The 144,179-nt window shown below is 43.4% G+C and overlaps 2 protein-coding genes and 1 long non-coding RNA gene across 3 annotated transcripts; 2 read left to right on the top strand and 1 right to left on the bottom strand.

The window, feature by feature from the left end:
* The first annotated feature begins 59,724 nt into the window (after positions 1-59,724).
* Positions 59,725-80,943, top strand: MRPS22 (mitochondrial ribosomal protein S22). Its single transcript, XM_025913772.2, has 8 exons — positions 59,725-59,925; positions 70,605-70,768; positions 71,838-72,002; positions 73,847-73,990; positions 74,877-74,960; positions 76,216-76,361; positions 79,649-79,757; positions 80,715-80,943. Exons 1-8 carry the CDS (start codon positions 59,754-59,756, stop codon positions 80,808-80,810), a joined length of 1,080 nt encoding a protein of 359 aa, XP_025769557.2. The 5' UTR covers positions 59,725-59,753; the 3' UTR covers positions 80,811-80,943.
* A 416-nt stretch (positions 80,944-81,359) lies between these two features.
* Positions 81,360-113,199, bottom strand: COPB2 (coat protein complex I subunit beta 2). The gene is made up of 22 exons (XM_025913034.2): positions 113,055-113,199; positions 106,295-106,432; positions 102,728-102,814; positions 102,403-102,529; positions 101,410-101,558; positions 98,942-99,088; positions 97,762-97,861; positions 97,000-97,142; positions 96,025-96,224; positions 94,289-94,399; positions 92,482-92,570; positions 92,291-92,397; positions 90,999-91,142; positions 90,228-90,358; positions 89,731-89,938; positions 85,560-85,670; positions 84,158-84,372; positions 82,655-82,747; positions 82,381-82,561; positions 82,165-82,233; positions 81,942-82,013; positions 81,360-81,714 (listed from the first exon to the last, which is right to left on the bottom strand). Exons 1-22 carry the CDS (start codon positions 113,055-113,057, stop codon positions 81,622-81,624), a joined length of 2,718 nt encoding a protein of 905 aa, XP_025768819.2. The 5' UTR covers positions 113,058-113,199; the 3' UTR covers positions 81,360-81,621.
* Positions 91,124-94,504, top strand: LOC147577185 (uncharacterized). Its single transcript, XR_015240000.1, has 2 exons — positions 91,124-91,240; positions 91,729-94,504. It is a non-coding gene; the product is annotated as an uncharacterized LOC147577185 (long non-coding RNA).
* Positions 113,200-144,179: the final 30,980 nt, after the last annotated feature.

The following is a 144,179-nucleotide window of genomic DNA, read 5'->3' on the forward strand; positions in this document are numbered from 1 at the left end:
CCTGCTCCTTGGGGGTCCTGGGACAGCATATCTGCTGCATTCCCAGCAAAAAGACGCTCAAACTCAGAGAGGCACCCCTGGCTGTGCCTGAGGCCTGGTTCCCCAGCTGCTCAGCACCACGCCCTGTGGACAGAGCTGGATAACATGGCTACAGGAAGCAAGACTGCCTGGGCCCTTTCCTCCCCTTTCAGCACAGCACTGAGCACTGATTGGAGGATATTTCTGGAGGTTGCTCAAGGGCCAGGCCCCATGCACAAAACCCGAATTATTTGTCATCTGAAGACCTGAAAACATGGTGGAGAAATTTTGATGAGCTGATCACGGAAGATGATGCAAATCCCCCAGCCTTTGGTGCAGACATCTCCAGCCAAAAGATACCACCTCCAGATGTGGTACTCTCTAAAAATAGCAGGTAGAGTCATCTCCCCTGTCTAATTGTTCTAAGTGGTCCCTCAGTGCCATCTGGAAGTGGGTCTCATCAATGTACCAGGACGTCACCCCAATTATGTATGCGACGGCTCTTCAACGCCGGCCCCACAACAGAGGCGCGGCAGCTGTCTCCACTCAGCCCCCTCTCCCGCCAGCACCCGCTCTGCCTCCGCTGTGTACTGCACACCCTCGCCCCACAGGTCCTGCCAGAAGAAGCTGTTCCCCCATGGAGAAAGATCCTAGGAGCCTCCGGGAGGCAAGATTCTGGCAGAACGAGGCAATTTCTCTCTCCCGGGCTGCAGGAAGGCAATTAGAGTGGGTGAGGATGGAGTCTGCTTTCTCTTTTCTTCACTCTGGAGAAATGTGGGCCAGGTCACGCCACTGGCAGATGCTGCCGCTCTGAGTGTGCAGCATCCGCTCTGGACGGCTTTCCTGCCAGCACCTCTGGCAGCCAGGGTAGGAGACGTGTGTGTGGGCCCATCTCTCCTTTGGGTTGCGGGGATCGTAAGGGCAGTGCCCGCTGCAGGCAGGTCCCAGACGGGCACTCGGCTGGGTACCTAGGCCCAGCTGGTTTGGGACTTTGGGCAGGTTCTCTCTCCACCTCAGCCTCTGAGCTGCTTAGCTGGTCTCCTTGCTCTGTCCACTGGTCAGTTCTGAGGAGTGAGAGATGGCCAAGTCCTCCGAGGTCACCTGGCTCGTGATGAAGTGCTCGGAGTGTACGTGCATTCTTGGAAGGGGCATGGTCAGAAGGGGTGAGATCCAAGTCAATGACTTGGAGCAGTGTGGAAGAGAAGAGAGGAAAGGGAGCCCAGTGCCTGGCTTGTGGCCCTTTAGCCGTGTTCCTGCCCGCCCAGCCCTCCTTTGCAGAGACAATGGGGGAGAGGGGAAGAAAGCCTTCCAGGGTAACAGGTGGTACAGGCTTCTAAGAATGGCCCATGGAATTAGAATCACAGAATGTTGGAACTAGAAATGTTCTCTCAAGGTCACTATACCAGTTATATCTCGGAGAGTCTTTGATCAGAAAGGACTTCATTGCAATTTTTCAGAACTAGGGTTCACAAAAGGAAAGAGATATATACACTGTATACACTGCCACCCAGAAAACTAGAGGAAGAGCTGAACATAGACCGAAGGGCGTGAGATATCCGGCCCTGGCTGCTTCCACTGGTACCCCATCTCCCACCTCCCAATTGCTGCACCTCTTCTCTGAAGGCCTGAGTTTCCAGGTAGAGCTAAACTGTGGGCACCCTAGCCTGGAGTTGTGCCCTCCTGCCTTCCTGAGAAGAGGTGACAGCAGGGAAGCAGTCAGGGCTCCTCTGTTGAGCTTATTTCAGCAGATTTCCCTGAGTGATGCATTGGGCAGGCCTATTGCAGGTCCCAGGTGGTCCCTGTCCTCAAGGACTGTGGTCTGGCAGGGGAGACCATCATAGAGTGGGCAGTGCTGTGGCAGAGGGAGGCTCCCTGTGCAGTTCACTTTCTCTCTCTGTGCACATGTTGTTCCCTTACCCCCATCCCTTCTCTTCCTGGAAAATATCTGCTCAGTCTGTAGAACTCAGCTCAGCTTCACCTTCTCCACCTTCCTTACTTCTCTCTCTGTTGTGCTGTCAGCACCTCTTCTCAACGTGCATGCGTGCGTGCCTGTGTGTGTGCGCGCACACACACACACACACACACACACACACACACACACACACACCCCTACCTGTTCACTGGCTTCCCTCTGCCAGGTTATACTATCTGCCTCCTGGCTAGACTTTGAGCCCCTTGAAGTGAGCAGTTATTTGACTAGTGTGATATCTGACATGTAGGTACTCAGTATTACTCAGTAAATGTTTGTTGAATGACTATATGGGAGCCAAAGAGGGAATCAACATCGAGTAGCTACCCTGACCTTTCCCCACTGTAATCTGGACAGTCTTGAACTATAATACGAGGTGCTCTCTGTGATTCAAGGAGAGGCTTCCTGTTGGTGAGGGAGTGGGGGTGACCCTGTGGCTGAGGTCACCTGGCCGAGGAGCCACAGGGAGTGTGTTCTGTGACAGACCCACCTGGGCTTTGGGGTGGGAAGTGAGTATGGTCCAGTTTCCAACCCTAGGGCACATGCATTCTGGTGGGGTGGGTAGGGGCTGGGCTGAGAGGGCCACCGAAATGTCAGAGCAGTGTGAGTGGGGAGAGCTGCTGGTGGCTGTTGGGCCTGTGTTCCAGAGGAAGGGGCACTGGTAGATTTTCAACAGGGTTGATGAAAGGGAAGGGTATTCCAGGTGGAGGGAACAGCAAGGACAAAGGCAGAGAAGCAGGAGCCTGCAGGGCACATTACGGTCAGGGAAGTTGTATATGGGAGAGCCCAGTGATATCCCAGAGCTGAGTGGGAGAAAGGTAAGCCTGGCATCTGTAGCTGCCAGTGCTGGAGGGCCTCTCACATCCAGACCATCCTCTGTGGAAGGAAGCATGGGCCAGAGAGGCTAGCACACCAGCAGGAGTCTGGGCCAGACTGGGGGTGCTTCAAGTATCCCCACCCAACAAGCTTAAGACCTGCCCAGTGGACAGCAGGCACCTTCACACAGGGCAGGAGTCCAGGCTGGATGAGCATGAAGGCATGTCCCCACTGCAGTACCACTCAAAGTTTGGAAGCCTCTGTCCCTGCATGTCTCTGCCACTTATCTGTTGTGGTACCTTGAACTCCCACTCGGGCAATTTTACTTTGGGTTAAGGTTCTGCCTCCTCTCATGGTGCCAACATTCCCAGAAAGGATAGCACATTAGGCCTCAAATACTTCAGTGTGGGTCAGTGGAACTGGACCGGAGAGACCCTAGCTTAGGGGTCCTGGGAGACTGGGGAAGAGGGGTGGGGTTGGGCCAGACAGAAGGACACCAGCACCAGCTTGGTCTTGAGAGAAGCCTGGGTTTCTGGTGTTGCCTGATGGGCAGTTGGGGCCGATGTCACTCCAGCAGCCTATGGAAGGATGGGACCTGGCCAGGGCCCAGGGCTGACCTCTGTGAGTAAACTGATTGCAGGACTTTGATTCCTGGATAGCCTCTGCAACCTGGAAAAAGAATACGGTGGAAGGAACTCTTTCTAAGAAATAAGTGAGATAAACAAGTCATAGAAAAATAACATATATAGTATGAAACTTTTCTGTAAAAAATGACACACACATAAAACATATGTAGAGTTAGAGATGTGTCTGTACATGCATAGAAAAGCTCTGGAAGGAGCCACAAGCCATCTGATGACAGTGGTTACCTCTGGGGAGGGAGTGGAATTGGTGGGGTACATGGTATCTGAGGCTGTATGCTGCACTAAGAAGTTTGCAATTTATTTAAAATAACATTGGCCAACACCCTTAGGACAAAACCATGCTCCCCACACTACCTTCTCTTAGCACATGTGAATCCAGGGCACCGTCAGTCAGAGCTGGGCTCCCAGTACAGCTAACCCACTTGTCATTGGGGCTGAGCTAGGTAGGGCGGCTCCTTGAACCTACTTTCTCATATGCAGATGGGAACAGTGATGATGACAGTCTCTCCTCGTGGGCTTGTCTTGGACATGGTGGTCACATGTGGGCTTTGTGGGTGATCAGAGATCAGGTGCTCCCATGTGACATGCCAGGGACAAAAAGCAGGCAGAGCTGCTGCCTGCGGAGGCTCCTCTTTTGTCATGTGACCACAACTGAGGCTGGTGGGGGCACTGAGCCTTTGGGGTCAGAGCTGGCTTCCATTCCTGGCACCATTGCTTCCTGGTCACACAGCCTCACGTCCCTCTTTGTGAATGCGGAAAGCAACACCTATCTCGACAGAAGCCTTTGTGGGTTAAGCAAGATACATGTCGATGTGCTGAGCACACAGTGGCATCAATACATGGTTGTGCTCCACCTCCCTCCCCACTGATAGTTGGGGGGCAGACCTGTTTCTCGTGGTAGCCCCACCCAGCAGGCTCACCAGCCACCATCATGCATGCTGGTTTGGGGGGATTACCCTACAGGTTCTGCCCCCATGCTACCCTCTGTGGCCCTGCTTTAGTATAGAATAGAGCTCACCGACTTCACCCCTACTCATGTGCTCCTTAGGGACACCCTGTGGCATAAATGGGAGGGGGGGTTGGAGTACAGGCATGGCTATGGCAAGACAGAGACTTGTGGAATGCTCAGGAGGTGCAAATACAGACCTTTCCTGAAGCCCAGGCAGACAGGCTGTGGCACAGGCAGCTCCACGCACTACAGACAGCAACACCTGTGCCGGACACCTGGGTCCCAGGTGGACTCTGTTCTACTCCCATCCAGCTGTGTTACCTCCACCAAATTGCCCATGGGTCAACTTAAACGTTGGCCCGGCTCTGACTACATGTGACTACTGAGAGGTAATGCAAGGGATCGGACAGAACAGATGCAGTGTAAACTCATGCAGAGATGGGGTAGGATGAGATCAGCTGGGGATACCTCCCCCAGGTTGCCTAAGCAAAAGTGTGGTGCCGAGCCATGGGAAGGGCGTCTCCAGAAACGTCTGCAGAAACCAGCTCCCCTGGCGCCCTGGGCAGCCTCCCCCCACGCACATTTTCTGGCCTGATTGTTCCTTAGTTTATCTCTAACCTCCGTTGCAAACCAGGCTCACTCTGACAAGGCTTTGAAGTCTAGTGCCTGAGTCTCTCTCTCTGAGGCTGGGCCTAGCCCAGCTGGACACAGACTGAACACAGGGCAGAGGTTGGGGTGCACGTGTCTGGAAGCAGGACCAGGGAAGGCCCCAGAATGTGGGCTGCAGAGGTTGGTGGGGAAGCGAAGTGTTAGGAAAGAGGGGAGAAGGGCTGGTGCTGGCAGGAAGAGGGCAGGCGTGGTAACCAGGAGGGGTCAGAGACCTGCAGGGTATGGAGACCAGGGGCTGGTGCTCAGGGCCTACCCCAGAGCCTGGTGATGGATATTTCTGGGCAATGCAGAAAGGCTAACACAAGGCAAGTGTTGAATCTACTGCCTAAGTGGCACATCCTGACCTTCTTCAGGGATTCTCAAACTCTGAGCTTGCATCAGAATCACCTGGAGGGTATGTTAAAGCACGTAATACTAGAATCCACCCCAGAGTGTCTGATTCGGCAGGTCTGGGGTGGGGCCTAGGATCTGCATTATTATTTCTTCTTCTTCTTCTTCTTCTTCTTCTTCTTCTTCTTCTTCTTCTTCTTCTTCTTCCTCTTCCTCTTCCTCTTCCTCTTCCTCTTCCTCTTCCTCCTCCTCCTCCTCCTCCTCCTCCTCTTCCTCCTCCTCTTCTTCTTCTTCTTCTTCTTCTTCTTCTTCTTCTTAAGTTTACTTATTTATTTTGAGAGAGAGCACAATTGGGGGGATGGTGGCAGAGAGAGAGAATCCCAAGCAGGCTCTGCACTGTCCTTGGGGCTTAAGCTCACAGACCAAACTGTGAGATCATGATCTGAGTCCAAGAGTCGGATGCTTAACTGACCGAGCCACCCAGGTGTCCCTAGGATTTGCATTTCTAACTGTTCCTGGGTGATGCTGCTAGTCTGGGACCACACTCTCAAATCACTGCCTAAAGTCCTTTGCCTCCCCACTCCCTGGGGAACAGGAAGAGCCAGAGCCAGGCTGCATACACTAAAGAAAGCAAAGGGGGGGCCTCAAAATTCATTTTATCAGGGTTAACCATAGGAGTAGTAACATTTGTTGAGTTTTTATTGGGTCTGAGTCACTTTACCTACATTATCTTACTGAATCCTTATAAGGTATTAGTACTCCCGTTTTAGGGAAAGATAAACTAAGACAGAGTTGCATCACCTCTGGCCAGCAGTAGAATTAGGGTTAGAAGACAGGCAGTCTGGCCCCAGAAGCCATGCGCTGTGTTATAGGTAAACAGCCTAGACCCTCAAGACAGGTAAACAGCCAAGACCGTGGGATCAGTTCAGAGACTAGAGAAACCCTTGTTCATGGAAGGGTCCGGGTAGGCCTCGGCATGCTCTGGAGCAGTGCTCCCTCTGCCCCCTGATGTTGCTGACCCAGGCCAGGGCCTCCCTGAGGCCAACCAAACTGGCCTGAATTGTGGGATAGACTAGTGGGGGAAATAGAAGGGGGCGGGGTAAGCAGTGCAGAGGTCTGGATTACCCTTTCAACTGCTGCAGGCATGGCAGACTCCCCTGACAGGCCCTGCAGCTCTCTGGGTCAAGCCTCTGCATTTGTATAATGAGGGAACTGGAGAGGGCCCCGTGTTGCCCTAACACCTAGAGGGGCTTCACACAGAGGATAGCCATTTTATACCTGGCCAGGTTCCTGGTCCCTCATGGGTCTCCTCCTGAAGCCAGGTTGACTCTACTCATACTCAGGGGCCACATGCCTTAAAGGAAGTGGGGACTGAGGCCAGGCCTCAGACTCAGGCCCAACTGTCATAGAATGCCCCATGCATCCCACACTGTTGGACCCTGCCAGAGAAGAGAGCCAGCGTAGCTCTGGAGAGAACAATTCTCTGAGGAACAGGGATAGCATCTGATAGCATCAGGAGTGCTAAGATGTTGGCGTAGCTCCTTCCTTCCTTTTTTTTTTTTTTCTTTTAAAGCTGTTTCTGAACCTCCGTAGCCTATATTTTATTTTTCAGTTGAAGCACTCCTCCTGCCTCCTGCAATCTACTTGGCTGTATAATTCCTGGACCGAACATGTTCTCAATGGTGTGAGCCTATATATGCATATCTGGGTGCGCACAGGGACCTGTGGACACGTGGGTGGCTGTGTCTCTGCAGGCACAGGTGGTGTCATTGTGTGCCTGGGTGCACAGAGGCCTGGGTACACATGCACAGGGGTCTGAGCGCATGCTGCCTCTCTGCGCTTCCCGGATGGGCACTGACTCCTAACTGTGAACAGATGTGCCTCGCAGGGCCAGGCAGGGATTGCAGCTGTTTGGCTGCCAGAAGGCGGCTAGCTCTGGGGCCCCAGAAAGGAGCCTGGAGCACCTTGACCCAGAAGAGGAACACCTTACCCTTGGTGCTGCTGCTGGCCAGGAGGCTGCCTCTCCCAGCCTGTGCTGCTGAGCATCGTGTGGGGGAGACAAGGCCGCCAAGCTGTTTATCAAGCCCTTTGAAATGGTTGGGGGCTGCTGGCCAGGCCAGCAGCTGGGGGGAGGGTGGGGATAAAGCAATGCTTTCTGGGCCTGACTTGGTGGTGACCTGGCCTCTTGCTCCTCATGCTTTTCTCTGGCCATTCAGTCTCCTATCCCCATGGTGCAGTTGCCTATGAAAGGAGGTTCCCTCCTTCCTCCAACCTATGGGGGAAGGAATAGTGGCTAGAGGATGGAGAGAGGAGGAGGAGAGGGGCAGGGAGGGCCTCTGCATCCCAGGGCAGGCATAAGAGGGAGGAAAGGATGGTCTTTCAAAGGCCTGGCTTTGCCTGTTCTCCTCTGTAGTTATGAATCAGCCTTGGTCTCTTCTTAACCCGAGAAAGGCCTCTAAGACAAGACAGAAAGAGTGGGGAGGGCATCCACTAGAATATCCCTATGTTAGCCAGTCCTTCCATACCTGGTACCTGGCATAGCCCTTGGTACATAGCAGGCACTTACAAAACGTGTATGGACTACTTCATGAGTATTGCTGAATGAAGAGGGAAAGAGCTAGAAACTTAGGGGTAACAGCTGGTAGAGAAAAAGAAGATGAAGTAGCAGTCACAGAAATAACAGATAAGTAGGGAGCCTAGCTGGCTATGAGGTGCTACTCAGGGAGGTCAGTGATGAGAAGAGAGAGAGGGAGAGAAAGGGAAAGAGGTAAAGGAAGCAGCCAGCAGTGGAGGGGTGTGGGATATCCCCCTGAACATCCCCAGCTGCAAAAGCCTGGGGACCCAGGGCCCACCCCAACCCGTGCCCAAGTGCCAGCACCAGCAAGATCATTCCCAGCCAGCAAGCTTCGTCTCTGCTCTCCCTTGGCAGTGGGTAGCTTTGAGAATGGATGATGGGAGCTTTGAGGCTGGTCTGGAGGTCTGGATTCTGTTTTGAAGGAGGGGGTGCAGATGCCTCCTCTGTAGCTTCAGAGAAGTGCATCAGGCCTGGTGGGGTGAGGGTGAAGTGGGACATGGGGCAGAGCGGCCATCAGGACACCAAGGCCCTGCCTGCTCTTAGGAGGGAAGTGCTGTACTAAACAAGGTGCCTCATCGATATTTCGCTTTGTCCTTGTCATCACACGTCTGCCGTGGAGGTTCTTTCCACTCTGCGGCTAAAGAAACTGAGTCTGAGAGAGGCTAAGAGGTTTGTGGTAGGGGAGAGCAGGCAGGGATTGGGAAGGAAGGGACTCAGATGTGCCTGATGCCAGAACCCAGGGGTCAGGACAGGGCAGGAAAGCTTCTTGGAGGAGGTGGAATTTGATCGGCCCGAGACTTCAGTGACAGTAAATTGCATTATCTGTAAGAACCAGTCGGAGAGAAGAAACCCCCTGTGTTTTCTTAGGAGAGATGTCCTGTCTCAGGGCTGCCACGGCTGCCACCCTGCATTAGGCTGCTCTGGGGGCCCCCTGCATGGAGCAGGGGAAATTAGAGCCAATCAAGGCGATTTCAAGGCAGCAGCTTCCTTCCCAGCAGCCCGTGGCCATGCCTGTTAACCAGCCTGCAGTCCCACTAGCCTGATACCGTGAGCAAATGGCCCCTAATGGGGACCAGACCTCCTCTGCCCTCCCACCTGCCTGCCTGTGTGTCAGCATGCCTATGTGTTGAGCTGAGAACGTTGCCCTTGGGGCCCCTGTGCTGCCTGCAGGCCCTAGGCCCCCTCACCCTACTGGGCCAGAATGGGGTGGGGGAAGGAAGGGGCTAGAGCCTTGCATGTGGCCCCTACTCTGCAGGGATCAAGGCAGCTCCAGCCTGTGGGGTGGGCATGGCAGGGCTTTGCCCCAGGTAGTTGCAGCCAGGGCATCTGTCCGCTCTGACCCCCATACCTTCCTCTGCCAACAGAGGGTCCAAGAATTCCCTCCCCACTCTTTACTAAAGGGAACCCAGACAGGCTGGGTGCCAGAGCTGCTGGAGAGATTCTGTAATGCATGTTGCCCCTGTCCACATCCTCCTCTCAAACCCCATCTCCCTAGACTTGACTTGAGTCTTTATCAGCCCTTACCTGGGATTCTTGGACTCACTCTTTATGGGTATTCCTGCTTCTGATCCCTCTGCCTCCTGGCTCCCTTCCACCCTGCCATTGTCAGGAGACTTTCTAAAATACATTTGATGGTATTACTTTCCTGCTTTACCATCCTCTGTGGCTCCCTACTGCCTACGGGGGGAAAGACAAAGTTCTGAACTGAGAGGGCCTCTCCTGGGGCCCCTGTCTTGCCCACTTCCCAAGCCTCCTGTCTTGAATGAGCTGGGGCTAGCGTGAGGGGAATGAGGCACTCACCTCCAGTGCAAAATGTAAGGGGGCGTGCCCCAAAATGCAGTAATCGAGGTAAATAATGTCTTAATGCTGTCTGTTTTGGAATCAAAATTAATGCAAAAATTCCATGGTAAAATACCAAAATTTTGAACAAAGACATGAACCAACAGGGCCAGGGTTAGTGACGGAAGTGGTGAGTTGTGCAAGGCAGGGTCAGATGCAGCCTTTATGTAGGCCTGGTGCTGGCCCTGTATCTGGATGCATCCCCCTTATTCCCCACCACCCAGCTGGGCCCAAGGAACTGCTCAGAATCCCCCAAGCACCACTTTGCTGTGCTGTTCTTTCTTCCCAGAATTCTCTCCTGTCTTCCTTCTTTGTTCTTTACCTGGATCCTTTAGAATGCCTCTGAAATTCAGCTCTGGCTGTCCCTCCCCTGTCCCCAGGCCAGGTTAGGAGACCTTCTTTGTCTCCTCCACCCCAGCCACCACTGCCAGCATTTGGCCTCTGCTCCTTCAGAGCGGAATGTTGACTCACTCGTCTCTGCATTCTTAAAGCCCATCGTGGGGGCTGACGCAGATTACGCTTTGATCGTCTCTGGCTGACCCATGAATGAATGGACAAAATGAAAGAATAACAGGGCTCTGGGTCACATGCCATTTCAACTAAAACTTTAATGACCAAAACCAAACAACACCCTTGAAGTTCCTCAGACCCAGATGGGTCCGTGTGCTGCCAGCACCTAGAATGAGTGGTGCAGCGTTTTGGTCCAGTAGAGATTCTAACGGTCTCTGAAACTCTCGGCAATGGAATTTGACCTATACTTTTTAAAAACATTTTTTTTTTCATGAATAAAGCTCTTCAACTAAAAGATAACATAGGAAGAGGGAGACTGTGCAGGCCAATCCTTTCCAAATAAGGCAAAACCCAACTTCCCTTTATTTTTAGCAATGGTTTTCTCAACTGCAAGAAGGCACGATTCCATGAACCAGCCTTGCATTTTGGTCCAATAAACCCACCAACTTCCAGAAAAGTTTCAACAACTCCTAAAGATTTGAATGTGCATGATAAACCAATCACCCCTTTTAGAGATGGGGCCCCCAGACAGAGCTGGAAACATGAGTTGGGGCCCAGTTGCCCTGTCCCTAGGATAGCTCCCCCAGCCGGGCTGGACAGTGAGGCCTCCCAAACAAGCCTAGCTTCGCTGCACTGGGGCAGCCCCAGCCCCTCTCCTCAGGCTCCTGGAGAAATTCAGTTTTGCATTTCTCTGAAGTTTGGGGGACCTGACACCAGAACATCTTGAAAAGTCACATTTTCTGGAAAACCTCACCAAACACTAAGGAAAAAGGTTGTCCATTAACTTCATGGAGACCCATGGAGAGCCCAGCCCATAGCACAGGAGCTGCAGGAAGTCAAAGCACCTCACTGTTACTATCCATACCCCACTGTCCTCATCCCAACAGGATGGATGGAGAGAAATGCCTGGGTCCTCCTCTGGTCAAGTCAGGAACGCTCGGTGCCTATTGACTCATCTGGAAAATGGGGATAATGTCAGGATGAGCTAATCAATGAGAAAGCCAGAAAGCCTGCTGTCTTGCCATCTCTGTTTCCAATATGATTTTTATGGCCTCCAAGATGGTGTCTCCTTGTAATCTTTCTCTGCAGCAGGCTTGTTTCTCTCCCGAAATTCCTCCGTGTTTGGCTAAGAACAATCTGTTTTTCCTACATTTGTCAAGTTGCTCAAAATTTCTAATGCTCATTCATGTTCTTTCCAAGGATTAGCAGAACACCCCTTGCTTGTCTTTCACCACACTCCCTCTGCACGTGGGGTAAAAATTATACTTGAGTAGAACCCTGGCTATCGATGCCCATAAAATGGAGACTTTGGCGAGACTTGCTTGCATGGGGCAAAGTGGGAATGAGGCTGCAAAGCAGGCCTGAGCATCTTTAATGACGTGCAGAAAGAGAGGGGCCTCTGCCTGCATGGGCAGATGTGCACAGCTGTTAATGGAGAAGCCCCTAATACTGCGGCCAGCGCAGAGTAACGGATACCCTCAAATGCTTCCTAGTGGAGTTAAGAATTTTTTGTTGATCGTGCCTTTGAACTAAGGTCATTTAAGTATACAACAGATGTTCCTCTGAGGGAAACAGACTTATAAAGTCAGGAACACAGAAGGGACCTAATGGTTTACTGGGGGTGGCGCATTAAGTTCATAGCGGTTTAACTCCTTTCAATGTTAAACAAAACAATGACGCAATTTTATGCACGATAAAAACCTGTCAAAACAATCATCCTGGGCAGTGGAGGTCCTTTCAGTCATTCTTCTTCTAAAGATGAACCGAGGGCACAAGTGACAGACATTTCTGGCTTCTCTGTGTGGTTAAAGCAGTCGGTGTGGCAACCTCAGAGATTCAAGGTTGAATCATCCGGGATGGTCAGAGACTGGAACTTGGGAGTAGAGGGAAGGGGCAGGCAGAAAATTAAAAGGTCTTGCTAGCCTTCCCCAGGTACAATCACCAGTCACCTGGGAGACAAAGTTGGTGGGGAACTGGGCAAATCCCACTCCCATATCTGCCTTCATATGCCACAACCACCATTAGAACTTTATCGGTCAGATCACAAATATTTTTGAGCACCTGGTAAGCATCAGGCACATCCACTGAAGTTCAGCATTGACCCCTTCAGGGTCTTCCATGGAAATGTGGTTCTCTCTGGGGGGAAACCTGGAGCAGAGCAGAAGGGGACTGGATTTGAATTCAGATCTGTGTCTGTAATCCTAGTCCTGGCATTGTTTAGCTGTGTGACCTTGGGCAAGTCGCCTAACCTCTCTGAACTTTTATGTCCCATTTATAAAATGGAGGTGGTCATTCTCCCATCACAAGGTTATTATCAGGCTTGAGTGAAATAAATGCATGAAAATTCCCAGGCTGGTTCCTGGAACAGAGTGGATATTAAATTTTCTTTCTCAAGGAAGAGGTAGGCAGCGTCTTCAGAGGGCGTATAGTTTAGATGGGTAGACAAACTCCATGTGCATAAAAGGCATCAGTTCTGCCGGGCCTTAACACTGGTCCTCTAGAAGCCAAGCAGCAGGCAGGCCACTTGGACTGGGAGACAGGGATGGGTCACTGGACGCATAGGTCTTGAGCGGGGGCTGGTAGACAGTGGAAAGAAGAGGGGTCATTTCAGTCAGGCAGAGCCCAGCGAGTATAGGTGCACTAGAAACCCTGAAGGCATGCTGGAGGCCCACAGTGAGGCTGCTGGTCTGGCTGAAGTATATGGTTCAGTGGGTAACTGGTGGCAATTAAGGTTGCCAGGGATATGGCGTACCGATTACGAAGGGCTTTGAATGCCAAGCTTGGCGCTTTCTGGAGGCAGCCCAGACCACTGTGGCTCTTTGAACTAATGAACACTAATAACATTTGTATTTCAAGATTTGTCTCGTTCATGAATGGGAGGAACCTGGCACACTCCCATCTCTCCTGTGTCCATAGCAGACATTGCTAATCAATCTCAGCCTGGAGCTGCTATAGCAGTGTCTGGGGATGAAGGTATGCCCTGGGCGAGTTTGTTCAGTTACTTGAGAACATGGGGAGAAAGGGTTCTCTGTGAGGGTACAGTGATCTTCATCTTTGCTGCTCCAGGGACCAGATTCTGGATCTGGAACCTTCTCACCAGTTTCCTGGCTCCTCTGTGTTCACTGTCCTGAGCAGTCTCTGGTGCCCCCTGTTGGATCCCAGATCAGAGTGTCACAACTGCAGCTGCAGCTGGCGGCCAGCCGCACAGCCCTGGCCTACAGGGAGAGGGGCTGGGGCTGGCAGCCTGGCCCGCGGACCCCTGGGTCTGAGGTTCAGCAGTAAGCGGTGAGTTGTGGTTTCCCACCTGCACCGTCTTTGGCAACAATGCACATCGAAAATGTCTGACTGTTTGGGCAGGAGCTTGGCAGGCTTGGCCTCACTTTGGAAGGGGGGTGGAATTTTCCCCCAATGACAAACCCTTTAAATCTTTCAGGACTTTCTGCCGTTACCAAGGTGCCAGAAATAGAAGGCAAGTCTGCTTCACATTGTTGTAATTTCCTTCTTGATTTGCATTTAGAGCCAGTTTTGATCTACAGAGATGGCAGCTCCCAGGGCTGAGTCCTGCCTCTGTAGGAAAGGGAGAAGTGGGGAGGCCGCTAGAGAGGAGAGGCCACCCTTCTGCCGGCCAGGGCCCCCCGGCATCTGTGTGGGGCTGCCACCATCCCACCTGGCCGCTTCACATGGGAAGGACAGCTCCCTTCTGCTGCCCTAGAGAAGCCTCGAGCTGCCGGGGGAGTGTGAATGGCTGGTTTCACTCCTCCCTGAGTGTGGCACCTCTGGCCACGCTCCAGCCACCCTCTTCACCCCCGTGGTCACTGTCTTCTCTCCTAGAAGACTGGAGCAGCCTCCTCAGTGGTCTCCCTGCCTCCTCTCTCGGTGTCCTCCCTCCCTGCTCCACCATTTCATATGGCAGGCAGGTTGGTCTGTTTGAAAAGCAATACTGGTAATAGCAGAGACTGATCTAGATGCTCTTCTAGGTGCTTTGCACACAGTAACCCAGTGGGGGTGGCGTGATCACTTTCCTCATGCCCATTTTATAGATCAGGAAATTGAGTCACAGATGTTTAACAGCTCACTTGAGACTCCACAGCTACCAGTGGAAGAGCCAGGACCAGAACCCAGCATCTCTGGGTCCGGAGCCCATGCACCGTGTCCTCCGGGCTCTGCTGATGCCACGACTCTGCTTAAAGCTGATCTCTGGCTTCCCCTTGAGCTCAGAATGATGGCCAGCCCTTGCCAGCCCCTGCAGGATCTGCCCAGGGGCCCTCCTTTGATCTCTCTCAGGCCATTTCCCTTTGCTTATTCTATTCTGGTTGGTCTGGAAGAGGGTTCCTGGATAAAATAGAGAATGCCCAGTTAAATTTGAACTTCCGAGAAATCACGAGTACTTTTTCAGTAGAGGTATATATATCCCATACAATGTTTGGGACATATTTTTACTAGAGAAGTATTTGTTGCTGTCTGAAATTCAGATTTAGCGTTTCTGGGTGTGTACACGTGTGTGTATGTTTGCACTTGGGCCCTGAAATCTTGCAACTGTAGCTTGGGCTTTTCCTGTTTCTCCACTTGCTGAATGTGCGCCACCTCAGGGCCTTTGCTTCGTTCGCTTTTCCCTTGGCTCAGCTGCTTCCTCCTGGTCCTTCATGTGTCAGCTTGGGTGTCACCTCCTCAGGGAGGCCTTCCCTGACCACCAGTCTAAAGCAGGACTCCCTCTTATTCTGGTTCAGAGCATCTTCTCCCCCCCCCCCCCCCACGATTTGAAATTACATGCATAACCTTCATCAAGCCTGCCTTTCCACCTGGGCTGTGAGCTCCCCAGGAAAGGGACGATGCCCCATGCCAGCAGCAGCCGGGCCAACCACACTTGTTATATCAGTAAACAGCCCTGCTTGCACCCACGTTGGTCCCTCCTCTGGAAGCCTTCTATCTCTCCTCACCCCATTCCCTACCTGTCCTTTTAATTTCGTTGATTCACTTACTGTCCTTTTAATTTGGTCGATTCGCTGTTGTTGATGAGCCTCGGGGTGTCTGGAGCTGGACTGGATGGGTCCTCAGGAGCTCAGTTCTTGCCCACAGGGAGCTCACGCAAGGAAGGAGACACACGGGGACAGTGAGTCCTGGTGCAGTGTGCTAAATGCAGAAAGGTTGGCCTGGGTGATGCGTTGTCAGGGGGGTGCCCTCCTGGAAGGCTCCTGTGCTGACTGCCCTCCCCCTTCCCCTGGGAAGAGCCAGTCCTCCTGGCCCTGGCCCTGGCCCTGGCCCAGGAGAGGGAGCCCTGGTGGCTCCCCTGCCATGCTCCTCAAGGGCAGAGGCCCTGCTTGCTCCTGTCCTCCCCAGCTCCTCCTAACAGCTTGAATCAGGGCAAGTTTGTCTATATCTTAGAATGCTTTGGGCTGCAAGGGACAGAACCTGTGAGTCAAACTACTTTAGTCAATAAGGAGATGTCTTGTTTCACACTACAAGGAAGCCCAGGGGCAGGGTGGACAGATCCCACCTCAGTGATGGTATCAGGGACCCAGGTCTCCATGCCCCTCTGCTCATTTGTCCTCAGCATGGGTGCCGTGCTAAGGGCGGTTCCCTGAGACCAAGGTGGCTACCACTGGCACTCAGGTCTGTGTGCTACTCTGTTCTCACCCAGAAGGAGAGTGAGAGAAGCGACCAGCCATGGCACATGTGTCCCTATCCTCAGTTTCACAGGGACAGCGGCACACCCTGGACCGTGGGCAGGTACCAGGGAAGTTCCTTGTTCTTATTAGCATAGGGCAGAGGTTTCCAAACTTCCTCAGTGACAGCACCCTTAGTGCCTCTGACATTTTCATGGCGTCCTAGGCCAAAAGAAACATCTGACAGCTCTCCTTATTAATTACCTAGGTACAGACTAATTAGGCACAAAATTAGTAGTAATTTGAAAAAAATAAGACACATAATGGAAAAAAATCATCTTTTATATCATTCTTAATTAACCACAGGTATTTATTAAAGGGATGTATGTGTCTGTTGGGCACTGCGCAGTTTCTCCAACCTGGGAGTTAGACTGGACATGCCATACTTTTTTCCTAATTACATTGATTTTTTTTTTTTTGCAGTACTTGCTTTTTATGATAGCAACACTGAAAACTTGACTTTACAAAGATATGGGGTCCTTAATGTTAAAACTGCGAAGTACCTTGAGCTAGTAGTTTTCATGATTCTGACAGATGTCACATTGTTTCCCTCAAAAAATTAAAGCACCACCCTGTGCTATGGTGAATTTAGTGACGCACCTTGGGGCACGTTAGTGTGTGGTTTGGGAACCATGGGCTCAGGGTAATTATTCTGCCTCTATGAAGCCGGCCTGAGGGAGATAAATATCTGAACAAAATTAGGGCTCTGTTTTGAAAGAGAAAGAGAGGGAGTAAGTGCCAAATAGGTAACAGAATCCACTGAAGTGGATGTCATGATTGTTGCCTGAATGTTGGATTTCAAGCCATCAAGGAAAGAGAAATACCTTCTAGCAGCTACTTTGTGATGCTCCCCATGGCAGATTCTTAATTCCTATTACATAGAGTCATTTCGCTTGGTTCCAGTAGGTGACTTTGCTCAACACGTCGGTAACTGGCTCAGGGATTCTTCACCTCTTTTGTGACAGGCTGATGAAGCCTCTGAGCCCTTCTCAGAAAAATGAAATGTTAGTAGACTTATGCTCACATGCTGCTTGCCCCCTAATTCACTTTGTCAATTTGGGCACATTTTCTGCCTGCTCTCAACCTCAGTTTCTGGTTGAGATCTGTGAAATGCCAATAGTCACTCCCATGCAGTCTCCCCCATGAGAACATCTTGTCCTGGAATCAGGGGTTCCTATTGCCGCTGGGCAAAACTGGGGTGCTAAGGACACCTGTTGACTAGAGCTGTGACCACTTCCTCGTGAGAGCCTAGGCATCCCCCGAGCCAACTAGCCATTCATCTTGGAAGGTTCTGGCTTGGCCCCCGCGGCTGGCCCCTGGTAACAGGGCACATTTCTGATCACGACTCTTTATATCCATCCTTGGCCCAGAGAGAGGATTCTGTCCTGATCTCACTGCCACCCTCCACCACCTGGAGTTAGGGATCTGGCTCCTGGCTCACCAAAGCCCTGAGGAAATGTCTGCACGCTGAGTCAGTGAGGCCTTCCCTGAGCCCCCAGGTACAGTTTCTCTTGGCTACTACACAGGCTTATCAGAATGCAGCGTCCTTGTTCCCCCGCGAGTGAGTGAAGACAATCTCTTTCCGGAGATTATGTTCCCAAGCCTCTGTGCAGCCCAGGGCTTTGATAACCACCTGGCGGAGTGGCCTTCAACTCCCCTCCCGGGGAAGCGTCGTGTTTCGTGTTTCGTGTTTCGTGTTTTGGAGCTGCCTGTCTGAGGGGCGCTGCACGGCCAGACCTCGGGGTCAGACGTCAGATGAGTGAGTGCCGGCCACTGCCTGGGCTAGACAGAGACAAGGTTAGGCAACTGCCAGATAACTCGTGCCACCGTGGGCCGGGAGCATTTGCTCTCTCTCCTTGCTGGATGTGTCAACCTTAGAGGCCCTCCTTTGATTGTGTTGCAATCAACGTGTTTGTAGTCCACACAAAGCAAATGTGATCGATCTGTCAGACCTTTGTGTCAGGCACCATTTTACAATGTTTCAATATATAATTACATTTAATCCTCACGATGACTTGATAGAGGTAATTTCCTTCATTCCCATTTTGCAGATTATAGGATTGAGACAGGCAAGTTAAATAACTTTCCATGATCATCCTACTGGCAAGTGGCAAGGGTAGGATATGAGCTGAGGCAATTTGACACCCTGGTCCAGGTCCCTACCTCCAATACCACCAGCCTAAGCCTGCCAGCTGGGGCCCTTGGGGACCATCCAGTTCAGGTGCCCTGCCTGACCGATGAAGACCCTGAGGCCTGAGTTCACCCGACTCCCTGGTGACAGAGATTGTGAGACCTGGTCTTCTAATCTCTTTGGCCCAGAGCTCTTTCCAAAGATGTTTAAAGTTTTGTTGTTTTTTTTTTTTTAATTTTGTGGGGAAGGTGGCCTTTGGGGGGGTGGAGGAGATGGGGGAATGTTTGGTGCCTGCAACCCCAGAATTGATAGTGGTGTCAAGATAACTGGATTCAGAGCAGCAAGGTCTGCGGTTGAGGGCTCTATCACTGGCAACGAGCACAGGGTGTTGAATTCCCTGTGTATCAAGTGTAAACCAGTTCATTCCTCCCAGAGAAGATTGGGTAATAAAGACCAAGAACCCTAAAAATGTCCCCTACACTTTACCCAATGGTGTCATTTCTAAGAATCTGCCCCAGGGAGGTCTTTTGAAATACAGGCAGAGCTTTGCATGCCATTCCTTTTGCAAAACCACAAAACAAATGAACTAGGGGAATGCTCCTATAAACTGTGCCTCAGTCCAGTGAAGAAGACTATGCAGCCTTTAAAAATGATGTTGACAAAGAGAGTTTGATGAAACCAGAAAAATCCTGCTGATTTAAAATTGAGCCAAAGGTAGGGGCAGGGGAAGGTGGGCACAGAATGACAGAATGATAAATAGTGCCTCAGTTATTTGGGGGAGAAATGAACAAAGGGAAAAAAAGACTGGAAGGAAAAGTCCTGTAATGTTGATTGCTCCTCTCTGAAATTTTCTGTTTGTACAGTTTTCTGCAGATTTAGCTCTACTTGTGTAGTTGGAAAAAACCGACCAACCAGCCTTAACAGTAAATAGAAGTGAATATTCCTGGGGCTGGTGCCTCTCCAGACCGGGAGGGTAAGGGCTGCCCCCCCCCTCCTCCACTCCTACACGGCCAGTGGGAGAGGTGCGCTCAGGGACTGTCAAAAGCACCATGTTGAACTGACCTGGAAGATTCGCTGCCTCAATGTGGGCGGGGGAGAGGATAGTGCTCCAGCTCACGCCCACTGGAGGGAGGAGCATGTGTACATAGGTGGGTCGGGGTGACTCCTTCATGCAGCCAGCGGAGCCGACTTTGCCTGTTCCTTGGGGAGAGCCCAGGAAGGAGCAGGCCCACTGAGAGGGCGACCCAGCCTGCCAAGAGCTGACCTGTAGTTGGGCTTCCCTTCATCCTTTCTGCAAAGCTAAACAAAATCTCTGTTGCCATGGAAAGTGCAAAGCTTTGAGTGGGTGGGAAGAAGCAGAGCCTCTAGGTCAGAAGCATCCTGAGTTCCGGTCTGGTTTGAAGTCCAGAGACATGACTGGAGAGTCAGGGGAAACCTCCTAAATGGTCCAGGACACCCAGCAGGGTCCAAAGCTCTGGGCTGGGGTGAGTCCACCGAATCCAACTCACAACTCCCCCCTCCCTGCACACCTACCTCCTGTGGAACTGAGGGTCCAAATGGCTGTCCCCACCCCCCATCCCCACCCCGCCACCCCCGCCCAAGCAGGCTACTGGCTTGGCGAGTGAGTAGACAAAGGCTACACATAGGAGATTGTGCCCCCAGCAGAGTGGACTCCAAAAGGCCCTGCGGCATCATTAACAATTGTATCTTCTGTCTGTTGAGTGTCTGCTCTGCTGTGGTGCGCCCTGCCCTGGGAGCTACTCAGATGTCTACACAGAGGTCAGTTAGATGAACAGCTGGAGGAGCCTGGGACCTGCCCCAGCCCTTGGTCTGCTGCCTGGGGGACTAACTATGAACAGCAGGGAAGGGTGGGGAGAAGGAAGTGGCCTCCAGAAGAGCCACAGGGTTCTGAGGAAGGTCCCCAAGGAGCCAGTGAAGTGACTCTCCACGTGGCAGTGTTGACAGGCTCCACTGGGTGGAAACCTGAGCTTTCCATGGCTCTCCTCTATTCATGTGATTCCTGTGTTCTGCTCATTCCTGAGCCTTCTCTTTACCCACCCACAGACTCGTGGGCCAGAGAGGTGTCTCCGGCCCTGGCGCTGTGCAGATGTGAGCACGTGGGCCCCACACTGCTCCCCACTCACCCTGGCTTCCTTGGTCTCCACGCTGGAGTCTGACTCACCCCCCACCCCGGGAGCAGTCTCAGGTTTCCTTTGCTGGATCTCGTCCGGACTTCTCTCACTTCTCTCTCTGTGGTGGCTGGACTGGCCCGCTAAGCTATGCCTGGCATGTGTGTGGTCACGGGACAGTTACAGAGTTACTTGGTGCTGGTTATTTTGGTTTGGGGTTGTGTTTGTTACTGTTTCTTAATACTGCTTAGATCAGACAGAGATGTGGTTCTGTAAAAAAAAGTAAGGACTCTTGGCTATGAGTGGCAAGAAAACTCACAGTGCAGGGATTCAGTCCTTCCAGCTGTTTTACTACAGAAGCTACTATTTATTGAGGGCTTACTGTGTGCTCTGCCCCACCTCATCACATTGCCCCTAATTCTCACAACAGCCCTATGAAGTAGGTATTTTGGGATCATTCATTCACTCCACAACTCTTGGACTAGTCATTACCGTCCTCCAGGCGTTCTTACCACCCGTATTGTAAGGTGCAGTGACCTAGACTCAGAAGGGCTCAGGAACTTGCTGAGGCACTCAAGGCAAGGAGTGAAGGGAGGTGATGGAGGTCTGGGGGGAGGGGGCCCAGATCTAGAGAGGGCTATGTGTGTCAGGCAAGAGAGTTTGGGTATTGCTGCTGAGAATGGGACCCTCAGGAACGTGACTTAGAACAAGCAGGTGTGTGTGTGTGTGTGTGTGTGTGTGTGTGTGTGTGTGTGTGTATGATGATTTATTGAGAAAGGACCTCATGCTGGAGAAGACAGGAGCACTGATTGATGAGCTTGGAGTCGGCTGGAGATGAGCCTCATTCATTTTGCAGGTTTCCCAGACTTTTATTGGACACAGCAAACACAAAAGGAAGAGCTGACCACATGGGAACTGAGGCCGAATTTGACATCATGAAATTTATTTTATTAGATTTGGATTTTCTAAAAGGCTTCCTGTAAGGCTCAGGATTACTCCCAGCTCCCATTTCCATCCAGAGTTCTTTGTGGACACTCACCCTGTGCTTGGGCCTGGGTTAGCTGCTCCTGGAAGGGAGGGAGACGGAAGGAGCAGGTATGAAGCCCACACACAGGGAGTTACAGCCCAGGTGGAGGTGACAAGACCAGTACCTGTTTCTAGGCACCATGGGCTGGAGAGCTCACAGGTGACTCCATGGAGGAGGTGGCCCCTGAGTTGGGCCTTAAGAGGAGGGTAGGAGCTGGATTGGTGAGACAGAGGGAAAGACATGCAGGTGGAAAGCACAGCATGACTAACGGAGGAAACAGTTTCAAGCATGATTGTTGCAGGCCAGGGCCTAACGTGAATGCAGTGGAGGGGGACGTGTGTTGTTTTATTCTTTCCAGGTCTGTTGAGATGTGATTGACAGACAGCCCTGTGTAAGGTTAGGGTGTATAACATAACGACTTGACTTACATATATTGTGAAATTATTACCACAATAAATTTAGTTAACGTTCATCACTCATATAGATACAAAAGAAAAATAAAAGAAAAAGGTTTTTGCTTTGTGATGAGATTTCTTAAGATCTACTCTCTGGCCAGTTTTCAAACATGCCATACAGCAGTGTTAGCTCTGGTGACCTTGTAGTGTATCTTATTTATCTTCTAACTTGAAGTTGGTCCCTTTTGACCACCTTCCTGCAATGCCCCCTCCCACTGCTCCTGCCTCTGGTAGCCACAAATCTGATCTCCTTTTCCATGACTTTGATTGTTTTTTTTTTTTTCAGATTCAACATGTAAGTGAGATCATACAGTATTTGTCTTTTTCTGTCTATTTCACTTAGTGTGATACCCTCTAAGTCCACTCATGTTGTTGCAAATGGTATTTTTTATGGCTGAATAATATACCATAGTATATATCTGCCTCAACTTCGTTATCCATTTGTCTATAGACACTTAGTTGTTTCTATATTTTAGCTGTTGTAAATACTACCGCTGTAAACACGGGGGCGGGGGGGGGGGGGGGCAGGTATCTCTTCGACATAGTGATTTCGCTTCCTTTGGATATATTCCCAGAAGTGGAATAGCTGAGTCATATGGTAGTTCCATTTGTAAATTTTTGAGGAGCCTCCATACTGTTTTCCACAGTGGCTGCACCAGTTTACATTCCCACCAACAGTGCATGAGGGTTCCCTCTTACCCACATCTTCGCCACTACTTGTTATCTCGTCTCTTTCGTGGCAGCCGTTCTGACGGGCATGAGGTGACATCTCATTGTGGTTTTGATTTACATTTTCCTAATGACCAGTGGTGCTGAGCACCTTTTCATGTACCCCCTGGCCATTCGTATATGGTTTTTTTTTTGAAAAATGTCCTTTCAATTCTTTCCCCTTTTAAAAAACTAGTTATTTGGAATGTGTGTTCTTCGAAAGCTTTAATCTAAAATGTTCCCACTGAGAAGGAAAAGCAGAGTCCCAGGTCCCATCTGGAGAGCGGAAACAACCTGTCTTGGATTTCCTGCTACCCACTCCCACCTGGAAAATAATACCTGGAATCCCTTTCTGGTGAAATTCCCATGCTCTTCCAATTATCTGCAGAGATTAAGAGGTGCTATAACATGGTAGCTATGAGATCAGCCTCCATATTAGAGAGACTTGGGTTCTAGTCCTGGCTGAGCCACTTCTCAGTGCTGTGATCTTAGGCATATTGTTTAGACTCTCTGTGTCTTGTGTTACTCAGCTATTTAAAGGAGATAATGAGAATTTCTATTTCATCCAATTGTGAGGATCAAATGAAATATAACACCAGAAGTTCCAGTGTATCTGTGGCTCAAGGAAGCCCAGTCCAGGAGCCAAAAGTAACTTAAAAAGTATTTCAGTCTTCATGGCATGTCTTGAAGGACCTCGTGGGGGATCCATTCTGTAACTCACCAGAGTGATTCCCAAAGTCACTCTCCTTTTCTCCTCAATTCTCCTGCACCTGTCACAAAAATCCTCACTCACCAAAGGGCTTTTCTGTTCTTTCCCTAGTGATTAGCTGAATTGCATCATAATATGGCAACTGATGGGAGCTGTGAGTGCTGATACATCCATCTTTTCGCTTTGCTACAGAAATAGTACTTACAAAGCACTACTCACAGAGCCTGGCTCTTTAAGGCCTCAGTGCATTCTGTTATTAATAGGAAACACTGTGAATGCACATAGTACTTGTTCAAAACTTGGAGCTCAAAAATATAATCAGCTAGTACAAATAGTACTTTTTTTCTTGAAAATATTGAATAACTGAAAACAGCCATTTAAACCTTGGAAGCTTTAAAATTTTTTTTTAATGTTTATTTATTTTTGAGAGAGAGAGAGAAAGACACAGTGAGCAGGGGAAAGGTAGAGAGAGAGAGGGAGACACAGAATCTGAATCAGGCTCCAGGCTCTGAGCTGTCAACACAGAGTCCAACACGGGGCTCAAACTCACGAACTGTGAGATCATGACCTGAGCCTAAGTTGGACACTTAACCGACTGAACCATCCAGGCGCCCCAAATCTTGAAAGCTTTTTAAAAGTAACTCCCCTAAAGTTTTAGTTCCATAGATCTGTATCCTGAAATGGTGTCTGTGGATCAGTAAGGGAAATTACCCCCCCTGGCCTGCTTCCGTAGCCTTTCTAGTTGCCTTTGCCACTCCTTGTGCCCAGACCAGGGAGCACTGCTAAAACTCCAGGGGCAATTCAGGGAGCTCTGTAGCTGGAAGGGATTCCAGGGCCCCTTGGCCTCCAAAACAGGAGGGGCCACCAGAAAGGAATTCCAAGTGGGAGTGGGTGGGCAAGCAATCCAAGTGACTTGCCACTTGTATTTATCAGAGTTGGCTGAGTCTTAACTGAGAAGAATTGTGGGAGAACAGAGGAGAGGTGGACAATACAGAACAAGAGTTGTTCGTTAATTCGTTCGTTCATTCATTCATTCATTCATTCACCAGCCCTTCATTGAGTGCCTGCTGGTAACTGATTGTGGCAGACCATATTTCCCAAAGATAGCCACACATTTATGTTTATTCCACCCCACATGCTTTTCTTGCAGTGTGACTGTCACTCTTTCCACTGAGAAGTGGGGACCTATGTTTATTCCCCTTCAGTCTGGAAGGGTGTGTGTGGCTACCTTGATCAGCAGAGTAGAGCAGAGGTAATGCCGTATGACTTGTAGTTTTAGGTCATAAAAATGATACGTATTCCTCTTGTGTTTGTCTATCTGACTCTCTCTCTCTTCTTGGATGCTTGCTCTTGGCACCCAACCACCCAGGGGAAGCCTAGGCCACATGGAGGGGCCCAGTTAGTGCTTGGTCAATAGGCAACATCAACCACCAGCCATTGTGAATGGCCCATCAGCTGGTTCTAGACTCTGGCTAAGGCCTTAGACGCTGTGGGCATGATGTCCCTGCTGTGGTGAATTCCTGGCCTCTGGAAATGTTGGGCCCAATAACTGTTGTTGTTTTAAGTCACTGATTTTTGGGAGAGTTTGTTATGCTGCAATAGATCACTGATATGTAGGGTCTGCTGGGCCCACTTTCAGGGTCTCTGGGGGGATCTCTAAGTTAACAGAAAGTGACTCTCTTGCTTGATAAGGCGGGATAGAGGGAAGCCTCAAGGAAGTATGTCAAACTCCCCTGGGGCAGTAGGGGTGAGAGCTTAGAAAGGCTTTTTGGAAGAGGTGACAATTCAGCTTGGTCTGGAAGGGCAGGTAAGAGTTAGCCAGGGGGAAGATGGAAAATGGGGAAGAGTGTGGGAGGAGCCTGGACTAGGGGCCCAATCCCTGGGAAATTGCTGTCAGGGAGTTACCTGGCTTTTCTCACTCCACATGAGTGACTGGTCTCTCAAAGAACTGACTGTAGTGTGGGGCCTCACATCTGGCACAGCCCCTGACATCTGCCCAGGGCACATCAGGACTGTGGCTCCAAAACCCTGTCCCCAGTTAGGCTCTGGGCCCTGGCAAGGTGTGAGGCAAGTGGCCCCACAGACAATAGCGGGGACTTCTCTCAGAGCATACCTTTCCTCCTGGGTCTCTCAGTCTTACCTCAGTCATCTTCTTACCTCCTCCAGGGTCTGGGCCACCTTCGGAAGGGACTGGAAACTAGTGGTGGTGGGGAGGTCAGCAGCCACCACCAGGGCAGGGGGCTAGCACTGGACAATTTCAAAATGGTGCCCTACACAGGGGGGCAAGCTGTTTTTAATATGAATCATAGCAGCATCAATGATCTTACTTCTTCAGATGTTCCCAGCCAGTCCTTGCGGTCTAGCCATACTGCATGAACTACCCTCCTCTGAACATAGCTTCACCCCAGTTTTCCTGGGTTTTAGCCTGGGCTCTGCCTAATGCCAGAGATGTCGTTCCTGCCATTTTCACCTAATCCCTCGCCTCAGGCATCCCCTCCTGACTCCTCAGGACTCCACAGCCCTCTATGGCACACCCTTGAGAGTTGGTGATGCCCTGGCCTGTTTACCTTTGTGCCTCCCGGACTAGGCTTAGGACAGTGGGGTATTAGAGTAGGTGGGGTTGGTGTGTTTGTGCATTTGTATGTCTGTTGTAAGTATCCTGTGGTTTGTGTCTTTGTGTCCTATCTAGGTACATGTGCTTGCATATGTCTGTGGCTGAGTGTCCGTGTGTGTCTAATCCTGGATGTGTCCATGTGTATCTTTTGTGACTGCGTGACTGTGTGTGTTGCGTGCCTGTGTGGGGGATGCTCCCTCTGGGCTGAGAGTGGGGGGTAGAGACAGTCACCAGTCAGGAGCCCGCCAGCTATGTCTTCACGGAACCTTTCGCCTGCCAGCCTCCCAGGACAGCCAGCCCAGCCCAGCCCAGCAAGACACTCTGTCCCCTCTTTTCCAAGTTAAGACACGTGACGCAGACACAGCCCGTGGCGCTGCCCACCCTCCATCCCCCCTGCCTGGGTGGTGTGCGTGTAGACACGGCCAGCATCTCCCTGGTCTCTGTGCTGCTCAGTAAGGAATGGATTATAATTCCTGGGAAGGCTGCATCTGCAACCAACTTGAGGGAAATAATTGTTGAGTGAGTTGAAAGAAAAAAATCGTAGCAAGGAACTTCAATCCAGCCAGCCATCCGTGTCATTAAATTAGGCTAATCTAAATCCTCAGAGCCTAATTTAGCAGCCTCCAAGGCCAACTGAAGCCTTACCCTACATGGCTCTCTGGAGTTCCCACTGCAGAGTCCCTTGCAGTGGTGAGCTGTAGGGGAAACTGTGGGCAGTGACCTCACAGCCTGAGGACACACAAAGCTATGATGGACGCCAGCTGCTCCGTGGGGACCTGGCTACAGGAGGAAGCCTGAGCTGAGGGGCAGGCAGTGAGTGTTCTTGAGCTGGCCCTGCCCCTGCGCCAGTCACCCAGCCACCCCAGGCCTCATCTGCGGTTGCCCAGCTCACAGGGGCCATTAGTAACATGCACAGGGAGGGGCTGGTGTGTGGATAAGGCTGAATTCTCTCAGAGTTACCTTAGTGTTTTTCCTCTGAGCCCAGAGCCGTGTCTTGTCAACACCAACCGGTGGGTGAATGGAAGAAAGAATGCAAGATGAATCTGCTACAAAATACAGCTTTTGTAACGGTTACTGTGAATCCTTAATTCCTTCACCCCTTCAGACACTTTATGACTCATTGATTCAACCATCCCTCCCCTCCTTTAATCGCTTTTTCTTAGCCCCTCTCACTCCCATTCTCTCTGACTTACTCATTCACTGGCTCTTCTATCCTCTCTCCTTCCTTCTTGCCCTCCTTTCCTCCCTCGCGGCCTCCTTTTATTCCCACTTTTGGGGAATTGCCTGGTAGATGCTCATCCCACTGGTTGTCCAGAAATGAAAAGCACTTGGGGTCTGTTGCCTCAAGGACCAGTGCCTAGGCCAGGTTCCTGCACTTGGTCCTCTTCCTCCATCCTTGCCTCTGGCTCCCCACTGCCCCCTTCCTGGAGCAGCATTTCCTCCCTGCTCCCCTCCCTGGGGCCTGGGAGGGTGGGAGCTGATGGTGGGCTGTTGGGTGCGTCTTTGCCAGGGGCACTCAGGAGGAAAGGTGCCGAACTGACCTGATAAATGAACCAACAGGGATGTGTGGCCTGGCCCCCCTCCCCCTTTGATCAAAAGCCTCTGAACCCCTGATGACATCCCATGGCGTATTCCTCTATTAATCAGAAAAGCCTTGACAGATGTAAGCAATTTGTCTTTGGAGAGGACTGGAGGGGTGGGGGCGGTGAGGGGAGGGAGCCCGCTCCAACCCTGTGGAGAAGATGCTGAGGGTAAGTCTTGAAATGGGGGCTGAATTCATGCATACTAAGAAGGCAGGAGAACCCAGAGCCAGGCAGATCAGAAAGAGAAACGTTTTCATTTCAAAGCATATTTCTTCCTTGATTGAATAGCCCCCCACCCCCCACTACCACCACCAAACCGGGATGCTGGAATGAGGCTGGGATCCAGGGGTTAATCCCACCCAGACCCCTTCAGGGCTCAGATGCTTAAAGCAACAGGGGCTGGCAGGTGGGGTTCAGGTGTAGATTCTCTGACAGAACAGCAGTCAGCATTCTCCCAGGGCCCTGTGGCCGTTTTGGTTCCTGCCTGCTGCTGCTGCTGATGATGGTGAAGCTCAGCTTAAAAACACCATCAGACACACCCAGTGAGCCCACTGTGCAACACGTCCAGAGTTGGCACTGGAGGCACAGACAGGAAGTGATGTCTACTCTCCAAAACACCCAGCCTAGACCACCAGGCAGATACATAATCCAGGAAATGAGTCTTGGCATGGGGGTGGGGGAGGGAGGGAGTGTATCTGCTACAGTGTGGACGCAAAGGGGATCAACAACTCAGCAAGGTGGGGACGCTTCCTGGAGGAGGAAACATAGCTGTGTCTTCAAGGATGGGTAGATGTGCTCACATGGGAAGGGCTTCCCTTTGTCAGTTGGAGAACTCCTCATCCTTCAGGACCCAGCCTGGGTCTCCTCCCGTTAGGCTCTTTTCCTCACTAATTTTTGAGGTCAGAAACTAGGTCTGATTCATCTCCATGTCCTACTGCCCAGCCCAGGGCTTGGATTAGAGTACAACAAATGCTTCCTGAAGTGAGAGGAATAGAGTTGCAGATAATGGGAACAGTGTACAAAGGCATGGAGGCAGGCAGGAATCAGCTTTAAAGTGTAAGAGTAAGAAAACCGCAGCCTGTGTTTATATCAGTGGGGCTGTGTCCAAACAGTGTTCTGTATCCATAGGGAAGCTGAAAAATGAATTGAATTTCTCAGTTTTCATTTGGATGTCTGGCACCCTACAGGGGCACCTGGGTGTCTCAGTCAGTTGAGCATCTGACTCTTGATTTCAGCTCAGGTCATTATCTCACAATTTTGTAAGTTGGAGCCCCACGTTGGGCTCTGTGCTGATAGCACAGAGCCTGCTTGAGATTCTCCTCCTCTCTCTGCCCCTCCCCCACTCTCACTTTCTCTGTCTTTAAATAAATAAACTTAAAACAAAAACAAAAACAAAGATAGCCCAAAGACTCAGCTGCAACTGAAGAGTATATACAATCTTATTCTCATTGTGGTTAAAAAAAAAAAAAAAAAAAAGAGTGCTCCATGAATCTATTTAGATGCTTCAAACATAGAGTTTAAAACTCGCTCTTGCAAATTTCAGAGACCAGAGCCACAGCCAGTGTTTTGATCATTTGCCTCCTTCCCTTTCCAATAAACACCTAACATACTTTGCCAAGCTTTCTGTGGTCGGGATTTACAGATCTGTGACTCACCCAAGTGAGCCAGGGAACATGAAAAGATGTCGCTGAGGAGAAATATGCAGGAAGGATGGGAGAGGTCAGCGCCTCCACCAAGCAGGACAGACTCCCACAGCTTTTCCTAATAAACAAGTTTCCAGGGCCCTTTGAATTCTTCCGGAGAGGAGAGGATCGTTAGCATTCACATGGAGGGGAGGAACATCGTGGACAGTGACCACGTGGGCCTGGATCCTTAGTGAGGGGGTATGAGCTGAGGCAGGAAACTGAACTGGGAGGCAGGCTAGGACCCAAATTGTGGTCACTGACAACCATCATTGAGCACCTGCTGTTTGCCCATCCCACAGAGGAAGTGAATTGTCTTGTCTGAGGTCTTGTGGCCAGTAAGTGGGGATCTGGGATCAGAGCTGGGTTTGTTGGTTCCAAAGAACCTAGTTGTTGCATATTCCACTGTGATTTGGGCAGTATTGGGTCTTTCAGTATTGGGACCTGGGACTGGGGCCTGAACTCCCTCACTATGCAGATTGCTGCTCACTGAAACATGCTCAAGGACATTCACTGATACTGAGGCCCTCAAACTAGTTCGAAAGGAGTTCAGGCTGAGGATTTTAAATAGGATTCACCCCAGGCTAAGGGTGTCCTCTGAATGCCCTCCAACTTGCAGGACAAACCCTCTGCCAACCAGGACTGCACATGCATAAATGCCATTCCCTGTGCCCACGTTTCCACCAACTGTCTGACCCTCTGCGAGGCTGGTGCACTGTCCACCCCTGCACACTGCACACAGCCCTTTTGGGTTTCTCTGACCTCCATTCATTTCCTGGCTCCCCAAGAGCCTGACCATGACAATAAAAAGCTGCTCTGTTCACTCAGTGCTCACATGGGCCTGCTCTGTGATCAGCGTTATACATATGTTTTCTGGATTAACTCCCCAACCCTGGTAGGAGGTGGGTCCCCTTGTCTTCGTTTCTTAGATGAGGCAGTGGAAACTCTGGGAGGTTAAGTAACCAGCCAGAAGTCACACAGCCAGGAAGTGGTGGTAGCGATTTGAATGTCTCATCCGTATGACTGGAAAGCTAGCGTCTCCAGCACCTGTGCCCTTCTGTGTGCAGGCTGCCTCACAGAGGTTCACTGTCTTCCCATGTGCTGCCACCAACTCGGTACCATCTAGTTAACCCTGGCTTCCCAAGTTTAAGGGGACTGGCCCCTTCATCTTCTAGTGCCATTTAAACCCAGCTTTTCAGTATGTGTTTAAGGCAATTTAGCATCATTAGACCTCAGCATGTGGTTTCTAGAAGGTGGCGAGCCTGTGGTCATGTGCATCTGTGCATATGTATAAGACCACGCGTGAATGTGATTGTGTGTGTGAGCATATGTGTGCACGGGAGTGTGTTGGTGGGCAGAGATGGGAGACAAGAACAGGGAGAGGAGGGGGAGGGAACTTAGGACAAAACAGGTCTCTAGGACATGAGAGGGGCCTAGTGTTCCCAGGGCTCTCTGCTGCACCCCACAAGGGACAAGAGCAGAGCCCCAGCGGGGCTGCAGCAACTAGAGGCCTAGAGATGAGCAAGGCCTCTGTGAGGTAGACACATTCCTCTGTGATATACTTGACCTTGGTTTCTGGGCAGCCTGGCACAGACTTGTGTAGACCCAGAGGGAAAAAAAGACAAGCTTCCTACGAAAGCAGAACCTGCCTTACTGATGAGGTGTGAAGAAATGTAGTAATCACTGCCATTAGCTGAGCATGTCCTATGTGTTAAGTGTGTTATGTGCACGAATCTAAGGAATCCTTAAAGCCTTGCAAGGGGTACATTACGAATGAGGAAACTGGCCCAGAGAGGTTAAGAGGCTTGTCAAGTCCACACAGCAGACTGATGAATATGGGAGTATGAATCAGGACAAGGATGGGACTGACTTCTAGTGACTGAAGCTGAGAGCCCTTTTGGGGGCTGTCAGGTGTGAACCTGTAGGGGTGCCCAGTGCCTCTGATCAAGGATGACCCATGTGTTTCCCACTTCTGGCACAGAGTATGTGTCAGCAGTGTTGATGGAACTTTGGAGATCTTTGTATCTGAGTCTGGAAGATCAAATTGGGGTTCACCAGGGAGACCCCAGGGAAAGTGCATGTTCTCATCAAGCTCAACCTGCTTCTGAGTCATCGAGGTGGTCTTCTGCTCCTGTCTGGTTCTTACCCACTTCTCAGGGCTGAGTTCCAGGCCCACCTCCTCCAGGAAGCCTCGCTTGTCTAGTCCACACATGCTGATCATACCCGCATGGCAGCGCAGCCCTGACCTGTGTGCAAGATGACCGTGACCCCACCTGGGTGTTCCACTTGGTGGAAACACCACAGCTTGGAGGCCCAGGAGAAAGCCAGTTGGCCGAAATGGAGAGGGAAGGGAAGGAATGAGCCGTTGTCATCTGCTGAACAAACTTGGCAGTGGGGAGCTATCAATGGCCTTCTCATTTGGAAATAAATTCTAGTCAAAGAGCTGCAACTGAGCAAGTCCTTAAAGAGTGTGCAGATGTGAATAGAACCAGGATACTATTTTTAAAATGCCTCTCAACATACTTTCTAAAATGGGTAAGCTGGCTTTTTCTCCGAAATCCCACCTACCCACTGAGGCAAAGCCAGGGGGCCTGTGCTCCAGGGGAGGAGAGAGCAGGTATATGGCCTAGAAGATGGAGCTCCCTAGGGCAGGGAAGGAAGAAATGCCCGAGAGGTCTCTGTCAGGCTGCAAGGGGGAGGAAAACCTCTTTTAGTCTTGGAAGGGAGAAAGAAAGAGGAAGAAGGCAGGGGAAGTGGTCTGACCGTGTCTCCTTGTTTGCCCCACAAGCCCTTCCCCCATGGAATCCAAGACAGATGTGGTGTAAGAAGATACAAATAAGTCTGAGGGTATTTCTGATTTCAGGGCTGATTTATGGTTTCCATGGAGGTAGATAGAACATTTTTATCCCTCTTAAAGTCCTGCATCTAATGTGGTGCCACTGCCCAGAGGACAGAGTCAGTGATGGCTGGACAGGGAACAATGCAAGTGGTGGACAGTCTTTTTGGTCTTCCTCTAGAGGAGTCTGGAGTTGTCCACAAGCTCCCACTGGGAGATGTTGGAAGAAGGTAGCAGAACAGCTAGCGGACTGCTGTGGTGAAGGTCAAGGGGGCCCAGAATAGAGACCAGGACAGGAGGCTGAGACACAGTGTGTGCAGTATCATTGAGGAGCGGGCTGGGTGCTAAGGTTGGGGAGCCCAGTGGGCATGGACCATATTGAAGGAGAGACTGTGCATGGGTTCTCAGCTCTGAGCTCCATCAGAGGAGGTCACATGTGGATTGAGAGAACAATTCCAAGGCTTGTCACTCACTTTCCTGAGACCCCTCCCCCACCTAAAAAAGGCCACACAAACGTCGTCCTGCTCTTTGAAGAAAAAGAGGAAAGAGGGAGAAAGAATATTTACGTGAAAGGGACTGAGATTCCATTTGTCATTAAACTCAGTGACCACCTGCTTCCCTCTGCTCTCCTGATAGAGGAGACATATTTACAGAAAATAAAAGGAAGCCTCAGTTTGGGGCTTAGTCCAGAATGTGGTAATGTGTCAAGTTTTTACTTTCTTTTTCACTTTAAAAAAAATATTTGTTTATTTTTGAGAGAGAGAGAGAGAGAGAGAGAGAGAGAGAGAGAGAGAGAGACTGACAGAGTGCAGGTGGGGGAGGGGCAGAGAGAGAGGGAGACACAGAATCCAAAACAGGCTCCAGGCTCTGAGCTACCAGCACAGAGCCCAACATGAGTCTTAAGCCCACGAACCGCGAGATCATGACCTGAGCTGAAGTTGGAAGCTTCACCAACTGAGCCATCCAGGTGCCCCAGTAATGTGTCAAATTTTTTACCATGAAACAAGATTAATCTTAGGTTTGGCCATGAATTTATGCTGAAGGCACAGTATCTCACATGTGAGAGATCTTTTCTCTCAGATAACACCGTTTATCATTTTAAATTATTTTATCATTTATAATTTGAAATACCCAGAACCAGAGGCCTTTAAAGACCATTATACCCCACGCCTCATTCCCTTTAAGTGTGAATGTTCTTGCTGTACCCCCTTGTTCTTCCATCCCAATCCCTGTATACTTCCAACGTGCTTCCCTTCTGTGGGGGAGAAGAGCGAGGGCAGGGATGGGTTTTCCAGTGGCCCAGCTTAGCTGGTATCCCATAGGGAGGATACGTAGCCAGCTTGAGTGCAGATTGCTAGAAGGAGTGACAGATCTAAGCTTTGTAGCTTGAAACCACATTTGCTATCTTAGCTTTTGGCTGCAAGTACCAACTCAACTAAAGGTGACTTAGAAAATAAAGATACTTAACAGGAAGACTGAAGAAGGGTGGCTTTCTGAACTCTAGTTCAGTGGCTTGAGGATGTCATCAAGGGCCAAGGCTCTTTCCAGCTATTTTCCTGTCCTTAGAACATCAGCATTTTTGACCCCATGCATGTTGCCTCACAGTCACGATACACCTGCAATAACTCCAGACATCACATTCGCATACAAGTATGTTCAGATTCAGCTCCTATGCATCTCTTTTGTGGCAGAAGAACTTCTTTCAGAAGCTTGACGGGAGGGGAGCTCATGTGCCAACTCCCCAGACCAGGTTCTATACCCACCTGCCCTAGATCAAGACATCTATTATCAGATAATCAAGGTTCTCTTAGCAGAGAGCTAGGTTGGGATGTCTTTGGGCCAGAAAGCCAACAGTATTTGCCAGTGGTTCAAGTAAAGCCAGGAAAGGAGGGGAGCCAGGGCAGGAAGCCTCATGAGGCAAAAGCCGAGAGGAGACAAAAAAGGATTTAAAGTGGGTCATTGCTGAGCTGCCAGGTAGATGATGATGATGGTGATGACGAGGATGATGATGGTGGTAGGGATGAAGCTACAAGTGCTGGAGCACTTACCGTATGTCACACTTGCTAAGCATTAAACAGTCCACACTTGATCCTCACAACAATCCTGTTTTACTTACAGGGGAACTGAGGCCCACACTGTGTGCTAGCAAGTTGTGGAGCTGAGATCATTACTGCACACTTTGGCTGCTGATGTGGGATACTGGTAGCATTTCAAAGCAGCTGCTCTGCATAGATTCCTTCTTCCCTGTTCCATCACATATTTAAAAATACTTAATGAGTCCTCTGTTAGACTCATCAAAGGTCCTCACATTCTAGAATACACTGGAGAACAAGACTCATGAGGTCCCTGCCCTCGTGGAGCTACATTCTGGTGGGAAGCATGAGAGATTGTCATTTGATCTGTCAACAGGAAAGATGCCATGGTAAGGACTTGTGACAAGTTGGTGCCACCAGGAGTGCTTGGAGAGAGAGCCCTGTTTATACTGGGTGGTTTGAGGAGGGCTCTCTGAGGACAGGGTGGTTGGGTTGAAACTTCAGTGTGAGAAGGTACAGCCGCATGATGATCTGGGGGAAGGGAATTCTAGGCAAAGCAACAGCAAGGGTAGCATTTGAAGCACGAAAGAAAACCATCCTGGTTGGAGCATGGCTGGGCAGGGCCGAGCGAGCATGTTTTGGTGAGGAGTCTGGATTTTTTTCCAAGTGATAGGAGACACAGTAGAGCATCATCAGCAGGGGGAATGCCTAATCTGAGTTATGCTTTTGGACACGTACTCCTGCTTACAGAGCCCTCCCTTTCCTGTGGGGCACACTGACCCTCATTCTGTGGGCGTCTCCCCAGGAGGATTGCAAGTTCCTGTAGGCGCCAACTGGAAGGTGCCTCCTCTTGCGCCTGCATGAAGCCATCAGCAATGAACCAGTGGCAGAGAAGCCAATGTCATGAGTAAATATGGGAAGTTCCTGTCTTCATCTGCAGGGACCTGACTGCGGCTGTCCCAGGTGGAGAGTGAGCATGAAGGCATCTGCTTCTCTGAAGTACTGGGGTCCACCATGTCACAGAGCAGAGCAGGCTTGGAAAAGGAACATCTTTCTTCCCTGGGAGGTGTTTCTCCAGGGTGTTGGGGGTTCTGCTCCATCCAGTCTCCCACACAAGCTTGGGAGCAGCCCTGGGTCTCATTAGGAGGAGACTGTCAGATGATCTCAGCGTCCGGCAGATCATTCCCACAATGAGATCTGATAGGTAGCAGACATGTGTGCTGGGGGCAACCTGGTGAGCAGCTACCCCTCCGCCCCCCCACCCGCCAGCCCAGGGGGCTTCCCCCACCCTCGCAAGGTGCTCTCAGAACTTGGCTCTGAATGCACGAAACATGAGGCCATCCCCCTTAATCAGAGCTGACTTATGGGAAAATTAAACACAGAAGGACATGCCAGCTCCAGGGAAGGTTCCGTCCCTGCCTTCCTGGAGGCTCAGCCTGACTCTGAGCACCTTTAGGGGGAAAGGCTGACCCTGCTGTCAGCTAGAGAGCTGGGACTCCATGGTGGCAGTTGCGTCTAGATGATGTGTCCCTGTTAACTGAAACAGGGAGACTAGTAACAAAAGACAAGTAAAGGGGAAAAATCCTTTTGTTTGGAATGTTCTGTCTACTCTCTAAGTCCTCGTAGCTGGATATCATTGATCTTTCAGAAGCACTGAGTTGAAGTCTCATTAAGTTTTTCCAGGTGCGTCAGGTACAAATTATCTAACTCCTGAAGCCATTAGAAGGAATGCAGGTTCTGCTCGAGGCAGTTTACAATAGAGAGCCAAGGGGGCCAGTGCAGAGGGATTGTCGGGAGGCCAGGCACGGGAAACCTGGGAAAATGGTTCAGGATGTTGAACTCTGTGGAGGAGACACTGAGCTAGGCTGTGACTCGACTCCGCTGTCACTGTTTGGATTGAGGGACAGACCAGGAGTCTTCTCCTTTGAGCCACATTGAACTTGCACATGGGGCAGCAGGGTGATCCAGAGCCAGGGGTCTTCTTCATACACCCTACTTTGTCCAGAGAGTCCTTTGAAGGCTGCTGTGGGCTCCCTCTCCACTTAAAAAGACCCTTTCTCATGAGGATTTAAAGCATATGCTTGGCCAAGGCTGTCAAAATGCATCACAGAGATGATCCCAAACCAGCCGCTGAGCACCCCCCCTGTCCTGATCAAAGCAGAAAAGGCAGACGTCCCGCTGCCCGTGGATGCTGCAGCACAACATGGGGAGAGCCAGCTGGGACTGCAGGCTGCCAGCCCTGTTAGCCGTGGGGGTGGGGGGCTGCCGTCCATGAGCTGCTGACCAGTTAGACACCAGACGGGCCCTGTGCCCAAGGTATCGGAGATGAATCGGTGACGACTCATGTCCAAAGTCAGATCACAACAGCTTGGGCTAGGCCAGGGAATCAGGCTGATAGGGCTGGGTGGGGAGGGGCCATGCCTGCAGGAGCAAGGTGGAAAATTAGAAAGCACAGATGGTGCTTATTCCCTGGATATGGGTGGAGGACCGGAGGAGATCGTGGAAGCCCCAAATCTGAAGCTAACTCTACAACAGCCACCTTGCCTGAGCACCCGCCATACACCTGGCTTCATGCCAGAACTGTCATGCTAAGCCTCGTGCAGTCTTCCTACCAGCCTTGGGCGGGGGTCGGGGGGCATTCTAGCATCTCCCGATTTGACAGATAATACAGTGAAGCTCAGAGAGACTGCGTGCTGGGTCCAGCTTCACCCAGCTAGCTTGTGGCAGAGTTAGGATTTGAACCCACGGCAGCGTGAGCCCACAGTCAGAGCCCCTAATCCCTGACTGTGTTACTGCCCAGAGATCAGATCGGTTAAGCCTTATCACACGGGAAAGGTGATGGTCAGGGGGCTGAGGGCTTGCGGTACAGGCCTTCCCAGTGAGAGGCTGGCACAGAAGAAATCCACGTATGGAGAACCCCAGCTCAGCAGTTGGCACACCCAGGGGAAGATTGAAAGAGGAGAATTAGAGGGAATGGAGTGAGCAAGGGGGGCATCTCCTGCTGGTGACCAGCCAGCCTGGATCCTCCTGGGGATGGCCAGGAGGTTTGGCAGGGCCAGGGAAGAGCCACCCACACTCTCCATCTCATAGCTCTCCTGACACCCTCGAGTCTGGGGTGTGGCCCCATTCTCTGCAAACTTCTGAGAAAAGGGGACTCAGAGGTGAAGTGTGTGGTGGCTGACTTATGGTCATTACAACCGAGAAACTAGTTTTAGAAGAAAGCTGCATACCGGTTTGGGAGATGATCCATCTGGGATCCTAATGGCCTTGCCTTGGGAAGACTTCAGCTAAAGAAGAGATGCTGTTTTCCGGTTCCCTGGCTTAGATGGCCCAGATGTCTCAGCACATCGGCACTGTTGCCTCGTCCGGGCTGGGCTGGGGGCCCAGCTCGGGAACATGAACTGTTGCCCCACATACCCCAGCCCCCTAACGCGCTCCCAGCCTGGCTACGTCAGCAGCCTTGGTGCTGTACTTCAGGACCCGTGGTGGGTTCCTGGTACCCATGGGGAGCTCTTTGGTGCTGCCTGCCCAGCCTTCTGCCCCTGCCCCAGTGCCCAACATACCGGACTTTTCAGGTTCTGGTCTAGACTCCGAGGCTGGCACCTGCCAAGAGCTTCCTCTCAACCCGCAGCTAGGCACTGGCCTCAGAGCCAGAAGCTCCTGGATCAAAACTCTATCACTTGCTAGCTGGGTATTACCTGGGTAAGTGACTTGATTTGTGGTGCTGGTTATGAGGCTGTCGTCTCCAAGTTCTAAAGCTGCCCTTCTGTATTGTTCTTTGGTGCTCTGGGAGTCTGAAAACCAGGTTATGCCTTGCCAGGGGCTCCCCATTAGACTCTGCCAAAAGGAGACACCAGGCGGAGCCTGCGTGGCTGGAGGAGGGAGAAGGGACTGCCCCTTTGCGTCTGCTCCTGCTCCCATCAGCGATGCTCCAGCGGTGGCCCTGCACTCAGCAGCAGCTGCTGGCTCCATTTGTCTGTTTCCTCCATGTGCCCAGGGCCGGCGCATCGCGTCTCCTCAGAGACACCGGTCCTCAGAGCTCTGTGTCCCAGCCGTCCCAGCTGCACAGGCCCCTCCAGGAGCCTGGTCTTTATAACCCCGAAGTCTCACCTTTGTTCCCCCAGCCCTAGCAGCTGAGCATCTTCTCATGTGCTTATTTGCGGTTCCTATATTTTCTTGGAAGTGTCTGTTGAAGCCCTTTGTTTGTTTGTTTTAACTGGATCGCTTTCTTATTATTTATTGAGTTGTAAGAATTATTTACATATTCCTGCTGTCGCTACCTCTGTGAGAGCTCAGCGTTCCCTTTTGCCTTTTCGGTTCTTTAATTCCTGGTTAACAGCGCTTATATGAAATAAAAGACATTTCCCCTCTCCTGAGGGAGACACCCGTTCATACCAGACTCCTCGCCTGTCCAGTGGGCACAGTGACTCCATGTCCAGTGAGGACTCAGTGAAGAGATTCCCATGAAGAGCATCGTGGTCCCAGGCTGCACCCAGAGAGGGCTCAGTCAGGGTAGCCCCAGCCAGGGGCCCCCAGTGCAGCCCCTTGTGTCTGTTTTAAGCTGAGGGGAGGAGCAAAGTGCTCTCGTGGGCTCCTCTCAGCTGGCCTGGAGGCAGTTTTTCCAGCCAAGCTCTCCTGTGAGAACTGATGTAATGAAGGAAAGACCTGAGCCTGCATGTCTGTCCACCTTGGAGTGGGCCAGGCGGAGGGGAAACGGCCCGCCCTACACAACATAGTAGTTGAGTTTAAGAAGGGCCTGAATGAGAGGGGCACCCGGGGGGGGGGGTGCTCAGTCGGTTTAGCATCCAACTTCGGCTCAGGTCATGATCTCGCGGTTCATGGGTTCGAGCCCCACATCTGAGCTATCAGCTCAGAGCCTGGAGCCTGCTTCGGATTCTGTGTTTCCCTCTCTCCCTGCCCCTCCCCTACTCACATTCTGTCTCTCTCTCTCAAAAATAAATAAACATTTAAAAAGCTTTTTAAAGAAGGGCCTTAATGAGAAATCAGAAACTTCTGACATCCCAAATGCACTGTTAAGAGGCAGAAAGCCAAGCCATAGACTGGCAGATACTAATCCAATAAGTATGCAAACAACTAAGAAAGGGCAAAAGATTTAAATAGGTACTTCACACACACAAAAAGATAACTGAATGGCCACGTGAAAAATGCTGAGTGTCATAGAGAAATTCAAATTAAACCGCGATGAGGTATCACTACACCCCCACTAGGAGGGCTGAAGGTAAACAGACTGACAATACCAAGTGGTAGTGAGGCTAGCAGCCAGAACCCTGCTACTTCGCTGGTGGGTTGGAAAAAGATGTAGCCACTTTAGAAAACAGTTGGTCAGTTTCTTATCAAGTTAAACAACGCTTGCAAAATGATTTAGCAACCCCACCCACATGTATTTACCTGAGAGAAATGAAAACAGATTATATCTACAAAGTCTTGTATGCAAATAGTCAGAAACTTTCTTCATAATAGCAAAAGCCTGAAAACAATCTAAATGCCCATACGCAAGTGAAGGAATGGATACACTGTGACATATTAATGCAACGGAATCCTAACTCAGCAGTGAAATCTGTGAACAACCATGGCACACAGTAAAGTGGAGAAATGTCAAAATCCTGCAAAGGGAAAAAGAAGATGCAAAAGAGTACGTACTATGTTTTTCCATATATATGAATCTCTAGAAAAGCCTAATGGAATATGTAATGACAGAAGACAGACTGGTGGCTGCTTAGAGCCAGAGGTGGAAGGGAGTATTGACTGAGAAGGGGCCCGGAGTCCTTTAGGGAGAGGAGAATGTTCTGTATGTTGATTGCGGCGATGGTATGTAAATTGTCAGGAATTAATAAAGTTGACTTCAAGGATATCAGTCAAACATGAAGTAGAGAGCCTTGTCGAGACTGATGGGTGAGGCAGGGACCCATAATGAGAGAGACCTCCCCCACACATGGTGCCCCCTTCTGACTAGCCCCCCCTTCACATACCCCTTGCTGGGTATCTCTGTTTGGTCCCCCACCCCTCCATCCTGCTCTGTGTCCAGGAGGCTGGCTGGAATGGACTGCACGGATGGCCCCTTGCCCATGGTCTTCCTGTTAGATCTGCCAACAGCGGGCACCAGATCTGAGGGCGGAGGAAGGTGGGTAGGAGCATTTATTCCCCTGGCAGATCCTGTGGGGTTGCTGCAGGCCAACCGTGCCCCTGGACTGAAGGTCACAGCCCCTCAAGGCAGCCTGTCTGGATCATCTCCCTTCTGGGGTCTGGTAATCCTCCCACCCTTTCCAAGTCTGCACTGTCCCAAGGCGCCCTACACTCACCCACGCTGTTTGAGTAGTCCTTTGGTTAACCCCCCTTCAAATTATCCTAATTCAAATGTGCCACCTCTTGCTTGCGGGAATCCCGACTGACAGAGCACACACACTTTTTGGTGAAACAAACCAGAGGCTCTGTTTTGCAAGAGAACCTGGGGTGCAGATGGAGATGGTGGAAGGGGGCCCACGGTACCCTGTAGTTCCCATTAATGTGCGAGTGTTCATGCCATCGCCTATGGAACTGGCCCCAGAGAGCACAGTCCTCTTCCAAAGCCTTGGCCCCCAGGCCTGGACATATTCCTTCTCTTGGTTCCCTAAAGGAGCTAATAATTTTTTAAATTAGTCAATACCAAGGGACATAGCAGGAAAACAGGACAGACCCAAGAAGCCTGAATCAGGCAGGTGGCACAGAGCAGGTTGGAGAGCCCACAGGAGCCCCTGCCTGCTTCCCCCTACACTGCTGAGGAGTCCAGCGGCCGTGGTTTGAGCTGCCCTGGTGACTTCCACATAACAGCTGCTACTGTGCCCTCGATGTTAGTATGGCCATCTTTCCCACATGATTTCATCTTTTCCTCACTTCAACACTATGGCTGAGACACTGTGGTTTCCATTTTTTTTATTTATTTTTTTTTTAATTTTTTTTTCAACGTTTATTTATTTTTGGGACAGAGGGAGACAGAGCATGAACGGGGGAGGGGCAGAGAGAGAGGGAGACACAGAATCGGAAACAGGCTCCAGGCTCCGAGCCATCAGCCCAGAGCCTGACGCGGGGCTCGAACTCCCGGACCGCGAGATCGTGACCTGGCTGAAGTCGGACGCTCAACCGACTGCGCCACCCAGGCGCCCCTGTGGTTTCCATTTTTTACACGTGATGAAACTGAGGTTTGACAAAATTAGGTAACCTGTCCAAGGTCATACTGCTTACAACTGTCAAGCCAACTTCGAACCCGGGTCTGACTCCTTGGTCTGTCTCCTAATACAGATTGCTGCTGCCCATCCTTACTAATCCTGGGGTATAAAAGCTCACGGCTTGTCTGGTCATACCCCCACCTGTAAAACCCAAGGACCAAAGTGATCAATTTTCTGGCACCCTCCAAAATGCCTCGGCGAAGCCTCGGAGCCCCAGGTCTTGCTGAGCAGAGAGGGGTTAGCCAGCCATCTCTCCACCTGGTCCCCCCGGGACCCCCGCATAATCTACAATGTAACAGAGCCCAGAGGACTCACCTCGCTGCACAGGGCACTTGTCCTTGGCATGGGGAGCTCCTTCCTGTCCCACTGTTATGGAGGGGCATTGATGGCATGTGTTGGGCTGCCCAGGTCTCTGCAATGCCTTGTAAGCTTATTGTCCCAGCAATAGCACTGGTCCCTGGGCTCCGCTGCAGCTGGTGGCAGAGGCTAATCTCATCTCATGGGACTCCCTGCTGATTCTCCAAACACATAGCCACACGCTCGGTAATTGTTTTTGGAGTATGTAAAACATTTATGTAGGGTTTACCGGCTATATATAAAATGACCACCCTTGTACCTTGGCAGGATCTTAGAAACTCTATGTGAGCATCCCCCTTGTCCCTTAGACTACGGTCCCTAAGAGCAGCACTATGACATTCGGGGCAGGATAATTATCTGGGGAGTGTGTGTGTGGCTGGCTTGTGCATTGTAGGATATTTAGCAGCACCCATGGCCAGTAGCACACTGCTACCCCCCACGTTTGTGACAATCAGTGTTTCTCCAGACACTGTCAAATATCTCTTGGTGGAGGCATAATCACCCCAGTGGGGAAGCTCTCCCGTGGAGGAAGCCACCACTGTGACTTGGTGACAGTCAGGACTTTGATTTTTAGAGCTGTAACACTCATGCGCACATCCCTAAAGCAACATGGTTTTGTTTTGCTTGTTCTAAGACTTGGTAGAAACGGGATCACACGGTACACCCTTTCGAGTCTGGATGAGACGCGTCCCCACCGCTGCATGCAGTTGCCTTGTGTGCGTTTTCATCACCGTGCAGCATTTTGTCGCGTGAACATGCCACACTTGGCTCGAGTACCTTCTAGTACTGACGGCCCTTGGGCGGTGTCAGTCCGGGGCTGTGGTGAGCATGCCGCCATTCTCCTGGGGGTGGGATTTCTCCGAGGGGTCATAGCAAGTGGACTTTTTTTTTGAGTCGTTGTGCTAAATTAGCCTCCCACAGGGAGGGTGTGAACAGTCCTCTTGTTTTCCCATCTTTGCCATCATTTGAGATGACCAGTTTTTAAACATTCATCAACGGATGCATGCGTATACTTTATGTTATTCTTCACACCCCATTTGTTGTCTGCACTCTGTTGGGCGCCTGGCCCCCATACCATCCCAAGTGATCAGAGCCAGAGTCTTCCTCTGACTGCGCTCTCCCTGCCTGCATTGTATCTGCCTCATTTCTGTCCCCCTTTTCTCTTGCCTGGGAGCCCCACAAAAGCAGGGCTGTATCTGTGTGCCCAGTCCCACCAGCAGACTTTGTGTTGGATGAATGAATGAATACTTCTGGGTGGTGGGGGGAAGGGCTGGAATCAATGTGTGTGATAGCCTCTCCTTCTGACAAGAAGGGAAACTGCAGCCCAGCCCAGTGGGGTAAGCCCTGGGGCCAGAGCTCTGGGAGGAGGCAGACAGAGGCTCCAGACTCTTAACCCTGTCTTTCCCAGTGGGACACAGGCCCCAGCCCTCCCCCACCCCCAACTGCTACTTGGGCTGAAAGAACAAAATGACCCCAGAGTCTTCCTCCTTCTTATTGTTCCCTACCCACCGCCATTCCCAAATACACTTTGTTCTGGATGCCACTTGGGGTCCCAACAGGGAGGCAGTGGGCAGGTGGGAGGAACCTGCCTCGCTTCCCTCAGGTGGCTGGATTTCTGGAAGGTCTTGGGGAGGGAGGGCGGGAGGGCGGGCATGTGCCAGTGGGGTGACTAAGGCACAGCTGCAGTCGGAGCTGTTTGTTTCTCTGCTGCATTTGGGAACAGCGACAGTGACTGTCATTTCCCCTCCACGGAGGCTTGGGGAGGGGCAGAGAGATGGGCACTGGGGAGACAGAGGCTATCAAGGTCAATACCCCGGAATCCTGAGAGTGTGAGGACAAGGGGAGGGGCAGCAAGTGTGGGAGAGCCTTCCCTGCTCTCCCATGCACAGAGTGCATGGGTGATGGCCAGTGGGCCAGCCTGCTATGGTGCAGGGTGGGACCAACAGGTGGTAGTGGAAACTAGCAGGTGCGCTTACTCAGTGCCTACCGTATGCCTGGCACCCTGTTAGGTACTTTACTGGCATAATCCTCTTTTCCTGTCTTAAACTAGGGTTGGCATCATGTCCATTACACAGATGAGGACTCTGAGGCTTAGAGACGGGGAGCAGCTTGTCTGTGGACTGTGCTTCTGCAGCAGGCACACACTCCATCCAGGGCTCTTGAACAGACCTGGGACCCTCCCACTGCAGCACACGCTCCTTGAAGGCAAAGCCACAACAAGCCCAAGTCACATGACCCACGGTGGGCAGAGAATGATTTCAGCAGCCTCTAAGAACCAAGCAAACCTCTCCAGAGCCCTTGAGGTGGGGGGGGGGGGGGAGGGCAAGGGGCAGGTGTGAGGGGGGCAGGGCAGTGCGGTTTGAAGAAGAGCAAAGGGAGCCCTTTAGAGATGAAGAGATTCCACTGGAGTGGGGGGGAGGGGCTTTGGGGGGTTCAGAATGAAAGACCATTTTGGTTGCTAAGGTTACTGTCCACGACCTCCCCAGAATACCTCCCAGTCTGCATTTTCAAAGTGTGGACAGTTTTGAAGCCCTTTCACCCAGATGACCGTCTGGAAAGTCTGAGGGAATAGAGTTGCCAGATAAAATACAAGGTTCCCGGTTAAATTGGAATTTCAGATAAACATCAAATGTTTTAGTATAAAACATTTAGTATGTCCCAAGTATTGCCTGGAATATACTTGTAGGAAAAGATTATTTGTTGATTATCTGAAATTCAAGTCCATCTGAGCATCCTATATTTTCGTTTTGCTAAATTTGGCAACCGGAAGGAGGAGGCCTGGACTGGTATCCCCATTTTACCCAGAAGGGAATGGCGGCACAGATAAGCTGTGTGGGGCATGGCTGGCACTGGCACCATGTGCCGTGATCCCAGCCCTTTCCACTGCACACAGCTGCCACCTCTGAGAGCTAATTGCTGAACGGAGTTGCAACCTGACATCTGGGGCATGTGTCAGACCACAACAGAGCCCGTCTTGCCTTTCATCAGGCCGGGCCGGGGGAGCTGCCGGGGCCCTTGGAGGGAGGGAGAGCTGTAACTTCAAAGGCCGTGTCGCTGAGAATTCCAGCCACAGCCTTCCAGGTTTGCTTTTGGCTTCATTTCTTGGACTCGCTTGGCTCTGGGGACTGAGGTTTTACTTGTATGTAGGGAGAAGATACTGCTGCTTTTTTCCACTTGGGGGAAAATACCACCTTTACTAAATGGTGCGTGGCCATTTTCCAAATTCTTTTAGTTGTTAATCCTCCCATCACCCCCATGACATGCCTTCATGTACTGTTATCCCCATATTACAGATGGAATAATTGAACATGAAGGCCTCTGGGGGCTGTGCAGGGCACATAGAACGGGGCTGGCTCTGGTTCAAAGGTCTTGCCAGTCCACCACGGGGAGGGGAAAATTATGTGACATGGGGAGTTGCCTCTGGATCTCAGAACATAAATCTCACTGAGCCAGAACCCAACAAACCAAGTCATCCCAGATTCTGCCTTCTTCCTCTGCCTTTTCCCTGAAGGAGACAGGTTCAGGAGGCATGGAGATAATCTGAGATTTGAACCCTCCTCCAAAGAGGTGATCCCCACATACGTCTTCGGGACAGGCCAACCCTTCGTGATGTCCTCCTCTTCTCCTCCTTCTGTAGTCTTTCTGTTGCTGGGGTTCAGGGTTAACATTCCACACCACCAACAATGATGGGAATTGTGTACATTGGCATTTCAGAAAGATCATCCGCCACAGGCAGAGAAAGGAAAGCGGTTTGGGGTGCCACTTTACTCTTGATGGAAGAGCTCCCTGCTCCAGGCCTCTGGCTAGCCAAGGTCTCCTGGCTGACGGTCCCAAGGCTTGGTGATAAGGTTACTATAGAGAGAGATGCCACACTGCATGGGAGGGGCCTCACAGCTGCAGCACCTTCTCTTGTGTGTGGCAGAGGGGATAACCTGTCAGCAGACCACACGGCCATGTGGTTTGTATGGCTTCCCCTCAGGGCAGAGGTGGCCCTGGCCTCCATACGTTTCATTCCCTAAGTGTATCTGTGTGTGTGTGTGTGTGTTGGGGGTGGTGCTGTCATGGGTGCCATACCCAGCTTCTCTCCTTGAGACAGCTCACATGGGCCTCGGCTGGGCTTCCTGCCTTGCTGGAAAGCAGGAGGTGAAGCCGCAGAGACATAATTTGTGGTATCAGTGCAGATAGAGACATATCTGTGTGTGTGTGTGTGTGTGTGCGCGCGCACACGTGTGTGCTCACGTGTGTGTGCGCAATGCCCTGGACGCTATCTTCCTGAGACAGGATGAGTGAGCCTCCACTCTCAGGGCCATTTCAGGTGTCAGAAAAGTTAGAAAAAGGAAGAGCACTTCCAGGGTCACAGTTAAGAATAGGGGGAACCACCACAATGACAAGGCTACATGTAGGTGTATTGATCAACAGCTAAGCCCAGCTGCCTGGCCATCCTCTCCAAGTTGCCAGCATGTAAGTAAAGTCATCTTGGATCCATCAGACCCAGCTTACGCACCAGCTGAATTCCACATGGACTCTCAGTTGCCACCATATAGAAGGATCACCCAGCTGAGCCCTACAAAAAATTGTGAGAACTAATAAAATAGTTGCTGTTTAAACATCTTAAAAAACACAGGGTATGGGGCGCCTGGGTGGCTCAGTCGGTTAAGCGGCTGACTTCGGCTCAGGTCATGATCTCGTGGTCCGTGAGTTCGAGCCCCATGTGGGGCTCTGTGCTGACACCTCAGAGCCCGGAGCCTGTTTCAGATTCTGTATCTCCCTCTCTCTGACCCTCCCCCGTTCATGCTCTGCCTCTCTCTGTCTCAAAAATAAATAAACGTTAAAAAAAAAAATTAAAAAAAAAACAAACCACAGGGTGAAATGCACACTAATTACAACAGCCTCCAGGCTGGCTTCCCAGTGTTCCATTTTCACTGCTACCAGAGGGATCTCTCGAAGCGCTGCCCCTTGTAGGTAAAAATTCCCTGATAGCTGGGGTACTGGGTTCAGATTCAGTAGTCAGGCACTTAAGTCTCCACCTCTGCCCCTGTCCTCTCCTTCCAGCCTGTGCCCCAGGCCCCACTCAACCCACATTTTCCAGTCCCTGTACTTCTGTGAACCCACTCCCCCTCCACCCTTAATCCTGTTGGCCTGGCTCAAGGTCCATTTCTCCCTTCCACCCTCCTCTAGCGTCCCTGGCCCTGCCCACACCAGCCATTTTGTACGTGTCTCAAGGCTGTCCAAGTTTGTTATCTTCTTGTGATAATCACATCTCACAGGTGCCTAGAACTTTCCAACAGACAAAGCACTTTCACAGGATACACTCATGTATTCCTCATGGCAACCCTACAAAGCAGGGATCACTCGCTCCCCTTTGCAGTTAAGCCTCAGAAGGTACATGCCGACTCTGATTCTAAATCACCCTGTTCATGGAAGCTGAACTTGTTTTCTGGGTCTGACGTTTCCTGACTCACGCTCTCTTCTACCCACATTGAAAATTCCACAGCAAAGGCCCCTGGACACAAGTGGGGTTCTTAAGTGCCAGATGGGAGGGGGACTTGACTCTCTGGCTGTCAGACCCTTTTAGAAAAGCAAGCGAGGTCTTTGCAGCGAGGTCACTTTCTTGACTTCTATTGTCTGTTGTCTGCTCCCTACCACCCCTGTATTCTGGGAGATCCCCTGCCTCTTTGGCTGGAGGAGTTGAGGTTTTCTCTGTCCTCAGGACGGGTGGAGAAGTAGCCAAAAGGCTGTGTGAAAGGAGAGGACACTCTGTGTCTTTCCAAGGATGCGAATGTAGAGGGGGACTGCATGGCATGAAAAGGCACCCCCAGGGCTGAGCCGCCTCAGAGGACGATACACCAAGGTCTGGGTCCTGACGGCGGTCCCACAGCGCCACCCAGTGGCATTCAGGGAGAATACATGTGCCCTCATGTGGAGTGGGGCGCAGGACAGGGACCTAGAGCACCTCCTAAGCCAGAACCTGGGCCAGGTGCTTTTGCCCATTATGCGGCCAGATCACCTTGTTAATCCTCCCACCACCTCTGCCTGGCAGGAGAAAGGGACGGGGCTCAGAGTGAGCGGCTTGATTCCTTGCTGGGACAAGTCAGAGCTGCTTCCAGCAGTGGCTCCTCCTGTCCCTCTCCAGTGCCCTTAACCCACGACCACCTGTGTCCCCCTTGCCTCCTGGGTGATCCTGTGTCTTCTCCCATCAAGTCATTTTGCGGGCAAATATAAAATGCCTGAGAAAAGTGGTGTAACTTACTGAGTACCTGCTCTGTGCCTGAGGCTGCTTATTAATTTTTGAGTATTCTCACTAAGCCCCACAACAACACTGAAAGGCAGGGATTATCAATCCCATTTTACAGAAGAGGGACTGATTCTTGGAGAAGTAGAGTAATGCATACAAATTCACCCTGCTGTACAAAACAGAACTGGGATTCACAACCTAAAGCCCTTAGGTCCCTGCTTCCCTGGGGGAACTATTAATTTTTTTAATTTTATTTTTTTACATTTATTTATTTTTGAGAGATAGAGACAGAGCACAAGTGTGGGATGGGAAGAGAGAGAAGGAGACACAGAATCCGAAGCAGGCTCCAGGCTCTGAGCTGTCAGCACAGAACCCGATGTGGGGCTTGAACTCACAGACCATGAGAGTATGACCTGAGCTGAAGTCAGACGCTCAACCGACTGAGCCACCCAGGTGCCCCCCCACCCCCCTTGGAGGAACTCTTCCTTTTATCATCATTGTCTTAAAACAGCCTCTGCTTTGGTGGAAGAAAAAGTTTTGCAACCAGAAAAATCTCCCATAAAACATTAATAAGTTTTCTACCAAATTCAGGTTCATTTTCTCTTCATGGCTTAAATAAAAATGGGCATCATTATTGTCACCATCATCAACATCATGTATTCCACAAACATATAATGAACCCTGTCACTGTCATTGCAGGAGTCCAACATGAATCCTGGCCCCTATCTGCCATCAAGGTCACTGTCACTGCTATTCTCTGACTCCAGTTAGGGTGGGCTCTTCTCATCTTCACCGGGAGGCCTGGACCCTTCTCTTCTAGTTCTGCTTGTTGTTCATGTGCTTATTCATTCATATATTTAATGGATATTTATTGAGCTCCTATTGTGTGTCAGACACTCTGATGAGTACTGAAGATATAGTGGTGAAAGGCTCTGCCCTCACAGAGCCCATAGTCTGGAAGGTAAAATAGATAATAACCAAGTAAATTTACAAGTATTTGACCACAGTCTTCATAAGCACTCTGAAGGCAGGACTGGAATACTATGACAGCATTAGTCTGGGGGCTCCCCTCTCTGCAGCATGCCTCACAGCCTCCAGCCCATACTGGATATGCACTATAGGAAATCCTCCAGCCATGGGGCCCTCTGTCCTAGGTCCTCAGTGACATTGCGTTTCCTAGGATTTTGTTGCTTGCTTTCAGTTGCCTCATAATTTGTGTTCCTTTGTGAGTCTTCATGAATTTTAGTTTTTAAATCAGAAGAAAAATGCCCCTTTACAGTCTGGGTTCAGAAAATTCATGTTCTACAGTCTTGAATTACTCCCTAGTGGTATCATATAAGTGTTTGTGCCCTTCGGACTCCATTGAGGAGGATCTCCACTTCCTTCCAAGAGAGAGAACAAGGACTAGATGTACTTGAAACAAAAAATCAAGAAAATATACAAAATGATGGTTTTCAAAATACCAGACACCAGGCAATGAAGGGCAGTGTCCCTGTCATGGGAAACAAATGAGGCGAGTCCTACAATTTTCACATCTTAATGACTTGAGAAGTTTTCTAGGCTATAGCACAGAGAAGGAGAACCCAGCCACAGCTCAGAAAACTCCCTGAGTTCAGGAGATGGAGCTAAGAGCCCAGGGAGACCACGGTGGCCAGAGTTTGCCAAATATATACCAAAGAAGCAGAGAGCTGCACATGGAACTCTGAAGATCCACAAAGGGTTCCCTTCAAGCACTCAGCAGAGTGCTGGTCAGGGCATGAGTATGAAGATATTACCTGAAGCTGAAGTGGGGGAACATCTAAAAGGAATAGAGAGCAGTGGACAGCATACCCCAAAGGCTGGAAATAGTGACTGTTCCCACCAGCAAGAAAAATTCATAAATTATGGGGAATTGGGTAGAATATTTGAAAGGTGTTATCTGAGTAATGTGAAATTATTAGCCCTACGTGGAGCACTGCCCTAGACCTAACAAATCATAAAAGAACATCCAGGGGCCCCTGGGTGGCTCAGTCAGTTGAGTGTTTGACTTTTGATTTTGGCTCAGCTCATGATCCCAGGGTTGTAGGATTAAGCCCCATGTTGGGCTCTGTGCTGAGCATGGAGCTTGTTTAGGATTCTTTCTCTCTCTCCCTCTGCCCTTCTTCCCCACTCATGCCCTCTCTCTCTAAAAAAATTTTTTTAAAGAATATGTAAAAAGATTGGTGTTTTCAGTTCACCTAACTGAATCCCAGACCAAGGTACAAGAATATGTATAGGAATACTAAAATATTCAGCCCTCCAGCAGAGTAAAATTCACAAACTGTGGCAATCAAATATTAACAGGCATAAAAAGAAGCATGAAAATATTGTTAAGAACAAGAATAGTCAATCTGAACTGACCCAGAACTGACACAAATATTAGAATTAGCAGAAAAGGACGTTAACAGTGATTATGACTGTATTTTATCTATTAAAAAAGCTAAGTAGAGACATAGAAAATACAAGAAAACGTCTAAGTCAAACTTCTGTAGGTGAAGATTACAATGTCTGAGATTAGAAGTATACCAGATTAGATTAATAGCAGATTAGACTCAGCAGAAGAAAGGATTAGTGAACTTGAAGCCATAGCAATAGAAATTATTCAGAATGAAACAGACATAGAAAACAGTTTTTTTTTTTTTTTCTGAAAAAGGATAGAGGATCAGTAAACTGAGGGACAACTTTAAGTGGCTTCATATATATAATTGGAGTCTGTGAAGGAGAGTGGAGGGTGGGGAATGGAATAGACAGAAAAACTTTTGTAGAAGTAATGGACAAAAATTTTCCACATTCACTGAAAACTATACACCTACTGATCCAAGAGTCTCAACAGATCGAAAGCTCAAGAAATGTGAATAAAACTACATCAAGGCACATCATAATCAAAATATTCAAAACCTAAGATAATGAGAAAAATCTTAGCTGCCACAGGAAAAAAGACATTATATGCAGAGGAACAAAAAAAAATGAGTATAGCAGATTTCCCATCATAAATGTAATCAAGAATACACTGGAGCCAGTCTTCAAAGTGCTGAAAGAAAAAATTGACAGTTTAGGGTTTCATACCTAGCAAAAAAATATCTTTCCAAAAATGAAGGTGAAATAAAGATTTTTTTCAGGTAAACAAAAGATGTAAAAATTTGATATCAGCAGAAATGACAAATGCCATTGATGGGTAGGCTCATTAGTAGTCTATACATGGCTGAATCTTTGGGCATAGGAAGACACATATATTCTGAAAGTAAATGGATGGAAAAAAATATACCATGCTACCACTAATTGAAGCAAAGCGAGTAGCTACATTCAGACAGAGCAGGGGCTGTTACCAGGATAAAGAGGGCATTACACAATTACAAAGGTGTTGATTCTCCAGGAAGACATAACAATCCTTATGTGTATGTATCTAACATGAGACTGTAAATATGTGAGGCAAAAACTCATGGAACTCCAAGGAGGACCAGAGGAATCCACTATTATAGTTGAAGAATTCAGCAGCCCTCTACCAGAAATGGACAGATTTATCAGGCAGAAAATCAGTAAGGACATAGTTGAATTCAATAGCACCATCAGTCAACTGGATATCATTGACATCTGTCAACGACTTTATCCTACAACAGCAGGATATACATTTTCCTCAAGCTCACATGGAACACTGACCAAGGTTGGCCCTGTTTTGGGTCATAAAACACACCTTAGCAAATTTAAAAGAACAGAAATCATACAGTGTCCTCCGATCACAGTGGAATTAAACTAGAAATCAAAAACAGGAAGATAGCCAAGTGCACACTGAGCATTTACCAGGGTAGAGCATACTTTGGGCCACAATACAAGTCTCAATAAATTTAAAAAGTTTCAATTCATACAAAAATATATTCTCTGACTACAGTGGAATTAGATTAGAGATGAATAACAGAAAGATAACTGGAAAATCATCAAATGTGGAGAAACTAACCACAGGTTAAAGGAAGGCATAACAAAGAAAATTTTAAAGTATCTTGATCTGAATGAAAATGAAAACACACACAAAAATTTGTGGAATGTTGCTAAATCAATTCTTAAGGAGAAATTTGTAGCATGAAACACCTATAATGGAGAAAATCTCCAAACAATAATCTCAGCTTCCACCTTAAGAAACTAGAAAAATAAGTAGAATAAGGGGAATAAATAATAAGGATCAAATAAACAGAAATCAATAGAAAATAAAAGAACAGAAAAATATTTAAAAAAACATTCTTTGAGATGATCAATAAAATTGATAAACCTCTAGCTAGACTCATTAGAAAGAGGAGAATATACAAATTATTAATATCACGAAAAAGAGACATGATATATTTACAGAATCAACAGATTTAAAAGCCTAGTTAGTTCATACTATAAACAATGTTATGCCAATAAACTTGACAACTTAGATGAAATGGACAAGCTATGAAAGCTCACTTAAAAAAATAAAAAAGGTAATCTGAGTAGCCCTGTATCTATTAAGGAAATTGAACGTCAGTTAAAAAGCTTCCCACAGTGAAAACTCAAGGCACAGATGGCTTGACAGGTGAATTCTTCCAAACATTTACAGAAGAAACAATACCAGTTCTACACAAACTCTTTTGGGAAATTGAAGAGGATGAAAAATTCCCCAACTCATTCTATGCAGTCAGCAATACCCTGATACTAAAATCAGACAAAGACTACAAGAACAAGTAACTACAGACCAAATCCTTCATGAAAATAGAGAAAAAATTCTAAAAATGTTATTAAATCAGTCCAACAGTCTATATTAAAAAAAGATACATCCGTATCAAATAGGGTTTATTCCAGGAATGTGGGGTTGGTTTAATGTATGAAAAGCAATCAGTGTAATTATATATTATATCATGTATAATTATAATTAATATATATAATTATGCAATTATATATTTATTCTATATAATATATATTGTATATTAACAAACTATAAAAGTAAAACCCTGTGATTATCTCAAGAGATTCTAAAAAAGCATTTGATGAAAATCAAACATCCATTCCTGAGAGAAGCTCTCAGCAAACTAGGAATAAAATTAATTTTTGCAACCTTACAAAGGACATCTGTGAAAAACTTACAATCAGCACTACACTTAATGTGAAAGACTGAATGCTTCTCCTCTAAGATCAGGAACAAGACAAAGATATCTGTTTGAGCCACTGATCTCCAACATTGTACTGGAGGTTTTGGTAAGTGTGATAAGGCAAGAAAAAGAAAAAAAAAAAGTCATCCAGACTGAAGAATTTAAAACTCTCTTTATTCACAGATGTTATTGTTTATGTAAAATATCTGATGAAATCTACAAACAAGAACTAGAAAGTTGGTTTTGCAAGTTTGAGGATACAAGATCAATAAACAAAAAACAATTGTACATTGGTTTTTGCAATGTCATTGTACCATTAGCAAAATTGCAACAATCATAAATTGAAATTAAAGTAACATTTACAGTAGCATCAAAAATATGCAACACTCAGGGATAAATCTGACAAAAGATACATCTTTACCCTGAAAGCTACCACACTTGCTTAGAGAAACTAAAGAGGACCTAAATAAATGAAGAGATAAGTGTCATTTATGGGTCAGAAGATTCAGTATTGTTGCGATGTCAGTTCTTTAGAAATCAATTTATATGGAGAGAATAGATTTGATTTGATCTGAGATCTTAGATTTGACCTGAGATTTGATATAATCTCAGTCAAAATTCCTGCAGAATTTTTGTAGAAACAGAAAACTAGATTCTAAAATTTATATGGAAATGTAAAGGACATAAAATAGCCAAAACAACTTTGAAAAAAAAGGAAAGGAGAACAAAATTGAGAGCTAACACTATCTAGTTTCAAGATTTATTATAGAAAAAAACACAGTAATAAACCAGTGTAGCATAAACATATAAAAATAGGTCAGTGGAATAGAATAGAGACCTCAAAAGTACATCCACACATATATGGACAACTGATGTTTTTAAAAGGTGCAAAGGCAATTCAGTGCAGAAAAGACAGTCTTTTCAGCAGATGATTCTGAAACAATGCTTAAATCCATACCTCACATGATACCAAAAAATTAATTCAAAATGTACCATTCACCTAAGTGCGAAATGTAAAACTATGAACCTCCCAGAAAAGAACATAAGAAAAATTTTTGTTACCTTGGGTAGACAAAGCCTGACCCATGAAAGAACATGTTGATAAACTGACCCTCATCAAAATTAAAAACTTCTCTCTTAAATATGTTGTTAAAAGAATACAAAGGCAAGTCACAAACAGGGAGAAAATGTTTGCAAATGTATTTTTTTTTAATTTTTTTTTTCAACGTTTATTTATTTTTGGGACAGAGAGAGACAGAGCATGAACGGGGGAGGAGCAGAGAGAGAGGGAGACACAGAATCGGAAACAGGCTCCAGGCTCTGAGCCATCAGCCCAGAGCCCGACGCGGGGCTCGAACTCACAGACCGCGAGATCGTGACCTGGCTGAAGTCGGACGCTTAACCGACTGCGCCGCCCAGGCGCCCCTGCAAATGTATTTTTAATATAGGTCTTGTATCCAGGACATATAAGAACTCCTGAAATTCAATAAGAAAACAAACAGCCCACTTTAAAAACAGGCAAAAGAGTTGAATAGACAGCTCTCCAAAGAAGATCCATGAATGGCAAATATGACATGAAAAGATGCTCAACATCATTAGTCATTAGGTCAATGAAAACTAAAAACTTGGGGTTTCTGGGTGGCTCAGTCGGTTAAATGTCTGACTCTTGCTCTAAGTTCAGGTCATGATCTCACAGTTTGTGGGATCAAACCCCACATTGGGCTCTGTGCTGACAGCATGGAGCCTGATTGGTATTCTCTCTCTTCTTCTCTTTGCCCCCTCCTGCTCATGTGCGTGCATATGTTCCCTCTCAAAATAAATAAACCTAAAAAAAAAATCCAAAATGAGATACCACATGTATTAGAATGGCAAAGAAACTAACCACATCAAGTGTTGGTGAGGATGTTGAGGAAACCAAATTTTCATACACACCGCTGGAGGAGATACAAAATGGTACAATGACTTTAGAAGATAGTTTGGGAGTTTCTTGAAAAATTTGATGCACCTAATCATATGATTCAGCCATCCCACTCCTAGATATTTTCCTAAGATTAATGAAAACACATGTCCAAAGACTTGTACACAAATATTAACAGTTTTATTTCTAATAGGGCCAAAGAATGGAAACAACCCAAAAGCCCCTCAGCAGGTGAATGGCTAACAAATTGTGGTACACCCACATAATGGAATATTATTCAGTAATGAAAAGGAACAATTATCAATACACAGGAAACATGGGTGAAACTTAAAATCATCATGCTGAATTAAAGAAGCCAGATGGAAAAAGAGCACATACTTAGGATGCTTTTTTTACAAAACTCCAGAAAATGCAAGCTATTCTGTGAGGGAGGAAAGCAGTGGTGGCCTGGGGGAAGGAAGTTGTGTAGGCTGAGTGGAATAAAGGGATTCCTGAGGGGCATAGGGAAACTTTGGAGACAGAAGGAATGCTGTGTAGCCATGGAACAAGATGAGATGAGACCAGAAAGATGCTGGTGGTAATAGTAATAGTAATGATGCTGTCTGTCATCTGATGGGCACTGACTGTGTGCTTCATGCCTGTTAACTTTTGCTCTTGTTCTGTGTGGAAGCTGCTGTCACGTCATAGCAGGAAATGAAGCTGATGAGTAACAAGGGCTCATACAGCTAATAAGTTGTGGAGCTCGAATTTTAACCTACATCTGTCTGGCCCCAAAGCTCTTACCATGAATCTGCTCCCATTCCCAGGCCAGTAGACACATGTGAACACATGCATGTTCACCTGTACACAGAAGAGACCACATAAACACACACATACACTCACTTTGCATATACACGTATGTACTTGCACACATGGACATACATGCATATTCATATGTATTTGAACGTGCACACAAAATGATCGCCCATGCATGTGCACACACGTATGCATGCATCTGTGTCCCCAGAAGACACACATATACACGTTTGCATGACACAGCCAAACACACACATTTGCACATACACATACACATAGGCACACACACTTAGGGCACCCTAAGAATCTATATTCTGCTCTTTTGGCTCTGGCTTCCAACCACTGCAACCCACTGCCAGCTTCTCACAGTCCAGGCCCCAGGAATCTTCAGGACGCTCAAGTTCTGAGGCCAAAGTGAAATTATGCTCAGACCCCTGATCTGGGAACTGCATGCAAGTCAGGGAGATCAGATGCATCACATTTTCTCATGAAAGAAATTTCTGACAGGCTTATTAACCTTTGAAAATACCAGCTCTCCGTCCAAAGGACTTCCGGAGTCCAGATCGAACTGAAAAATAATCTTGTGACAGACCACCCGGTTCTGAGCTGATGGGAATTACTTTCAACCCAGGCCAGCATGTCCCTCTGACAAAATGTTCCACATACCAAACCTCACAGCAGCCAGCTCTGGGGAGCAAGGGAGCCAAGTGTCAGCTATTATAGATCATATCCATGATGGCCATGACATGGGGTGATTACTCTGGGCCTCCGTCATTGCGAGGGCATCTGGGATGGCAGGAAGGAGCCAGCCTAAGTGCCTTTGACATTTATGTCACTGTGCTATAGGACAGAGGGTCTGCCTGTTATCACAGACAGATGTAGCCTTGGCCTCTGGCGATCATTTTCTGTCTTGGGTAGAATTCACTTTTGGGTAGAATTATAGTTGAGCGGGTGCTGTCAGAAGCAAGGAGACAGAGTGCCATGTGGAAATTTGGAGATAAACTGATAACTCCAGGGTTGGAGGAAGTGACTCATTCACTCCCACTATTTCAGGGTGGAAGACGGTCTTCCTGCTTGCTCTCTTTTGGGTCACCTTCTGGACTCAGAAGAGAGTCTGTATCATCCCGGAAGTCTCAGTGTTTTTCCTTACCCCAGGAAACACATGTGAAACAACTTTTCCACCATAATAGCTGCCAGGGACCCTAGAGTGTACCTTGTGTTTGCTTTGAATAAATTGGAAGGCCTTGGGCAAGCCCAACTTTGGAGCCTCAGCTTATATGTATAGAAGATGGTCATATTGGTGCCTGTCCTGTCTGCCTCACCAGTTTGCCAGGAAGACCAGCAGGACTGATGAGAAAACAGTGCCCTCCGAATGAAGGGATGATGGCTGTGCTTTGTCACATCTTTCAACATCCTCACCATTGCTCAGGATGTTTCTGCTCAGGTACAGATTTTCACAGGCTTCCAGGCACACATTATTTCCATATTCCTTTAGAACTATCAGGAATCACTTCCAGGCTTCCAGATCCTGGTTCCTCTTCTCTTGCACTGCTGTGACTTCTCCACCACTTGGTGGACTGCTGTTCCTTCAGGTTCTGGCATCACAGCCAGATGTACAGCCCCCAGGAGCACCATCAAACTTCTTGCTCCCGCAGCTACCAACACAACCCCATTTTTTCTCAACCAATGGCTTTGCTTTCTGTTGCCTGGAGAACAGAGGCAGAGAGGCAGGAAGGCCCTCTGATTCCTTCCTCAAGACCTATCCACACTCGACTCACCTTAAACTTCTTGCCTCCTGGTACAAAGATTGCTTCCCATCAGTGGCCAGTTTCCCCATTTAGGGCCTCATTCTCTGCAGCTTCCTTGGGAGCCTCCCATCATTACTTGTCCCTCCTCATTTCACTTCTTGCCTTATTACCCATCTCTTCTCAGTGCACAGAGGGGCTTTGACCATGGAATTTGTGTCTGTGGGAACATGTTGGGAGTTGGGACCTGAACGGGGGCAGGGAAAATACAAATGGGGCAGATGTGGTCCTTCGGGAAGATGGTGTTTTGAAGACCTGTGGAAGTTTCAAGGGTTTGCTGGAGATTGCAAGGGCTCTTGGATTTTCCACACTGTCATTTTTCCTTCTCAGGCCCTGTCCTTCCTCTTTCCATCTCTCTACATCCCTCTTCCAGTATTCTGCCCCCAGATCATCATCTTGAAGAATTCTAAAAGCCCAGGGCAAAATCCCAGTCCCTTTAGGAAAATAATGAAAATTCAGACCCTGTAAAATCACTGGCAGTTGAATAATTGAAATGTCACTATACTTTTGTTTTACAAATAATACCCACTTTTGCTCCACAGAGCTAGTGATCCCAGATTTGACCTGATGAATCCTACCACTGGATGCTTCTAGGGTGTCTTAGGACTGTCCGAGGGCCAGCCCTCCCCATTTCCCAGAGGGTGAATAGGACCTCACCTAGGCCAGTCAGTTTCTCTCACCAGGAACTCGGCTTTGATGGAAAGCAAGTAGTTGGAACCAAGGCATTCTGACAGCAGCCTCCTGGAGAGATTTCTCTTGAGTTCCTGCCTCTGGGAACCCTGGAGCTTCCATCCTTCAAGGCCTTCCTGCGGCTTTGCTATTCACCTTTCCCTTTCACTCTGTGAGATAGTCAACATCTTTCCCAACACTTCCATCTCTGTTTTAGACAGGAAATATTTGTTGCTTATAACCAGATAGCCTTCACTGTTAAGCGTTCCCTCTGAAGATCTTCAGACAGGCCCCGACTTGCTGCCACCCAGCTGTCTTGCACCCACCCCATTTATGAAATGCCAGACGTCAAATCCTGAAAGTCCTTTGTCCTCAAAGTCTGCAAGGTAAGTGCTCTCATTATAGCCATTTTGTAGGTGAGGAACTGAGATTCTGAATGACGTGGGCGACTGTCCATGGTTACAGCTAGAACTAGGAAACTTGGTTAATACTTGTCAGTAAAACTTAGTGTGGCCCGAATAAAGGAGATTAATGAAAGGAACATGGGAGGGTCTCTGGCCAAGATAGCACCTTTCCTCATCTCTCTTTTTCTCAAAGCACATAGTCAGCCATCTCTACAAGAAACTAATACAGCAGCCAATGGATTCATTCCTCCTGCATTAGGTGTCCACTCATTGTCCAAACAGTATTATTCAGGGGAGTGATATACAAAAACATAGCCAGTGAGGCCTATCGTCTCAGCAGTGCCTATGGGAATGAAGTAGGTGGGCGATTCTTAGAGAAAGGGCACGGGCTGGGAGACACTTGCATGCATTTCACTACCACTCCCTGACACTTGCTACCTGCTATCATGTAGGTGTGAGCGGAAGTGTTGGGAATAATAGGGCAGCAGCCATCCCTGATTGCAGCCTAGAGCTCTATGCTCCCCCACCCAATCAGGGAATCTGTTCAGAAACAGAGATCTAAATGAGCCATGGTGGAAAAGAGGTTAAGGTTAGAAGATGAGTCTACCTGTCCAACTAACTCAAACAAGTGTTAACATCCTCCTTTGGCCAGGCCTTGGGAAGAGTTCTTAGCACAAGTGCCAAACTACAGGGAAGAGAAAGACCTACACATCCTGGACAGCTGGTAAGAAAATAACAGGATCACTTAATCATTCATTCAGTCATTTATTCAACACGTTTGCTGGACATAGACATTACAGGTTAGGTGACATACGTAGAGTGATTGTCTTCATGGGATGAGAAAAATAAGCAAATAAATGAGCAAAATAATCACAAATTGAGAAAAGGGCTATGAAGTAAAGAGGTAAGGTTCTGAGACAGAATGAAGTGTATGAGTTGGTATGGATGAAGTTGGTGGTGGCAATCGGTTATATTTGGCATGTGGGAGGGTCTGTGATAAGCTGGAATGGATAAGTCGAATAGGCAGTTGGATTTAAACCTGGGGCATGGAGAGAAAGTTTGGGCAGGCCATGGAAATCGGTTAGAGCCATGGAAACCGAAGGAAAGGTCCAGGAAAAAATATATAAGGCAGATGTTGTACGTTTTACCTTTGGCTGTATGCATACACAGGACACGAACATTTTCCACGTGGTAAGAAGCGGGTTACAAGAAAATCGTAAAGCTGCGCAGCTTCGCCTCCCACCTCCCGCAACCAGACTACATTTCCCAGAATGCGGCGCGAAGTGCGCGAGACCCGAAATGGCTCACAGCCACTTCCGGCGCAGATGGCCCCGGATAATCATGGCGACCCTCAGAGCGTCTGTGTCGCTGTGGGGCCTCCTGACAGGTACTCGGAACACCGAGCGGGTCTCTTTCCCGGCCCGAACTCGGCTCCATCTCGGCACCCTGCTCCAGCCGCTGCCCAGGCCCTGCGGGGCGGGGTTGCCATGCCGTCGGCTTGCCTCTGAGGCGGGTAAGTGACCTGTCAGACGTCCGCTGGCGCGTTTTCCTGGGAGACCCAGAGCGTCCTTCTGGCGGGCGAGAACCACGCGGGCCCCACCCCCTCATCCCAGTCCCCGGCTCCTCTAGCAGTGCTCCCTTAGACCGAGCCGGCTTCCTTCTGTACCTTGTACCTGAAGGGTCTGTTATCGCCCACCTTTGTAATTCTTCACTCGCTTAACTAACAGTGCCTGAGTTCGGTTCCTTGCAAAGCACAGCTACGTTTGGGGAAACGGCCAACTAAACTTTGAGGGAACTCGTGGCCCAAGGGGGAGGTGGCAGTGTAGTGTGACCCAGGCTGTGGATAGGGGATCGCACATAAGAGTAGCGCTCAAACTAGGTTGGAAGGGGCAGGGAAGGGTTCCTGGAGATGATGACGAACGCTGAGACCTGGCTAACCACGCTATAGGGAGAAAACAGGAAGCATTTCAGGCAGAGGAAACAGCATAAGCAAAAGTCCAGAAATGAGACTGAAATACAGGTAGTTTGGAAGCCCATGTTTTAGGTAGGATTCATAAGGGTTCGTTATGGCTTTGGCTCTGAGTTTAAAAGGAGAAATCAGTGTTGCTTCTCAGGTTTCTGGCTTGCACAGTTGAGTGGAGAATAATCCCATTTATACCAAGACAGAAATTGTAGGAACAGGTAGGGAGGTGAGGGAAGAAGAGGCAGGAGTAGATGAGATGAGCTTGGCAGGAAGGCAGAACTAAACGTCTGTTTGCACACGTTAAATTTGAGGTGCTTTTGAAATTCTAGTGTAGGTATCTAATACGCAGTTCATATCTGAAGTGAGAAACATCTGGTGAAAGTGGTAACTCAAGCTGGGGGAATGGGTGAGACGGTCTGAGAGAATAGTGCTGAGCACATATTGTCTGCCAGGTGCTTTAAGTGACCTGGGTGTTAGAGATGAGTATAAGACAGGGTTCTGGCCTTTGGGGGAGCACGTTGTTTAGTGGGGGATGCAGTGAGAAAGCAGACTTCCTTAGTTTTTTTTTCTAAATGATATTGGAAGTCATTGGTGAGTTTCAAGCATGCATGATCTTGATCATATTTCAAATTTTTTTGTTTTATTGAGATACAATTAACATACAGCATTGTATAAGTTTAAGGTGTACAACACAGTGATAATATGTTGTGAAATTCATATGTCATGAATTATTACTACAGCAAGATTAGTTTACGTATTTTCTCCCCTGTAGATACAAAGAAAAGCAAAAAACATTTTTTCCCCTGTGGTAAGAACTCTTAGGATTTACTTTCTTAACAACCTTCATATATGCTTTTCAGCAGTGTTAACAGTTTTTATCATGTTGTACATTGCATCCCTAGTTCTTATTTATCTTTTGGCTGGAAGTTTGTTTCTTTTGACCACCTTCTTCCAATTCCCCCTCCTCCTACCCCTTCATCTGGTAGCCATAAGACCACAAGTCTGATCTCATTTTCTTTTTTCCTTTTAAATATTTATTTTGAGAGAGAGAGAGAACCCATGAGTGGGAGAGAATCTCAAGCAGGCTCTGTGCTGTCAGTGCAGAGCCAGATGTGGGTCTTGGTCCCACAAATCATGAGATCATGACCTGAGCTGAAATCAAGGGTCAGACGCTTAACTGACCTAGCCACCCAGGCACCCCCGATCTCTTTTTCTGTGAGTTTTTGTTTGTTTTAAGATTCCACATGTAGTTGAGATCATACATTATTTGTCTTTCTCTGCTCGACTTACTTCACTTGGCATAATGCCTTCACAATCCATCCATGTTGTGCCCAATGGCATGATTTCCTCCTTTTTTGTGGTCAAATAATATTCTTTTACACGTGTGTACATGCACATACACACACACACACACACATACCCCACAACTTTATTATCCATTGATGGATACTTAGTTGTCTCCATATTGTGGCTGTTGTAAATAATGCTGCTTTGAACATAGGGGCACATATATCTTTTCAAATTAGTGTTTTGGCTTTTTTTGATAAATAACCAGTATAGTGGAATTAACTGGGTCATATGGTATTTCTATTTTTAGTTTTTGCAGGAACCTCCATACTTGTTTTCACAGAGGCTGCACCAGTTTACATTCCCATCAGCATTGCGCTAGAGTTCCTTTTCCTTCACATCCTTGCCAACATTTGTTGCTTGTCTTTTTGAGTCTAGTCATTATGACAGGTGTAAGGTATTATCTCAATGTGGTTTTGATTGGCATTTCCCTGATGAGTAGGGATATTGAGCATCTTCTCACGTGTCTGTTGGCTATCTGTATGTCTTCTTTGGAAAGATGTCTGTTCAGGTCTTCGGCCCATTTTTAATCAGATTATTTGCTTTTTTGGTGTTGAGTTGTATTATCTTCTTTATATATTTTGGATATTAATCCCTTATCTGATTTATCATTTGCATTCTTCCATTTAGTAGGTTGCCTTTTCATTTGTTGGTGGTTTTCTTTGCTGTGCAAAAGCTTTTTATTTTGATGAAGTTCCAGTAGTTTGTTTGCTTTTGTTTCCCTTTCCTGAAGAGTTCTATCTAGACAAATGTTGCCATGGCTGATGTCAGAGGAATTACTGCCTTTCTTTTTTTTTTTTTTTTTTTAATTTTTTTTAAGTTTATTCATTTTTTTTTTTTAATTTTTTTTTTTCAACGTTTATTTATTTTTGGGACAGAGAGAGACAGAGCATGAACGGGGGAGGGGCAGAGAGAGAGGGAGACACAGAATCGGAAACAGGCTCCAGGCCCCGAGCCACCAGCCCAGAGCCTGACGCGGGGCTCGAACTCACGGACCGCGAGATCGTGACCTGGCTGAAGTCGGACGCTTAACCGACTGCGCCACCCAGGCGCCCCTAAGTTTATTCATTTTTGAGAGAGAGAGAGAGAGACAGAGTATGAGCAGGGGGAGGGGCAGAGAGAGAGAGAGAGAGAGGTAGACACAGAATCCAAAGCAGGCTCCAGGCTCTGAACTGTCAGCACAGAGCCTGACGAGGCGCTGGAACTCACAAACCACGAGATCATGACCTCAACTGACTGAGCCACCCAGGCGCCCCTCTTTCTTCTTTTTTTTTTTTGTAGGAGTTATGCCTTTAATCCATTTTTAGTTTATTTTTGTGTATGGTGTAAGAAAGTGACTCACTTTCATTCTTTTGCATGTAGATATCCAGTTTTCCCAGTATCATTTATGGAAGAGACTGTTTTTTTCTCCATTGTATATTCTTGCCTCCTTTGTGGTAGGTTAATTGACGACATAAGGGTGGGTTCACCAGGGATATTGGCCTGTGGTTTTTTTTCTTTTCTTTTCTTTCTGGTTTTGGTATTAGGGTAGTGCTGGCCTCACAGAATGTATTTGGAAGCTTTCTTTCCTCTTCTACTTTTTTTTTTTTTCTTAAAGTAGGTTATATATGTAGTGTAGAGCCTAATGTAGGACTTGAACTCATGACCCTAAAATCAAGATCTGAGCTGAGATCAAGTCGGATGCTTAACCCACTGAGCCACCCAGGTGCCCCTATTATTTTGGAATAGTTTGAGGAGAATGGGTACTAACTCTTCTTTACAAGTTTGGTGGAATTCACCTGTGAATCCATCTGGTCTGGACTTTGTTGTTGTTTTTAAATTGTGGTTTAACTTTATCACTTGTAAGGGGTCTGTTCACATTTTCTATTTTTTCCTGCTTCAGTTTTGGAAGATTGTTATGTTTCTGGAAACTTACCCATTTCTACTAGGTTGTCATATAATTTTTCGTAGTAGTCTCTTATAATCCTTTGTATTGTGGTGCTGGTTGTTACTTCTCTTTTAATTCTGATTTGGGTCCTTTTTTTTTTTCTTCTTGATGAGTCTGGCTATAAGTTTATCAATTTTGCTTATCTTTTCAGTGAACCAGCTCTTGGTTTCAGTGGTCTTTTCTATTTTTTATTCTGTTTCATTTATTTCTGCTCTACATTTTTTTATTTTATTCCTTCTAATGTTGGCCTTGTTCTTTTTCTAGTTTCCTTCAGGTAGAAGGTTAGATTGTTTATTTGATATTTTTCTTGTTTCTTTGGTAGGACTGTATTCCTATAAATTCCCTTCTTAGAACTGCTTTTGTCATGCTCCAAAGATTTGCGGCTGTTGTGTTACCATTTTCATTTGTCTCCATTTCTTTCTTGTTGATTTCCTTGTTGACCCATTGGTTGTTCAGGATCATGTTGCTTAGCCTCCATGTGCTCGTGTTTTTTTGTTTTGTTTTGTTTTTTTCATTTTTTTTTCTTTTAGTTGATTTCTAGTTGTATACTGTTATGGTTGGGAAAGATGCACGATATAATTCAGTCTTAAATTTATTGAGACTTGTTTTGTAGTCTTAACATGTGATCTAACCTGGAGAATGTACCATGTGCGCTTGAAAATAATGTGTATTCTGTTGTTTTTGGATAGAATATTATGTATACCTGTGCTAAGTTCATCTGGTCTAAAGTGTCATTCAAGAACATTGTTTTCTTACTGATTTTCTTACTGGATGTTGCATCCATTGATGTAAAAGTGGTGTGAAAGTGCCTTGCTATTATTTTATTATTGTTACTTTCTCTCTGTATGTCTATTAATATTTACTTTATGTATTTAAGTGTCTCAGTGTTGCGTGCATAGATATTTACATCTTCTCATTGGAGTGATCCCTTTATCATTATGTAATTCCTTGTTTCTTGCTACAGGCTTAGTTTTGAAGTCTATTTTGTCTGATGTAAACATTACTATTTTTTTTTCTTCCATTTGCATGGAATATCTTTTCCCATCATTTCACTTTCAGTCTCTGTGTATCTTGAGTTCTGCAGTGAGTCTCTTGTACCCAGCGCATAGATGGGTCTTTTTTTTTTTTTTTTTAATCCATCTGCACCCTGTATCTTTTGTTTGGAGCATTTACTCCATTTACATGTAAAGTAATTATTGATAGGTATTGTACTTATTGCCATTTTAGTAATTGTTTTCTGGTGGTTTTTGTTTTTTTTTTTTTTAGCTCTTCTCTGTTCCTTTCTTCTTTTGCTTTCTTGTTGTTTGGTGGCTTTCTTTACTGTCATGTTTAGCTTTTTTTCCCTTTTTTTTGTGTGTGTGTATTACAGGTTCTTGATTTGTGGTTACCAGGGGTGTATATATAACATCATATATGTATAGCAGTCCCTATTATTAAGGTGATGGTTGCTTAAGTTTGAACACATTCTGAAAGTACTATGTTTTACATTTTTCCTCCATGTTTTATATATGTATGATGTCATATTTTACATCTTTTTATTTTGTATATCCCTAATATTTCTTTTAATTTTTGTAGATATAGGTGATTTTACTGCTTTTGTGTTTTAATTTCCATAGTGCCTTTATAAGTGATTAATGTCCTACTTACTATATGTTTGCTCTTACCAGTGAAATTTTTTCCTTTCACAATTTTCTGAATTGTAGTTATTGTCTTTTTTTTTTTTAACCACTTAAAGGATTCTCTTTAACACTTCTTGTAAAGATGATTTAGTGGTGATGAACTTTAATTTTTGTTCGTCTGGGTAACTCTTGATCTCTCCAATTCTGAGTGATAGATAATTTTGCTGGGTAGAGCATTCTTGGTTGTAAATTTTTTCCTTTCAGCACTTTGAATATGTCCTGCCATTCCTTTCTGACCTTCAGATTATTTGCTGAAAAATTAGGTGATAACATTATGGGAGTTCCCTTGTGTGTAATTGTTTGCTCTTGCTGCTTTTAATATTCTCTTTATTGCAAGTTCTGTCATTTTAATTATATGTCATGGTGTGGACTTTTTTTGGTTCATCGTGTTTGGGGATTTTTGTGTTTTCTGAACCTGAATGTGTTCCCAGATTAGGGATATTTTCAGCGATTACTTCTTTAAATAAGTTTTCTGCCCCTTTCTGTCTCTCTTTTTCTTCTGAGATCCCTATAGTACTATGTTATTGTGCTTCATGATGTTATAGAGGTCCCTTAACCTATTCTTACTTGTTATTTTTTTCTTTTTGCTATTTAGGTTGGTTGTTTTCCATTACACTGTCTTCCAGATCACGGATCCATTTTTCTGCATTCTGTAATCTGCTGTTGATTCCCTCTCGTGTATTTGTTCTTTCAGTTATTGTATTCTTCAACTCTCATTGATTATTTTTTATATTTTCTATCTCTTTGTTGAAGTTGTGAATTCATCTATTCCTCTGTCTCAAGTCTAGTTGGGTATCTTTATAATTGTTACTTTGGTCTTTTTATTAGGCATATTCCTTATCTCTATTTTTGTTTAGTTCTTTTTCTGTAATTTTTGTCTTGTTCTTTCCTTGTGGACATATTCTTCAGTCTCCTTATTTTTTTCTCACTCTCTGTATCTGTTTCTGTGTATCAGGTAGGTATGTCTCCTGATCTCTAAAGTAGTATCCTTGTGTAAAAGAGGTCCTGTGGTGCCCTGTAGCACAATCCCTTCTTGTCACCAGACCACATGCTCCAGGGGTGTCCCCTGTGTGGACTGTGTGTGTCCTCATTTTGTGGCTAGGCCACAATTTCTGTGGGCATCCTGATGGGTTGGGCTGGCCCTTAGCTCAGTGGGCTCCATGTCCTGCTTCATTTGCCGCAGGCACAGTGGGCAGTGTACTGTCCTGTTGAAAGGCCTGGCTGCGGCTGCCATGGGCTTGCTGGTAGGTAGCCTGGTTGTTTCCAGTTAGTCGTTGCGACAGCTGAAGGGGGCAGGGTTTGTTCCCCATGCAGGCAGTAAGAGGCCTGGCTGGCAGGAATTGAACACAGGCTGGTGTGTGGGACTATCTCCCTCACTCCCCGTGGCAGGAATTGCTTTGGAGGGGTGCCTACCAAGTCAGGTGGGTTGGGTGGGACAGGTCCACGGGGCAACACTGAGGCAAGGCACATGCTACTAGCAAGGTAGATGAAGAGTGTGTTAGAACAGGCTCCGTCAAGAGTCTGGCCGTCTAGGCTTGGGGAGGGCAAGAAAAATGGCACCACCATCACGTTTGTTCCCAGGGAAGTTTCCTGAAGATTCCTGTCTTTCTGGCACACGTCCTCAGCTTCGTCCATACATATCTTTCTCACATATGCCCCAGGTGCTTTTCCAACTGCTGCTTTTGTGCTGTGTCTGTGGTGAGTTACTTAGCATGCTGGGTCTCAGGTTTTTTAACCTCTGGCTGTCTCAGAGTTTAAAATCAGCACCACTCATTTTCAAAGCCAGATCTTGTGGGGACTCCTTTTCCCAGTGTGGGTCTGGGAAGGAGTCCAGTCTGGGAGTCTGATCTTCTTGCTCCTCTGTGCTTGTGATATCTTTCTTGTTTTTGGTTAGTTGAGCCAGGGGTTTGATTACTGACTGTGTTTCCACCCACCCTACCCTTTTTGATGTGGCCTTATTTCTACAACCAGCTGTGGGAGATCTGTTCTGCCAGGCTTCAGGTCATTTTCAGGGTTAGTTGCCATACATGTAGTTGTTGCCTCTGTGCATCCTTGGGGTGAGGTGAGCTCAGGATCCTGCCACTCCACCATCTTCCCTGCATTCCTCCTCTTTGATTTCTTTCGCCTCCTTGGCTAAATTTATTCCTAAGTATTTTATTGTTTTTGATACTGTTGTTGATGGGATTGCTTTCTTTCTTTTTCACATAACTTGCTGTTAGTATAGAAATGCAACTGATTTTTAAATGTTAATTTTGTATCCTGCAACTTTACTGAATTTGCTGATTAGATCTAATAGTTTTTGTGTGTGTGTGTGTGTGTGTGGAGTTTTTAGGATTTTCTACATACAAAATCCTATTGTCTGCAATTGGATACAGTTTTACTTGTTCTTTTCCAATTCTGAGAACCTTTTCTTTTTCTTGCCTAATTGATTGGCTAGGACTTGAAGCATTATGTTGAATAGGAGACATCCTTGTCTTATTCCTGAACTTAGAGGAAAGGCTTTCAGTCTTTCATGGTAACTGTGGGTTTAGCATATATATAGCCTTTATTATGTTAAGGTATGTTCCTTCCCTACCTAATTTGTTAAGAGCTTTTATCATGAACCAATGTGGAAATTTGTCAAATGCTTTTTCTGCGTCTGTTGAAACGATTATATGATTTTTCTGTCATTCTGTTAGTGTCATGTATCACATTGAGTTGTGTATGTCAAACCATCCTTGCATCCCAGGGATAAATTCCACTTAATCATGGTGAATGATCTTTTTAATGTGCTGCTGAATTTGGTTTGCAAGTATTTTATTGAGAAATTTTACATCCATAGTTATCAGGAATATTGGCCTGTAGTTTCTGGTAGTGTCCTTTTCTAGCTTTGATAACAGACCAGATTGGGTGTGTTCAGGGTGGTATGGCTGTAGAGTCTGGCTTTGGTATCAGGATAGTGCTGGCTTCGTAAAATGAGTTTGGGAGTGTTCCCTCCTGTTCAGTTTTTTGGAGGAGTTTAAGAAGGATTGGCAGTAATTCTTCTTTGAATGTTTGGTAAAATTCACCTGTGATGCCATCTGGTGCTGGCCTTTTCTTTGTTGGGACATTTATTATTGCTGATTGAATCTCCTTAGTAGTAATTGGTGTGTTCAGATTTTCTGTTTCTTCCTCAGTCTTGGTGGGGCATATGTTTTTAAGAATTTTTCCATTTCTTCTAGGTTGTCCAGTTTTTTGCCATGTAATTGTTCACATTAGCCTTTTAGGGTCCTTTGTATTTCTGTAGTATGAGTTGTAATGTCTCCTTTTTCATTTATAATTTTGTTGATTTGGGTCCTTTTTTTTCCTTGCTTAGTGTAGCTAAAGGTTTGTGAATTTTCCTACCTTTTCAAATAACCAGCTCTTAGTTTCGTTAATCTTTCCTGTTGTTTTGACTGCGTTTTTAAGAGATTACTCTGGTTGTTCTGTGAACAATGGTCTACAGTGGTGTCAGAATGGAGTCTGAGTCATTCTTGGAGTCAGGGAGACTGGTTAGGAGGCAAAGGCAAGAGATGAGGATGGCCTTGATCAGAGTAGTGGCAGTGGGAAATGGAGGATTAGAGAGATTTATGAGGTATAACAGGCAGTATGTTCTGTGTTAGTGTGCTTTTTTTGTAAAAGGGGGATAATTATGGTATTGCTGGGGTTGTGAAGATTAAGTGTGCTGAATACACAACATTTTTAGCTCAGTAAGTACTGGTATATAGTAAGCACCTAACAAATGTTATTTGTTATCATTGCTGTTGCTGTTACTACTGCTCTTTGGCTAGATGTGGAGAGTAAAGAAGTCAGGAATGACGGTGAGATTTCAGGCCCACATGACCTATGGATGCTGCTAAGATAAGGAACAATAGGAAAAGCAGGTTTAAGACGGGAGAAAGTTGATGGGTTCTGCTTTGGCAGTACTGGGGTGCAAGTGAGATGTCCATGGGTTAGGTGGTTGGAGGATGATCTTAACTGAAGATTCAGATTTTAGAGTCACCAGCATATAGAAGTAATTAAAGTTGGAGCGCCTGGGTGGCTCAGTTGGTTGAGCATCTAACTTCAGCTCAGGTCATGATCTCACGGTCTGTGAGTTCGAGCCTCGCATCGGGCTCTGTGCTGACAGCTCAGAGCCTGGGGCCTGCTTCAGATTCTGTGTCTCCCTCTCTCTCTGCCTCTCCCCAACTCATGCTCTCTCTCTCTCAAAAATAAATTTAAAAAACTTGAAAAAAAAAGAAGTAATTAAAGTTATTGCTAGGATATCATTCAGGGAGAATATAGGAAGGGAGAAGAGAAGGATTTTTAGGGGAATCAGCATGTACAGGACTAGCAGAGGAAGAGGTGGCTGGGAAGGAATGGTACTTATTTCCTCTCTTTTTTTTTTTTCTCTCTTTCTTTTTTTTTTCCTAATGGAAATGGAACAGGGGAAGTTAGGCAAATGGATAGGCAAACTGCATAAGGCAGAGATGATATCTGGTCTCCTCTCCTGTCCAAGCCTCTTCCATGACACCCGCTTGGCCTTTTCAGTCCCACGTCGTAATCCAAGCCTGTGTTTTCTAGTTGCAGCCCGTTAGCTTGGAATTTCCTTCCCTTTATTCTCTGTGCTGTTCAGGCCCTTGGGAAGCCTTCTTTGACCCTGCCGTGTCCATCTCTGCTCCAAGAGTATGTATGTGGCACTTGCACTGGGGGCCACCATGAGAGACTAGAGCTGATCTAGGCTCTAGAAACAAACTTTGGTTTAAATCCTGACTCTGTCACTTAATAGCTAGTTGTCTTTAAGGAGGCTCCAGTGTCCTCATTTATAAAATTGAGATATCAATACCTATTTCGTGGGTTGTTTAAACATTCCTGAAAATATGTGTAATGCCTGACGTATAGGAGACAACTCTGTAAGTTATTATGATTAACATTATTACATTACTTAGTTTAAAAATTTTACTTTGAAGTAATCTCCACATGCAACATGGGGATCGAACTCACAACTCCGAGATCAAGAGTTGCATGCTCTACTGACTGAGCCAGCCAGGTGCCCCAGATTAATTAGTTTTTTTATGTTGCTTTTCCACTAGATTGAGTGCCTTTTTTCCAGTATTCTTAATCATTGTAAGTGGTCAGTAACTTTTATCAAGCAATGGATGAATGGATTTCATAGGGATTAACATTATGCATACTGAGGTAGACATTTTGTTCATCATTTCTATTAACTTTTCTGTTTTGAGGTCTCGTTGGCTTGTCATTTTTACCATCTTCTTATTTACTACAATCCATTTTAACAGAATCTGGTAGCTCAGAGATCAAGAAACCTACATTTATGGATGAGGAAGTCCAAAACATACTCATCAAGATGACAGGCTTGAATCTGCAGAAGATTTTTCAACCAGCTGTACAAGAACTGAAGCCACCAACCTATAAGCTGATGACCCAGGCACAGTTGGAAGAAGTACGTGAATGCAGACATATGGGCAGGATACTTTTCTTTCAAGGGTTAAATTAGATTTCCAGAGGCCCCCTGGACGCTGAGAGCTGCTCTTCCATAGATGCTCATGATGGGAGTTCCAGGCACAGACTGAGAAGAGAAATGGGATCAGGCAGGCAGATAGGAGCAGGGAGTGTGGCTGAAATTAGGCAGACGGGGGGCACGTGGGTCAGGCCTGCGTGTCCAAGCAGAGCTCCTCCTCTGCTCCCAAACCGGCTCGAGTGTCTTTTCTTTGTCCTGCCTGCTTCAGCTTCTTTCCTCAGAAGCCTCCGCTGTGAGCTGCTTTGAAGCTGATGCTTTCGTGGGATTATGAGATCCTGCTGAAGCACATCCTACTCTAAGCTACCAGGGTCCTCCTGGAGTCATGCGTATTGAGTGCTTTGTGGAAAATGCTTTCATGTGTGAATATGTGAAGCATTATTGCCCATTACAGTCAGAGCAAAACATTCAGATATCCAATAGTATATCACATGAGTAAAAGGTCCCCTTTGAACTTCTCAGAGGTAATCATTGCTAACTGTGTGGCATGGAGCACTGTGGTCAGTGGTTAAGAGCGTGGGATTTGGAGTTGAGTTACCAGGGTTCAAGTCCCAGTGTTGCAACTTCTTAGCAATTTACTTAACATTTGTGTGCCTTTATTTTCTCTTCCATGGAATAACAGTGTCAGCTAGCTCATAAGGTAGTTGTGGGCATTAAATGAGCCAAATATTTTCAGAGTATGTAAACAATATATGGTACATAGTATGTACACAATAAATGAAATCCTTTCTTTAATTTTAAGCAGCGTTTGTGGTCCGGCTCAGTCTCCGAGCATCTTTTGCTGTGTCGAGAATGGTTGAGTCTGTAGGTGGTGCTCTCAGCCACTGTGGAGAGGCAAAAGCCAGGGTGCAGGGGCCTTTTCACTCACTGAATCGTGGCTACAGCTTCTTCTCTTCGCAGTCCTTGGCATTTTATATCAGTATCTGCTTTTGTCAGATGATCCTTCTTGTCTGTAACGTTGTAGCTTTCCTTAAGAAATGTGTTATTTCATTAGGCTACAAGAAAGGCAGTTGAGGCAGCTAAAGTACGATTAAAAATGCCACCGGTTCTGGAAGAACGAGCGCCAATAAATGACGTGTTAGCTGAAGATAAAATTTTGGAAGGAACGGAAACAGCCAAATATGTGTTTACTGATATATCGTATAGCATACCACACCGGGTGAGTATATATCTAACTGCAAAATGATCTTTATTTGAAATATGTGCGGTTGGACCTGAGGAACGAGGGTCGACATCACTGTGACCCAGCTGTCTCTGAATCTTCCAAACCAGAATTCCTGTGACTGGGTGAGACCCTTCCGGAAGATCCAGCCCAGCATAAGGAAGAAGAGAAATGCAGAGCAGTCCCACATCATCATGTTACCATTTCCCTACAGATTATGGACACAGTATATTCCAGACTGACTGCAGAGAAAGGTGTGCTGAGACAGAACGAGGGGTTTACAGACAGAAACCCACCCCTAAGCCACAAATAGGCAGAAATCTTCAAGGCAGTGGCAGAAGGGGATTCTTTCTGCCCAAGTTAGACTGACTTCCTAAGCTGAAACGTTTTTCTTTCCTGTAAATTCTTGAGGATGCCAGAAAAACCCAGACTGCCCAAAGGATATTCGCTCTTCAGAATTTGCAGCAAGAGTGACAGGTTTCCCCAGATAATTCTCAGATACCACTGCTTCTTCTTTTGTGGTTTTTATTCTCTAGCTCCTCTTCCCTTGATGACCAGTTCCAAAAGGGAACTGTGTTTGAGCCTTTTCAATTAAGAGTGAAACAAGAGCGATTTATAATTTAGCCCAAAAAATGCACTAGAGTACTACGTAACGCTATGGTTGGGGGAAGGGCCACACCACATTATTCTTTTTATCATATATGATTATGGTTAGAAGACATGATTCGAGCAGTGTCCATGTCTGTGTACATCAACTGCCTGTATGCCTGACCTGATGAACAAGGATCTCAGAGTTTCATTTTAATTAAAATTTTTGCTTTGGGCTGCTTTATTATACGTTTGCAGTGCTTTGAAGGCTGTTTATGGGAGCATTTTATAACTTGAGAGAGGAACTTAGAATTCAAATTACCTTAGTCCTTTTGAGAAATAATTGTGTTATTTAGGCATCTGCTATTTTTTTCTGTTTGCAGTACTTGATGAAAGTTTTTATTATCCTCAAAACACATTCAGAGACTCTCACATCTCTGAAAAGGTGAAAGTCAGTTAATTTAAACATTAATCAGATGTATATCAAGTATCTGCGATGTGCAAAGTTCTTTGTAAGTCACCAGGTATTGTGAAGAATTATAATCCATAGCTCCTGCCCATTTTAAGTTTTCTAACAGTATCTGAGCAGTGTCAGGAATCTTGCACATGATAAATTGCCCACTGAGTGGCACACACAGTGGGTGGAATTCAGAGGGAAGCCATCTCATGGCCTGGGATTTGGTAGTTGGAAAAGTGAAGAGGCCGGAAGCAGGGAGACAGTCTCTCTGACACATTTATGTCTCCTGTCACTATAAGGAATTACACAGGTGAGGAATTAAGACTCCACATTCTTGGGTTTGTTCCTTTTATCCCAGGGACTTTAGAAGTAGATCACAAAGTAAATAAAGTCTGTTTCAGTGAGACTTTGGAATGGGGAAATGAAACAGTTTGAAAGGTCTCATAGTACTTCTTTCCTCTGAAATGGATTTAGATGAATCTCTGATCAGTTTTTTTTAGTTGAATCATTTTATGTATTGAGCTCACTTTAGGACCATGGTTGGCACTTAGTAAATACGTTCATTTTAGATTTCTGATTGTCAGAGGCAGAGCAGTGATTAGTGAAGGAAGTATCAAATCTTGCCAAGTCTTCGAGGTTTAACATTATCATTGAAATCCTAGACCATTGCATTTTAGGTCTCCCAGTTGCATTTTATATTTTGATTGCAAATTATTCATATAATGGTGCTTAATGGAACACTGGAACTAAAAATAAGTCTTCAGAAACTCATTCTTGATTATGTTTTCTATTTCAGGAGCGTTTTATTGTTGTCAGAGAACCAAGTGGCACGCTACGGAAAGCCTCTTGGGAAGAACGGGACAGGATGATACAAGTTTATTTCCCAAAAGAAGGTCGTAGGGTTTTGACACCAGTAATTTTCAAGGAAGAAAATCTTAAGGTAAGGTGACTGTGCTTTCGTAGAGTCAGTGGTGATGGTTTCTTGGTTGAACATTGGCTCTGGTGCTGTAGAGCATTCTGCTTTGATAAGCACAGATATGCAGGGTTTTGTGTTTTTGTTGTTTTTTTCTTTAATTTAAATCCAAGTTCGTTAACATATAGTGTAGTATTGGTTTCAGGAATAGAATTTAGTGATTCATCACTTAAATATAACACCCAGTACTCATCCCAGCAAGTGTCCTCCTAATGCCTCTCACCTTTTTAGCATATCCTCCCACCCATCATCCCTCCATCAACCCTCAGTTTGTTCTCTGTATGTAAGGGTCCCTTATGGTTTGTCTCCCTCTCTGTTTTTATATTATTTTTGCTTCCCTTCCCTAATGTTCATCTGTTTTGTTTCTTAAATTCCACATGTGAGTTGAAATCACGTATTTGTCTTTGTCTGATTTATTTCACTTAGCATAATGTACTCGAGTTCCACCCACATTGTTGCAAATGGCAGGATTTCATTCTTTCTGATCACTGAGTAATATTCCATTGTATGTATACCACATTTTCTTTATCCATTCATCAGTCGGTGGACGTTTGGGCTCTTCCATAATTTGGCTATTGTTGATAGTGTTGTTACAGACATTGGGGAGCATGTGCCCCTTCGAATCAGCACTCCTGACAGATACGTGTTTCTAATGATGACTCCACCACTGTTATCAGTCTTGCAATTGGCTTAGCTGGGATTTGAATGTGGGTGTGAGTTGTGGAGCCTGTATTATCTCTGCCTACCTCTTACTGGGCACAGATGTGGATGAGTACATCTGTCATGGCATCAGGATGGGTGTTGAGCTTTCGTGTTTATCTCATCTAATTCCATCTGTGCTGTGTGGTTTTAGACCATGTACAGCCAGGACCGGCATGTTGATGTCCTCAATCTCTGTATTGCCCAGTTTGAGCCAGATTCTGCTGAATATATCAAAGTGAGTATATTTTATAATTTCTAAAGTATGGACTTAAGTATGGTTATGAGTAAGATTTATTCAAGGGAAAGAGAAATACCTGAACATTTATGGAGTACCTGAAGTATACCAGATGTTTTATCCTTACAGCAGCCCTTACAGATGAGAGAATTTAAGTTTGGAGAGTTGAGTACCTTGCTGGAAGTTGCACAGTTAGTAGGTGGTAGTTTAGGACCCAAACTTGAATAGGCAAAGCCTGTTTTCTTTTCATTTTATCATGCAGGAACAGAGTCGTTTGCTAAAATTTGCCAAAATGTCGTGTGTCTTACAGTTCAGTAAGTAATCACTTAGTGCCTTCCATGTGTGAGATAGTGTGGTGAGTAATATAGGCGAGGACATGAACTAAGATCGGGTGTGCTCTGTTAGAGCTGCAGTCTGGCATTGACTGTGGAGAAGGGTGCTAGATAAGTATGCAGATAATTATCACCTTGGGTTTAAGATGTTAGGTGCTAAGAGAAGATTACAAAGTGCTCTCAGGAAAGACTTCATAGGGGTCTTGACCAGGGTTCTAGAAGGGCAGGGAACACGGTGAAGTTGAGTGAGAAGAGGTGTTTCAGGCAGGGAGGGGGAACAGTGTGAAAAACAGGTAGGAAACAGTGTGCTTGCAAATGGCTAGTCATCTGGTTTGCTTGTACATACAGTGTGTATGGGAGGTGTTCAAGATGAAGCTAGAAAAGTAAATGGGGCCGTACTTGACCTCAGAGGCTAGACTCAAGAATCTGGACTTTAGTCAGAAGGCCTTTGAAAGCCTTTTGAACACAGAAATGCCCTATTTATCATATGCAAGATGAATCTGGAAGAACTGAAGGAACATTAGTTAGTAAGAATGGAGCAGTTGATGGGATAGGAGAAAAAGGGAGGAGTGAAAAAACATTCTTGATTTCTTTTCTTTACCCCTAGTGACCAAGATAGTGGTGGTCTATTATTTCTAGCGGTCTCCAGCATATGTAATAGGTGCTTCGTGAGTAGTGCTTGTCTGCTGAAAAGTAATTGATCTGACTGTAAATGTGTGGCAAACTTGTTCCAGGCTGCCACACACTTCCACAGTGGAGGGCCAGTCTAAACCATACCTATTGGTTAATGATAGTGGAGGCGGGTATCAGTAGACCTGGTTTACTGATACCTTTTTGGGCAATGCTCATGTTAGTAAATGTGCATCCAGTAATCCTCACTTTTTATTTTCATGTTTCTGAAAAATTACATTTTGTGTGGATAGATTCATCATCAGACTTACGAAGATATAGATAAACATGGAAAGTATGACCTTTTACGCTCAACAAGACACTTTGGTGGAATGGCTTGGTATTTCGTAAATAAGAAAAAGATTGATGGTTTACTGATTGACCAGATTCAGAGAGATTTGTAAGTACAATCTTAGTAAGTAAAAGAAATTCTCACAACTATTATAGTAAATCTGTATTTAAGCTATTTTTCCCCATTGATGACAGTGTATTGTCCAATAATAAATACCTTTCATTTACCTCATTTGTTTATGGGTTTGTTCTTCCAGCACAACCCAGTTTTCTCAAGTCTTTGCTTTTGTGGTTTTTGTTTTTGTTTTAATGTTTATTTTTGAGAGACAGAGCACAAGAGTGGGAGAGACGGGGGGGGGGGGGGGGGGGGGGGCGGGGAAGACACAGAATCCAAAGCAGGCACTAGGCTCCAGACTGTCAGCACAGAGTCCGACACGGGGCTCAAACTCACAGACTATGAGATCATGACCTGAGTCAAAGTCGGATGCTTAACCAACTGAGCCCCCTAGGCGCCCCTGCTTTTGTGTTGTTTAAACAAGGCTAGATTCTTTGAAAGATACGTGGTAGTGCATCTGTATTATATATCTTGGATACTGACTTATCCTGGGCCTCACCAGAGTTCCTGGGGACCAGTGAACTTTCCAGAGACTCAAAAAGGGATTAAATAGGAAATGTAAAGACATAAACTCTGACAGGTGCTTGTTTTCTGGGTGGGACTGGAGCTTTTCAGTAAAAGTCATCATTTAATTTATGAAAATACTGTTTTTAATGTCCCTTGCTTTTGCAAGACTTTTAAGATGTTGAAAAAATTAGTTTTCCAAAGTTGCATGAAACAAGGAATTTCTGTTGTATGTTTTTTTTAATGTTTATTTTTGAGAGCATGAGCAGGGGAGCGACAGAGAGAGGGAGACACAGAATCTGAAGCAGGCTCCAGGTTCTGAGCTGTCAGCACAGAGCCTGATGCGGGGCTCAAACCTGCGAACTGTGAGATCGTGACCTGAGCTGAAGTCATATGCTTAACCGACTGAGCCACCCAGGCGCCCCTGGAATATCTGTTGTATTTTAACATGCATGTATTTTAACTGGTGTGCTCCCAGGTTCTAGCTGAAACTGTACTTTACAGCTTGTGATGAAACTGTTGTTTTTGTATCAGTTGGATTAGAAATGCCAAGATGACAAGGAAAAGAAACCAGCATGGTTGTAGTAAGGTCAGTAGGCAGTCCTTGACTGACTCAAAAGTCTGAACTACAAGATGGTTATAGGGATTACTGCCACCTTCAGACCATGAGGAGCTTTGACTCAGAGTATCCTCCACGTAATCTCATCTAAGTCCTTCACATAAAGTTCCTAAGGCATTTGGAACTAGAAGGTGCCACAGGCATTCTTTAAGAAATACAGCCCATATTTGGAACCAGAGCACTATTTCTCATAGAAGCAGCATTCCTAATGGTTGATGACTTCAGGCCAGCCTACTTTACTAGCAAGTGTGTTGTAACCCAGTTCAGAGGGCAGACACATAACCTCATTCCACATAAGCAGGGGGCCGGTTGGCAGTGACATTTCCTGTGAACGAATTTTCTTATAAGGTTTTTAAGATGGAATCATTCTGAAATTTTTTTATTTTAAAGACATGTAACATTTTCGTAAAAAATGTGTAACTGAAAATCAAAGTTCTTTATCAAAATGTAGTAATATATATTATAGTAATAGTCATTACCGTATTTAAGCTTTACATTTGAAGCAGTTTACTTGTATACTGGGAGGGAGTTTTGAGTAATCTTTCCTGCTCCACATTAAGTAAAACCATTCTTGTGTGGTTTCTGACCCGGACAATGTGCTGCAAATTCAGACCGGACAGTAGAGGGTGCACATCCTCACTGAATGAAACACAAGGCAGAACTGGGATTCGGCTCATATTTATTTCGGACTTAATTAAGTCCCAGTGTTGGTTTGTGGTTGAGATTCTTTTAAAATCTGTTTGAACATGGAAACTTATTTGCTCTTATTTTCAAATATGGCTAGGTGTTAAGCTAACTTGTTCAGTAAGATACAGGCATTATACTTTAGCATGAATGTAATAAAGCCCTAAATGGAATCTAAATATATATAGAAACCCATTTAAGCTCCTAACAGGACCACATGCCTAAGCTCTAAAGGGAATTCTTTTTTTTATTTGGGGAATTTTGTTGCCATGTTTATTGGACTTTGTTAGATTATAACAAGCAATACATTTGTAATGAACATGTTTGAATTTTTTTCCCTGGAAAGTTTTACTATATGAACAGCTCTGGTTTCTCATTTCTCCCAGAGGATGGCCTTGGAGTGGATGGGCCTTGGGATAAGCCTAGAGCATTTCTCTAAGGTCACCATGGCTTGAGAAATTCTTTAGTCTCACGATCACTCCACTCTTTATCCGCCAGCTTAGATGTAAAGCAGAGAAAATTAATGAGACGGCTGGGAGAAATACTGAATTAGGATGTCTTTTTCCTTCTACCCCCAACTGGAAGCCAGTACCTCACTAGTGTGCACAGCATAACCTCAAAAGCATAAGCATTTTAGAAAAGTTGTTACCTCCTCAGCTTTGAGGTGACAAATGGTGGGCAAGTGTTGACTATGTGAGAAGACAGTGACTGGTTTGGGGAAGGCTAAAGAGGTTTTTTTTGCTGATAGAAGTTGTCTATACTTTCTAAAAAGGTAAGTACAAACCAGAAGACTGAATTCTAGATTGCAAAAGTAGAACCTGACGTTCCTTCTGATTCAGGTGCACAATTTCAGATTGGCTTCACTAGGATGCTAATTTTTGACTAGTGGGTTCCTGTGAATAGATAGGTAGCCTGGGAGTCTTTCCTTGGACTCCTAGGAGGCCTCTTGTAAAGGCATTTTCCCACTAATTCAGAGTCTTAATGAAAATTTGTTAGCTGCCAATAAGTTCACTGCTAATGAACTTAAAGGCAAGTGGCTTTGAGCATCCCCTGACCACCAGCCTCCAGCTTATGTGGGAGGAAGGTAGTATTCCTGCCCTCTGAGTAACAGGACATTATTAGCTGCTGGTGAAGTGGGCTGGCCTGGCAGCCATCTACCATTAAGAATGCTGTTTCTATGAGAAGTAATGCTCCGTTTCCAAAAGGAATATAGTCACACTTAGAATATATTCACTTTCATAAATTGGGCACTCCCTGTACTGATTCCCGGCCTGCCTACCTCAGAGTAGAAATAAAGCCTAAATTGGCCCGTATTCTGAAAATGCCTTTGAAAGTATAAAACCTGAAGGCTTAAAAAATGTCTGGCCCGAGGAAAGTTTGAAGTGTAATTTAGTTTTAAGTTGGCACACATTTTTATAGAACTGTGAAGCAAATGAAGAAAACCCACTGACAGCAGTAATTCCTTTCACCCTAGACTGGATGATGCCACCAGCTTGGTCCAGCTGTATCACATGCTCCATCCAGATGGCCCGTCGGCTCAGGAGGCCAAGGAGCAGGCTGCTGAGGGAGTACATTTAATTAAGGTAAAGGGACTTTTTTCACCTGGCTGTTGTGTGGTGCTAATTGAGATGGGAAGAATTCTAAAGTGGGTCATATTTAATAGTAACTAAACATTTGTGATCTTGAAACAGTGACCAGAGTCCCATATTTCTTCAGCCTGGATAACAGAAACAGATGGGATGGGAGTGGAGGAGCTGCACACTCAAGTCCCAAGTAGTTCAGATAGTAGGGCAGCCGCCCCCTTGTTCTTTGAGGGGATCAAGTGATGAGCAGGGCAGTGTGGAGCAGGTAGCACGTGTTTCCAGTGTACCTTCCCGTCCTTCAGGGCGGTCACAATCCTGTCCAGAAGGGGAGAGGGTGGTGCCTGTATTATTACTAAGTCTTAGTTGCATTAGCACTTTGGAGCTGCCTCCCTCTCCCAACCATGGCCTTACACAGAGTTCTCTGTCACTGTATAATTTTCATCACTTCTAATGCTCAGAATAGACATGGTTTTGTGGATCTGGCTTCTCTCCCAATATTATTTTACCCATACTGCAAAGCAGTTCTAAGGATAAAAGTGACCAGTGATGGACCCCCTAGGAGGAGTAGAGAGAAACTATGGTACTAATTTTGGTTTTCTGTGATTGGTCAGGTAAAGCAAAATGCTTTTGGGGAAAATAAAGTGATTTTTTTTGAAATCTAATGATTTTCATTTTGACCTAGCAGGGGGTACAATGTCAGGTTTTAATTTTTTTCTGAAAACAGGCTAAGAGGCATGGCAACCATGTTAGAATTCTTCTGGTATTTAGAATTACTGTGGCTTGAACTGTACTGGATGTTATTTTTTGGTCCATGTAGTATGCTTATTTTATAATCAGAAAAAAAAATTGTGAAACTTGGAAGACTTTTTAAACTGGGACTTTGCTAATGCAGAAATGGAAAACTATAAATAGTACATGTTCTATTGCTTAAGAGTTTCTTTTTTTAAATTTAAACAGGTCTTTGCAAAAACAGAAGCACAGAAGGGAGCATATATAGAATTAACACTACAAGCTTATCAAGAAGCATTCATTAGCCATTCTGCAGCTTCCTGAAAATATTTTTTTAAATAAATTTCATTTTACTTAAATTATAACTAGCTTTCTGTTAATGTTGAGCTGAATGTTTAAAAATGTCAAAATGAAAACTACAGATGGGAGTTACCAATAAAATTGTTTTTTAACAGTGCCTCTAACAAAAATACAAAGAAAATCTTGTTACTCCACTCATTTTCCTAGGCCACAGGGGGATAACTGAAGTATATCTGAGTGCCTGGTTATGAATTTCTCTCACCAGAGTGGATGGTGCAGTATAAAACAACAAAAAGGTACTTCTTTCTGTATTACCAACTAGGTAGTTTAAACAGAGCCCAGCTTAATGAGGTTTCTGGGTTTCAGATCCTGATTCTAGAAGCAGGTAGCTACTAGACAAAAATCAGGACATAATAATCCAAGTACTAAAAAGTTAGGGCAGGGGTAAGAGGATGAGATCAAGAAAAAAGGGTTAAGAGAATGTGGGCTGATCCCTAGGTGAGGTGTAGTTTTGGTTCAGCCTTCTAAAACTAGAAGCTTATCTTCATTATTTAGAAAGGAAACTTTCGAGTATTTTCATTAATTCAAAAGATTTTATGAGATGTGATCTAGTGACAGTATGAAAAAAAAAATCAAAGCCCACATCTGTTTTACTTAACAGGAAGCAGTGATTTAGATGCGGCACATAAACTCCTAGAATGAGGAGAGCACTGTGCTCCCAGTGGGCCACAGCCTTTCCCTATAAAAAAATCTCAGGAGTTTCTTAGAGTCCAAAGAACTGTGGTCACGGTGGCAGTCAACACCTGTCCTTAATGGTTCACGGGAAACATTACACTTAGTCATCCAAAATATCTTCATCCAGGTTGATGTCTGTTGTGTCAATATCTTCTAATTCCAAATTATCCAGATCTTCTAGTTCGAGTAAACTCTGCAAAGAAAAGAGTTATTGGTAGGTAACTTTTTGAAAAGTTATCTGATTCCTGATCAAAAGAGAACCAAAGCAAGAGTCAAGAGGGGCATTTTCTCATTTCAAAGCCCCTGCTCTGAAAGTGATTATGTCATTGAAATGCAGAGGCCTGCACATCCTGTGGCCATTCATGAGGAGGGAGGAGTGAGCCTGGGGTTCCCCTGGGAAGTTTGGGTATAATGTCCTACCTTTTCTTCTTTGTTGGCTGTGTGGGAGGTCACAATAACTGGAGTAGGAGAAGCAGGTTTCCCATTAAGTTCCTGAAAGCCCAAGTGGAGAGAATAGAAAGATGAAGGAATTTGTTCAGGTAATTTTCCCCCAAGGAAAGGCTGTTCAGGATTAGGAAGTGGGACATGGTACTTAAAATGAACAAATCTTAACCAGATTATCTGATTAAGATATTCTACTGACCTGCTGAGCTGCAGATCTTGAGGGCTGAAAGCCTTTTGCCTCTTCCATAACATTTCTTTCTTCATTTGGCTATCAGAATAAAGCAATGATGAATAAAGCAGTGTAATCTGAAGTCCTAATTCATCTATGGACTTGGCCTACATCCCAGATATTAGCTCTCAATCCACCAATAATGTATATAAATTATAAAAGAGGCCTGGCTCCCTGGCAACTCACCGTGACAAGTGGGTACTGCTTGGCCGGCCACAGATCAGCATGTGTTTCCTTCACCCATTCTTCCACAACAAAGGCTTCTTTTAATCCAGGAAAAAGGTTTTCGTACTCTGTTGGATCAGCAAGGGATTCTGCTGCTTTCTGATTGACTTTTGAAAGATTTTCTCTCCAGAGTTTTACCACCCTGTTGTAAGTATCATGAAACCAAAGGGAGGGTGAGTTAAGTGTGCTCTAGTTTTTATCTGAACCATTTGTTCCTGAAATTAAAAGTCTGTACCTTGAAACCTGACTAGGTAAGTAAGTCCGGGCCAGGAAGGCAGCTTCTGGCAGTCGGCCAGTTCTAATCAGGAGTTCCAGGCAAGCATCAAGCCTAAAGATTAAAAAGGAGAGGCACTAATTATCAAGAATAAACAACGAAGTGTAGATGTAGTGTTGCAAAGTCAGCACTTCCTCCCCAGCTTCCACACATACTCCTCATTTCTGTCACTGAGCCATTAATTGGTCAGCACCAGTGTGTTACATAATCAATGGACTCCCAAGAGTGTGAGGGGTAGGGCAGTTGGTGACCATTTTCAATCTCCTAATAACCTATTTTAACAATTCCTAAGAAGAATCTAAGGGGGCTTTTCAAGACCAGCTAAGCTTGCAGCTTATAAGCAAGCACATTTTAAGAGCTTTCAGGGGATATGGGAGCAGAAACTCGGTTTCACAAGTGGGAACATCGAGGGTGGTGTCTTGAGTGTGGGCTGTGTGCAGCAATGTAGTGATGTCCAGCCGGGCAATGTCCTAGTGTCTATTTGGTTTCTTTTTCGAAGTTTGATAAAGTGGATAATGTGTTTTAGAAGTCGTATGTTTTTGAAAAAAACAAAACACAGGTTTTTGGATATTAGAAAGGTAGCAGTACATATACCACACACATTACCTACCACCCTCAGCATCAAATAAAAGTCATAGACAATATTTTGCAGGAACACATGAATACTAAATATGATAAAAACAAGTGGCATAAGAACAACTAATAATAGTATTTCGGAGTTTAGGTCAGGTTTTGCTATCAAGTAAGTTATAAAAAACTTTCAGGATATTTTTGGGTTTTTGAATTATGGACCTATTCCTACACATATGCAAATTTACAAACACATTATAAATACACATTGGGGTGCACAAGGTTTCTATAATGAAGCATGAGGTTTAAATGAATGCAGGGCAAGGTTAATGAATACTTCATGTTTTACTTCATAATATGGTCAGCTAATGTTGAGATGATCTGGTCTGCACTGACTGCTAAACTTTCAGAAGTATATGACATTTTTATGCTTTACAGTTGGGACTCAAATCTAGAAGTAAATGGCATCCTAAACCCCTTTATTCTTGCCATGGACAGGTCAGAATTACCCAATTTGGGCAAAATTACTTGCCTTTTGAGTACTATGGGAGCATCACAACAGCCTCCTGCCATGGGAAAATAAAATGGCTCAGGCAGGGAGAGGCAGGGCTTTTGAGAAACGGCTTTCACGTTTCTCTCAGTCCAAACCTCCTTGAACAGCTCATTTTGCTCAGACATTTCGACCAAATTGGTAACAACATCCCTTGCTGAAGGCCAGTGCCACCAAGGTAGGACTGTCCTCCAACTGCCCCTACTAGCCAGGGTCTAGGCCAGGCATCCATCCGTCTCTTTCCAGGGTTTGTTCCTCTCTCAACCACCCTCAAAGTCCGCGAGTGCGGAAATCAGTGCTTTAAATTACTACACTCACCTTTTAGACCTTGATTTGATACTTACTTGCCCTGTAAAAAGTAGCTCATGAATGCCACATTATTCTTGCCATCTCTCTCCGCACCCTCTGCTAGTTTATTCACCATACTAGCATTTCCAGAGGCGGTGGCCAAGAGCAACAGACCCCCGTAATCCTGTGCATGGTGCAGGCACTCCTGGGCGAGGCCAAACTGACATTTACTAATGGCAAGTTCAGCAAGTTGTTTCCACTTCTGCTCTGACTGTAAGAAAGAGTTTCCAAGTAAACACATCTATGGAAATAAACATTTGAGTTTTCAACATCAATATTCTTCTGTTAACCTGAGTATTACTGTGCTGATAATGGGAGATATTTTACACATATACTGAGGTGTGCTTATTAAATTGGTTCTATCAATCAAAATAAGAATGTAGTGACAAAATGTGTAATGAGAAAACAAGTTATTCGCATATACAAAATTCAAACACAAATCAATTTTAATGATGCATGAATAATCATCAAACCCATGTTATTTTTATTTTGTAATTACCCAGTAAAACTAAAAGTAATACTATCTAATTGGAATTTTAAGGTAATTAGATTGTAAGTATTTTAATGAATGATTTCGTACCATTTTTTGAAAGAATAAAATTATTTCATACATCCTTAAATATTTAACAGTAATATTATCTGTCATTTGTAGCTTCTCAGAAATCAAAATACTACACATTTAGATTATCTTAACATAGCTGAAATTTATTTAGCACATTTGAAATGAATTTACCAATAAACACTACATGTAAACCATGGTTGGGGGCCCCTCGATATGTAACAGTTCATTAAAATGTCATTAAATTGTGTCAAAATATTAAAATCTTTCTTTAAAACCAACAACTTTCTCACTAATTTGGGATACTGGCAAATTAGTGCTTTGTCTGCACTCCTAGAGTTCCCAGACTATAATATCTAATATCTTACATCTTTTGCAAAACAGATCTCATATAAGCTATGAAAACATTTTTTCCTCTTTTTTTTTTGAATGTTTATTTTTGAGAGAGCACAAGTGGGGGAGGGGCAGAGAAGGGGTGGGGTGGGGTGGGGTGGGGGGAGATAGGATTGGAAGCAGGCTCTGTGCTGACATGGGGCTCAAACTGAGGAACCACAAGATCATGACCTGAGCTGAAGTCAGACGCTCAACCAACTAAGCCACCCAGGTGCCCCCAAAACACTTCTTAAATCAGAATGCTAAGAATATCTGCAGTAAAATCCATTTAATTTAAAGACAAACAAAATGCATTTTTTAAAAGATCAAAGAGAGGCACTAACGTCACCAAAGAGTGTCACTAATGTACATTTCGGAAAACTTTAATGAAGAGAACTTACACTAAATACACGTAAGTACCTACTGACTTTTGCATTAGTTATGAAAAATCATGACTTAGTACATACCTCTGCTTCTACTGCTAATTGGTATGCAATTTTTAGTTCTCCAAGCTGAAGAGCAAGTTCAAAGCGATGCTCAGGATCTGTGGATACTGTAAGAGCTTGTTGCTTGAAGCCCTAAACAGAGAACAGATGTAACAATGTGTGGGCAGTCTGTATGTGTAGATTTACAGTGCACACACAGCAAATCATCATTGATCCACTCCCTCTTGAACTAAGAATACCCTGCTGACATAGAAACCCCATGGCCTAAACAAAAGAAATAGAATACTCTTTTTTTTTTTTTTTAATTTTTTTTTCAACGTTTATTTATTTTTGGGACAGAGAGAGACAGAGCATGAACCGGGGAGGGGCAGAGAGAGAGGGAGACACAGAATCGGAAACAGGCTCCAGGCTCTGAGCCATCAGCCCAGAGCCTGACGCGGGGCTCGAACTCACAGACCACAAGATCGTGACCTGGCTGAAGTCGGCCGCTCAACCGACTGCGCCACCCAGGCGCCCCAATAGAATACTCTTTAATGAGAAGACAGAAAAATTCAGGAGTCATTAAATTAATTGGTAAGAACCAACCTAGCAGAGAGATTTCAGTCCCACAATGCTGTTTTCTAAACAGTGAAAGTTGACTGATGCTAGCTAGCTAAACTCCTGTAAAACTGGTAAAATCAGAAATTCAAAATTAAAACAGCTGTCAAGAACAAGATTTTGGAAACTTGACTGAACAAGAACCATTTCAAAAAAAGAAAGGCACAGTGGTGTAGACCTAGCTGTTCAGAATCTACTAAGCTAGGCTTAGAGATCATCTAGTCCAGTCCCTCAAAGAAAAGCAAGTCAAATGTAAAAGTCTTCCTTTCAGTTTTTCGTAATCTAGGTCATTTGGCAAACATTTGCTTCCAGGTCCTAATGCCAATCAGGTATCCTTACCTAGGACTTTACTATTGGTCTTACATCACTTTATTTATCAGCCAGCATTCCAGAGGGCAGGAAATCTAAAACTGTCTTCCATTTTCCACTGTGTCATAAAAACAGGCTTTAAAACCAACTACTGTAATTACCAAATTAGCTTCTCCTCTAAGAGTACTGATGGGAGTCTACACTATGGGCAAGTTCTTCAGCTCTATGGATACAGTGTGTTGGACAAAGCTCAGACTTCAAGAGACTTCACTGGAATGAGGAACAATGCTCAGTTACAGGGTGGTTAAGAGGGAGGAACTGGGCAGCTTTCCAAGTTCTGGCTGGATCTTCAGGATGGCTGTATCACTGTGTTTAAAATGTTTTAACTTCCCAGACTATCCAAGCTGTCCCTCCTCTCATTCATCCATCTGAACAGTGTAAACAAGGCATTCTGAATAATCTGCATACTCCTTTTCTTTCCTAGCAACTGGTGTAAATAATAAAAATCCAAGAACAGAGTTCCAAGATCTATGGAACTCATTAGACATAAGCAAAGCAGATGAAATTAGGTGGACTAAATAAACTTTTGTTTTCCCCCAAGCCCCCACTGAAATGACACTAAAAGGATTCTTTTTTTAGGAAACAAATTCTTTTTTAAAAAATATTTATTTAGAGAGAGAGTGGGAGAGGGGCAGAGACAGAATCCCAAACAGGCTCAGCACTGTCAGTGCAGAGCCCTACATGGGGCTTGATCCGAGGAACTATGAGATCATGACCTGAGCTGAAATTAAGAATTGGAAACAACCCAACTGAGCCACCCAGGTGCCCCTAGGGCATAAATTCCTTAGGATACAGAAAGACAGAGGAGACCTCTGTAACAAAATTTTGGAAGCTAGAAAACTGGCAGAGGAATTTAAACAGTTAAAACACTAAAGAAAACTAATCCTAAATCAGGAGTGAGGACAGCATAGAAACAACTTCATTCACACATCAAGATCCCCAGTGGCATCTCATGGAAGGCAATGCTAAAATAACCAAAACTGCCTGAAAGTCTCTGTAACAAGCAGGTAAGAAATAAGATACCCCAGGTCCCCACTCCTCTCCTCCCCCAACCTCTGGACACACACAGAAGACAGCAAGTTTATTCCTCGAAGAGGATAAACTAGAGGGTCTCCAGTCTGAGGGATACCTTATACATCTTTCGAGAGGAAAATAGGAAATTATGAGAAAAGAGATTGAGACTAAATGAAATACCAGATGCTGAGACACCAACCTGTTTTCTACTTTGCATCCAGAATGATGGTGATTTAAGCTCAACCTTACCCCTTGGGCTGTAAACCCTAACCAGCCTAAGGGGTAACACTTACTAAAATATCAACAACCTGCAAGCTATATGTCAGCTAGAACAGTACCTGGTGCAATGTTAAGTGTTCATTAAATTCACAAGATGAACATATGGACCTTGAGCATCCCTAATCAAATGGCCCAGCCACATCCATAATGTGAAGTCCGTATCGAGCAAGACCTCTCACAAATTCAGGCCTTTTATCTGCTTCTTAGACCTCTCCTCTTAAATGAGGGCCCAAGGATCATCAGATGCATGAAGAAAATCTCTAACAGGAAAGGCACAGATCAAAATGAACCAATAACAGCAACTTGAAGGAAGCATACCATGAAGGAATAAAAGAAAACCTCAAAACAACAAAACCTATCATTCAGACCCTGAGAGAAGTAAACTTTCATCCATACACAAGAATAAGATTTTAAAAGTACAATAATAACAAAATGAGACTAGTGTAGGAGGCCTAACATTTCACTAACAGTTCCACAAAGAATACAAAAAGCTAAGGAAGAACATCATCACAGAAATGAATCAAGAAAATCTCTCAGAAATAAGTGTCCAATTAAATAAGCTTGTCTAATACCCCAAAAAATGAATTTGTTCATAATTGACCTCTACCAAGGCCCACCATCATAATATTTCAGAACAACAGGGACAAGGTCCAAAAAGCTTCCAGAAAGAAAAAACAGATCAGGTACCAAGATCAGTAATATAAACCAGTAACACTTCAATAATAACTAGAAGCTAGACGGCAATGGAACAAATGCCTTCAAAATTTTGAGAGAGAATTGCCTCCAGCCTAGAATTCTGTATCTGGTTAAATAGTCAAATATGTTTTAGAGGAGAACAATGGCAGTTTCGGATAATCAAGGTCACAAAAAACTTTACTTCCAATAATAATCCTTCTCTCAGAAAACTACTGAAGGACATGCTCCAGCCAGATAAGGGAGTAAACCAGCAAAGAAGATAGGGGATACAGGAAACAATGGATCCAACTGAGAGGCAAAAGGAAGGCCCAACCTGATGGTGAGGGGATATCCATGATGATAGGAGATTTCAAGGAAATCTGGAGAACCACCAGAATCTAGTGAGAATTAACTGTAAGTACACAGAAAAATAAGCAAAGGAAAAAAGACAACTCCAGGGAAAACAAACAATTGCAGGAAGGGAAAGCTACACTATACTAAATGGCTCAGCTGTGAGCAGTGTCTACAGTAGCTCTAAAAATGTAAACACTGAAAACTGATGTAATCAAAATCATCCAACTATAGTGGGAGGAGGACAGAAAAATGGCATGTATGTTGTATACGTAGCAGGAGAAAGGTAAACCCTCATCTTCTACAGAGTGTTAAGTCACAAGAAATGCCTAAAGCTCAGTAACAGCATACGTTATCTAGAGACGTAGAAATAAATTCCTAGAAAATCAACCAGAAGAATTAAACTTCTACTTCCTTTAGGAAGAAGATATGATAGAAGGAAGGAAGTGCTGCTTTTTTTCCTTGAGCCTTAAAGAACTTTGTACTTTGTGCACAACTTTGACTTAAAAACACTCCATTAAGAAAAAACCTACCACCAATGCTAAATTTTATGTATATTTTACAATTAAAAAAAAGAAAGAAAGAAAAAGAAAAGCCTGCTAGGATAGAGAGAGAAAATGCAGGGCAGAAATGAAAATATTGATAGAATGGAAAAGAAGTCTACAGAAAGAGAAGACTGATAATCATTTGCAACAATTAAACAAGGTACTAAGGGCATTAAGAAAGGACAAGGAAGAATATAATAAGTGACTTAAGTTTATAGGAGAAATTCCACTGCCATAAGGAAATCAGTGGCAATAAAGAAATAGTATTTTCAAATCCACATTAACATTCTTTTAAATTACTGGTTTAAAGAAAAAAACCCACAAAAGAAAACAGGCAAAAAGACAAAACAAAATCCTTTTACCTGCTTTTCCAGAAAGTGTGCAACTCTGGTCCTCTGTTCTTTTGGAATGGTAGGAAGAACTTTATCAGCCATGCTAAAATCCCTTCTCATGACAGCTGTCTGGTATTCCAGCACTGAAACCAAGAGAGAGTAGCTAACGATGTTCAGTTCTTTATCCCCCAGATAAAGCCTGTTGTCTTTAGGAATATAGCCCAGAAGATACATTGTTCTGTAATAGAAACAGAAACTAATTTAGGAATAGGCCCAAATTAGTAGGTAAACATACACACACACACACACACACACACACACGCTACCTCTTGCTCAAAATCTTTCCACTTTGATGCAATTTTGATCAACAACAGTCCATCTATTAAAACTCTAACACTGAAAAATCAGGCCCATCACTGCTACAGGCCAGCAATAAGTTTTGTTTAAAAAAAAAAAAAAGAAAGAAAAGAAAAGCATAATTTTAAATTCAGGATGCTTAAGACACAAGCAAAGCAATTCTCAGTTACCTATCCAAGTGGGCAATGGTGACTATTTCTCCTCCAACATAATAATTTAATCTGTTCACAGAACTCGTGTAAATGAAGCAGTCGCCTACCCACAGCCCTGTTTTCACAATTTCCTGAATCTCACCAAGAACCTGCAGAGAGAAAAGAGTCTATTATTACCTTATTCAGCATTAGAAATCCGGTTACAAAAACTGAATATGATTGGGGGTGATAAGGGAGATTAAGAAATGCAAAGTAAAATCCTACTTCAAGAAAGAAAATATTTCCCTGGAATTTCTATCTTCTTTTTTCATTTAAAAACAGATTCCTGGATGAGTATTTATAATATAAAATCTCACTGCTGCATCAAAGCTGTGATCTAAAAAGTGTTGATCTAAATTTCTTATATACATGCAACTGGAATAGGAAGTATTTCATAAAATCTTCCAGGAACATCTCCACAATAGGTGATTTATCTTTACCATTTGAGAGCTCATTTAAATCACTGGGTAAAATGTCTTAAGACCAAAACACCTTCTAATTTCCTTACTGAAAGATATCAAAGTCATCTGAAGATTCCCTAAAATCAAAGTACAAATAAATATCTTTTAAACATATATACTTTCGAACTCTGATCTTTGAGCCAAGGCTTTAATCTTCACATTTCACCAGACTTCCTTAAATGTTTACTTTTCTCAAACCTAACTTAACAGAATGTTAAAATCAGTGAAGTTAGGTTACACGAATATAAATCATTTAAGAACGAAGGTAAAGTTGTGCTGATGCAGTCACCTCAAAGGCATCTTCAATGCCATCTTCTGTAACTCCTTCATGTGTTTCCTGTGCAGCCAAGACTTTCTCCGACAGATACTTAAGGATAAAAAATGACTCCTCGGTGGCAATACAGACCAGCTCTCCAGAGTCAGACCAGAAAATCTACGACATGACAAACAGAACAGACAAATGGTTTCGGATTTCCGAGTGGTATGACAAACTGCATACACTTTGTTTCTTACAAGATTCATCTTAGGACAGTAAGTACGCATTGAACAATTTTATGTAGTGCATAGCGGGTATATACATACGTACACAGATACACGAACACACATATATATGTACACACACATGTGTATGTATATGCATTTAGAGGGTGGGCTGGGCTATTTGGTCTAGAAATGGAAAGACTAAAGGGAGACAGGAAGGAAACTGTCAGTGAACAGTGGATATAATGTAATTTAGGAGCAGCAGCCTATTCGCTATTGCTTTAGAACAGTGTTTCTCAGCCTTTTTTTTTCCCATTATCACCCACATCCACCCACCCAGGAATGTTTGTAGACATTTTTCTCCTAATCACCCTCACCTGCAAAATTTTAAATCCATAGATACTATATATATATTATACATATACAATTATATAATACATGTTATATATAAAATTATATAACATATATGCACACTGTATATACACACATATATATACTTGCATAACATATAAATACATGTGAATATCTATGCTTTATAGATAAAATTTTCTTCATCCTCAAGAAGCAATTTTTGCCGTTGGGGTACTAGTGCTCACTGAGAATGCATGTTATAAAAGATAGAACCAGGACCCAAGAGAGGTGGATTTGTCTCCAAAGAATTTTGTTACAATGAAAGCTGTCAAAGAAGCAGGTAGTTCCATAAGGTAGAAAACTTTGTCACTGGAGACATTTACCTAAAGTTTAAATAGCATCAGGGAAACTATGAAAAGGCTTTCTGATCTGATCCTGGATCTTTCCAAGTCAAGACCTTTCTGACTTCTTGTCTTCAAAGCAGGCTTTTCATACTCTGTCAAACGCCATTTAAAATATGAATAGCACTTGGCATTTGTATAAGTTTTCCTGCTTTTCAAAATACCCAATGTCTACCACCTCATTCAAATACTGCAAGTCTGATTTTCTAAGCAATCTTGAAGTAAATGACACTGTGTCCAACACAATGGAACCAGGACAGCTGGGTACAAGGACATTTCTTTGCCTCAGGGACTCAGAGCTCCTCACAAAGTTACACATTCTAAAAGTGACAGTGGAGGGAAAACTCACATGTTTGGGCTGAATTTCAATTCTGCGTATGAGTTCTGTATTGTCCCAGTCATAGAAAGCTAAGCCGTTTACAGATCTGACTCCCAATAAGAAGCCTCCATAGATACCTGAAAAGAAAAAAGATTTTTGGGTAGATGTTTCTGAGCCATTGCAAAGCTTCTAAAAATCTATCATTTATAAATAGCACTCACTTTCTGCTCCAAAATCTGGTTTAAAGGATTTTTTTTCCTTAAAGTTCTTAAATATCTTTACAACACTGTTGCTCTCTCTTATTGCGTATCTGGGGGGAAAAGGAAGGCAAACACAGCATGTTATATACCAAACCATACTTCCATCGAATGTCAGAAATATCTTCAGGTATACTTGAGTAATGACTTATGAGTTTCACACTGTCTGTTACACAAATTATTAGGGTTTACAAGCTATTTTAAAAACTGAGAAAGACCCAACATCCCTCAGTAGATGAGTGATTAAACCAACTGTGGTACATTCATGCGATGGAACACTGCTCTGCAAAAAAGGCGACCAATTACTGACTCATGCAACAACATGGACGAATCCCAAAAATACTGTGCTGAACAGAAGAAGCCAGACATATAGACTGGATATTGGAGTTTCATGTATATGAAACTCTAAAGACAAATCTAATCCACATGGTGAGAAAAAGCAAATCAGTGACTGGGGCCAGGGAACTGACTATTAAGGGAAAACGAGGATTTTCTGGGGATGGTAGAAATGTTCTCTGTCTTTGTGCTGGCGGTTATAGATTGTATACATTTGCCTAAAGTCACTGAAATGTTCACAAAATAGTACATTTAATTCTGTATAAATTATACTTCAATAAAGGCAACTTAAAAAATAAAAACTTTTGTTAAGTGGCTCAAGAAGTTAGCCACATTTGGCAACAACTTACAACACTGTGTATATTCAGGCGTCTTGAAAAAGGGGGACTGTGGCTGTTGCTGGACATTCAAGAGTATTTAAGGAAGTGATCTGATGAGTGTTCCTATCAAGATAGGAAAGATGCTGAATAGGACCTTAGCTGGATAAAGCTAAAAAAAAAAAGTGAACTATCAAAACAGAGAGGTATGGTGAGAGAAGTAAGAATTCATGAACTATAATTTTGTTTAGGATGGTTAACAAAATACATTTAGAAATGGAACTGTGTATATATGAGTGTATTTAGGAAATTTATGAAAAGATCAAAACCACTTCCTACTCTCAGTGTATCTTTTGTTAAAAAATTTAAAAACATGCATCTTATATGCAACACTGAGGCTCAGGTTACTCTGTTGAGGGCAGGGGCAATAAAAAAATATGGAGGAAACAAAACTAAGAAAACTATGAAGATGTACATCAGTTGTGTGGTCAGGTGGGGGGGTTGGGGGGAAGTCCTGGTGTTTATTATGAGCACAAAAAGGAATCAAAAAAGAACCACTCAGTAACCAGTATCTAATATAAATAATTACAAGAAATTATAAATAACCAGTATCTAATATGATAATTCAGAGTTAAATGATTTTTCCTGTTTTTAATAAGAATACTTTAGGAACACTCTAAATTCAAACAGAATTTGTTTTAAATATAGGGGGTGGGTAACATCACAGAAAACACGTTTTAAAGAAGATTCAATGAAGTTAGCATCAAGATGATATCAGACTGTAGTCTCTCCCAACTAGCTCGTGATCCTAGCAGCAGCTCAGGACATCAGCTCATAGGGAAAGCCTACCTCGTCTTGAGCCCATAAGCACCAGGCCCAAATGCAGGCTCCATCAAGGAAATGGGTGCTGGGCCCCCAGTTTAATGGGATTAGTGGATCAGCCTGAGTGAGCCTGCTGCATACTGAACACAGAAAGGGCAAAGACAGCTCTGGTGAGAACTGTTCTTGAAAGGCAGAAGCACAGCCAACACCGAGCCCTGGGAACATGATTCATACAGCCGCACACAGATGACCCATCTGCAGTCAGGGCCAGCGGGACAGCACAAGCCAAAACTTACTCTGAAGAATCATGGGCCCATGCAAACTCCTGGGCAGATCCAAAGCTCTTGTTTCTCAGGGCCATTGCTGTATAGATGATGTACTCGCCATCACCACACACCACGACAAACCTGGAAATTATGGAAGCCAGAGAGAGAGAGTAGGATCACTGACATGTGGAAGTTATGAAACACTGATTCCTCTGCATAATAAAATATTTCTGATGACAAATGCTACTTCGGTTGACTTTTTTTTTTTTTTTTAACGTTTATTTATTTTTGAGACAGAGACAGAGCATGAATGGGGGAGGGCCAGAGAGAAGGAGACACAGAATCTGAAACAGGCTCCAGGCTCTGAGCTGTCAGCACAGAGCCTGACGCGGGGCTCGAACTCATGGACCGCGAGATCATGACCTGAGCTGAAGTCGGCCGCTCAATCGACTGAGCCACCCAGTCGCCCCTTCAGTTGACGTTTATAATTGAATCTAATATCTTCTGAAGTTATACATTTCTTCAAATACAGAGCTAGACATAAATATTTTATCAACAAATCCCAAAACATATCATGAACATGGGCATTTGCTAAAAATCTTACTGCAGTGGCCTTCTCTTATAAGCAAAGGAGACTTGAGGCAGGAAGACAAGAATGGCTGCTGATGCACAGGGGGAGGATTCTAATAATACAACGGATACTTGTTGAGCACCAAGATGCCTAGAACTTTGCTCATTACATTTACACCATTAGGAGGCACTATTTGTTGCAAGACTATCTTAATTTTAAAGCACATCACTCAAATGAATAAAAATACTCATTTTTAATGACTGTTAAGTTTATCAAAATAGAGTATTTTAACATTTAAATAATCAGTAAAAACAGGATGTTGCACAGTCGAGTAACATTTTCTCCACAGATATAAAACAACTCTATTTAAAGTTGCATTGGCTGTATTGGCTGCTACCAGATTGCCAATGCTGAAATGCAAAACTTATAGGAAGAAAAAGCTTTGTGATATTTATAATGCATTCTTAATCTTCCTAAGAAAATTACATTAGAAATAACTGTGGATGCCATTTACTGAATGAGGCAGCATACCTGGTTTACATAATTTGTCTTTTTCAATACTCAGCACTGAATTATAAGATGCCCAGATCTATTGTAAGTGACTTTTAAAGAACCACAGGCTTAATTAAAACTCATGCTTGAAACTCCTCTCTTGACAAGATGTTGGGTGCTTTCTAAATCTTAAGAAACGAAACTGATGGTTCATATTATAGCTAAGAAGCAGAATTATTACCAGTCCCCAAATTGTTTCTTTTTTTCTAATATAATTTATTGTCATATTGGCTTACATACAACACCCAGTGCTCATCCCAACCCAAATTGTTTCAACGGACACAAACTTCAGAGTCTGCTTTTCTTCTTAAGTCAGTAAGTATTTAGAGCACCTAAGTACATGTTACCTGCCCTCAGAGAAGCACAAGGACACAAACCCAACACATTTAAAATGAGTAAATACAAAACTATTTAACTGTTCAAAATTGCATGGTGGGACAAAGCCAGGAAGGCAAATATGCTTTCCCCTTGCATGCCAACTTAATCAACTGGTAGGGTTGCCTGTGGCCATGCTGAGGATTGTGAGGCCAGGGCAAAAGCTCATGAGGAATGCCCACCCTAGAGGAAGGGCAGCATATGCTGTGGATTTGCAAACCCACATATCTAACAACACAGAAGCTCAGAGAGATTGTGGTTGACTTACCGCCCATTAGGATTGTGCTGAATGGTCTGAGGGTATATTTCACAACTGCCCATATCCTTTACTGCCAGTGGCAGTCTTTCTCCATCTTTAATTTCAGCATCTCCCATTGCTTTTAGGTTGGCCTGCTGGACTTCTGAATGCTTGGCCCAAATTATCTTTCCATTGGCATCCATGGACATGGCAGGTTCCTCCCGACCAAGCTAGAAGAATTAACAAATGGCTCGTAGCAATAAAAAGAAAACAAATAAAACCACAAAATAAACACTTTCTATTTTCGTTTAACAGAGGGCTCCATCCTTTCACTTTATTTTTTTTTAAATTTTTTATGTTTATTTATTTTTGAGAGAGAGAGAGAGAGAGAGAGGGAGAGAGGGAGAGACGGAGAGAGACAGAACATGAGAAGTGGAAGGGCGGAGAGAGAGGGAGACACAGAATCCGAAACAGGCTCCAGGCTCCGAGCTGTCAGCAAAGAGCCCGACGCAGGGCTCCAACCCACAAACTGCGAGATCCTGACCTGGGCCGAAGTCGGACACCCAACCAACTGATACACCCAGTTACCCCTCCATCCTTTCACTTTAAACCTCCAGTGTTTAATCTCTTGTGCTTGCTTAATGAAAGAAGAGCCAGTTTAATAAAACTGGTGACTTAGAAGATGATTGTACAAAAATACATGGAAAAATGCTTCCACTATGTTCATTTATTCAGAGAGAGTATAATTAAAGTTTGGTTTTTTTTTGTTTTTTTTTTCAACGTTTATTTATTTTTGGAACAGAGAGAGACAGAGCATGAATGGGGGAGGGGCAGAGAGAGAGGGAGACACAGAATCGGAAACAGGCTCCAGGCTCTGAGCCATCAGCCCAGAGCCTGACGCGGGGCTCGAACTCATGGACCGCGAGATCGTGACCTGGCTGAAGTCGGATGCTTAACTGACTGCGCCACCCAGGCGCCCCCAGAGAGAGTATAATTAGAGATTACCTTAACAATGATGCTCCCTTCGTCATAGCCCAGAGCGACATTGTTGGACCCTCTAAGACTGGCCACGCACCACACCCTCTCCATTCCATAATTTAATGTGCTCTCTAGGCGATACGTGCTTGAATGCCAAATACGCACGGTTCCTAAAAAGAACAATGTGAATACTCCCTTTTAATCTGAACATCTAACGATGGATTAGGTCAGATGAACCAGCCACAGCGAAGTCCTTTTTTTATTAGCTTCCTGGCAGCGTAAAGTTTTGATCTACAGTCTGTAGGTGATTTTATCAAGTAACAAATAAACAGAAAATTACAGGTAAGAAATGTGATTTTCCGTGTGAAATAATGTATTTCCCGGGCACAGTGCCTACTATGTACCTGCAGATGCTTGATACACATGATCTTTTATGTTCACTATAATCCTGTGAGGTGGATATGTCTGTTCCCATTTCATAATCTGCCCAAACCACACATCCATGAAGTGGCAGTGCCTGAATCTGACCCCAAGTTTGTAGACTCCAAAGCATTGACAGGCTTTTTCAGTTTTTCGCTAGGACTTCTGGGTGTCCTCTTATTTAAATAATAGAGTCAAAACACATTAGGATGATGACGACGATGACAATAACAATGTCCCTTCATTTTATAACTCAAATATTCTATTTTGATAAAAACAGCAAACCTAATTACAATGCCGGGCACTACCTGGCTTAAATATCTACTTTGTAATTAAAAGCACAGGAATAAACATACATTTCTAACTTACCATCTTCTGAACCTGTGATGATGATTGGCAACTCAGGATGAAAACTGGCACAAGATACATTTTGGGCATGTCCCTCCAGTGTCTGTACACAAGTTTTATTCTGTAATCAAAAGACAGCAAGACACAGAAAACATTTTTTGTGTGTGAAAAGTAACTTATCTTTAATTTTTCCAGTGCACATACATTATAAATGATAGTAGTAATGACAATCTATATAGTATTCGACACAGAAAGTTTTGAAACACAATTATCTTATCGTGTGCATACTTTCTCTAACTCTTTGATAGTACAGGGAAATGTAATTGCAACCATCCTATTTAAAGAAGAAAACACACACACCTCAAAAGATCTGGTGTTCAATTTGAATATTTTCTCGCCAAATTCCTAAGGTAATGTCTTTCATATTTTTATTTCTGTACTTAAGCACAAATTTGAATAAGGTTCTAAGTAACACTGATTTTCTAGGCTTCATTTTTTTTTTTTTTAACGTTTATTTATTTTTGAGACAGAGAGAGACAGAGCATGAACGGGGGAGGGCCAGAGAGAGGGAGACACAGAATCTGAAACAGGCTCCAGGCTCTGAGCTGTCAGCACAGAGCCCGACGCGGGGCTCGAACTCAAGGACCGTGAGATCATGACCTGAGCCAAAGTCGGCCGCTCAACTGACTGAGCCACCCAGGCGCCCCTAGGCTTCATTTTATTAACTGTTTATGGACATGTTGATGTGAGAAAGAAAAAACAGAAACTGAATCTGTCTCTTAGAGATAAAAAGCATAGTAACAAGAAATCATAACTAGGTTTGCAAAGTCTATGTGGCAAAATGGCTATAGCATGGCTGTGTCATGATATTATTAATCTGCTAGTTTCCAATTATAAACAAAAGTTTACCAGTGAGGATATTAGAGGATGTAATAATTCATTTTAATCAAATGTTTAAATTTCTAATTTCTACTTTTAAATGAAAAATAAACATGATGGCATTTTATTTTTAAAACCTTGACAGGCATTTGTTTTCATTTTTATGGAGAACTCTGGGATCACTGTTTAGGTGTAAATACTGAAGCCTGAAGTTACTTTGTGCTATGAATGGAGTTCAATAACCCAAGTTTTAACTGTCCTGTAAGAAACAACGAAATCCATGTCTAACATATGGCAAAGTAAGGTTATGAAAAAATTGTACCTGATAGTCCCATATTTTAACAAGACGGTCATCTGCGCCTGAAATGAGGTATGGTTTGTCGCCACCACTGTAGTAATCGATGCAATTCACGCCTTTCTCATGTCCCTCCAGAGTGAAGTTTGGGGAGGAAGACCCCAGCTGCCACACCTTTAGAGAACGACAGCATCTGACATTCAGTATGGTGACTCGCCTTTCACAAGGCAGATCCACCACACTTCTGACATGTTATATAAAACACCAAAGCACAGGGGAGGGAAATTAAAGAATGTACATTTTTTTAACCCATTTGTTTCTGTTGTTTCTTACTTTACTTGAATTTCTAGGGGGTAGAATAACTATGGCATTCTCTGAAAATTCCAATTTCCAGGCTTCATCCCTAGAGATTTTTCTTTATCCCTAGAGATTCCCCAGAAATCTAGATTTTTAATAGAAACCCCAATGGTCCATAGGCTATAGTGTGAAGAATAATACTTTAAGGGTAAGAAATGATTTTATGAGAATTTTTTTTTTTTCAACGTTTATTTATTTTTGGGACAGAGAGAGACAGAGCATGAATGGGCGAGGGGCAGAGAGAGAGGGAGACACAGAATCGGAAACAGGCTCCAGGCTCTGAGCCATCAGCCCAGAGCCCGACGCGGGGCTCGAACTCACGGACCTCGAGATGGTGACCTGGCTGAAGTCGGACGCTTAACCGACTGCGCCACCCAGGCGCCCCGATTTTATGAGAATTTTAACATAAAGATCATGAAAGTGAATTTAAGAAGGTCTATTAAAAAGAGAAAATTACCACTAACTAAAAAATTTTAAGTTGTAAAAGTAGTCAAACATTACTAGAGCACTAGTATTGAGCTTTACTTTTACAAATATTTCCTGAGTGCCTCCTACACGGGAGGGGAGGGTAAAGATGTGTAAACAAATGTTTACCATTGACTGGATCAAACACACTTTACTAGAGCCAAAGATAAGACAATTTATGTTTTCATGATATACCTAATTTAGTGACGCAAGTCTGAAACTAATTCAAAGTTTCCAACTTATGTCAAAAGCAAGGACAACCCAGCAAAAGGAAAAAAAATAAGGCCAAAACGCTAAGATATTCAGAGACGTATCATTTAATAATTATCACACAAATAATATGTACCATTTTCTATAAGTTAAAGGAAAACTAACAAAAATGTTATACAGACGTCAGTATACACATGTAAGCAAAAGTTAATGCAATATATAATTTTAAATCTATGCATGTAGAGACATTTTAAAAATCATACTGGAAAAAGGAGTATGGCTGCACTCTTGCATCTTGTATTAAGCATCTAGTACAAGCAAGGTACTGTGTTGCTTGCTACCGAGTATCTGTTTGAGGGAGTGGAGGTGACACATAGTTCCTGCCCCAAACATCAACATTTCGGGGGGATACAGATTGCCATACACACATCAGTTATCATTCAAAATGAAGGCCATAATGGAGACAAAAGGAATGGAAGGAAGGGACTGAGCAGGACTGCCTCTGTCTGGAGATGAAATGGGTGTCTGAAAAGAGCTTCTCAGAGTAAATAATTGTGCTAAGCCTTGAAAGATAAGTAGTTCTCTAGAGGGGGAAAAAAAAATCAAAAGGGAGAATAGAGAGTGTCACAAACAGAGGTAATAGCTGAATATGATTATGTGAACATTCATGGCATCTCTAGAGAATGGTGGATAGACCAGGGTTATAGGAAATGTCTCATCATATTAGCTGTGGCTAGTCTTGGAAACCCTTGTAGTCCACACTAAAGTACTGGAACTTTACTCTCAGACTAGAAACTGAAAGATGAAACCCATGTTATAGAAAGATAATTGGCAGCAGTATGGAGAAGTAGAATAAGAAAAAGAGAATGGAGGCAGATGAAATTTAAATGTAAAATAGATTAACAATCAGCAGAGGTCAACAATGAATACACTAAAAGGAAACAGGAAATAGAGGAAATACACTAAAAGGAGAGGGAACAGAAGATTCTGGCATTTTTCTTATTCTGGGTTTGCGGTGGTTTAGGTGGTTTAAAAGTCTTTCAGTATACTGCTTTGATATGGAAAAACACTCCTTCCATTAAGAGCACCAAGTTGCAGTTAGAGAGGGAGGGAGCCAAACCATAAGAGACTCTTAAAAACTGAGAATAAACTGAGGGTTGATGGGGGGTGGGTGGGTAATGGGTATTGAGGAGGGCACCTGGTGGGATGAGCACTGGGTGTTGTATGGAAACCAATTTGACAATAAATTTCATATTAAAAAAAAAAAAGAGCGCCAAGTTGCTACAATATTCTTCTAAACAGAATATGTCCTTCTGGATCAAAGTGAGAGATCCTATTTTGACTTCAATACAAGCTTTTGAGAGAAACTTATAATCAGGAATAACTTTCTGGGTAGCCAGTAGTAAAACACCTAAACAACTGTATTTCACCACCATAACTGATACAAATAGTGGACACCCTACCTTGATGGTCCTGTCCAAAGATGCACTGGCAAACTGGTTGTTATCTTTGGGATTAATCACAATCTGCATAACATAATGGGTGTGTCCTTCAAACACTTGTGAGCAGGACCATTTTTTATCCCAGTCCCAGAGCTTAATAAGCATGTCATCTAGGCCAAAAGAAAGTCTTAAGTTAGTTGCAATTTATATTTCTTTCAGTCAGAACTAAGATGCAGTCTCTGTGCTTTTTAAGGCAGCAAATCTAAGAGAAATCATACATTCCATGACTTAAAGAATCAGAACTGAATACATTTTTCAAAATCCTTATTTATCCTAAGAATAAACTTAGCTCTCTACACAAGAGCGGAGATAAGATACAGAAATTACTAATGGCAAATACAAAAGTTTCATGAGAAAATTTAAGAAAGCCTCAGTGGGCTTTACAGAATGACAAAAGAGTAACACAAGTTTGATTAGAATCTAAGTATGACTGAATAACGAGGTCGGTGACTAGGGAATAAGCATCCCTCTTATATGAATGGCTAAAAAAAGCTTTGAATTACTTCTCTCAATTTTAACTTAAAAATGTTTCAAAGAACCATTACCAATGCAATGCAACTTGTCTTAATTGCCCTCCAAAGAGTCCACTGTTTTAGATGGAATACCAGAGAGCAAAGTAGCCCAAGTATAACCTGAGTAGGGTATATGGCAATCCAGCAAAAACTCACTTACCAGCATGTAAATTAGCTTTCTGTTCAGATGTTTAATCATCTAGACCTGTAGGCCTTCCCTGACAGGAACTGGAACAAGTGCTATACAAATCCTAAGCAGAGTTGATATTTCATTAAATACAAAAGCAAGCAGCATTGATAGCACGCTAATGGATTTAAATAGTTTAAAGGCTGCTTGGAATTAGAACTCTACTTGTAATGGCAGTGAAAGAATTGCACGTCTTGCTGAATGAAAATGAATGACTCAAAGAGATGCACGTAACCAAAAGAAGTCACTTCTTACCGCTGCTAGTGAGAATGAAAGGCTGGGTTGGATGAACAGCAATACAGCGAATGTAGTCCGAGTGTGCTTCAAACATATGAACCCTCTCCAGAGTGTTGTAATTGAACACTCTGATCTGCATATCATCCTGGAAATGAAAATCTAGAAGTCATTACTACTGTTAGAAAGTCAACTGCACAAGAAAAGTGGATTATAGGCTCAAGGATTAAAGTCCAAACTTCAAAACATTACACTAATTAAGAAATCAAGAATTAAATCATCCACATTATCACTGACCAGTTCAGAAATTGAACCGAAGGGATTAGAGATTCACAGAATTACTTACCGCTCCTGTCACAACCCAATTCTTTCTTGCAACAAACTTTGCAGCTCGAACAGGAAGATCACATACTTCAAATGTTTTCACCAATGTCTTTAAAATTAATAAAAACACATACACTTTGAGTTATGAGAAAATAACTGAAGAATCTATTGTTATATTTAAAACATCTATTTATTTAGATCACTTCTAATTTAAAAATATTTTCAGGCTAAAATACAAAAGTTCAACAATCAAATGAAAAACACAGACCAATCTTCTCTTCTTTAACAGTTTCAAAATTAAAATACTTACAAAGGATAAAAGAGAGCAAATGTCCACAAGACGAAATTCCAGATCCCCTGTGCTCCAGCCTGCCCTTTCCTTTCTCTCTAGCCTCACCTATGGCTACTCCCAGCCTTACCTTTCCTCCTCCTGAAAACCTACCCACAGATCCTTACACTCCCCTTTCAAAACACAGCACCTTCATAATTGTGTGTTTAATGTCAATCTTTCCTACTAAGCTCCCTGAGGGCAGGAATCTTTTCACCACTGTATTTCCAGAGCTTAGAACAGTGGCTGGCAAACAACCAGTGTGTAACAACTATTTGTTGAATAAATTGGCTTAGTTTGTTTATTTATTAAAGCTTACTTATTTATTTAGAGAAAGAAAGACATCATAAACAGGGGTGGGCCAGAGAGAGAGAATCCCAAGCAGGTTCTGCACTGTCAGCATGGAGCCCGATGCAGGGCTTGAACTCACGAACTGTGAGATCATGACCTGAGCAGAAACCAAGATTCGGACACTTAACCGACTAAGCCACCCAACACCCCTGCTTAGTTTTCTTTTTAAAATTAAACCCGTCAACTCACAAAATAAACTCCTAAAAAAGATGCAGTTGTTTTGTACATCTCAGCAATATGTTTCCATACAAATGCTGTTTACCTGTCTTTAGTGAAGTTATGCTTTACACAGTGATTGAGGTATCTCTTCAAGTTGTTCAGAATGGAATAATATATACAGGATAAAAGTAGATAACTAGGAGACCCCTCCTAGAAAGAACAGGGATAAATGCATCTTTTTGTCCTCCTACTTTGATGCCTTATTTTTTAAAATTCTGAAAATCAAGCTATCATTTTGCAATATCTTTTTTTGTACCAGAGAGTAATGGAAAAAAGTACAATCTTACTAACTGATGAACCATGTGCACTAAATAAAAAGAACAGAAGCCAGTAAACCTGAAACTAATGTAACATTGTATGTCAACTATACTAAAACAAGCAGACAAACAAAAACTAAGTTACAAAAAAAAAAAAAAAAAAAAAAAGAATAGAGACAGACCTCAAAGATTCTTCACACAAAGACATTAAATGGGGAAGCTCCAACCTGTACAACCACTGTCAGTTGATTACAATACAGACACTGAGAGCAGAAAGAACATGCAGTCTCTAAGATGATAGACAAATCCATGAAAGCTTATGAGTAGTCAATAAATCCAGGGATCTGCTGAGCCGTACACATGAGGCAGCTGCAGACATAAAGCAGCTGCAGAACGGTCATGGTTCAGGTCCATGTTAAGTGCTATGACTGATACAAATAACACAAGAGACGGTCTCCACATTCTAGAACCTAAACAGTCTGAACAGGAGGAAAGGCTATACACTCAACAAACACTCAATGTAAGTCAGGAAAATAATGATTAATACTTGTATGGTACCTTACAGGTCTCACACACAATTTTATCTAATTGGATTTAATCCTTTTGATACTCCTGTGATATAGGGAAGGCAATAATATCATCTTCATTTTAGATAATTAAACTGAGCCTTAACATGATTAAAAGGCTTGCCCACACCACTTAATTGGCAGGATGGCTTCAAATTCCAACATACCGATTTTTTTAATCATTGCACTCACCACCTCAAAGACGTATTTGAAATTCAAGTACATTTGAATATACTTCCAAAAACTTTTTGCCTCTTTCAAGAATTTTGCTCTCAATATACATGAGTGCCAAGTAGCTTCTGTTGGTGATAGAGGGGAAAAAGCAGGGAGAACCAAAAGAGACAAACCATTCAACAAAGACTTACTGAGTGTAAATCTGTCAGATATGCACTTGGAGTAACAGTAGGAAATAAGACTAGGATAATCCCTGTCCACCTCAGAACCGCCATTCTTGAAGGAAAGAAGGAAATTAGACAAGTTACCAATGAGGTAAATTATGAAAGTGGAAGCAAGCGGCCCTGCCAGAGGGCATAGGAGGGCACAAAAGAGAAACATGAGGCAAAGTGGGTAAAGATAAAGCAGAGTTACGTTACAGGAAAACCTAGAGAAGGGTAAGGGAAGTACACCTGGGATTTAGAACATACTACAGTGAAATGACAGCTGAGAAATGGCTAAATGGAGCGGAGACAAGGGATCCCCAGGAAGAATTAGGAAGCGCAGTGAGGGCTCGGGGAGGCACCAACAGATCTGTTTAGCATAAAACCACAAAGATTTTAAATGTGTGAATGCAGGAGTAGATAAAAAAAAAAGCAATTACCAAGCATATTATTTCCATTAATACAAATGGATTCACAAGATGAAGATGTGAAATTGCAGAGGTGAGAATTCCTGATACAATGAAATAGGGATAAATAGAATGTTCATTATTCATTAGCTCAAAAAGTAATTATTGAGTGCTTCCTACGTGTCAAACAATGTTATCAGCAGTAGCATAAAGCAGAGAACAAAGTGTTAATGTGTATAAATTGTCACTGATGGGGTTTTGGTTTAGTGTGCAGTCATTCTGTGTCATTAGTGACATAAGACTATAACGGTGTTTTTACGTTTATTCCTGGCCTTGATTTCCTAAGCCTATTTTTGCCATCTTAAATTATTCAATGTGAGGTTTGTCGGGTATTAAAAACTTAAACGTGGATGTTGAAGGTAATTATTGTATAAGTAGACACAGAAGTGTATGGAATATTGCTGACTATATGTTCTGTATTTTGAAGGAAAAAGATTAAGAATGCTCAACAAAAAGGAAAACGAGACAAACCAATTTGAAGTTAATTATTTACTCAGATGAAAAAGAGCAAAACAAGCATGTAAGGCAGACAATCCGTATAATGCATATTTTAATATGTGTAATCAAAAGCTGACTATAAATACTTCTCTGACATACTCTATAATTCATATGGCAGATTGAAAGTTATCTGCAAATAAGTATATCAAGTACTTGGGAAAAATAAATAAAATTTAAAATCCCATTCTTAGGAACGTTAGAATATTCACTGAATAGAAAATTAAGTACTATTAAATACTTTATCTAGAGCAAGTGACCTTATATTGGTGGCAATTTCCTTAATTTCAAAGAAAAGTTAATACTACCTACATCAGAATTTAACATTTAAATACTGTGTATGACAAGACCCAAACGTTTTATCCCACAAGCTATTACCCCATAAATGTTAGTTCTGCTTTACTGAAAATACTTTGTACCAATCTATTTGAGAAAGCAGTCTGCATATAGCTAGTGGATTCTATTTCTTCTCTTTCATTATAATCACTGTCTAACACACTATTTCTAAAAAGTCCTTAAAAATTCCTACCTGTGTTTCATGATTCCACACGCACACACTGCCATTGTAAAGACTTGCCAACATCCATGGCTCTGTAGGATGCAAATCCACACTCTTAACTCGATCTGATCGAGCAGTTAGCTTTCTCTTTATATCAAGTCGCAGAGGCTAAGGAGAAACAACACCAAAAACCCACAAAACATTAAATTGCTATGCCAAATAAAACATATTTGAGATCTCAAATGAAACACTACATTAACATGCATTAATAGGCCTATAAAACAATTCAGTTTTACTTTGCTAAACTGTAGGCACAGTTTCAAGTCTAAAGCACCTACTTCTTCACTCATAAAAACATATGAGTACTTAAGTTATTTTTATTTTTTATTTTTTTTTTTTCAACGTTTATTTATTTTTGGGACAGAGAGAGACAGAGCATGAACGGGGGAGGGGCAGAGAGAGAGGGAGACACAGAATCGGAAACAGGCTCCAGGCTCTGAGCCATCAGCCCAGAGCCTGATGCGGGGCTCAAACTCACGGACCGCGAGATCGTGACCTGGCTGAAGTCGGACGCTTAACCGACTGCGCCACCCAGGCGCCCCGCTTAAGTTATTTTTAATTTACAGTAGTTGTTGTCAAACTTGTTGGCTTCGGGAATCTTGTACACTCTAAAAAAATTTACTAAAAAGCTTTTGTTTATGAAGTTTATATCTATTGATACCATGTGAAATATTAAAATTGAAACAACTTAAAAATACTTATTAATTCATTTTCAAATAACAAAAATAAACTCATTACATGTTAACTTAACATATTTTTATGAGAAACAACTATATATTCCAAATAAATTTAGTGAGAAGAGTGGTAGTGTTTCACATTTTTGCAAAACTCTTTACATTCTATCTTAATAGGAGAAAGTTGGTTTCTCATATTCGCTTTGGCCTTCAATATGTTGTTCTGGTTGATGTTAGTCTCATGAAGATATGTAGATGGAAAAAGAGAAATATTTAAATAACTTTTTTCAAACAGCTATGAATATTCTTCTTTCATACACGTTAAAACTTGACAAGTGGTAATTTCTTAAAGGTTAGTTGCAATACGAAAACTGAAACCAGAGCCTGATGTGGGGCTCGATCTCATGAACCATGAGATCATGCCTGAGCTGAAATCAAGAGTTAGACACTTAACCAACTGAGCCACCCAGGCACCCCTTAAGGACACTGACTTTTAACTTACAAAAAAAAAAAAAAAAATTGGTAATGAAGAATATACTAACAGTACAATTTGGTGACACTATACCAGTTCAGTTTTATCTTCTATTACTTTTACACCAACAGTGCAAATTATCAACATAGTGAAAAAGGCCATTAGTGTCTTACTATAAGGAGAACAGTTTTAATTTGTGAACCTCCTGAAAAAGAATGGGGGACTCCTAGGAGACTGCAGATCACATTTTGAGAACCCTTGGTTTACAGAGTATCTACGTAAGCATACATAAAATATCCACTAAATCACAATGTTGTGCCCATGTCATGAGTGTCCTATTCAAAAATATTCTAAAGTGTTATTCATGAAGTCTTAGTAATCCTAAACTATATCAATCAAAACAGTATGATACTGGCATAAAAACACATAGATCAATGGAACAGAACAGAGAACCCAGAAATAAATTCATGCATATATGGTCAATTAGCCTGCCAAAAAGAAGCCAAGAATATACAATGGGGAAAGGATGGTCTCTTCAATAAATGTTTGGGAAACTGGACCACTATCTTACACCATAGTTAATTTTACAAAAATTGACTCAAAATGGATTAAAGACTTGAATGTAAAACCTGAAGCCATAAAACTAGAAGAAAACATAGGCAGTAAGCTCCTTGACATTGGTCTTGATGATTTTTTTGGATCTGACACCAAAAATAAAGGCAACAAAAGCAAAAATTAACAAGTGGGTCTACATCAAATAAAACGCTGCACAGCAAAGGAAACATCAACAATGAATTTCATTTCATTTCATTTCATTTCATCAATGAAAAGACAACCTACTGAATGGGAGAAAATACCTGCAAATCATATATCTAGATAAGGGATCAATATTCAAAATATGTAAAGAACCCATACAACTCAAGAACAAAAAAATAAACAATAATAAAAATAATCATCTAGTTAAAAATAGGCAGAGGTTCTGAATGGACATTTTTCCAAAGAAGACTACAGATGACCAATAGGTACATGAAAAATGTTCAATGTCACTAATCATCACAAGTCAAAACCATAATGAGATAGCACCTTACACCCATTAGAAGGGCTATTATCAAAACGACAAGAAATAACAAGTGTCAGTGAGGATGTGAAGAAAACAGAACCCTTGTGCACTGTTGGCTAGAATGTAAATTGGTGAAGCCACTATTGGAAAACAGTGTGGAGGCTCCCCCCACCACCACCCCCCCACCTCTGCCAGAATTAAAAACAGAACTACCATATGTATGACCTAGCAATTCCACTTCTGGGTATTTATCCAAAGAACAAGGAAAGCACCAACTTGGAAAGATATATACATCCCCATGTTCACTGTAGCATTATTTACAATAGCCATGACATTGAAACAATGTATAAGTGTCCACTGATGGATGAATGGATAAAGAAAACATATGTAATATATGCATACTATACATATAATATTCCATTGTATATATGGTACATAATACATATTACATATATTTATATACAATATTCCATTGTATACACACACAGGAATATTATTCAGCCATAAAAAAGAATGAAACCTTGCCATTTGTGACAACATGGATGGACCTTGATAGTATTATGCTAAGTCAAATAAGTTGGAAAAAGACAAACACTATATGACCTCACTTGTATGTAGAATCTTTAAAAAAAATAAACACACACACACGCTAAACAGCTCAAGCTCATACATTCAGAGAACAGATTGGTGGTTGCCAGAAGCAAGGGGTGGGGATGGGCACAATGGATGGAGGAGGTCAAAGGGTACAAACTTCCAGTAATAAAATAATTAAGTCCTGGGGATATAATGTACAACACGGAGACTAGTTAATAATACTGTGTTGTATATAGAAAGTTGCTTAGACCTTAAAAGTTATCACAAAAAAAAAATTACTCTAACCACGTATAGCGATGGATGTTAATTAGACTTACTGTTGTGACCATTTCACAATATATACATATGCTAAATCATTATATTGTACACATGAAATTAACATAACATTATTTTAATTATACCTCAATAAAAAAATTGATTTCTTCAGAGAAAAGTATTTTGGCAATAGTATTAGTAAATACTAGATGAATGGGATGTGTGATCAATATGGGTTATATCCATGTCCATGAAGGCCTTTGGAGGCAAATGGGAATATTTATAACATTTTAATGGATTTAAAGTTATAGGAACCAAACGTACTTAATTAGGAACCTAACTGATGCATTACTTAGTAATCTAATACAAGAACCTAATTCTAATTAGAACAATTTTAAACAAAAATTAAAATACTCTTGAGTCAGAAAACGCTAATAGTGTAAAACAGCTTTTTTCAACCTGGATTCATCTACACCACAGACAAGAAAATGATGTGAATAAAGTATTTTCTCAATTCTCCCAAGAATACTTACCATTCTAGAAAAAAAGTTAATTCATTATAAACAGTGATACCTTTGGATTTAGTCTTAATTTGCTCTTGGACACAGATTGGGGAAGACTGATTTAAAATGTTTCCCCTGGGGCGCCTGGGTGGCGCAGTCGGTTAAGCGTCCGACTTCAGCCAGGTCACGATCTCGCAGTCCGTGAGTTCGAGCCCCGCGTCAGGCTCTGGGCTGATGGCCCCGAGCCCAGAGCCCGGAGCCTGCTTCCGATTCTGTGTCTCCCTCTCTCTCTGCCCCTCCCCAGTTCATGCTCTGTGTCTCTCTGTCCCCAAAATAAATAAACGTTGAAAAAAAAAATTTTTAAATGTTTCCCCTTTGACAGGTTTTAAACACAACCGAAAAGTTTATTTGGCAAGTTGAGTTACTGCGGAATCTTTATTTCTGTAATCTTCCAGAATGATCATGAATGGAACAGAAATTTAAGGTTGCTTTCCAACACAAAATGAAGATCACTAGATATTTTCAGCAGAGATAATTTTCTGAAACAAAGCAAACGCCTCACAAGGCTTTTATTCATCTACTACTTCCAACCCTGTTATCACTTCTATACACGCCTCTCCCACTTTTAGCAATAACCTAGATCTCTTTACTTTAAAAGATCAGAGTTCTTTGGCTCTTCTCTACAATCACCAAAAAATGTTTCCACTGGTGTGCCTTTCTCTCCATCTCAAACTCTCTACTGTCAAATCACCATCCTGACACTTCTTGGTCATTCAGGGAAGCAGGACTTTTTACTTCATCCTTTTCTCAATTTTGCCTCATTAATTTCCATGAAAAATTTCAACTCCTTTTGCTGGTCTCTTCAGAGTGAACAAACATGAAATGTCTATTGTGTGCCAGGAACCACAGTGGGGGCTTTCACGTAAGCCAGCACATCTCACACTTTTCCTCTAGCAAATGAGGAAATCCATCACTTACAAACTGTATATATTTTACCATATGGATGTTTAATGATTACTGAGTAAAAGCGATGCTATGGAAAGTTGGGCCGGGGGACTAAGCAACCCTAGAATACCTCCAAGTATCCCTAATTCACAAATCCCAGTTTAAAAAGCACATATGAAATCTCTTGTTACACTTCTCCCAACATTTAAGTGACTACTTTGAATGAGACACTGTATTAGACACTCTAGGATACAAACACGAGTAAGATATTCATACTGTACCCTTCGTTCTAAATGCCTCCATTTTCCAAAAACTGGATGCATTTGGGACCCTTTTTTTTTTTTAATGTTTATTTATTTTTGAGAGAGAGAGAGAGAGAGAGAGACAGACTGTGAGCAGGGGAGAGGTAATGAGAAGGGGAGACACAGAATCCGAAGCAGGCTCCAGGCTCCGAGCTGTCAGCACAGAGCCCGATGTGGGGCTTGAACTCACGGACTGTGAGATCATGACCTGAGCCGAAGTCGGACGCTTAACTGACTGAGCCACCCAGGCGTCCCCATTTAGGACTCATCTTAAATGCTGCTGCCACCAATAAAATCTTTTGGATTACCTTAGCCAGAACTATCCTTTCCTAAGGGATCTTACAGAAGTTAATTTTAACCTTTAACATTTGTATATGTATCTCTTTTTGCTTTATAGAGTCGATTCTTCTTAAGGGCAGGGTCATTGCTTTACTCATGTCTTTATCTCCACAGCATCTTCTACATTTGGATATGGGTTTTAAGGACAGATGGTATAATCCAGGTCTAGGGAATTATGCTGCACCCAAATTTCAGTTCTGCCACTCATTTCAAATATGCAATAATGGGCAAGTTTACTTAGAACTTCTCTCAGGTTCGACATTAAGAAAAACGGGGATAATACTTTTATCTACGTCTTAGTGTTATGAGAATTAAATTCAGTGTTAAGCAGTTAGAATAGTGCCTGGTCTATCATAACCGCTCCATAAACACTTCTTATAACTCATTCTCCCAGCTGTTGAAAGACTTAGGAGGCAAATGATTAGCAAATTGATGGGCACATAATAAACACTCTATGGTAAACAAGTGAAAAAATAAATTCGTATTTGTATCTCATAAAAAAGATTTTAAATGTATTAAAGAATGAAGGATATTTCGTTAGAAAATGTCCATTACTGAAAGCGCAGCAGATCCCAGACCAGAGCGGATCACTGGCAATATGACGTAGGATCATTAAGAGACCTGAGATCTTGTTCCGGGGCCCTTAACCTGGGGACCCAACGAAGTTCATGGATAAGGATAGGGGAGAGGTGGTCTCTAGTGAACCCACTGAATTTTTTGCAACGCTGTGTGCTTCTCTACCCATTATCCATAACTTTCACCAGTTTCCCTAAGGACTCAACCTCTGCTGTAATCCCAAGTCTGCCTCAATTAGCTTTTTACAAACTTTTTTTTTTTTAACCGCAATATACAGATTTTGGATTTATTAATCCCAAAGTTCTTCAAGCTCCAAAATCTCTGAACCTATGCTCCATAACAAGTAAAAAGTGGGGGGAGTGCAGGATAATGTTTAAATACAGAATACCAACTTTCTTACTTTTTTGCAGAAATCATATCCTCACACTATTGTACTTTTTTCCTTCTTATTAGAACGCTCTTGGGCAAAAGTACTTTAGGGTATTTTTGAGGGTGAGAATGACAATAAAAAAAGTGCTATCTGTCCTGACTGCCATTCTTACCAGCCACTATACTTGCAAATGCAGAAAAGCACACTAGTTTTATAAGCAACATCCTAACCCTTCTTTGCCCCCTAGAAACTTAAAGTGGGATGCCAAAGCATTCGAAATTCCACTTTGAACTCCATATACACTTTATTTACCTATTTCAGAGGGAATGCTTTTCTGTTTAAGATCGTCAGTGCGGTCAGCACACGCTATTATAGCAAGAACAAGCCCAACATGAGAGTACGATCAGCTGCCACCGTGTTAAGGGCAGAATGAGGTACTTTTGCCAAAGCCCAGGCACTGCGTCTCCAAACCACCTCAGATTCCTGGGCCCCACCGCCGCCGCCTCCCTCAAAAAACTCAAACCGGACCAGGACCCCGCAAGGCCTGAGGCGGCGGCCGCATCCGCAGCCCGCACTCCAGCAGCTCAAGGCTGGCCTCAGACGAAAAGGCCCCGCTCCCTCCTGCAGGGTCTGGACCTACCATCGCTCCGTTGGTCAGAGCCCGGGAGCCCGCACTTGCCACCGGCGACGCAGACCCTGAGAGACCCACCGACCTGCTGCCGGCCGACTGACTGACGTGGAACTTCCGGGAGGCGATTCTCGCGATAATGGAAGCCAGGCCGCGAGCGCCTGCGCAAACGCGACGCAGGGTGGACGTTTTCCAACGCCCTTCTCAGTTTCCTAGGCAACGCGGCCTTCTAAACTGTCCGGAGCCGAAGGGTTTGAGAAGGCTGCGTGTGGTCTTTACCACCAAGCGAAATGGACTCGAACCCGTGAGGGGAGACTGAGAACTAGAAACCGAGAGAGAAAAAAAGATGAGAAAAACGAAATGCTTAATCCCTTTGGACGCTAAACGGCAGGGGGAGCACCGTCGTAGTGGAGTTGTGGTTTGAGGAGCCGCGTCCGCCTTTTCCGACTCTGGCTCTGATGGGAGGGACGGGGAGAGGAGGCGGAGCACGGGTCCAACGCCTCAGTACTAAGATGGCCTGAGAACTAGGACCAGGAAATTCTCTGCGAGCCCTGGACCGAGCGCCGAGTGAGGCTGGGAAGAAATGGGCAGACTCAGGGCCGGGCTTGAGGCCAATAAGCTTGCAGGGAGGCCAAGAGCCTTCAGTCTGGAGCCCCCAGGAGATAGGGACTCCAATCATGCATGATCATTTGTTACTGAGCATCGACTGTGTTATTCATTTATTTAACAAATATTTATCGATCTTCAGCTGTGTGCTAGACCTACTTTCCTCTCAAACCCTTCCATCAAACTGAATTATCTCCATTTGACTAATGAGGAAACTAAAGTTCAAAGAAGTGGCCTGACCAAGGCCACATAGTAAGTGGTGGAGTCGGGATTTCATCTCAGATTCATGTGTCCTCAAAGTCCCGTGATCTTTCTACTACATCAGAGTATCTCTTCATAGAGGTAACTGTAGAAAGGACATGAGCCACAGGTTGCAAAAACTGCGAGAGCATTTGCCTGTCACCATCCTCCTATATTCCTGCTTTTATTTTGTTTTAAACACCGTGGGCCAAATAAAAACTTGTTACGTTTAAATGAGTACCTCTGGCCTGACAGAAGCCTTGGCTTTTTAAGACCTCTGTATTTTCAGAAAGGCAAGAATGTGTGTGTGTGTGTGTGTGTGTGTGTGTGTGTGTGTGTGTGTAGAAACATTCAGAGAGAGACATGGACTCTGCGTGTCTTTTAGTGAGACCTTTGCTGCTAATGTGATCCCTTTGTGGGCCTAAGTTTTCCTGATATTAAAAATAGGTTGTGGCCGCCTGGGTGGCTCAGTTGGTTAAGCCAGAGGACCTCGGCTCAGGTCACGATCTCCCTGTTGGTGGGTTTGAGCCCCAGGTAGGGATCTGTGCTGAGGGCTCAGAGCCTGGAGCCTGCTTCTGATTCTGTCTCCCTCTCTCTCTGACTTTCACCTGCTCACGCTCTGTCTCTCTCTGTCTCTCTCTCAAAAATAAACATTAAAAAAAAAAAATAGGCTGGATAATCTCTAAAGATCTTTCCATTTCTACTATTCTGTGTTTTTGCAATATTTAATAGAAGAGTGGGTCTGGAACTGGATTTTAATGCCAGCAGTTTTATCTTATGAAATATAAATTGAGAAGAGTTCGTTGAAAATTTTATGAATTCAAACTATATGTAATTTGCTTGAATAGTGGAGCTTCTAATATTTCTGATTCCTGGATACTCTTGCACTTGAGAAAGTATCTTAAGACTTGGCACATTACCAAGCAATACAAAATAACATATTATCTCTATCCTCAAGGCACTCAGTTGGGGATACTTAAATCCTTAAATACACTAGGCACCCAAGGATTTATTTAGTTAGTATTGATGAGAGCTGAGCCCCCCATGTCACACTCACTGTGACTCTACCTTTTCTCATTTTTCCCACTGCAGTTAACCAACATTAAGTTCTGCAGTTGTATGCTATAAATTCATTCTTCTTTCAACCATTACATACTGAATTTGTACTATATCCAAAGCACTATACTAGGTGCTGCCTATAAAAATTTTAGACCTATAAAAATTTAGTCTTGGATTTGGTTAAAAGAAATTCCATTTTATTTATTTATTTATTTTTTTTTTTTCCAACGTTTATTTATTTTTGGGACAGAGAGAGACAGAGCATGAACGGGAGAGGGGCAGAGAGAGAGGGAGACACAGAATCGGAAACAGGCTCCAGGCTCTGAGCCATCAGCCCAGAGCCCGACGCGGGGCTCGAACTCACAGACCGCGAGATCGTGACCTGGCTGAAGTCGGACGCTTAACCGACTGCGCCACCCAGGCGCCCCAAGAAATTCCATTTTAAATAAGATTCTCAAATATGAACTAATAGATAAAATAAGTAACTACAAGTATGTATATTCCTAAGTTTGCAATGGTGGGTTTAAAATCTTTTGTTTACTCTGTGGTTTAGAGGAGACTGGAAGGTTAGGAAAGTAGCTCTGGGGAAGAAAATAAATATGGACAAGCTTAGCAAATTGGTAAAGGGTTTCCCAAGAGGTTGATTGCAATTGATCAACAGATCTTAAAGTCTTACCTGGTCAATTTCTAGGATGACTGTTTCACCCCTTCCTTTTTTCCGCTGCTGTGAGAAATCCAAATGGAAGTTCAGTCAGCAATGCCTCTATCAGTACTCTGTATACACCTTGCTCTCCCCAGTCTATTCCCACCCCTTCATCAGAAGTTGAGGAAGTGAAAATAATTCCTGGAAAAGTCTAGTTGGCATTTTCAAAAAATAAAACTCTGTGTATGAATGTGTGTGTGTGTGTGTGTGTGTGTGTGTGTGATCATTTAGCCAAGTGGTGAGTAGGTACATGAACAATAGCCTAGTTTCTCTCTTCAAAGGGAGGTGAGTTATGTACAAATAATGAAATACTATACCGAATATGAGTACCCTGAGAAGTACCAATAAAGTACTCAAAGGATAAAATATCCAGCCAGGGATATCAGTTTGATAAAGGAGGAATAATGTGAGCAGGACTTTGAGTTAAAGAGTACGTGGTATATTTGAGAACCACAAAAGTCCAGTTTGCCTGGTATTTGTTTAGGACACTGAGGGAAAAGCATGGAGAGGAAGGACAGAGCTAGAGCCTGAAGATTCTTAAATAGGGAGGAATTGGACTTTAATTCAGTAAGCAATTTGGAACCATTAAACCAGAAAAGAAACCTGTTCATACTTGCACTCTGTAAGATTTACCATTTGTTGATGTGTGTGAACAAATGGATTGGGACAGTGAAATACTACACAAGTTTAAGGGAAGTAAGTGTGGAAATAATGGTTATGAATGAATTTTATTGAGTGTCCACTAAGTACTCAGCATGAGAATATGCACTTTGCATACTGTGATTCATACAGTAGTACTAAAAGACTTTATTTTCTCCAACTTATAGATGAGAAACTGAGGTCTGCTTGGTTAAGTGATATGCTCCATGCCACACTGCTCAAGAATGAGTGACAGCCTTGAGATATGAATCCAAATTTATCTCCAAAACAAGGGCTGTTTGTTTTTTTCAATAGCATCTTTTAAAGTTTATTTATTTTGAGAAAGATACAGACAGCATGAGCAGGGGAGGGGCAGAGAGGAAGAGAGAGAGAATCCCAAGCAGGCCCTACGCACCAGTGCAGGGTCTGACGCGGGACTCAAACTCATGAACCACAAGATCATGACCTGAGCTGAAATCAAGAGTTGGATGCCCAACTGACTGAGCCACCTAGGTGCCCCACCAAATGCTGTTTTTACTAGACTGACATTTCTTCCTTTTTCACTAAGAAGCTAGAATCAACAAGATACACAAATGATTTGAGTTTGTTGTGAATTAAGGGGTTGGGAGGCATCCTTTTTTTTTTTTTTCCAATATATGTTTAATGTCAAATTGGTTTCCATACAACACCCACTGCTCATCCCAAAAGGTGCCCTCCTCAATACCCATCACCCACCCTCCCCTCCCTCTCACCCCCCATCAACCCTCAGTTTGTTCTCAGTTTTTAAGAGTCTCTTATGCTTTGGCTCTCTCCCACTCTAACCTCTTTTTTTTTTTTTTCCTTCCCCTCCCCCATGGGTTTCTGTTAAGTTTCTCAGGATCCACATAAGAGTGAAAACATACGGTATCTGTCTTTCTCTATATGGCTTATTTCACTTAGCATAACACTATCCAGTTCCATCCATGTTGCTACAAAGGGCCATAGTTCATTCTTTCTCATTGCCACGCAGTACTCCATTGTGTATATAAACCACAATTTCTTCAACGTTTATTTATTTTTGGGGGGACAGAGAGAGACAGAGCATGAACAGGGGAGGGGCAGAGAGAGAGGGAGACACAGAATCGGAAACAGGCTCCAGGCTCTGAGCCATCCGCCCAGAGCCCGACGCGGGGCTCGAACTCACGGACCACGAGATCGTGACCTGGCTGAAGTCGGACGCTTAACCGACTGCGCCACCCAGGCGCCCCTATAAACCACAATTTCTTTATCCATTCATCAGTTGATGGACATTTAGGCTCTTTCCATAATTTGGCTATTGTTGAGAGTGCTGCTATAAACACTGGGGTACAAGTGCCCCTATGCATCAGTACTCCTGTATCCCTTGGGTAAATTCCTAGCAGTGCTTCTGCTGGGTCATAGGGTAGGTCTATTTTTAATTTTTTGAGGAACCTCCACACTGTTTTCCAGAGTGGCTGCACCAATTTGCATTCCCACCAACAGTGCAAGAGGGTTCCCGTTTCTCCACATCCTCTCTAGCATCTATAGTCTCCTGATTTGTTCATTTTGGCCACTCTGACTGACATGAGGGTGATACCTGAGTGTGGTTTTGATTTGTATTTCCCTGATGAGTAGTGACGTTGAGCATCTTTTCATGTGCCTGTTGGCCATCTGGATGTCTTCTTTAAAGAAGTGTCTATTCATGTTTTCTGCCCATTTCTTCACTGGGTTATTTGTTTTTTGGGTGTGGAGTTTGGTGAGCTCTTTATAGATTTTGGATACTAGCCCTTTGTCTGATAATGTCATTTGCAAATATCTTTTCCCATTCCGTTGGTTGCCTTTTAGTTTTGTTGGTTGTTTCCTTTGCTGTGCAGGAGCTTTTTAACTTCATAAGGTCCCAGTAGTTCATTTTTGCTTTTAATTCCCTTGCCTTTGGGGATGTGTCAAGTAAGAAATTGCTACGACTGAGGTCAGAGAGGTCTTTTCCTGCTTTCTCCTCTAGGGTTTTGATGGTTTCCTGTCTCACATTCAGGTCCTTTATCCATTTTGAGTTTATTTTTGTGAATGGTGTGAGAAAGTGGTCTAGTTTCAATCTTCTGCATGTTGCTGTCCAGTTCTCCCAGCACCATTTGTTAAAGAGACTGTCTTTTTTTCCATTGGATATTCTTTCCTGCTTTGTCAAAGACTAGTTGGCCATATGTTTGTGGGTCTAGTTCTGGGGTTTCTATTCTATTCCATTGGTCTATGTGTCTGTTTTTGTGCCAATACCATGCTGTCTTGATGATGACAGCTTTGTAGTAGAGGCTAAAGTCTGGGATTGTGATGCCTCCTGCTTTGGTCTTCTTCTTCAAAATTATGTTGGCTATTCAGGGCCTTTTGTGGTTCCATATGAATTTTAGGATTGCTTGTTCTAGTTTCGAGAAGAATGCTGGTGCAATTTTGATTGGGATTGCATTGAATGTGTAGATAGCTTTGGGTAGTATTGATATTTTGACAATATTTCTTCTTCCAATCCATGAGCACGGAATGTTTTTCCATTTCTTTATATCTTCTTCAATTTCCTTCATAAGCTTTCTATATTTTGAGCATACAGATCTTTTACGTCTTTGGTTAGATTTATCCGTAGGTATTTTATGCTTCTTGGTGTAATTGTGAATGGGATCAGTTTCTTTATTGTCTTTCTGTTGCTGCATTATTAGTGTATAAGAATGCAACTGATTTCTGTACATTGATTTTGTATCCTGCGACTTTGCTAAATTCATGTATCAGTTCTAGCAGGCTTTTGGTGAAGTCTATCAGATTTTCCATGTATAATATCATGTCATCTGCAAAAGGGGAAAGCTTGACTTCATCTTTGCCAATTTTGATGCCTTTGATTTCCTTTTGTTGTCTGATTGGTGATGCTAGAACTTCCAACACTATGTTAAACAACAGTGATGAGAGTGGACATCCCTGTCGTGTTCCTGATCTCAGGGAAAAAGCTCTCAGGTTTTCCCCATTGAGGATGATGTTAGCTGTGGGCTTTTCATAAATGGCTTTTATGCTGTTTAAGTATGTTCCTTCTATCCCGACTTTGTCAAGCGTTTCTATTAAGAAAGGGTGCTGAATTTTGTCAAATGCCTTTTCTGCATCGATTGACAGGATCATATGGTTCTTATCTTTTCTTTTATTAATGTGATGTATCACGTTGATGAATTTGCAAATGTTGAACCAGCCCTGCAGCCCAGGAATGAATGCCACTTGATCATGCTGAATAATTCTTTTTATATGCTTTTGAATTCGATTTGCTAGTATCTTATTGAGAATTTTTGCATGCATATTCATCAGGGATATTGGCCTGTAGTTCTCTTTTTTTACTGGGTCTCTGTCTGGTTTAGGAATCAAAGTAATACTGGCTTCATAGAATGAGTCTGGAAGTTTTCCTTCCCTTTCTATTTTTTGGAATAGCTTGAGAAGGATAGGTATTATCTCTGCTTTAAACGTCTGGTAGAACTCCCCTGGGAAGCCATCTGGTCCTGGACTCTTATTTGTTGGGAGATTTTTGATAACTGATTCAATTTCTTCGCTGATTATGGGTCTGTTCAAGCTTCCTATTTCCTCCTGATTGAGTTTTGGAAGAGTGTGGGTGTTTAGGAATTTGTCCATTTCTTCCAGGTTGTCCCATTTGTTGGCATATAATTATTCATAGTATTCCCTGATAATTGCTTGTATTTCTGAGGGATTGGTTGTAATAATTCCATTTTCATTCATGATTTTATCTATTTGGGTCATCTCCCTTTTCTTTTTGAGAAGCCTGGCTAAAGGTTTATCAATTTTGTTTATTTTTTCAAAAAACCAACTCTTGGTTTCGTTGATCTGCTCTACAGTTTTTTTAGATTCTATATTGTTTATTTCTGCTCTGATCTTTATTATTTCTCTTCTTCTGCTGGGTTTAGGCTGTCTTTGCTGTTCTGCTTCTATTTCCTTTAGGTGTGCTGTTAGATTTTGTATTTGGGATTTTTCTTGTTTCTTGAGATAGGCCTGAATTGCAATGTATTTTCCTCTCAGGACTGCCTTCGCTGCGTCCCAAAGTGTTTGGATTGTTGTATTTTCATTTTCGTTTGTTTCCATATATTTGTTTCATTTGTTTCCATATATTTGTTTCATTTGTTTCCATATATTTTTTAATTTCTTCTCTAATTGCCTGGTTGACCCAGGCACCCATTCTTTGGTAGGGTGTTCTTTAACCTCCATGCTTTTGGAGGTTTTCCAGACTTTTTCCTGTGGTTGATTTCAAGCTTCATAGCATTGTGGTCTGAAAGTATGCATGGTATGATCTCAATTCTTGTGTACTTATGAAGGGCTGTTTTGTGACCCAGTATGTGATCTATCTTGGAGAATGTTCCATGTGCACTCGAGAAGAAAGAATATTCTGTTGCTTTGGGATTCAGAGTTCTAAATATATCTGTCATGTCCATCTGATCCAATGTATCATTCAGGGCCCTTGTTTCTTTATTGACCGTGTGTCTAGATGATCTATCCATTTCTGTAAGTGGAGTGTTAAAGTCCCCTGCAATTGCCACATTCTTATCAATAAGGTTGCTTATGTTTCTGAGTAATTGTTTTATATATTTGGGGGCTCAAGTATTTGGTGCATAGACATTTATAATTGTTAGCTCTTCCTGATGGATAGACCCTGCAATGATTATATAATGCCCTTCTTCATCTCTTGTTACAGCCTTTAATTCAAAGTCTAGTTTGTCTGATATAAGTATGGCTACTCCAGCTTTCTTTTGACTTCCAGTGGCATGATAAATAGTTCTCCATCCCCTCACTTTCAATCTGAAGGTGTCCTCAGGTCTAAAATGAGTCTCTTGTAGACAGCAAATGGATGGGTCTTGTTTTTTTATCCATTCTGATACCCTATGTCTTTTGGTTGGCGCATTTAGTCCATTTACGTTCAGTGTTATTATAGAAAGAGATGGGTTTAGAGTCATTATGATGTCTGTAGGTTTCGTGCTTGTAGCGATGTCTCTGGTACTTTGTCTCACAGGATCCCCCTTAGGATCTCTTGTAGGGCTGGTTGAGTGGTGATGAATTCCTTCAGTTTTTGTTTGTTTGGGAAGACCTTTATCTCTCCTTCTATTCTAAATGACAGACTTGCTGGATAAAGGATTCTTGGCTGCATGTTTTTTTCTGTTCATCACATTGAAGATCTCCTGCCATTCCTTTCTGACCTGCCAAGTTTCAGTAGAGAGATCGGTCACGAGTCTTATAGGTCTCCCTTTATATGTTAGAGCACGTTTATCCCTAGCTGCTTTCAGAATTTTCTCTTTATCTTTGTATTTTGCCAGTTTCACTATGATATGTCATGCAAAAGATCGATTCAAGTTACATCTGAAGGGAGTTCTCTGTGCCTCTTGGATTTCAATGCCTTTTTCCTTCCCCAGATCAGGGAAGTTCTCAGCTATTATTTCTTTAAGTACACCTTCAGCACCTTTCCCTCTCTCTTCCTCCTCTGGAATACCAATTATGCATAGATTATTTCTCTTTAGTGCATCACTTAGTTCTCTAATTTTCCCCTCATACTCCTGGATTTTTTTTATCTCTCTTTTTCTCAGCTTCCTCTTTTTCCATAATTTTATCTTCTAGTTCACCTATTCTCTCCTCTGCCTCTTCAAATGGTTGTTTCCATTTTATTTTGCAGCTCGTTTATGGCATTTTTTAGCTCCTCCTGACTGTTCCTCAGTCCCTTGATCTCTGTAGCAATAGATTCTCTGCTGTCCTCTATACTGTTTTCAAGCCCAGCGATTAATTTTATGACTATTATTCTAAATTCACTTTCTGTTATATTGTTTAAATCCTTTTTGATCAGTTTGTTAGCCGTTGTTATTTCCTAGAGAGTCTTTTGAGGGGAATTCTTCTGTTTGGTCATTTTGGATAGTCCCTGGAGTGGTGCGGAACTGCAAGGCACTTCCCCTGTGCTGTCTTGAATAACTTGCGTTGGTGGGCGGGGCCGCAGTCAGACCTGAGGTCTGCTCCCAGCCCACCACTGGGGCCACAGTCAGACTGGTGTGTGCCTTCTCTTCCCTCTCCTAGGGGCGGGATTCACTGTGGGGTGGCGTGGCCGTCTGGGCTATTTGCACACTGCCAGGCTTGTGGTGCTGGGGATCAGGCGTATTAGCTGGGGTGGATTGGCAAGGTGCAGGGGCAGGAGGGACAGGCTCAGCTCACTTATCCTTTGGTGATCTGCTTCGGCAGGACCAGGAGGGAGTCAGACCCGCCGCTGGAGGGATGGATCCGCAGAAGCACAGCGTTGGGTGTTTGCATGGTGCAAGCAAGTTCCCTGGCAGGAACTGGTTCCCTTTGGGATTTTGGCTGGGGGATGGGCGAGGGAGATGGCGCTGGCGAGCGCCTTTGTTCCCCGCCAAACTGCGCTCTGTTGTCCGGGGCTCAACAACTCTCCCTCCCGTTGTCCTTCAGCCCTTCCATTCTCTGAGCAGAGCTGTTAACTTATAACCTTCCAGATGTTAAGTCCCGCTTGCTGTCAGAACACACTCAGTCCGGCCCCTCTGCTTTTGCCAGCCAGACTCGGGGGCTCTGCTTGGCAGGCAGGCTGCCCCTCGGCCCCAGCTCCCTCCCGCCAGTCCGTGTAGCGCGCACCGCCTCTCCGCCCTTCCTACCCTCTTCCGTGGACCTCTCGTCTGCGCTTGGCTCCAGAGAATCCATTCTGCTAGTCTTACGGATGTTTTCTGGGTTATTTACGCAGGTGTAGGTGGAATCTAAGTGATCAGCAGGACACGGTGAGTCCAGCGTCCTCCTACGCCGCCATCTTCCCTCCTCCAATCTGGGGTTGGGAGGAATCCTAATGTTAACGTTTTGAATCTAAAGAACCTGGAGAAACACCTTTAATTAGAATAAGAAGTGGAGCCAGTAAATGATGCAGGTAAGAAACACAGGAAAACTGTATGCCAGATACATCTAGGAAAACTATGCCACAAAAGGAAAAGAGAGGGAGAACATAATAGGGTGACCAGCAGTCTAGATGGCTTTAGAGAATTTAAGGAGGTTTGGTATTTAGAAAAAAACTATTGCCATTGAATTAAATGATTGCGAGGATACAAGTTGCCTTCCAAAAAGCATTTTCAGTTTAGTAATGCTAAGGGAAGCAGGTTTTCAAGGGATTAAGAAATAATTGGATGATAAGGAAATGGACGTAGTGAGTATACACTATTTTAGCAAAAGAATGGTGTGAAAAGGCAAATATTGATGTCTCACTGAAAGTGAATCGATTGTTTCTGTATTTAGGGTGTAGGTGACATTACTTCATAATAACACTCCAAATGGATGTACACAACTAAACAAACCTTTGCAGTGTGAGTAGGAATTAGCCAGAAAAATGTCAAGAAGGTTATATGCAGAGCATTTTAAGTGGAGGGAAGTGAGAGTTCGATTTTCCCAGAGAACTAAAAGTGGTTTAGCATGTCTGGGCCAGATAGTAAGAAGGGGGAAGAATCGAGAAATGGGACTGGAAAGACAGATGAAGCTCAGATCTTGAAGGTCCATGATTGCCAGTTTAAGGAGTCTGGACTTTATCGGGAAGGCTCCAGGGAACCATTGAAGAATGTTAAGTAGGGTAATCTTCATGCTCCATTACTGATTCATCATTGCGTGTCAGTTACTTTTCCTATTAAAGGAAATGTTAAGGTTATCAGCTGGATTTCTGCATGATGTGAGTAAGAAGAGTTTGACCACATAATCACATACCAACCATCAGCAGACTAAATTGAGTTGAAGAACCACTGAGATGTCTTCCAAGAAAGAAGCTTGTGGACGCCCTACACTAGAGGCAAAAGCTTTGATCGCAAAAGCATTGATTATAGCGTGCTGTGCATTTCATCTGATTACCTTCTAAACATTTAAAAGTTGTTAAATTACTCCATGTGATGTGGGACGGGGGATGAGGGAATGTTCACTTTTGTTTACCTGAAAGCATAAAAATCTAAATTTTCAGTAACGTTTTTGGTGTGGATATAAATTTTACCTTTTAAAAAAGATTGTATTAACCTCATGTTTCCTTAATAAAAAAATTTTAGAGGAGGCAGTTTAAAATGAGCTTTGAAGGAAACGAAGGAGGTGATTACACAGATTGGAATTGCCAGACATTGTAAGTATGGTAGTAGAATTGGAGGAATTTGTTGTCTGGTGACCTCCATAGTGTTTTCATATGTGAGGACATTCTATACCCCACTCTTCTCCTGTGGAAGGCTAAGACCACCAATGTTAAATCATGGGCAACAGACTCTGGAAACTTCTCTGTCTCAGGGTTGTCTTGTGCGGTGAACTTTCCTGGTCTCAGTTTCATTACCTGTGAAATAACGTTGGACAAAATAAACTCTGAAATCCCTTCCTGCTCCAAGCTTCTTTCGACTTTTGAGCGTGATTCTGTGTTCTTGTCAAATGAAGAGGGCAAAGGGTTGCAGGATGTGCTAAGAGACATTTGTTTTTTTTTTTTTTTCAACGTTTATTTATTTTTGGGACAGAGAGAGACAGAGCATGAACAGGGGAGGGGCAGAGAGAGAGTGAGACACAGAATCGGAAACAGGCTCCAGGCTCTGAGCCATCAGCCCAGAGCCTGACGCGGGGCTCGAACTCACTGACCGCGAGATCGTGACCTGGCTGAAGTCGGATGCTTAACCGACTGCACCACCCAGGCGCCCCAAGAGACATTTGTTTTTACTTCATGTGTCAAGGCAGTAGTTCTTCTCACATATTTCACAGCACATATTGCTCTTTGTCTCTGGAAGCCACCTTTACTCAGCACATTTTTGGTGAGGGTTCATCATCCTTTGAACAATACCGTATAAACCCGAGAGTCCTAGGGCTTAGAGCAAGGAGCCTGATGGATGTGAGGGGACCAGGAGCAGAGGCCCAAGTGTGCGTGGTATGCAGAGGTCCTTGGTGAACATTTTCTAGCAACCAATGCTTAGCTTTCTTTCCAGAGAAAAGATTTTACAAAGTTTTACATAAGCGAGTTGATAGGTTTAGAGCAATTATGTTTCCTTAAGAATTATGTCCTTGTAAATGACAGTGCTGCATATAAATAAATGAATAATAATGACAAATAGCCTGGATATCTGGCATGTAGCAGTTACCTTTAAATTAATTGAAAAAAAAATTTAATGTTAAAGTGAAATATCTGGAGTGACAAGGCAGTGCACAGTATAATTTCCATCAAATTGCCTTATTCCACTTTCTTCTAAAGAATTTGTCAGCTCAAGTTGATCTAAGGGCATTACTGAATTTGAATTCAAATGTAGTTCAAGCCCCAAGCTTTAAAAATTGAAGTCCTTGGGCTCTGAGCTCCTGATAGGCTTTTGTACCTGAAGATGATAATCCAAATCATATTGAGTCGCCCTACTCCAGGACTTTTCATTTGATGTCAAAGCAACTTCACATTGACAGTGCTTGATCCATCACTAAAATCCAAATAAAGGTACTGTTGCTAGGAAGAAGAAAGTATTTCTTTTGCTAAATATGGCTATACCTTGACGTATCTTCCATTGACAATGAATGCAGATATAACTTTATCTTGAAAAGGTTTATATATAAAGTGTTAGCTAACTGGATCATATATGGGTACTACTTACACACACACACATACATATATAGGCAGAGTCAATATCTGAGGGAGGTGAAAGGAGATTACAGGTGTTTTATTTGTATTTTCTAACTTTTCTATTACAAACATACTGTGTAATAAAGAAAATAAAATTTTCTGTAAATATATAGCAAAGGAGCTTGTCATTTGAGGGAAGCCTATTTTGAATCTGACCATAAAGCAAAGAAATACCTCCTGTTTTCTGAATAAATCTGGATTTTCATTTTATAAAGCCCATTTAAGGTGCAACAAAATGATATAGTCACATCAAGAATGAACAGTTTGCCAAAAGAGAATATGCAATCGCTGAGTGTTCCAGGGGGAGTAAGATCCACGTTTTGCAAAAGGAAGTTAGTGGATGGATTTTTCATTGAGGTGTATTCCTGGAAGAACTAGATAAGGAAGCAGCTGTGTCAGAAGATTACAATGTGCAAGGGGGTAAGGTAGGTGAGGCAGTGATCGGGAGGGAGGAAGAATGAGTCCTGCTAAGGAGCCCAGTGGAAGTGCTGTAAGTAGCGCTTGTGTTCAGCTGGTATGTATTAATACTGCCAAACACGTGTTTAACATGTCAGTTGCTAGGGGCGCCTGGGTGGCACAGTTGGTTGAGCCTCCTGATGTCAGCTCAGGTCATGATCTCACGGTTTGTGAGTTTGAGCCCCGCGTCAGGCTCTGTGCTGACAGCTCGGAGCCTGAAGCCTCCTTCGGATTCTGTGTCTACCTGTCTCTCTTTGCCCCTCCCCTGCTCATACTCTGTCTCTCTCAAAAATGAATAAACGTAAAAAAAAAAAAAAATTAAATGTCTGTTGCTAGAGAGCTGCTACTTTGATCCCTAGTTGATCAGGTCCCCCTCCCAGGCTTCTCCATATTCTAGCCACTAAAAGGGTAACAACTCATACCACAAGGGGCCCCCAGGCCGCTGGTCTTGTGCAACAGCCAGCATCTGGTCTGAGACTTGGGAATCTTTTCTGACTGATGAGTGCTGGTACTTTTGCCTTTCTAGGTATGGGTTTTGTTCTATTCTGCTTGGAATCCACTGAGTCTCTTAATTCTGATAAATTGTCAATCACTATGCTAGTCTCTCTTTCGTCTCTTCCTGGCATGGCAATGTTAGAACTTTGTACTGTATTTTCCACATCTCCTATGCACTTTTGTGTGTTTCTTTGTCATTCTCTTCTCTCAGTACTACATTCTGTATAAGGTCTTCTGCCCCACCTTCCCATTCATTATTTCTCCCTCACATTGTCAAAATGTTGCAAATATGATCATCGAGTTTTTAATTTCAATTACTGTCATTTTTATTTCTAGTTTGGTTCTTTTTCAGATATGGGATGTAACTTTTTATAGCCTCCATATTATAGTTAATTTCAAGGTTGTGATTTATTTCCACAAACATAGGCATAATTGTTTTTAAACCTGGGTCTTATAGTTAAAGTCTGTATGGGTCTATTTTTTCTGTCTTGTTTTGCTGGTTCTTATTCCCTTGATGCTTGGTTATCTTTGATTGGAGAAGTAACTGGTCACTGTCCTTAAATTATTTATGGGGGTACACCAAAGTCTAGTTTGGATGTGCCCCCCATGCCCCTAGAGCCTTTATTTTGGTTTGTCAGGCATCTGGGATCAATAACAACTGAGATCTCTTTACACCAAATTCATGGCTCAGAAGTCTCTGACTCACCCAGGCTAAGTGTACACGCAGTACAAACCCACAAGAGGGTGGTCTGTGGCCACAACTTCTTGAAGATTTTTTTGTTCCTTTTCAATTCTCCTGCCTTGCTAATTGCCAAGGAGAGCTTTCTGGAAGCCCGCTGAGATTGAGGGGCAGCGGCAGCAGATTGAGATCTGGTTTATGCTTAATCCAATGTGTACTAATCTGGGGGAAGTTGTCCGATAATACTTTTCAGGTTCTTTGGGCTCCTGGTCTTACCTGGATCCATCCAGCCTCTAGTGGCCATAGCAGTGTTGACAGACACCCTTAAGGGTTTTGATCATCAGTAATCTTCTTACCATTTTGGTAGCATCCAGATATTGGCCTGAAAATTCTTTCTTTCCCCAAGTCTATTTATTTATTTTGAGAGAGAGAGAGAGAGTGCACACACACATGCACGAACAGGGGAGGGGCAAAGAGAAAGGGAAAGAGAAAGAATCCCAAGCAGGCTCTAAGCTGTCAACATGGAGCCTGACATGGGGCTTGAACTCATGAACCATGAGATCATGACCTGAACCAAAATCAAGAGTGGGTCACTCAACCGACTGAACCACCCAAGTGCCCTGACCTAAAAATTCTTTATTGTGTTTTCAGAACTTTGGTTATTTTAATGTAGTAGTGTATTTTTTGTTGGTGCTTTCAGCAAGAGTGCTGATCTGAACAACCTAGGTCACTATTACCTGAAACCAGAAACCTCTAGAGAGTTTATAATTTAGTCTTAATAAAAGCATTTTGAGCAGAAAAGACAATGATGATAAGTTATTCTGATTTAGAATAAAGGAAAGACGTCTAGGCTGAACTGGCAAGGAGGTGTTAACACCAAAGCTACATTTATAAGGGAGATGAGACAGAAACCTTCCCAGTGCCCCTGAAAATTGACCTCATCTATGGGAGATGTGGCAGGGTAACACTTTGACATATATGGCAAGAATTTTCCCCACATTTCTTCATATGCCTATTTTCTCTCAGCATCTCTCAGCTTTGACCCTCCCACAGCCTCTGTTGAATCATCTGTCTCAAACTCTCCCTCCATTCTCTCCACCATTGCTCCCTCCCTCACCTGGATCAAGATATGAGGGAAGCGGTCACCAGTATTCCCAGAGTAGAGTAGGATTTTCCCCCAAGCACAAAAAAAAAAAAAAAAAAAAAAAAAAAAATACACACACATACACTTTTTCAAACAATTTCAACACTTTGTAGAATCCATGTTAAAAACCCAAGCACCAAGTCTATGATGTAGACATCGCAATTAAATTCAACAAACATTTCCTGATGACCTATTTTAGGCTAGGAATCATGAAGAGTGAGATAAAAAAGACACCATCCCTATCCTAAAGGCTCCTGATATTATTATGATAATATAATAAAAACATTGTCCTCCTAAATATATCCAGGGGGATTACTCTTCAAGGGACTTTGTAAAATTATTTTCCATGATTAAAAAAAAAACAACAGGAAGTTTGGATGCAGCGTCAATTCCATTTGCAGCAAAAAAAGCAAGGGCCTAGCTATAGATTTTAGTGGCCTATATCCACATGGTCAAACAAGTGAAGAATATAATGACCACTCTGCAGGTGTCAGCAGCACTTACACAGAGCCACCTCCCTCTGTACTCTTGGCAGGGAAGGCCACGTTCCCACAGGAAGTTGGAACCAATGGCAGTGGTAAGAAAGCATCCATGGGACACCAAAGAGAAATGCAAACTGTAAGTTGCCATCAGGCACACGGCCTGGATAAGAAGAAACATAAATTTTGCTCTCAGCATTAGCGGAGTAGGCAGAAACACCAGAAATTTAGCCACATCTTCCAACAGTCAAGATTACTGTGAATAGGGCTCTTAATGTCTTAATGCAGCATTAGAACATTTCCCACAGATCAGATATGTTCTTGTCCCATCCCCCAACACTCTCCTTTGCAATTCCCTGAAAAGTTGGGTATGGGGCGCCTGGGCAGCTCAGTCGGTTGAGCGGCCGACTTTGGCTCAGGTCACGATCTCGCTGTCCGTGAGTTCGAGCCCCGCATCGGGACCTGTGCTGACAGCTCGGAGCCTGGAGCCTGTTTCAGATTCTGTGTCTCCCTCTCTCTGACCCTTCCCCGTTCATGCTCTGTCTCTCTCTGTCTCAAAAATAAATAAACTTAAAAAAAATTAAAAAAAAAAAAGTTGGGTATAAAGTTCCACCCTGAGTGAGATTCACCAGTGGGATAAGATGAGGTAAGTTCCTTAGCCTGTGACTACATGGTGGAATTGCATCATACATTTACATTTATGCAAATTCAGCTATTTGAGCTCAGAAATAAAGATAGCTTAAATAATATTAGCAGTACCTCTCTCTTTCTCCTGGAATGAACAGAAACTAGAAGAAGGGAATCTGTTATTTTTTCAAAACACCTCAGTTCTTCTGTATCTTCCACAATAAGAACTGTTTCCTCAATGAATGAGAGTCTAGGTGATTTTCTTATCACATGCTTCTAAATGTGATCCACCTGTTATCTAGAACTAAGGAAACAATCATCAAAGGGAAAAACTGCTGTTAGATTATTAGGTGCCACTACAGATACAATGAAGATCCCTGCTATCCAGTAGCCTTCACTGCCTGTATTGAGCTCCATGAAGAAGGTGAAAACCAAAGACAAAAGGAGCACCCAAGACAAAAGAAGGAGGCTGGCATCCATCAGCCTGAGGAGATTAAAAAACCTTCTTGGAGGAGGAGACGCTTTAGAATGGGCCAGATTATTTCACAGTTGACCATGTGTCACAGAGGTTGGTGCTTTTCAGCCAACAACTCCAAGAACATCTGCATTTTATAGATGAAAAATCTCATGGTCACAGAGATTAAGTAACTTGCCTAAGTTCACACAATATGTGCTACAGCTGGGCTTCAAACCAGGCGGATACTGTAAGGTAACATTCCTACCTCTTACAAGGATAATGTTAAGTTAACTAGGTTCTTAGAACACTTAATAATAAATGAGCACTCAGTAAATATTAATTATCTTCCCTTTTGCCCCTATGTCATCCCTCTACAGCACCTAGGTCAGAAGCAAATGTTCAATATAAAGGTCAAGAGAAAGTGGAGTGGAGGATGGGTTGAACTGTATAAGGGCAGGAAAGTGGTACAAATCAGTGGGGCTTTCCAGTGGCCTCAGTGCAGATCCCATGTAAAGATTTCTCAGGACATAAAATCAATATATAGAAATCTATTGCATTTCTAAACACTAATAACTAATTATCAAAAGGAAAATTAAGAAAAAAATCCCATTTACAATTGCATCAAAAATAACAAATACCTAGGAATAAATTTAATTATTTAATAAATTTAATCGAGAAGGTGGAAGACCTATACACTGAAAACTATAAGACATTGTCAAAAGAAATTGAAGATAACACAAATAAATGGAAAGATATTCTGTACCCATGGTTTGGAAGAATTAATATTGTCAAATGTCCATACTATCCATAACAGTCTGCAGGTTCACTGCAATCCTGGCCAAAATTCCAGCGGCGTTTTTCACAGAAATAGAACAAACAATCCTAAAATTTGTATGGAACCACAAAAGACCCCGAGTAGCCAAAGCAATACTGAGAAAGAAGGATGAAGCTGAGACATCACATTTCTTAGTTTCAACCTATATTACAAAGCTGTAGTAATCAAAATAGTGTGGTACTGGCATAAAAACAGACACATAGATCAATGGAGCAGATCAGAGAGCCCAGAAATAAACCCACACATATACGGTCAATTAATTTATGAAAAGAAGCCAAGAACATACAATGTCCTCTAATAAATGGCGTTAGGCAAACTGGAAGGCCACATACAAAAGAATGAAACTGGACCACTATCTTACACTACACACAAAAAATGACTTAATATGGGTTCAAGACTTGAATCTAAGATCTGAAACCGTGAAACTCCTACAAGAAAATGTAGGCTGTAAGCTCTATGACATTGATCTTGGTGATATTTTTTTCGATTTGAGCCCCAAAGCAAAGGCAACAAAAGCAAAAGTAAACAAGTGGGACTATCATTCTAAAAAGCTTCTGCACAGCAAAGGACACCACAACACACTAAAAGGCAACCTACAAAATGGGAGAAAATATTTGCAAATCAGGTATCTGCTAAGAGGTTAATATCCAAAATATATAAAGGAGGCATACAACTTAATAGCAAAACCAAAACCATACAAACATAAAACCAATCCAATTAAAAAATGGACAGAAGACCTGAATAGCCATTTTTCCAAAGATGACATGCAAATGACCAACATGAAAAGATGCTCAGCATCACTAATCATCATAAATCAAAACTACAATGAGATACCACCTCATACGTGTTAGAATGGCTCTTATTAAACTATTATCACATGTTGGTGAGGATGTAGAGAAAAAGAAATCTTTGTGAACTGTTGGTGGGAATGTGATTTGTTGCAGCCACTATAGAAAACAGTATGAAGGTTTCTCAAAAAATTAAAAATAGAATTACCATATGATCCAGTACCACTATTGAGTATTTATCCAAAGAAAATGAAAACACTAACTCAAAAGGATATCTGCACCCCCATGTTCATTGCAGCATTATTTACAGTAGCCAAGATATGGAATCAACCCAATTGTTTAAAAACGAATTAATGGATAAAGAGATTGTGGTGTGTGTGTGTGTGTGTGTGTGTGTGCGTGCGCGCATGCACGCAGTGGAATATTATTCAGCCATAAAAAAGAATGAAGTCTTGCCATTTGTGATAACATGGATGCGTGGATGCACCTTGAAAGCATTTTGTTTAAGTGAAATAACTCAGAGAAAGACAAATACCATGTGATCTCACTTATATGGAATCTTAACAAACAAACAAAAAAAAGCTCAACCTCATAGATACAGAGAAGTGTCTGTAGTGGCCAGAGGCAGGGGATGAGGAGTGTGGGTAAAAGGGGTCAAAAGTACAAACTCATAGTTATAAAATCATTGAATCATAGGGATGTAATGTGCATCATGGTGACTATAGTTAATAACACTGTACTGCATATTTGAAAGTTGCTAAGAAAGTAGATCTTAAAAGTTCTCATCACAAGAAAAAAAATTCTATAGCCACGTATGGTGATGGATATTAACTAGATTTACCGTGGTGATCACTTCACAATATATACAAATATTGAATCATTATATTGTACACCTGAAACTAATATAATGTTGTATGTCGATTATATCTCAATAAAAAGGAATGAAAACTTGAAAAAAAGATTTCCAGCTGGTCTTCTATTACTATTACTGAAGAGTTGAAAATAAGGCCTTCACTGGGACATCCAAACCTACTATATATATATGTTGATTGATTTCTAAAAAACACTTATACACACAGGTGGTATATACATGATATAGTGTATATTAATAAGTATATATTATATATATATTTAAATTGGATATTACATGGGAGTAGTTATTTTTATTTTATCTTTTTCTAACTCATATACAGTGAGCATTGTTGTTTTAGCTGCCTGTATACCCTTCCTTTTTGAGGAAATCCCCATTCCCTGGCAGTTTGAGCTCAAGCATGGCCATGTAGCCTCATTACAACTTATATAGGGTGCTTCTATCTGTGCTGAACCTTGAGAGGCTGGTCAGCTGGTGGTAATTTGCAGAGGGAGTCCAGCAGCATGGAGGGCATGACCAGGCCATGAAGTACAGCAGTGCCCATGGAGAAGATACAGAGGCAGTGATACCCATGGTGCCTGCAGAGGCCACGGTGCTGTGTTGAGCAAACAGATCCTGTGGTGGGATAATGGTTAGGCCTTCTTCCTCAGCCATTATACTTCTGATACATGTCTAGAGTCAGTCTATGTGGTTTTTAATCAAGAGTCCTGCTTAGTGTGGTATCCAATAGCCTGCTCACAAACAAAAGATGGTCTGATGGTCTCGACAGTAATTTTGAAACCTGAAGGAAAGCCCCAAATATCACATTGATTTTAACAATAGCCAAAGCGAGTTTGGGATGGCTAGTAACCATTCCAAATTGGCCTTGGGTTAGGTTACCATTTATGGAAATAATACTTCTTTCTCCCTAGATATATGGGTGGCAAGAAAACAATCAGAGTCAATCATAAAACCAGGCCTGACCCTTGGCTCTATGTGGTTCAGTTGGTTTCTTGGCTCATTCCTTATTTTATCCAAAGCCAGGTCAGATTGTCCGGGTGGAATGTTCATAAAAGCCGAAACCTTAGTGTGAACATTTTCTTTAAGGTCAGTGTAATTTACAATCTGTCCAGAGAAGCTTTTAGAGATGTAGAATGTGATGTAGAATGTGACTGTAATCCACAATGCACTCTCATTACCCTTCCCTCCTATTAGAAATTGATTCTGGCACAGTTCCTTCAGGTGGAAAGTGACTCTGTCAGCAACTGCTATTTCGTTTTTCACACATTGGTGTTCCCCCTACCAAAGTATTAAAGCCTCCTTAATGTTCCTTTAGGAAAGGTTAAAAGCAGTTATCACTAACATTTGGAGTTTCATATCTCCTTGTTATTTCTACCCTGCTTTGCTCCTTGGGCAATTAGCAATCATGTAGACTGGAAGATCTTTTCCTCAAATTACCTAAGCTTGACTGCTCTGTATGCCAAGTGACCTGAAGAAAAACATGCCCAAACAAGGCACCTCACCCCGACTGTGGTTGGCAGCATTTGTCTCCCTTTTCCCCTACCCCTATGGCTCTTCCTTGCACTTTAGGACAAGATAACACTGTCACCAAACTATTTCTGACCCCTTGCAACCTGACTCTAGACAGATCCAGAGAATAAACCGGACTTTAACCACAGAGGAACTGAAGCTGACAAAAAGGATGGTCAGCCCATCTCTGTATGTGGCCATTAGCATTCCCATAACTTTCAGAGTATTAGGTAGTGTGATGATTAATTTTGTCAACTTGATGAGATCACAGGGTGCTCAGCCTTTTGGCTAAATATTATTTCTGGGAGAGTCCGTGAGGGTGTTTCCAGATAAGATTAGCATTTGGATTGGGTCGAGTAAAGCAGATTTCCCTTCTCAACAAGGGCCGGCATCATCCAATCTGTTGAGGGTCTGAATAGAACAGAAAAATGGAGGAAAAGAAAATTTGCTCCCTGCCTGACTGCTTGAGCAGAGACATCCATCTTCTCCTGTCCTCAGGCTGAGACTTATACCATCAACTCCCTTGGTTCTTAGGCCTTTGGACTTGGATTAAATTACACCACTGGCTTTCCTGGGTCTCTCACTTGCAGACATTAGATCATGGGACTTCTCAGCCTCCACAGTCAAGTGAGCCAATTCCCCACAATAAAGCTCTTTTTATATATATTCTATTGGCTCTGTTTCTCTGAAGAACTCCAACTGATACAGATAGTGTCTCTTAATAGTGCCCATGGTGCTCCTTCCTGATACCATGCTTTTTAATCTGTTTAAATTCATGCATACCCCCTTTGGGTAAATATAAAATATTCTTTCACCCCCTATGTTGAACATTACATTTTTCACAAGTAGGTGTTAAGTTTAATTTTCATTAAACTTATTCATTTTTAAAGTCTCCAAATATGGAAGCATGTTGAACGTGTCTTTTAAAAATGAAGTAGATTCCCTAGAGATTTGTGCCAGCATCTATAGGGAGGAGGCCCCTGGTTAGCAGTCACGGATGAAGACAAACATAATGGGCCAGCTCAACAGCATCTCAACTTTCTTATTGCCATCCACTTTAAATATTTTTTATGTTTATTTTTTTGTTTTTGAGAGAAAGAGCGTGAGCAGGGTAGGGGCAGGGAGAGAGGGAGACACAAAATCCAAAGCAGGATCCAGGCTCTGAGCCATCAGCACAGAGCCCAATGCGGGGCTCAAACCCACAAACTGTGAGATCACGACCTGAGCTGAAGTTGGACGCTCAACCAACTGAGCCACCCAGGTGCCCCCATTGCCATCCACTTTAAATACCAAGCAGCCTTTCCAGATTTCCCTTCAAGGAGAAACGGCCCTGTGACATGTTATCACAGCAGTGGCAGGTAAGTGGACTTCTTCTGTTTTGCTTTCCTAACAAAGGGACAGACACAGCTGACTCCATCTCTTCATGTCTTCTTACCTTGGGGAAGTTTGCCACCTCCAGCAACGTCCGTCTTTTTAACGTAAAATGATAATAGCAGCTAATTCATAAATTGCTGCAAGAGTTACAAACATATTATAAATGAGGATAACTTTCAAAAAACATTAACCCATTTTTTGCACCTCATGTTTCCTTTTACCCTTTGTGCTACAACTTTCCCATCCCCCAATACCCTTATTCATGGTCAACTACTCTATGATTACTACCCTAGAGATGAGATGTCCTGGTGAAAACAGATATACAAGGAGTCCCTTCTAGTCACTGAGTAGGTAGAGGTGAGAAAAGAAAGGACTCAGGACATAGACTAGAGAATTCAACAATTCAAGATGTTTTAAAATTTGTAAATATTAGTACTTGACTTCCACTTCCAGGAAAATGAAGTAGATGTACTTTTCCTATGCCTCTTTCTAAGTATAACAGACCAGCTAGGCACCTCAGGACCCAAATAATGACACGATGGTGAGTTCCTCCATTTTTTTTTTTTTTTTGTACTATATATCCCATACTTGGAGCTGAAGAAGGCAGCAACCTGTAAACACCAATGGGCACAAACAAAAAAAGCCCTAATAAAAGTTTGTTCTCACTAACCAATGGACCAGGAAAGGGACGGCCTAGAAAGAAAGCAAGCTTTTCGATGATAACTCCTTCACTCTAGCCAAACACCACAGAAAAACTACTATGTCAGTAAAGACTAAGTAGTGAGCCTAGACTTCCACCTTCACCAAGGTGCAATGAGATGTCCCAACCCTCTTGCTGTAGTGATATCAGAAGAGAGCTGGAAATTTTATCTTCACTGGATGATAAGGAGGCCCACCCCACCACAGGGTCAGCAGAGACCATACAGGAGCATTGACTTCCACATCTACCTGTCATTAATCAGGTACTCTTCCTTCCCAGGGGGGTGGTAAAAGAGGAGGCCTAGTGGAGAGTTAGCCATAAGGAGGCCACCCTCTCCTCCATCCCCATGTTATTAGTGGAGGCCATGTGGGACAATAATGAGATGTTCCTACCCCTCCAAGCTAGATAGGTATCAGTAGGGCCTAGTGGCAATCTAGAACTCCTACCTCCATCTAACAGTAACAAGGAGCTCCCCCCTACCCTACTCTCAGATATCAATGGAGGTTAAGTGGTGACCCTGGACTTCCACCTGTAACTGGCAATAATGAGATGCCCTTCTTTCCTTTGGCCCCCAGCCACTAGAGTAGTATCAGAGGATGTCGGCTAAAATAGAAGGTTAAAATAAGAGTCAAACAAAATAGAAAGTTAAAATAAGAGTCAAACATAATACTCAAAATGTCCAGATTTCAATTGAAAATCATACACCATAACATGAACTAGGAATATTTCAAAGTGAATGGAAAAAGACAATCAATAGATGTCAACACCAAGATGTCTGAAATGGTAGAATTATGTGACAAAGAGTTTAAAGCAGCCATGATAAAAATGCTTCATGAGCAATTATGAACATGCCTGAAACAAATGAAAAGTAAAGACAAAGTCTCAGTAAAGAAACAAAGAAGAATATTTGTATCATTAGAATCCTGGAAGGAGAGGAAAAACAGAATGAGGCTGATAAAGTATTCAAAGAAATAATATCTGGAAACTTACCAATTTGCCAAAAGACATAAACCAACAGATTCCAGATACTGATAACTCCAAACATGATAGACTCAAAGAAATCCATACCAAGAGTACATCATAGTCAACTTTTGGAAAATTAAAGACAAAGAAAAAAAATCTTGAAAGCAGTAAGAGAGAAACGACACTTATAGGGAAAAGACAATTTGAACGACATTTTTCTCATCAGAAACCATGGAGGCAATGAAAATAGATCTACCCTATGACCCAGCAATAGCACTGCTAGGAATTTACCCAAGGGATACAGGAGTGCTGATGCATAGGGGCACTTGTATCCCAATGTTTATAGCAGCACTTTCAACAAGACCCAAATTATGGAAAGAGCCTAAATGCCCATCAACTGACAAATGGATAAAAAAGATGTGGTTTATATATACAATGAAATACTACTTGGCAGTGAGAAAGAATGAAGTCTGGCCATTTTTAGCAATGTGGATGAAACTGGAGGGTTTTAAGCTAAGTGAAATAAGTCATACAGAGAAAGACAGATACCATATGTTTTCACTCCTATGTGGATCCTGAAAAACTTAACAGAAGACCATAGGCGAGGGGAAGGGGGGAAAATTACAGAGAAGGAAGCAAACTATAAGAGACTCTTAAATACTGAGAACAAACTGAGGGTTGATTGGGGGTAGGAGAGAGGGGAAAGTGGGTGATGGACATTGAGGAGGGCACTGTTGGGATGAGCACTTGGTGTTATATGGAAACCAATATGACAATAAATTATATTTAATATAAAAACAGAAAGTAGCACATTTTTCATATGCTAAAAGAAAGAACTATAAACCCAGAATCCTGTATCCAGCAAAAATAGCCTTCAGGATTGAAGGGAAAAATCAAGACATTCTCAGATGAAGGAAAATTAAGAAAATTTGTCATCAGCAGGCCTACTTTAAAAGAATGGCCAAAGGAATTTCTCACAACAGAAATGAAATGATAAGCAAAAGAATGGTGAAACATCAGGAAAGAAAAAAAAACCCACAGCAAACAAAAATATGGGTAAACACAATAGACTTTTCTTTTCTCGTTTTTCTATATTATGTTTGATAATTAAAGCAAAACTTTTACCACTTTCTTCTATTGTTCTAAATGTATGTGGAGGAGCTATTTAAGACAATTATATCATAGGTGGGAGAGGGTAAAAATATGTGAAGGGAGATAAAGGTTCTACACTTCACTTGAAGTGATAAGATGGTATCAGTAGATTGTGATGTTATACATACATAGTGTAACACCTAGACTAACCACTAAAAAAGCTATACAAGGAGATATAGTACAAAAAAACCCCAAAAACAAAACAAACAAACAAACAAACAAAAAAACCCAACCATAATGGAAGCCACAGCAATCTTGAGAAAGAAAAACAAAGCTGGAGGTGTCACACCACTAGATTTCAAGGTATACTACTTTGATTACTATGTAATGATGCTTGCACAAAAATAGACACATAGAGTGGTAGAACAGAACAGAGAGCCATGCTTATTTGGTCAATTAATCTATGACAAAGAAGGTGAGAAAATACAATAGGGGAAAATCGTGTCTTCAGTGAATGGTGCTGGGAAAACTGGACAGCCACATACAAAAGAATGAAAGCGGACCCCTTTTTATTCCATACACAAAAATAAACTCAAAATGGATTAAAGACCTAAATGTGAAAACATGAAACTCCTAGAAGAAAACATAGGCAGTAATCCCTTTGACTTCAACCATAGCAACATTTTTCTAGATATGTCTCCTTACACAAGGGAAATAAAAGTAAAAAGAAACTATTGGGACTACAACAAAATTAAAAAAAAAAAAAGCTTTTCTACAGAGAAGAAAACCATCAACAAGGTGAAAAAGCAACCTACTCAATGGGAGAAGATATTTGCAAATGATATATCTGATGAGAGGTTAATATCCAAAATGCATAAAGAACTTGTACAATTCAACACCAAGGAAACAAATAGTCTGATTAAAAATTGGCAGAGGACCTAAATAGACATTTTTTTCGAAGACATACAGATGAGCAACAGACACGTGAAAAGACACTCAACATTACAGTCATCAGGGAAATACAAATCAAAACAGTGAGCTATTACCTCATACCTGTCAGAATGGCTCATATCAAAAGGACAAAAAATAACAAGTGCTGGTGAGGATGTGGAGAAAAAGGACACCTTATGTACTGTTGAGAGGAATGTAAATTGATGCAACCACTATACAAACCAGTATGGAGTTTCCTACAAAATTAAAAATGGAAATACCACATGACCCAGTAATTCCACTACAGGGTATTTACCCGAAGAAAACAAAAACACTATTTTTTTTAAGTTTATTTATTTATTTGGGGGGGGAGGGGCAGAGAGAGAAGGAGAGAGAGAATCCTAAGCAGGCTCTGCACTGTCAGCACAGAGCCTGACATGGAGCTCAAACTCATGAACTGGGAAATCATGACCTGAGCCAAAACCAAGAGTTGGGTGTTTAACCAACTGAGGCACCCAGGCACCCCACGAAAACACTAATTTGAAAAGATATATGCACCCCTATGTTTGTTGCAGTAATATTTATAATAGCCAAGATGTGGAAGCAACACAAGTGTCTACAAATAGATGATTGAATAAAGAAGATGTGACATATATACAACAAAATATTACTCCGCCATGAAAAGAATGAGATTTTGCCATTTGCAACAACATGGATGGACCTAGAGGGTATTATGCTAAGTGAAATAAGTCAGACAGAGAAAGATAAACACCATATCATTTCACTTACATGTAGAATCTAAAAAGTAAAACAAAGGAACAAACAGAAAACAAGTTTCTGGGTTCTCTATTCTGTTCCATTGGTCTATGTGTCTGTTTTTGTGACAGCACCATACTGTCTTGATGATTACAGCTTTGTAATACAGCTTGAAGTCTGGAATTGTACTGCCTGCAGCTTTGGTTTTCTTTTTCAGAATTCCTTTGGCAATTGATTGATTTGTGGATATTGAACCAGCCCTGCGTCTCAGGGATAAATCCCACTTGATCATGGTGAATAATTCTTTTAATGAATTGTTGGATCTGGTTGGCTAGTATCTTGTTGAGAATTTTTGCATCCATGTTCATCAGGGAAATTGGTCTGTAGTTCTCCTTTTTAGTGGGGTCTTTGGTTTTGGAATCAAGGTAATGCTGACCTCGTAGAATGAGTTTGGAAGTTTTCCTCCCATTTCTATTTTTTTTGGAACAGCTTCAAAAGAATAGGGTTAATTCTTCTCTAAATGTTTGGTAGAATTCCCCTGGAGATCCATCTGGCCCTGGACTCTTGTTTGTTGGGAGATTTTTGATTACTAATTCAATATCTTTACTGGTTATGGGTCTGTTCAAATTTTCTATTTCTTGGTAGTTTATATGTTTCTAAGAGTTTGCCCATTTCTTCCAGATGGCCCAATTTGTTGGCATATAATTGCTCATAATATTCCCTTCTTATTGTTTGCATTTCTACAATGTTGGTTATGGTCTCTCCTCTTTCATTTGTGATTTTATTTATTTGGTTCCTTTCTCTTTCCTTTTTGAGAAGTCTGGCTAGAGATTTATCAATTTTGTTAATTCTGTCAAAGAACCAGTTCCTGATTTCATTGATCTGTTCTAATGGTTTGTTTTGTTTTTGGTATCATTAATTTCTACTCTAATCTTTATTATTTCCTGTCTTCTCCTGGTTTTGGGTTTTATTTGCTGTTCTTTTTCTAGCTCTTTAAAGTGTAAGGTTAGGTTGTGTATCTGAAATCTTTCTTCCTTGTTTAGGAAGGCCTGAATTGCTATTTCCCTCTTATGACCGCCTTTGCTGCATCCCAGAGGTTTGGGGCTGTCATGTTTTCATTTTCATTGGCTTCCATGTACTTTTTAATGTCCTCTTTAATTTCTTGGTTCACCCATTCTTTTTTTTTTTTTTTTTTTTTTTTTTGTATGACGTTCTTTAATCTCCGAGTATTCATGGTCTTTCCAAACTTTTTCTTGTGGTTGATTTCAAGTTTCATAGCATTTGGTTTGAAAATATGCATGGTATGATCTCTATCTTTTTGTACTTGTTTAGGGCTGATTTATGTCCAAGTATGTGATCTATTCTGGAGAATGTTCCACGTGCACTCGAGAAGAATGTGTATTCTGCTGCTTTAGGATAAAATGTTCTGAATATATCTGTTAAGTCTATCCGGTCCAGTGTGTCATTCAAAGCCATTGTTTCCTTGTTGATTTTCTGCTCAGATGATGTGTCCATTGCTGTAAGTGGGGTGTTGAAGTCCCCTATTATTATGGTATTATCAATGAGTGTCTTTATTTTTGTGACTAATTGATTTATATATTTGTGTGCTTTCACATTGGAGGCATAAATGTTTACAATCATTAGATCTTCTTGGTGGATAGAGCCCTTACTTATGATATAATGCCATTATTCCCCTATTTTACAAAGTCTTTATTTTATTATTTTTTTATATGAAATTTATTGTCAAACTGGTTTCCAAACAACACCCAGTGCTCATCCCAACAGATGCCCTCCTCAATGTCCATCACCCACTTTCCCCTCCCTCCCACCCCCATCAACCCTCAGTTTATTCTCAGTTTTTAAGAGTCTCTTATGGTTTGGCTCCCTCCCTGTCTAACTTTTTTTTTCTTCCCTTCCCCTTCCGCATGGTCTTCTGTTAAGTTCCTCAGGATCCACATAAGAGTGAAAACATATGGTATCTTTCTCTGTATGACTTATTTCACTTAGCATAATACCCTCCAGTTCCATCCATGTTGCTACAAAAGGCCATATTTCATTCTTTCTCACTGCCAAGTAGTATTTCATTGTATATATAAACCACAATTTCTTTATCCATTCATCAGTTGATGGACATTTAGGTTCTTTCCATAATTTGGTTACTGTTGAAAGTGCTGCTATAAACATTGGGGTACAAGTGCCCCTATGCATCAGCACTCCTGTATCCCTTGAGTAAATTCCTAGCAGTGCTATTGCTGGGTCATAGGTAGAGCTATTTTTAATTTTTTGAGGAACTTCCACACTGTTTTCCAGAGTGGCTGTACCAGTTTGCATTCCCACCAACAGTGCAAGAGGGTTCCCGTTTCTCCACATCCTCTCCAGCATCTATAGTCTCTTGATCTGTTCATTTTTCAGTCTTTATTTTAAAATGTAGTTTGTCGGGGCGCCTGGGTGGCGCAGTCGGTTAAGCGTCCGACTTCAGCCAGGTCACGATCTCGCGGTCTGTGAGTTCGAGCCCCGCGTCAGGCTCTGGGCTGATGGCTCGGAGCCTGGAGCCTGTTTCCGATTCTGTGTCTCCCTCTCTCTCTGCCCCTCCCCCGTTCATGCTCTGTCTCTCTCTGTCCCAAAAATAAATAAACGTTGAAAAAAATAAAATAAAATAAAATGTAGTTTGTCTTGGGGTGCCTGAGTGGCTCAGTCGGTTAAGTGCCCTACTTCAGCTCAGGTCATGATCTCACAGTTTGTGAGTTTGGCTCTGTGCTGGCAGCTCAGAGCCTGGAGCTTTCTTCAGATTCTGTGTCTCCCTCTGTCTCTGCCCCTCCCCTGCTCACACTCTGTCTCTCTCTCCCTCAAAATAAATAAACATTAAAAATAAATAAATAAATAAATAAAACGTAGTTTGTCTGTTATAAGCATGGCTACTCCAGCTTTCTTTTGGTGACCATCAGTGTGATAGATGGTTTTCCATCCCCTTACTTTCAATCTAAAGGTGTCTTTAGGTCTAAAATGGGTCTCTTGGAAGCAGAATATAGATGGGTCTTGTTTTCTTATCCATTCTGATACCCTATATATTTTGATTGGAGTGTTCAGTCCATTGACATTTAGAGTGATTACTGAAAGATATGAATTTAGTGCCATTGTGTTGCCTATAGAGTTGGAATTTTTGGTGATGTTCTATGGTCCTTTCTAATCTTTGTTGCTTTTGGTATTTTTTGTTTTATTTCATCTTTTCTCCACTCAGAGAGTCCTCCTTAAAATTTCTTGCAGGGCTGGTTTAGTGGTCACAAAATCCTTTAATTTTCATTTGTCTGGGAAATTTTTTATCTCTCCTATTTTTTTAATGTTTTTTTTAAATTTATTTTTGAGACAGAGAAAGAGCATGAGTAGGGGAGGGGCAGAGAGAGAGGGGGACACAGAATCTGAAACAGACTCCAGGCTCTGAGTTGTCAGCACAGAGCCTGATGCGGGACTTGAATTCATGGACTGTGAGATCATGACCTGAGCTGAAGTTGGACACCCAACCAACTGAGCCACTCAGGCGCCCCTCTCTCCTTCTATTTTGAATGACAGCCTTGCTAGATAAAGAAATCTTGGCTGCATATTTTTCTGATTCAGCACATTGAATATATCCTGCCACTCCTTTCTGGCCTGCCAAGTTTCTGTGGATAGGTTTGCTGCAAACCTGATCTGTCTTCCCTTATAGGTTAAGGACTTTTTTTCCCTTGCTGCTTTCATAATTCTTTCTTTGTCTGTATATTTTTGTGAATTTGACTATGACATGACTTGTTGATGGTCAGTTTTTGTTGAATCTAATGGGAGTTCTCTGTGCTTCTTGGATTTTTATGTCTGTGTCTTTCCTCAAATTAGTAAAGTTTTCTGATATAATTTGTTCACATAAACCTTCTGCCCTTTTTTTCTATCTCTTCATCTTCTGGGATTCCTATGATTTAGATGTTATTCCTTTTTAACAAGTCACTGAGTTCTCTAATTCTTGTATTGTGCTCTTTTGCCTTAGTTTCCCGCTTTTTTTCTGCTTCATTATTCCCTATAATTTTGTCTTTTGTATTGCTCATTCGCTGCTCT

This window comes from Puma concolor, chromosome C2 (genome assembly GCF_028749965.1).
Source record: "Puma concolor isolate L17-30 chromosome C2, mPumCon1.1.hap2, whole genome shotgun sequence".
Lineage (NCBI taxonomy): Eukaryota > Metazoa > Chordata > Mammalia > Carnivora > Felidae > Puma > Puma concolor.

Bases quoted from the DNA above. Each gene is read 5' to 3' on its own strand.
- MRPS22 (XM_025913772.2), top strand. From the start codon at position 59,754: ATGGCGACCCTCAGAGCGTCTGTGTCGCTGTGGGGCCTCCTGACAGGT. The intron at 70,769-71,837 runs GTACGTGAATGC...TTATTTCATTAG, and splicing joins CCCAGGCACAGTTGGAAGAA to GCTACAAGAAAGGCAGTTGA. The intron at 76,362-79,648 runs GTAAGTACAATC...CTTTCACCCTAG, and splicing joins GACCAGATTCAGAGAGATTT to ACTGGATGATGCCACCAGCT.
- COPB2 (XM_025913034.2), bottom strand. The intron at 102,530-102,727 runs GTAAGTAATTCT...TTTCATTTCCAG, and splicing joins ATTGGGTTGTGACAGGAGCG to GATGATATGCAGATCAGAGT. The intron at 90,359-90,998 runs GTGACTGCATCA...TTCTCTCTGCAG, and splicing joins GCATTGAAGATGCCTTTGAG to GTTCTTGGTGAGATTCAGGA.